The sequence below is a fragment of the Pongo abelii genome, chromosome 10 (genome assembly GCF_028885655.2).
Source record: "Pongo abelii isolate AG06213 chromosome 10, NHGRI_mPonAbe1-v2.0_pri, whole genome shotgun sequence".
Lineage (NCBI taxonomy): Eukaryota > Metazoa > Chordata > Mammalia > Primates > Hominidae > Pongo > Pongo abelii.
In genome coordinates, this window is record NC_071995.2 from 114392072 (window position 1) to 114536250 (window position 144179).

The following is a 144179-nucleotide window of genomic DNA, read 5'->3' on the forward strand; positions in this document are numbered from 1 at the left end:
GAGAACAGAAATGAAAGTGAGACCGAGAGAAATAGAACTCTCACTCTACTCACCATCTGAAAATAATCAACTATCATATAATTCAGAAAACAAAGCATCATAGCAAACTCTAAAGAGAAGACAATGCCCAAGAGCCATAGAGTTTAATCTTCCTCTTCCAGTAGGTGTCATGACAGCAGATCTACACTGGATCTTGGCACCTTTCCCACATGTTTCTGTTCAAGGGCCCTGCGTCTACTCTGGGCAATTTGGGCCTGTCCTCTTTGAGGCAAACCAGCTTTCTCTGGGGAAACCTCATTAAGTCCCATTGCTGCAATTAGGTGGCAGATGCTGGTGACTCTCAAATCTCCCTGCTGTTCTGAAAACTAAGGAGCCAGCTGCCCACTGGCCATCTCCACTTGGAGGTGCCACACAGGCCCTTCAAATGTAACATGTCCCAAACCAACCCCATCATCTTCTTTCCCAGACTCACCTTTCTCTATTGGTCCCCACCTCAAGGAATATCCATCATGTATCCAACCACCAAGTCTGAATTGTAGGAATCATTCTTGACCTCTTCTCCTCCCTAACTTAACTTTCTCACATCTATCTAGTAAGTCCTGCTTATCTGACTTTCTGAATATCCCTGAAACTCTTCCACTTCTTTTTGTCCTCTTCACCACTTTCCCACTTGAGGCCACCATCTTGGTTGCTTGGATGACAGCAGTAGTCTTCTAGCAACAACCATTGCCTCTCTTCAATCCATTTCACAAGCTGCAATCAGAGTGACCATTCTGAAGTGAAAAATCTGATTATAGCTCAGCTTTTCTTAACTGTCTTCAAAGTTTCTCTATTATTCTTGGATCAAATCCTAAAGTTTCTCTATTATTCTTGGATCAAATCCTAAATCCCTAAAATGGTTTATTTGCCTGCACAGTCTGGTGCCCAGTCACCTCTCCAGTCTTCTCCCATACTACCCTTCCTTTCACACGGTGTACTCCATGTAGACTAAACTCTCAATCATTGCACATGCCTCTGGTAGGCAGCCCCAAAAATAGTACCAATGCTCCTTCCTCCTGAATTCACACTTGTGACTGTGGACTCAATTCCCCTTGAGTGTGGACTGGACTCAGTGACTCACTTCTTTTTCATTCTTTAATTTTTAACAAGCATAATTTCAACATTTATTTTACATTCAATGGATACATGTGTAGGTTTGTTACATGGGTATATTGTGTGATGCTGAGGTTTGAGTAATGGCTGATCCCATTATCCAGGTACTGAACATAGTACTCAATAGTTAGTTTTTCAACGCCTTCCCTCTCTCCCACTTCTAGTAGTCCCCATTGTCTATTGTTGCCATCTTTATGTCCGTGAGTACCAGTGTTTAGCTACCACTTATAAGTAGTGACTGACTTCTAATGAACAGAATATGGCAAAAGTGATGGGATGTCATCCCAAGATGAGGTTACAGAAAGACTCTGAAATGTATTATACACTCGTATTCTTGCTCTCTGTCTCCTGCAATGAAAGCAAGCTGCCATGATGCTAGTAGTTCTTATGAAGATGCCCAAGTAGCAAGAAATTGATACCTCCAGCCAACAGTCAGTGAAGGCCTTATGCAAAGATACGTCAGATGCAAAGATACATCAGATTCCAAACCCATATGTTATTTTGCTCTATTACATTTTGAAGTGTGGCATTTTTACGCAGCTTTGTGTGACTAATACAACTCCATAGATTCTCTTGTTTCTGAGCTACTGCCCATGCTCTGCCCACCTCCTAGATTGCTCTTCCCACTCCTCCAATTCCAGCCCATTTCCCCTAACTCCAATTAATTCTCAGATCTCAGGTTAGATGACACCTTGTCCAGGAAGCCTTCCCTGACTTTCCTCATCATAGTGTGCCAGTAAGCTCTATAAGGGCAGGAACCACGGCTGTCATGATTCACCTTGGATCCCCTGTATTCACAAAAACACACAGATGTGTGATGAATACTTCCCAAATGAATGAAGGCTATAGAAAGGCTTTTCCTCTCCATGCTGAGCTGAATTTTTTCCTTGTGGCAAGCAAATGACTCAATAACATGTGGACACCAACTGTGTCCTGAGCTTCTAGAAGTCGTGTTTTTAATGTATGCAGTTGTAATACTGACCTCAAATCTAATATTTATACTGACTTTAAACAGCTCCTCTTCTCCTTCATCCTCTTTTTCACTTTCACAACAACCATGGGAGGCACGATCATCCTCATTTTAGGCATAGGAAAAGTTAAAAAAGGACTTCAGTAAGTTTCATTGACAACCAACTGCAAACCCCAGGTCTCAGAACTGGTCTCCAAATTCAGCATAGAACTGCCCTCAGGAGAAGGATACCAGATGAACATACACCCTAATTACCAAATAATTTTTTCTAAAAATAAATGCAGATTGCCTCCACATATATGACTAATGGCCATACTTCATCACCCAGGCATGTTGGTAAGCAAATAAACTATAATATGAAATTTCTAATCTCTAAGGGGGTCAGACAGCAGAATCAAGGAAATAAAGTAAAACATAATTAAATCAGATCCGGAAAAAGGGAAGTTATGAAAAAAAATCAGTAAAAAGTAAAGCATTTGAAAAGAAATTAATTTTGATGTTTTCAGATACATAGTGGTAAGCTTATAAATTGTTAGGAAAAAAACTACAGTTTAATAAGCAAAATAGATTTTTTTTTTCTTTTGAGACAGGGTTTCACTCCTGTCATCCAGGCTGGAATACAGTGGAGTGATCTCAACTCACTGCAACCTCCACCTCCCAAGGCCCAAGCGATTCTCCTGCCTCAGCCTCCCAAGTAGCTGGGATGACAGGCATGTGCCACCATGCCCAGCTAATTTTTGTATTTTTAGTAGAGATGGGGTTTCACCATGTAAGATTAATTTTTTTTTTTTTTTAAAAAAAAGACCATTCACACTAGGCTGCTTTGCAGACCAATGTATTAAGGATGACATTCCAAGCTGGACTTTAGGTCTCTGAGTAGTTTGCAAGACACTTGGTTAGATTTATTTATTTTTTATTTTTTTATTTTTTTGAGACGGAGTCTCGCTCTGTCGCCCAGGCTGGAGTGCAGTGGCACGATCTCGTCTCACTGCAAGCTCCGCCTCCTGGGTTCACACCATTCTCCTGCCTCAGCCTCCCGAGTAGCTGGGACTACAGGCGCCCGCCACCATGCCCGGCTAATTTTTTGTATTTTTAGTAGAGACGGGGTTTCACCATGTTAGCCAGGATGGTCTTGATCTCCTGACCTCATGATCCACCTGCCTTGGCCTCCCAAAGTGCTGGGATTACAGGCGTGAGCCACTGTGCCCAGCCTGATTTTTTTTATTCTATAGAAACTCTACTCACTTCCTACCAGTAACATTTTTAAATCATGGTTTTGAATTAAGTACAATTCAATTGAAAAATCACAATAACACCAGTTTCAGAGTCTGTACGGTGGGGAAAATACTTTGTAAACAATGACTGTTGCTTCTTAAACGCCTGTGAGTAGCTCAGATACATTTGTCTTATGCTGAATGCCACTCAGTTGTTAAAAAGTTCCAGAATCTATGCCAAAAACTGGAAAAGCCAAAGGGTGCAGCAGACATGCAAGTGAGCTTGTGTGGCCCTCATCATATTTTTAAAATTAGTTATCAGTACTTATTTAGTTTTTTTTATTATTATTATTATTTTAAACAGTTTTACTCTGTCACCCAGGCTCGAGTGCAGTGGTGCAATAGGCTCACTGCAACCTCTGCCTCCCAGGTTTAAGCAATTCTCCTGCCTCAGCCTTCCAAGTATCTTGGATTACAGATGCCCACCACCACGCCCAGCTAATTTTTGTATTTTTCGTAGAGACGAGGTTTTGCCATGTTAGTCAGGCTGGTCTCGAACCCCTGACCTCCAGTGATCCATCCGCTTTGGCCTCCCAAAATGCTGGGATTACAAGCGTGAGACACTCCGTCTGGTCAGTTATCTATATTTACATATTAGAAGAGGTTCATTAAAATCCAGCTTTATAGCATCTAAACCCACATCCTCTTATGGCAAATGCTGGCCAGAGCTCAGTAAGGACTTCCCCTCCTTCCAGGGCATGTGGCCTCTGTTTCTCCAGGATTCATTGCTCCCTGTTTCTTCTGTGCCCAGCCTGTACCAGGCATTTACAGTACTTGCCTGGCTCCTACGGGCATGGGGTTGAGATTCCTACACTGAAAACGATGACCACCAATTTCTTAAAATCCTATTGGTTGAAACAGAGATTTATTTACTCAAGTGACCTATAGGAAAAGTGAGTTTTTCTGTTTTTGTTTTTGTTTTTAATACAAAATGGAACATGAGTTGGCCAGGTGCGGTGGTTCATGCCTGTAATCCCAGCACTTTGGGAGGCCAAGGCAGGTGGATCACTTGAGGTCATGAGTTCAAGACCCACCTGGCCAACATGGTGAAACCCCATCTCTACTAAAAATACAAAAATTAGATGGGTGCAGTGGCAGGTGCCTGTAATCCCAGCTACTTGGAGGCTGAGACAGGAGAATCGCTTGAACCCAGGAGGTAGAGGCTGCAGTGAGCGGAGACTATGCCTCTGTGCTCCAGCCTGGGCAACAAGAGTAAGACTCCATCTCAAAAAACAAAAGTGGTACCTGGAACCCATCAGTTGCCTTTTCTTTTGCTCTCTCCCCTCTCCCCAGGCCCCCAACCTCTCCATCATGCATCTCCACTTCCCTCTGTGTCTCTTGGCTATTTTTCCTCCTCTTATGAGGTCAATTTCTCCACAACATCAGTTGTCAGTGGCCCAAAATGGCCACTTTGATCTGGCATCTATTTCCTGGTCTTTCAAGTTACCTTTCACAGCTCCCCTGGCACAGTGTCTCATTGTCCCAAATCCGATTTGATGAAACAGGAAATGGATTGGCATCGTCATCTATTCAACTCAGGCCAGTCAATTTCTGGTCACAGTTGCTGGTCACTCAATGAATCAAGGTGTCTGGGGCCCTGCCCTAATAACAAGAGAATATCTTATGGCACAAAATATGGCCGCTCAGGGCACCAGGGATTCTAGGCAAGACACACTTCCCTCAAGGGTAGGCAGGACTTGACCACCTCCCAAAGCCCTCACCCCTGCACCAATACAGCCACCAGCTTCCAAAACAAGGTCCCCAATCTTAAGTGATTTGTCTCTCTGCTCCCACAAGGTGTGGCCTGACCAGGACCTGGCTTCCAGAGAGCAGAGTTATGGACAAAGGAGTCATACACTTTATTTGGCCACCGAGTCCTCTGCCACATGCACAAATGGAAGCAGTTAGTTTCTGTAATGAATTTATAACGCTCCTTTGCTTGTTTCCTCTCAGTGCCTGATGGCCTTTCAAAACAGTGTGAATCCACTGAGAACCATAACTGTGCTGCTAGTTGGCCAATCTAGGGGTTCATGCCCACTGCATCCCCTGACACAGACAAGCCGCTGTGCCTCCTCTGAAGTGGCCATAATAAATTTGCTTTATTGGCCTGAATTTGGGAACTCATGTTATTTGCCTTTGGGATAGAACAAAGAGACTCTCTATTTTCTCTGGCTCCTCCCACCTTTGAGATGGCCAAAAGCAGAGCATGTTTTCCGGGTTTCAGTTCACCCTGCAGAAACAAGGAGATTCTAGCAGTGTGAGAGGTAGACAGGTCTAATGGTTAAGTACACAGGACCCGCCTCATATCCCAGCTCTGTCACATTCACACTGTGTGGCTTTGGGCAAGTTGTTTCACCTCTCTGAACTCCACTTTCTCCATTGGTTCAATAGGGAGAATAATACCTCCTTGGTTTCTTGAAAGGATGAAGTGAGAAATGTAAGCAGCCCACATGGCATGAGTTGATGTACAAATATTATGTATCTTTCTCTCCTCCTCTCAAGTATTTATGGACCACTTAGAATGTTCAAGAGCTGGGTGCCATATGAAAAAAAGTTGAAGCAGCTTAGCATTCGTGTTGGGCCCCATGGCTCTGCCAACTTCTGACTGTGTGTCTGGGCCAAGTGACTTCACCTCTCTGCACCTCAACTTTGATGGATGATGGCAATGAAACCCACTTGCTAGGATGGTCATGACCATGTCTGCTATTTGCACCATCACGTTTCCCATCTCTGGCCAGAGCTAGGAATGTATCAGTTGACTCAATCTGAGTGAGGGCCTCAAAGGGTGAATGAAAATTTTCTAGGACAGAGAAAAGAGGATAGGTAGAGAGGATAGGATGAGAAAAATCACAGAGGCAAATGTACCTGGTATCATAAAGAAATGCTGATGGGTCTGGCATCTTTAAGGCTGCAATTTGTTATCCTTTTTGGGGGAAGCTTAGAGATGGACTTTTGCAAAGTCAGGTAAAGCTGTCAGGACCTTCCCAGAGGTAGACACACAAGGTTTAGGTGTAGACTTTTAAGAAAAGTTGTCAAAGAAAAAATACAAGTGATCCAAACACCTACATGTTCAGGGGCAGGGGAGACAATGAAAAAACATAGTGTTTCGGAGAACCTATATATAATGTTTCTTCCGAAAATGTAATAATTTGGGGAATTCTTTAAATTTTTTCCTCTAAATTCTTTAAATTTTACTAGGTGCAATGAAATGCAACCATGGGTGAGATTTTTCAGAAGAAAAACATACCATTGGTTCAAGTAGATAAGGAAAGCCATTTGGGCTGGCCTACCCTTGTTGAAATATAGGACTCACAGTGGCCTGGTCATGCTGCCTCTTTGTCGTGTTTGTCCCCTCTCATTTCCTTTGCAGAATTCATAGCTGTCCTTAGGTACTCTGCCTGGATAGGAAAAAAGATCACCGTCTACTATAGATTTCAGTACAAACCTGCAGCCTTTGTTGTGATGACCAAGTAAGGACCACCAATCCTACTGACCACTTCCATGCTTCTCTGAGTTGAACAGAATACATTCGACCAATAAGGCTAGTTAAGAGTTCCACAATGAATGGTTGAAACTGGAAGCAACATTAAGCTGGAAAGTGAGAAGGTAGTTCATGTGCTAATGACAATTAATTTATGTATATATTTGTACTAATAATGTCAAATTAGACTGTGGTGGGCTAGCATGGAGTCACAACTGGCATTCAAATTGGTTACATCCATGTGAACTGATTGTATTTCAAGATTCGAACAATGATCAGCAAATAAACTTTTTCTACAATTTCTTGTATGCAAGCAGGACGGTTTTTACTTTATTAAAAAAAAAAAAAAAAAAAAAGATTTTTTTCCCCCCCAAGGGCTTTGCCTTCCCCAGGAGTGTCCCAGGTTGAGGTTTTGAAGCCAAAGACTATAACATGAGGCAGGAAGGATGGGCTGTTTGCTGAAGACTTAGGCTTCATGGTGAAGGTGCAAGACCATGGGAGGTTTATATGGGGACAGGAGCCAGTAGTTGGGCTAGAATCTCTCTCCCTCTCTCTCTCAGTCTCTCTCTCTCTTTTTCTCAACCCACTTCTGTGGGCCTGAATGAAACCCAGAGTCCCTGATTGAACTTTATGGCTGACTATTTAAAAATACAATTTTACGGTCTTAAAATATCCCAACAACTAGGAACACTAAAACCTGGAAACCTACAAGCATCATAGCCACACGCTCTTGTAGCGAGTGTTCATTATTTCAGTACGTGTTATTAATTTCCTGTGGCTGCCATAACAAAGTACAACCTGGGTGGCTTAAAACAACAGATATTTATTCTCTCACAGTTTTGGTGACCAGAAGTCCAAAATCAAGGTAATGGCAGGAACAGTTCCTTCCAGAGGCTTGGAGGAAGAATCTGTTCCATGCCTCTCTCCCAGTTTCTGTGGCTCCCAGCAATCCTTGACGTTCTTGGACTTGTAGATGCATCACTCCAAGTTCTGCCTGTGTCTTTACATTACCTTATTTTCTTTCTTAGTTCATTCTTTCCTTCTTTCTTTTTCTTTTTTGAGACAGAGTCTCACTCTGTCACCCAGGCTGGAGTACAGTGGCACAATCACAGCTCATTGCAACCTCCACCTCCTGGGTTCAAGCAATTCTCCTGCCTCCGCCTCCGGAGTAGCTAGGATTACAGGCCTGCACCACCATGCTCAGCTAATTTTTGTATTTTTAGTAGACAGGGGGTTTAACCATGTTGGCCAGGCTGGTCTTGAATTCCTGACCTCAGGTGATCCACCCACCTTGGCCTTCTAAAGTGCTGGGATTACAGGCGTGAGCCACCATGCCTGTCACTTTATTTTGTATGTATCTTACTGTGTCCAAATCTCCCTCCTCTTTCTCTTATAAAAACACTAGTCAATGGATTTAGGGCCTACTCTAAATGGATGATTTCATCTCAAGATCCATTTGAAAAATCTCATTCCCAAATAAGGTCACATGCTGAGGTTCTAGGTGAATGTGAATTTTGGCTGGTGGGAGGACACAATTTAACCCACTATGGATGTATCCTTTCAGAAATTACATTACAAAGACCTGCCTTTGTAGAGTAGATTTAAAAAAACAAAGAAATTACATTATAGACAGAACTTAATATTTCTCATATTTAGTTCTTTACAAAAAAAGATCATATTACACATCATGTCAAAATCACACAGCTAGGAAGTGATAGAATCCAGACTCAAACTCGTGCTTAGGGACCTGCATTCTCAGCGGCTGTGCTCCCCTGTCATTGTGTTCCAATGAGAGGTTCTCTTACTCCCTTTTTGCTGGCCTCTTAGGTTGTGTCCAGTTTGGGCTCTAACATACAATGCTTTATGAATATCCCATACATATAACTTTGTCCCGGTGTGTATTTTTGTTACAGAAATTCCTAATGGTGCAATTGCTGGGTCAAAGGGTTTCACTCCTTAATGCCAGGTTCTGCAGGGCTAATTAAAACCCTACTGGTTGATCGGGGGGCCTCGCCCCAGCCCCATCAGTCACCCAATCCTCAGCCTCCTTTTCCACAGAAGGAGGCAAAGGGAACTAATTTCCCACTTCCTGCAGCTGACAGAAGGAAGTCAGTATTTATGCCACAGACTGGGCTCAGGCAGAGCTGTTGTTTCCAGGAGAGAACAGGCTTCAGATTTGGACAATCTCAACTCAAATCTTCGCTATGCCTCTCACTAGCTGTGTGACCCTGGGTGAGTCACTCAACACCTCTGAGCTTTTATATCATTATATATGGCTGGGCACGTTGGCTCACACCTGTAATCCCATAATCCCAGAATTTTCGGGGCTGAAGTGGGCAGATTACTTGAGGTCGGGAGTTCGAGACCAGCCTGGCCAACATGGTGAAACCCCAGCTTTACTAAAAATACAAAAATTAGCCAGGTGTAGCAGCGCACACCTGTAATCCCAGCTACTCAGGAGGCTGAGGCCCGAGAATCACTTGAACCTGGGAGGTGGAGGTTGTAGTGAGCCGAGATCTGCACTCTAGCCTGAGTGACAGAGTAAAACTCAATCAAAAAACAAAACAAAACAAAAAAAAACAAAAAACAAAACAAAAAACAGAAAAAAAAAGAAAGAAAGGAGGTCAGATTGTGTACCTACAGAATTGTTGGGACACTTGGAAAGAATGGATATAAAGTCCACAATGCAGTGCCTAACACTCAGGCTATTGTTTTTTCTCTGCTCTTATATTTACTTGAGGGTAATACATTTTTTCCCCAGGCCTCCCCACCCCTTCTTCTAACATTTGATGGAGAATGCTGAACCAGGAGCATGGGAGGAGACACGCCAGGCTCTAGAACTGCCTTCCATGTGAATGCCTTTGGGTCCATTCAAACCCTTTCAAACTGAGGCTCTCCACTTGAGATTCAACAGCTGAGGACGTCAACTCACTGACAATGAAGGGCAAAGAGGACATTTATCTGGCTTAGCCTCAGCATAGCTGTCAGGAAGCTAAACGGTTCTCTCTCTCCCAGAGCTAGACTATTATGTTATCATTATCATTATCATGATAATTTTGACAGTGGTGATGGCGTCAGGGAGCCATTCTCACACTCACACAGATAAAGGCATCACGGACCCAGTCTTGTAACTCTAGAGGAGCACTGTCCCCTCTGAGATTCCACTATTGGACTGGAGCCTGCAGTAGAAACATGTCTAATATTTACTTCATACCATAGAGGCTTCTTATTAAGCATCTGCTATGTGCTGGGCTTCATGCAAGATGCTAGACACTCAGCAAGCAAGACAGACAAAGATCCTTCCCTGGCACAGCTTAGAGACGGCCAGGAGAGACAGACACGAGATAAGGGTTTGGTTTGGTTTTTCAGCACATGAAGACAAAATGTGATTTCTGCTATAAAGAGAACAGTGTGTTGTGTTTGAGAAAAACAAGGGAAGGAGAATAGAAAAGGATAAGATTTGGGGATGCCCAGTGGATTGAAGGAGGCCTTAGAAAGCTGTGTGACATTGGGCTAAGTCCTTACATCTCTTAGTCTGTTCCCTGCTATTTATTTACTTATTTATTATAGAGACCAGATCACCCTCTGTCATCAAGCTGGAGTGCAGTGCAGTGGCATGATCACAGCTCATTGCAGCCTCAGACTCAAGCGATCTTTCCACCTTCGCCTCCTAAGTAACTGAGATTACAGGGTGTCTTTACAAAAAACTTAAAAAATTAGCCACCACATCTGGCTAATTTTTTAAGTTTTTTGTAAAGACAGGGTCTCCCTTTGTGGCCCAAACTTGTCTCAAACTTCTGGCTTCGAGTGATTCTCCTACCTTGGGCCTCCCAAAGTACTGGAATTACTGGTGTGAGCCACTGCTCCCAGCACCCCGCAGTTTAAACAAGAGGATACATTAGTAGTATCCTGAGTTGCTGGGGTGGGAAATGACATCTCTTAGGCAATGGTACCAGCACAGAGCCTGCTCTATGGTTGCCTTTAAGTGAGACTAATTCCACTACATTGTCTGATCCTGGATTTAGGCTTCCAAACCCCTAAGCCCTTGGAACATTACAGTCTGTGCTGAACGCTTGGGCAAAACAAAAAGAACCCCAATTTCCTATAACCTCAGGTAAGTGTTTTGGAGTTTAGAAAGTTCCCAAGTTGGCTTTCCAGAGCAAACCTTAACTTTGGGAAGAGATTCTACCTGACTTTTCTTTTTTTCCTTAAATATTATATCCCAGCAACATGAGTGAAACAGTCCTTATTGCTTTTGCATTGTTGAATTTACTGTTGCTATGGCGACTGCTAATGATAACGATGATGGTAATGATGATATTGAAGCCTGTCTGCCCAACCAATCTATTAAGCCTTACCATATAGCATTTGTTACTATCATCTGCATGCTGCAGGCCTTAAAAAGGTTTTCATACTGCATATAGCATATGTAGAGGGTAATGCACTCCCAATTCCTTATTCTGTACAACATGTCAGTCTGAAATGACCTAAGTCAATGCTATTTGTAGAAACTTGTAAGTCACTTGATGGAATCACTTAAAAAGAGAGAGGGAGGCAAAAATATTAACATAGATTTAGTAGATAATCATAAGAATATGATCTACCAAGGGAAAGTGTTAGAAATTGTTGCTAATAAGCCTTTGTAGAAGAGACAGAATAAACATAAATCTACAGGACAAATAAAACAAATCTATCATAATGTGTAGCGAATACATGAGTGGGTTCTTGTGGGCTAGAATAACATCTCTCATGATGGTGTCATGCTGAGATGAGAAAAAGGGCTGTGTCACCAACAACATAGATAGATGTGAAGGTGATCCATCGGGGCTACTAAGTGAGGCCTGAAAAAGCATCCTCAGTGATGAAAAAGACACCAGTGTGAAGATGCATGGGAAGAGTTCAAAGGAACAGTTTTTTGAAACGTGATGGGGGTGGGGGATGGCGAGGAAGTGATATTTGTAAATTAATATATTATGTTACATAGTAAGAAATCTATTTATTTATTTATTTTTATTTTTATTTTTATTTTTTTGAAACTGAGTCTCACTCTGTTACCCAGGCTGGAGTGCAGTGGCATAATCTCGGCTCACTGCAACATTTGCCTTCCAGGTTCAAGCGATTCTCATGCCTCAGCCTCCTGAGTAGCTGGGATTACAGGCGTGTGCCACCACGCCTGGCTAATTTTTGTGTTTTTAGTAGAGATGGGGTTTCAGCATGTTGGCCAGGCTGGTCTTGAACTCCTGGGCTCAAGCAATCCACCCTCTTCAGCCTTCCAAAATGCTAGGATTACAGGTGTCAGCCACTGTGCCCGGCCACATAGTAAGAAATTTAAAATATAGTTTCTATAACTAATTAATAGATTAAATATTGCAAGTCATTTGATTATTTCATCTTCTCATCCTTATAAACTGGGACATTTAAGTTGTTTAAAAAATTGTAATTTCTTTAGGAAAACAGGTTGGGGCCTAATTGGCATCATCTGCTTCATTTGTAAAGTCTAAGCAGCAGGTAATCGTGAAGAGAATGACTGAATGAATGAGAGAATGAATGGAAAATTTGACCGCTCCCTGTAAGACACATCACCTCAAAGAGACTCAACTCCTAGCCATAGAGGAGATTCACTTTCATTTGGAATTAACTTAATCTTTGCATGTAGGTCTTGCCTTTCCCAGAATTTAGCACCCTAAATAGTCAAGAGGAAGCCAACTGGTCCCTCAGCCACAAGGCACTTGAACCTCAATTCCTCCAGAGCAGAGTAATCCAACCTAGACGAACTCTGCCTCCATCAAAGGAGCTTGGGGTTGCGCACAGAAAAGGGTTTGGGGTGGGATTCTTGAAATCCTTTCTTTTTGGGAGAAACAAGTGCAACTCAAGACTGGGACTTTCGTTTCAGATTCCCTTGATGACTTAGCATTAAGGCCTCAAAGGATGATGGAGCAAAGCAAGAGGTAGAAGGGGAGGGAGAAGGTGAAAGCTTTCACAGGAAGGCAACTGGTAATAATCCAAGCTACCACTATGCACAGAGGCCTCACCTGTGCCAGGCACTGTGCCCAAAGCTTTACCTGCACCATCTGGCCAAGACCATTAGCCTCATCCAATGGCAGAGCCAAGCTGTTGGGCGACACAGATCAAGGCCACACAGTCAGCCCAGTGAGGAGCAGGGGGTGCACCAGATCTACCTGTTTGCAAAGTCTGAGCTTTTAACAACAGTATTCAAACTGCTTCTAAAATTTTGAACTGGCAACTGCAACAGCAATAACCAAATCAGTGGAACTAGCTAACCCATAGACTTACTATAAGTCAGGTACTGTTCTAAAATGCTTTACACGCACTGGAAACACTATCATTATCCTCACTGTACAGACCAGGAAACTGAGGCACAAAGAGTTTAGGTTGCCCAATTCAGCCAGGAGCTAGGAACTTTCTCAGGACTGTCCCACTTTTAGTACTGAAAGCTAAGACCCTTTAGTCTCATGCTAACTAGGACAGTTGGTCGCCCAAGCCAGGAATAGGTCCCAGTCAGTGTGGCACCAAAGGACATGCTCTTAACCAGCTCCTGACCCTGCTCCAGGAAGTGGCTTGGTGTAACAGTGATGTGCATGAGGTTTGAAGTCAGGACAAGTGCCAGGCTAGAGTCCAGACTTTGCTTTGTATTACTTAGAGAGCCTCTAAAGCATAGTTTTCCTTATCTGTAAAAATGGGAATAGTAGAATCTGTTTCATTGTGTTATTTGAAAGGCTCCCAGCAAGGTCATCCCTGCTGGGCCCAGGGCTAGACACAGGGTGGATGCCCAGCAATGATAAGATTGCATGGTCACCCCCATCATGGTAAGAAAGATAATCACATGTTACTCTGGATGAAACAATGTCAGCACAGGCAGGCAGGTGTGTTGAGAAAGGATTAATCTAAGCAGCTGCTGAGGCAAAGGGAAGGGGAGCCAGTGTGACCCTTATGTCATACCAGATGCTGCCATCTCCCGTTCCAGATGCCAGATATCCTGGCGGGGTAGCAGCTGCCTTGGAAAGGAGGCATCTGTGTTTCCCACTCGATCCTGTCTCCCAGGCTTCAGCATCAGCCTTAACCTCCAGAGCCCAAGGAAAGCTCCCCTGGCTTCCTCCCTCTTCCCTCTGCTATTTGTGGTCCTTGTGGTGTTCTAGAGACCAGTGATACTGTTCTTATCCATCACATATTCTCTTCCCAAACAATGGGAATAGGATGTTCGGCCCATCAAACCCCTGATTGTCTCACTCTCTCCCGGAATTGTAGGATGGAGAACCCTGCCCAGCCTCAACATTCCATTGCTAACTCAACCAGCACCTACAACAAATTCTGCATTTCTTCACCTCTCATGCTATTCTGATTCCAGCTCTGTTGAAAGCCATCACTCAGTCATTCAACAAACGCTTAGGGAGGCACAATGAGTAAGTGTGTGCTCCCAAGCCAGGCTGCTCAAGGTCATAATGGCAGCTTCACTACTTACCAGCTGCCAGATCTGGGAGTCAAATTCATTAGCCTCTGTGTACCTCAGTGGCCACATCTGAAAATGGGCTCAAAAATAATACTCACCAGATCATGTTGTATAAATCCTTGGAACAATGCCAGGTGAATAGTAAGTGCTTAATAAATGACACTAATCATGATTAGTTGTATTATAAATATTAACGTTAATATGTCTTGCACTTTCTAGAAGCAACCCTTTTATTATATCCTTGTTTCTGGGCCATGACGAACGTAAACACCCCCTAGGGAAAAAATATTACAAGGAGATGAGTATTAAGATTGAGAATCCAGAGGTGGTGTAAACACAACTTCCTCTTGCTGTCACTGTCCACCCTGCCCAGGACTAGCTACAAGAACATGGGACCAGTGCTTTGGCACAGGGCTCTGCACTAGGAATGCCCCATGCTTGAGGCTCATATCTTACGGTTCATGCTGAATTTAGTAGTCTGTGTAAATCAAGTCCAATGGACAAGGGAGCACACATGGTGCTTTGGATCCTGGGCTCATGAACTATCCCACCTCCTGCCACCTCATCCTTTTCCTGGGGTGGCTCCTTGGCCATCCTCTCTTCTGATTTCACCTCCACCTTCTCCTCCTTGCCCTGCCCAGCAGTCGCTTTACCTTCCACTCACAGTGGGGCCTGAGTATGGAGAAAGTCAGGGTAGCAGCATGCACCTTGCTGCATGTCCACCTGGATCGTGGTGACTGCCATCTCACTCTGGGCTGGCGGTACCACCCTCTGCCCAGCTGGAGACTGGCCAGAGGCTGCAATTCAATAGGGACAAGCTCTCATTTATGCTGATTCAGGTATCTAGCGCATCCTGGTGCAGAAGTTGCAGTACCCTTGAGGGTTCCCCATCCATCATGAGTTGGGGCTAATGGAAAGCAAGGATGGCAGGAGGGAAGAGAGGATGGCAGGAGGACCTAGCAGCCATCAGACCTGAATGAGCTTGTGCACACCCTGCATGGCAGGGTAGGATTCCTGGGTGCCTGTGAGAGCATGTACCGACCTAAGAATACCGTGCCTAAGAAGCATGCCCTTGAACTGGCTCTGTCCCTAGTGTGACCCTCTGTTCCTCCTCCCAACCTTCCCAAGTCTGGCTTATGTTGATCTCTTCTGGCCAGCTTCAGGCACCCTCCTGGAAGAAGCCACAGTGCACAAATTGGGCAATTTTTGTGATTCTGCATCAGAGTGAAATGCCAGGTGCTCTGGTATCTGCATTTAAAACTGGCTTTGCAGAATCAAAATATGAATTGTAAAAAACCTTATTCTAATGATGTAACTTTTTTTTCTTTAGATAGAATGCATTTTCCTAGAATACCATGATGAGTCAAGAGAAAGACCACAGAAGAAAGGAAGCGGCTTTATATTTTTGTAACTTCAATGGCCCTTTTCCCTGCTTTTTTGAGCAGGGACTCTGCATTTTCATTTTGCACTGAGTACCACAAATTATGTAGCCAGTCCTGCATCCACTGTACTGAGGAATTTTGAGGTGCAATTTTGCTAGCAGAATTTATACCTCCTCTCAATGTTAACAAATATTCCCTTTCACGTAGAAGCACAATCAGGAAAGAAAATGAAAAATGAGAGAAAGCAATGAGAAAGGAAGAAAACCTCTTCCTGCCACCATCATCCCGCTGCATCCAGGGCTGGGAAACAGACTGTAACACTTGGACAAGTCAATTTACCTCTTGGAGGCTCAGTTTCCTCATGTGTAAAGTGGGCACAAGTATACAGTCTTTCTCATAGACTCTTCAAAGGATTTAGTGTGATAGTGCTGAACTGGATGCTGTGCTTGGTATAAGTGCTAAATAAGTGGTATTTCTAGCCTTTACACTATAATGGTAATAACAGCAACAAGAAGAAGCAAATCTAGCTTCAGTAACGGTATAAACAGGTGCTAGGAGCCAATGAAAATTATTTTCTCTCCAGGCTCAACTTGTGAACAGATTCTTTTGCTTGTGAGGGATACGGGACCTTCCCTTATCTTTCTCTCATACCTTTTCTGTTGCTATTTCTTTTCTAGGTCACTTTCTTTCCTGTGCAGCATTTGTCGCCCCACAGATTCCTGGCCCCAGCTAGTCTGGGCCACTTCTGTCTCAGGCTGTACCACTCAAATCCTGGCTTATAACTACAGCAACATTCACCAAGCCCACATTTCATCACATACCCTGGAGAGGCCAATGGCTGTGTTTTATGTCATTTCTGTATGATTATTACAACCACAAAGAAAGACACCATGAGAATACACCTGAATTTATGAACTAAGGCAAGGGATATTCACCAGGGTCAGGCACTGAGCTCTTGTTTATGCAAGACATTAACTCAGCAAATCCTTTTTACGGCTTCAGTAAAGAGCAAAACTGCAGTTCAGCTTTCAAGACTGCAAACTCTCAACTAGGAATGAATTTTCATCCTCCCTTCACATTTGTCCAGTCAGAAGACCAGGGTACTTAAGGCTCCCTCCTCCAATTCCCCTTCTTCCCTCGACAACTCAGGACTAGCCACACTCACGTAACTAAAAATACATATGTCAAAGTGCCCAAAGGGGTGGACTCTCATTCACTGCTGGTTAGAGTATAAATTGATTCAACTTTTAGGGAGAGTAATTATCATAAATAGATTTGTTCAATTTCTGAGAGAGCGATTTGCCAGAATAGTTATCATAAGCCCCAACAATATCCAGACTCCTATAGATCCAACAATTTTGTAGCTAAGAAAATAATCTGAAAGAGAGGCAAAGGTGAATACACAACAATATTCATTGTAATATTACGCTTGAGAGTTAAGAAGTAGAAACAACTGAATTGCTGATATCATGGACGTGCTAAGTCCATGTTCTGGTTATCTCTTGCTATACTAAAAAAAATCCTCAAACTTATTGACTTACAGTAAAAATTACATATATTTTAAAATGAATCTTCCATGTGTGCAGGGTTGTATGGGAATGCCTCCTTCTGGTTCTCAATAACTTGGTCCTCAGATGGGTTGACCCGCAAAACTAAGGGCTGGAACCGCCTGAAGCCCTGGTCTCTTGACATAGTATTTCCGGTACGGTGGTCTTAGGGGAGTCTGACTTCTTCAGTGTGGCTCAGGACTTCAAAATGAATTGTTTTAGAAAAAATGAATTGTTTTATTTTCTTCTTCATATTTTCTGAGTTGTCTAAGATTTTCAGAGGCCATATTGGGCTGCGTTTGTCTCCCATGTGACTTTAACAACGTTCATGTTCAAATCATCACTTCCAGCTTCTCTGAAGAGTTCTGGCCACCCACAGAGGAGGAGGTTGGTGCAGTACTGATGAATCGACCCCTGTAGAGGAGTATAGACTCCCCAGTTTGTCTTGCCTCAGCTGGCTTGCCTTCCTGCATTTACAATCCCTGTCTGCCCTCTGGGGGCATTGGAGCTTGCAAGCCCCTAGTCCATATTTAGAACTGAAAAGCAAGAATGACAGCATCATGGGACAAATCTAGGGGAAAGCACATTGAGACAATTTGTTTGTGGAGAGAAAAATGGTGTCTTGGAAAAAAGGGAACAATAGACACTGGGGCTACTTGAGAGTGGAGAGGAGGAGGAAGGTGATGATTAAAAAACTACCTACCAGGTACTGTGCTTATTACACGAGTGACAAAATAATCTGTACACCCACCCACCCCCAACACACAATTTATGTGTAGAGCAAACCTACACATCTTCCCCTGAAACTAAAATAAAAGTTAAAAAAAAAATTAGCAATATTATCCTCTGAATTACTTCTGCCAGAAGCCCAAAAATCCACAAATAGGATTTTTTACATACGGAAAATCTACTACCTACTCTTAATAGTCCCCAATTTTAGCTTGTAATAAGACCAGTATTTTGCTGAATCTTTACTCTCTTTCTTAGTCAAAGCCAATTTATTCAGAGGCTTTCAGAAAACAAGATTTCAAAATAATTCTAAAAGCCTACATGATATTATAGAAGTGTATGACATTTCATGGGCCCTGATACTTGAAATTGATAAATGTTTTTATTCATTTTTGAATGAAAACTATGGATTGTATTAATACATCTTGAAAATACATGCTGTGTTCTAGAACCATTGTATAAAATACAATCTATTGGGAATATAAATATTTTCATAAATTCTATTATGAATGTAGTTTTTTTTTTCCTAATGGTGGCTCATGCCTGTAATCCCAGCACTTTGACAGGCCAAGGTGGGAGGGTCACTTGAGGCTAGGAGTTTGAGACCAGCGTGGACAACATAGTGAGACCTCGGTCTCTACAAAGAAAATGTAAAAAATTAGCCGAGTGCAGCGGTGCATGCCTGTGGTCCCAGCTGCTTTGGAGGCTGAGACGGGAGTATAGCTTGAGCACAGGAGGTCGAGGCTGCAGTGAGCCATGATCTCACCACTGTGCTCCAACCTGGGTGACAGAGCAAGACCGTGCTTCAAAAAAAGAAAAAGGAAAAGAAAATCATAAGGAAGAGACAATACATTTAGAGCACTGTACTGTATTTATCATTACCATAAGTTTATGCCATCTGTTTGTAAGATGAATTGTCTGTCTGAAATGGCGGGCAATTGCAGCTGCAGACCGCAATCTAAGATACATAACAAGCAATTCAGCTTTTTCTTGTAATGTCATGACCTTCCTCTGCTTCTTATGAGCACTTCCAGCATCACTAGTGGCACTTCATATGGGTCCCACGGTGTTTTTCAAGGTTTATGGTATTGCACTAAACATAAGGAAAAATACGTGAGAACCGGGAGAGAACACTTTCTATTGCAATCTGCAATTTACTGGAGAGAGGCACTGCTCACTTGGAGATGATGATTAGTGTTGCATAGCATTTTAGGTGGATACTTACAACACTTGAGCTCATTGCAATAGCAACAGGGGTGGCTACAAAATTATCCCAGTAGCAAAGTATGGGCTACAGTTAATTTTATGCAGTTATGACTTAATACTGTATCTTTATCTTTGTTTATATTTCTCTTGACTATGAATGGCACCTTGTATGTTCCTTTTGTTTGCATAAGTTTTGATAAATTTTAACGTCTTGTAATAAACATTTATATTTTATGGTAGTAAATGATAAAATAGACTAGTATCTACATATATTTTATGTATTGTTAACATATCTAACTTTTTCTTAATTTCTTTTATACTTAGGCAATTTTGCTGTGAGTTTTTTCAAGTTGCAACAAGTCTCCAAAATGTTTTTCAATATACTTATTGAAAATAATCAGTGTATAAGTGGACCCATGATGTTCAAATCCATGCTTTTCAAAGGTCAACTATCTAGTCTTTTGAGTAACAACTTCATGATATTTACTATATGTACAAATCACCTAGGCCATTTTCTATTCAATATTCATCTTTGTATTGATTTTAAGTTGAATTCTTTTTAAACTGAATTTTGTTCTATGCACTCCCTCTGAGAAATCATGGCATTCATGGGTAGTGTGCTACACACATACACACATACACACACACACACACACACACAATGAGGTGCTGGGTCTGGCCTGTACAGGCACAGGAAAGCCACTGTTAAGTTTTCAGAACTTTTGGTAGCTGTTTATTAACAGTAGCCATCATGAAAAATTTAATTATATGAACTTAGAATTAAGTTATTCCAAAGAAAAAATGATAAATACTTCAAACTCATTGCTTCCTGATTATTTTATATTATTCTATTATCACTACACTTGAGGTTATTTTCATCTATTGTGTTTGTATGGTGGAAATACTATATAATAATTTGCTAATCCACATTTCTTCCAAACTCTGCCTTTTGTGACATCACAGTGGCAGCCTGATATCTACTATGGTGGCAATATTTATACCATGGAAATTAGCAATTTCTGTAGTTCACGCTGTTTTCCCCTGGAGAGCTAATTGTTAAGCATTTACCAGCACACCACACCTTTGTGTCATTATTAAAAATATAGTATGTGTTAGGATAATATAGTAATATACATATATTTCAAAGTAAGCAGAACAAGATTAGCTGCAGACCAAGCCTGGCTGCAAATTTAAATATATGCATACGTTTGAATATATGCATATATTTAAACATAGCAATATATTTAAGTATATATTCAAATATATGTGCATATTTCTCCAGTCTCTAAGAAGATCTTAGGTGCCACAGTCGGAGGAGATGCAGTATTTTAACACTCAGTAGCCCAACGGTCACTTGCTAGGGAAACTGAGACCCAGAAGAGATAGGTGAGTTTCTTGAGACCACGTGATGAGTTCAAGGCTATGCCCAGCTTCCCTGCATTTCCCTCTGCTCAATGCTGCCTCCCTCTGTGGCTGATGTCAGGTCTCATCACTGAAGCACAGTGTTCAGAAACAAGTAGAACAAGAGGGAGCAGCTCGAATGGAGGAGGCGGGGGTTGGGGGCTTGGGAGAGGAGCTAGGGGGCTAAAAGAGTAGGTCATTAGAAATTCACACAATTAATTAGACAATGCTGGGGACACAGCCGTCTGGATAACCCATTGATAAGGATGGCAGGGGGCCTATTCCCCAGGCCCCTTGCGGGTTACCGCAAGCAAAGCTCCATGATCCACCTCCCCCTCAATATCCACCCCAAACCCGCTTAAATACTTGATGCAAAATTAAAGCCTGTTCCAACTTTTATGAACACTGTATCAGTGTCTGCTGGTGCTGGGCACCCACCACCCCCACCATTTCCCAAGGAGCCCCCGCCTCTGTCCTGCGCAGCGTCGTCCTCCATCAAGCAGAGTGCATTAGGACAATTAGCACCAGCCCACTGGCGCCAATTAGCAACCAATAGTGTCTATATTATGGAGAGGGGGCAGCAGGGGCGCCTGTGTCTCCAGCCGGCCTTCACACTCAATTACATTAAGTGGAGGCTCGGAGCTGCGGTCGGTGGGCAGTTGCTGGAGTAATTGTGTCTTCTCAGTTGCTGCAGGCGATCTTCTCCGGGCTCCCTGATCCCCGGACTGACTCCTCTCCTTGTCCGCTTCCATCAGTATACACTCTTTCAAAAGGGAAGGGTGGGGGAGGGACGGAGGGGGAGAGGCGGCTACAGCGCCCAGAGAGGCAGGAAGAAAGTCATGGAGCTAAATCATGATATGAATCATTCATTCAGTCAACAAATACTCATGGAGTGTCTACTGTGTGCCTGATATGTTTCTATAGTCAGGACCGGCTTCGTCATTGGCAGGGCTCAATGCAAAATGAAACCGTGAGACTCACTGCTCAAAACTTATTTAGTAGTTCAAAATGGTGGCAACAGAGCACTGAGCCAAGTACAGGGTCCTTCTGGGCAGGCGTCCTTCTTAGCACAGGGGCCCTGTGCGACCACACAGGTCATGCATTTGGAAGCTGGATCTATCTGGGGCTTTGGGGTACAGAAATGAACAAATCTGAACAAAAACATCTGCCAGTGAGGACTTCCCACCTTAACGGAAGGAGACAGTCAGTAAGTGATCAACAGAATAGATTAGGAGATTAGCTAGGTCTTTAAAAGGTGATGGATGCAATAGGATAATGAAAAAAGTAGAACAGAGTAAGAGGGGTCAGGAGGTCCAAAGGGAGTGGGACAAGGTACAGGATTAAGCTGGGTAATTGGAATAGGTCTCATTGAGATTGGAGTAGAGGTTTGAAGGAGGTGAGAGAATGTGCCCTCTTCTTCCGGGAAAAGAGCCTTGTCAGTCAGGAAACAGCCAGTGCAAAGGCCCTGTGGCAGAGATCTATTTGCCATATTTAAAGAGTGGCAAAGAGGCCAGTGTGTCTGGAGCAATGTAAGCAAGGGGGAGACCAGAAGGTAAACGAGATCCCAAGAAATAAGAGAACTGGGGAGTGGATTGTGAAGGGCCTCGATGACCATTGTGAAGATGTTGGCCTTTATTCTGAGTCACTCAGGAGCCACTGGAGAGCTATGAGCAGAGGAATGAATGATCAGTTATTTTTATTTTTATTTATTTTTAGAGACAGGGTCTCACTGTGGTGCCCAGGTTAGAGTGCAATATAGCACGATCATGGCTCACTGCAATGTCGACCTCCCAGGCTCAAGCAGTCCTCCTGCTTCAGTCTTCTAAATAGCTGGAACTACAGGTGTGCTCCACCTTGCCTGGCTAATTTTTGAAATTTTTGTAGAGATGGGGTCTTGCTACATTGCCCAGGCTTGTCTCAAATTTCTGGGCTCAAGCAATCTTCCCACCTCATCCTCCCAAAGTGCTTGGATTACAGGTGCAAGCCACTACGCCTGGCCTCACACTTCCTTATTTAAATGATGACTCTGAAAGCTATGTAGGGACCAGATGGTGGGGCAATAAACATAGACACAGGGAGGCCTACGAAGCATCTAAAACAGGGTTGGCAAACATTTTCTGGAAAGGGCCACATAGTAAATGTTTTAGGCTTTGTGAACGATATGATCTCTGTCACAAATGCCCTGTACTGTTACTATAACATGAAATCAGCCATATTCAGTGTGTGAATGAATGGGCAGGGCTGCATCCCAATGAAACTTTATGGATGCTGAAATTGGGGTTTCATATAATTGTTCTGTGTCATGAAATATCATTTTTCTTTTGCTTTTTTCCCAACCACTGAAAAATGTAAAAGCCATTCTTAATTCATGGTTGTGCAATAAAAGGGCAGCAAGCTAGATTATTCCCAGGGGCTATAGGTTACTGATCCCTGCTCTATGAAGTAACCCAGGGGAGAACAGAGTGGAAACAGGGAACAACATTCAAGTGGGGAGAGGGTAGATTCTGGATCTATTTTAAGAGAGATGCCAAAGATGACTCCCAAGGTTTGGGGTCTGAGCAACCAGAAAGATAGATTCAACATCCATCCAACTGGAGAAGGCAGCAGGAGGTACCAATATGGGGGAGGTGTGGGAGAGGATGATAATAGCCATAATAGCTATTGATTGCTTATGTAATTGGGCATTTAAGATGTTCTCAGCTCTTTATGAACACTGTTTCATTTAATCCTTACATAAACATATTTTGTAAGTTTGACTCCATTGACATCTCAGCCCATTTCACAGATATGGACACTGAGTCTTATAAGAGCAAAGTATTTCTCTAAGAGCTTTAGCTGGTAAGTTGCAGAAACAGGGGTTTCCCACTCAGGAGCCTGGGCTCTGCCATATTATACAGTCTGCACTGCTTTGGACATCTTCCTTGAAGCAAGAAACTTTCAAACAGAAAGCAGAAGCCTTCCCAGGCCCAAGTTTTGGTTTTGGCTTTAACTTCAGTATTGGTTCAGGAGTGTATGTTTCAACAAGCCCCTCCTCTTCCCTGTGCCACAGTCTCCCTTGTCTTTTCAATGCGGCTCTGGGGCCAGGACCTTCTCCAGGTTATTCCCTCATCTAACACATGCTGACGTCATGATTACTCAGTTCCAAGCCAGGCAACCTGGGCAGGGAAGGTCTAACGGCCTTAGGAAAGAGTTAATTCTCTGTGAAATTACTGGGGATTATTTACATCTTTACATGGTGTTTTATATCTTTAAGTGCTTTCTGATTGCTTAGAAGCTAATCCCAGGTGGAGGCCAGAGGCCTAGGAGAAAGCCCTTGTCAAGTTGAAGCTGGAATCTGGAGGAGCTGAAGGAGCTGGCAGGCCTGACGCAGGCATCTGCTAGAAACGCAGTCTTCCCCACCCACCTCCCACAGGCTCCCTCTCCCAAACCCCCAAAAACTGTTACCCAGTTACCTTACCACTGCCCTCCAGCCTCAGTAGCAACTAGGCGGGTGCCACATACCCTGTGTGTACCTGACCACATAAGGAGACAAGTGAACAGCAGCAAAATACCTCTTGCCCTTGGGAAGCATGCACTCTGGCTAGGGAATATGGGACTAACATATCCTACAATCAGTTTCCAGGAGCTGCTATTGGTGGGCTAATGTAAAAAGTGGCCACGGAGCCATTCAGCATGTCATTCTTACTCTGGAGATACCCAGTGGTGGACGGCCACGTTTCTGCCAGCATGGGACTTTCTGCTAGTCTGTGCAATGGGTGGGCAAAAGACTCCAACCACATCTTTCTGGAAAGAGGACTTAAGCTCGGTTTTGAAGGGATTCCTTCATGGGCCAGCTCTTTCACTGAGCTCCTTTGCTGAGCCAGCCAGGGTGCCCAGGTCTCTGCTCTGCTGGAGAGTTGGAGGTCAACAGGAGTGTGCCTGTCCTTAGGAAGGATAGCAGGAAATACATTTATTAAGTGCAAAAGTAATTCCAGTTTTTACCATTACTTTTTAAGGTCAAAATTGCAATTACTTTGCACCAGCCCAATAATTCATGGCCCTCCCCAAGAGAAACTATAAAAGAAAACTGAAAATTGACTCAGCTAGAATTTGTAGATAGAACCTCAGCAACATTGGAGTATCTTTTGTGGGTCGAGGGGAGTGTAGCATGTAGGAAATGATAGGGAGGTTGAAAGGTCTTCAAGAATGGGATGTCCAGTCTCGTATATCTCCACACCTAGATATTATTATATTCTCTCCTGATGCCTGTGGGCATGTCTTTAATGCTCCAGACCCTCAGTCTCTCATCTGTAAAATGGAGATGAAAATCTCTCCTCCAAGTGGGCCATTTGGATGAGAGAATAAAATAACAAAAGTGAGTAATAGTAGTCATTGCACCAATAAGAAGAGCTAACATTTATTGAGCACCTAGTACATGCCAGGAACCCTGCAATACTTCCCATGAGCTGTGTCATCAACTCTTCTCAGCCACCTTTTGAAGCAAGATTTTGTACCAGCCCTGTTTTGCAGATGAAGAAACTGAGACGTAGCATGGTAAATGATTTGCCAAAGTTACTTGCCCAGCTAGTAAGGGCCACAGCCAGTTATACGAACCCAAGCCTGACGTAAGAATACTGCAAAAAAAGCACCTGAGTTTTTAAAAATCTATTTCGGATAAACTCCTCATGATCTGTATTGACAGCCATCATCCTGACAAATGTCACCTTTATCATCTGCTTTTGCTGCAGGAGTAAGTGTAGCCTTTTGGGGAAATCAAAGCTTCTTTTTGCTTCTCAGTGAATTTGGGGCAGACAGAAAACAATCTCCATCCAGCACATTGTGGATATTTGTCAGCTGTGTTAGCTTTGGTCCTCCAAGATGTAGTTGCCAAAAAGATGTGAAACTTACAAGGACATTTTTAGTGGAAAGATACGTGAGGGAAAACTGGGGGTGGGGGAGCTGGAAAGGTTGGGAGAGCTGTCAGGCTACAAATAAGTCCGTTCTTGAGTGAAAGGGAAAGAGAAGGGAAGCTGAATAGCAGAGTGCTAGGCTCCCATGTCATCTAAGGAAGTTTCCTCAAGATTGTCACGGAGTTCTCCAGCCCGAGTCGGCCATCAGAGTAGTCCCAGGTCTCCCACAAATGCACCTGTCTAAGACTTCCTGCAGCTGGGAGCCATAGTGAGAAGCATGGTCTCCCTATGAGTGCGGCCTTGGATTTCAGAGCAGCTGCCTGGCTCTCCCATGGTACGGGATCTACAAAATGCATTACCCTGACCACAGCACCTGTCACTCCTTGCAGATGCCACATGTTCGAACACTCACAAGGAAACACAGAGAGCCAGAAGACAGTGAAAGGAACAGCCTGTCATGTCCCCCAGCTACCACGGATTGGCTCAGCGAAGAGAGGCTGTGGTCACCTCTGCATGGTTTCCTGGTACAAACACAAATTTCCTTTCCTCTGGCTGCATTCCTAAAATTAATTAAATCTTGGCTCAAGAAGGCTTCTTCATGCCAGCAAGGTAGGCACCCAAGTAGGCCATGATTGGTCCCTTCTGACCATTTATCGAAGGGCAGCCTTCCAAAACTCAAGGCCAGATAAGTGATGCAGCAAGTGAGCCACACCCAACAACGTACCACCAGACCTCAATTTTCCCACATGAGAAATGGAATTTTGCAACCAAAAGCACACAGGAATTCGTGTCTAACAGAAAGCATTCAGTCCTAGCATCCCTGCCTACCCCTGTTCCCAACCTCAAAGACTGGATTGCTGTGTGCATTTCTTTTCTTTTTTTTTTTTTTTTTCTCTTTGTGATGGAGTCTCGCTCTGTCACCAAAGTTGGAGTGCAATGGCGCAATCTCGGCTCACTGCAACCTCCGCCTCCCGGGTTCAAGTGATTCTCCTGCCTCAGCCTCCTGAGTAGCTGGGATTACAGGTGCCCACCACCATGCTTGCCATGCACATTTCTTTTGTAGGATATATAGCCACTGCTGAAAGGCAGTTTGCGCAATTATTTGTTAGGATCAAGTGGTGAAGATTTAGGCCTCTAGTGTGCTCCTGCCTGAGTTGGTATCCCAGCTGTGTCACTTAATCAGTCTGTGCCTCAGTGTCCTCTCCTGCCAAATGAGCGTAATAGTAGCATCAGCCTCCTAGGGCTGTTGTGAAGATTAAGTGGATTCACATAGATGAAGCCCAGGGATCTGATGGATACTTTGTAAGATACATTAGAAGGAAACAGTAGCTGTTAGCTTTTTAAAATGGTTACTGTCTCCCATTTGGAGATGGGGCTATTGAAAGTGAAGGAGACTGAATAAATAGACAGAAGTCAAATAGGCAGCCCGTGATGAAATCTGGATAGGAATTCAGGTCTCTGTGGCTGGCATTTGACCTTCTCAAATTCTGGGTGGATCTTGGAGGTGTGCATGTTCCTGTGTTCATTTCTCACTGTACTCTTTTATGCTCAGGGCCTCTCCATTTTCAAACTATAGGATCTGATCTCAGGGCTCTGGATTACCCAGGCTGGATGGGCACCTCCTTCTCCGTGGGAAGAAGCCATGGATGCCTCATCCTCTGGCCCAGCCTAGCCTGGGAACCCTCCAGACCTGCCCCATTTAGAGCCCCTAGGGGCCCTGGGCTCCTCCCTGCTCACATCTTCCTGCTAAGTCTTGGTCAAACTTATCTCCTCTGCCCTGTATTTTAATTTTTCAGAGTCCAGGCTTTTTCTCTGTCTTTCTCTTATTCTTTAAGGCTTGGTCTGACCTTTCCCCCTCCACTGTCTTCCTTTCACTCAGCTTCCTATCCAAATACAAGCTTTCCACGCACCCACAGACTCTGTGTTCTCAAGTCTGGACTCCCACACTTGTTCAGCTCATAACCAGCACGAGTACACATCCCATATATATATATCTACTCTGTACCAGTAGGCATATTGCATGCACTGGGTGCACATCTCCATGATCACCCATGCTGGCAATGTGTGCTAAACCTGTGCATGCCTGCTGAGCACACTCACAGAGTGAACACACATGGGCACACACATGCACATACATAAGAATGCCACTATAGTAGCTAACATTAATTGAATGTTTACTACATGCTAGGGACTTTTCTATGAAATACCTTCTCTAGTCCTCACCACAACTCATGAAAAAGGTAGGATAATCATCTCCATTTTACACATGAAGAAACTGAGGCTCAGAAAGGTTAAATAACTTGCCCAAGCTCACACAGCTAGAAAGTGACAGAGGTGAGATATGAGCTCAGACTCTCTAACACAGAGACAGCAGATTATGGCCCAGGGTCCAAATATGACCAATCACCTGTTTTTGTAAATAAAACTTTATTAGAAAACAGTCCAGGTCTATTCATGTATATATTGTCTACCTCTGCTTGTGCTACAAGGGCAGGGTTGAAGAATAGTGAAAGAGACCAGATGGTTCACAAAGCCAAAAGTATTTGCTATCTTTCACTTAGTAGAAAAAGTCTGCTGAAGCACACCAACATGGCGCATGTATACATATGTAACAAACCTGCATGTTGTACACATGTGCCCTAGAACTTAAAGTATAATTAAAAAAAAAAAAAAAGAAAAAGAAAAAAGTCTGCTGAACCCTGGTCTCATCCCAGAGTCTTCCTCTTATCCGCTGTACCTGATAGTAGTTTTCCTGGTAGAATACTGATACACAGTTTCCATTTGAACTAAACTTGCAGGTAAAAAGAGGCATGGGGAGAGTTGTTCTAGCCCAGCTCTCTTTTGCTTTATAGATGAGAAGACTGAATGCAGAGAAGCTCAAGGTCAAAACAAGGTCAGCCTGTACTGAGTATAAGCACACACACATCCCATGTTCTATTTCTTGTGCTCAGTCTGCAAAGGTAGAACATGTTCCTAATTCCCACCCACTGTGGCTGAGTGCTCACATGTAATGCATGTGTGCACACAAGCTCACGTTCACATCTGAGTGTAGGTGCCCTGGCACATACCACCCCCCCCACACACACAGTGGGCTCTGTAACATGCCCACACACTCAGCTTGACAAGAGACACCCTATCACGCTGCTCTGCACTGTGAAAAGCTACCCTGTCCACGGGCAACCGCAGTAACGTACAGACAAGATGCCTCTTTCCTGTTCACTCAACAAGCACACACAATCGATGGGATAGAATGCTGGCATGTGTCCTCCCCCAGCAAAGCTTACGGTGGTGCAAAGAGGCAGGGGCTGGTGATCAGGGCATCCGATTGGTAGCCCCACTTCTGCCTCGGGTTTCTCAGGGCCCCCAGTCTTCCCATGTGTAAAATAAAAGGGGTCAGCCACCGCTTCACATTTTTTAGGTAAATTCATTTAAAGGTGAAATTCACAACATAGTTCTTACTGGAAAACCAATATCACTTGTCAAAAAAGTAACTACATAAAAAGCAGCAAGTCAAAAAAGTGACAAGACAATGCACAGAATGGGAGAAATTATTTGCAAATCATGTATCTGATGAGGGAATTGTATCAGAAGATATAGAGAACTCCTACAACTAACTCAATAATACAAAGGACAAAGACCCCAATTTAAAAAATGGGCAGGCTGGGCGCGGTGGCTCAAGCCTGTAATCCCAGCACTTTGGGAGGCCGAGGTGGGCGGATCATGAGGTCAGGAGATCGAGACCAAGCTGGCTAACACGGTGAAAACCCGTCTCTACTAAAAATACAAAAAAAATTAGCCGGGCGTGGTGGTGGGCACCTGTAGTCCCAGCTACTCGGGAAGCTGAGGCAGGAGAATGGCATGAACCTGGGAGGTGGAGGTTGCAGTGAGCCAAGATTGCACCACTGCACTCCAGCCTGGGCAACAGAGCGAGACTCTGTCTCAAAAAAAGAAAAAAAAAAAAAAAAAGGGCAAAGGACCTGAATAGATATCTTTCTGAAGAGATTATGCAAATGGCCAATAATCACATGAAAAGATGCTCAGCATCACTAGTCATTAGGAAAATGCAAACCAAAACCACAATGGAAGAACATTTCATACCCATTAAGAGGGCTGTAATCAAAAAGACAAATAAAAAGTTTAGGGAGAATGTGGAAAAGTTGGAGACCTCCTATACCACTGGTGAGAATGGAAAATGGTACAGCCACTATGGAAAACTGTCAGTTTCTCAAATGGTGATGACCCGGCAATTCCCCTCCTAGCATATACCCCAAGATAAATAAAAACATACATTCACACACACAAATTAATTGTACACAAATGGTCATAGCAGCATTATTCATAATAGCAAAAAAAAGTAGAAAGCCAAGTCATTAGCTGAATAAACAGAATGTGGTTTGTTCATGCAATGGGATATGATTTCACCATAAAATAGACTGAGGCATGGACACATGCCCCAACATGGATTAACCTTGAAAAAATGACGCTAAGTGAAAGAAGCTTTGTATTATTCCATTCATATGAAATGTCCAGAATGGGAAAGCTACAGACATAGAAGGAAAGTAGACAGTAGATTAGTGCTTGCCCAGGGTTGGAGGAGATGGGAGCGGTGGGGGTGATGGCAGAGAGGCATGAGATTTCTTGTAAGGATGGTGAAAATATTCTAAAATCGATTGTGGTGACAAATGTACAGCTCTGTGAATATACTAAAAACCACCAGATTATACACCTTATGCGGGTGAGTTGTATGCTATGTGAATTTCAATAAAGCTGTTAAAAAATAAATGTAAGAAAAGCAAGTGCATTATTAAATTCTAGTTGGATACAGTTGCCCACCTAAGGTGTTTCACCTGTGACTGTTCTCATTTTATTAAAGAGAGAGATTAGCAACAGTGGGGAAAATGTTAAAGACATACTCCAAGATGGGGAAACTTTCTTTTTAGTCCAACCAGATAGATTGAAGGAAAGTTGAAAAGAGGATAATCTCTATGTGATATAGAGTATTTAATTCTGGTCCTCAGCTCATCAAATCCTATCTCAGGTAACCCGGTAGTACCTGCCCAATCTTTAGAATCATTGAAGATAGCTGTAGCCTCTTACCTTGGCTTTTCACTCCTGCCCTTGTCCCCTTTCAGCCTGTTATTAGCAAGGCTGGCAGGGTGATCGTGTTAAATATTAAGAAGCAATAGTTAGATCACACCCCTTCTTTGCTCAAAACCCTCCCGTGGCTCCCATGGCTCTCATCTCACTCAGAGTAAAAGCCAAATTCTTACAATGGCCACAGGGCCCCATGTGCTCTGGTCACCATGTCTCCCTAACTCCCTGAGCTATGCTCACCTTCTGTTCATCCTTCTGAGCCCATGGGCTTCCTCACTGCTCCTTAAACACACTCTCTACCTGACCACTCTGGGGCTTTGCAATGCCATTCCCTCTGCTCAGATGCTCTTCCCCCAGGCAAAGTGCATGGCTCACTTTCTCACTTCCTTTGACTCTCTGTTCCAATGTCAACTTAGCAGGGAGGCCATCTCTGACCACCCTATTCTCTACTCCATCTCCAGCCTCACACAGTTTTACCCCTTCCCTGCTTTACTTTTCTGCCTAGTCCATATCACGAGCATATTATTTATGCATCTCTTGATGACTTCTTTCCACCAGGATGTCAGCTCCATGAGGTCGGGGACCTTGCCTGTTGTATTCACTTCTATCTCCTAGAACAGCGGCTGGCACAGAGTATGTGTTTTAAACATACACATTCGATGAATGAGTGAAAGGCTGAGTGATTGGAAAATCGTAGACTAGGTGACACTTCAGTATCTCTCTAATCCTAATGGTCTATAATTTAATTCTTGGTGATGGAATGTGATTCAACAATTAGAGCTAGGAGCCTGCGTACCCATCCTTTAGGGTCCTGTGATTTTTTTTCCAAATCGCTCATATGGTCCTCCCTATGAAGACCATAGTCCCTTCAATTCCCCAATAGGGGTGAACCCTTCCTGCCCAGACCTGCAGAAGATTGCTTAGATGACAGTACATATGTTTTATTGAGCTCTCTGGGTGTCACATCCTCTGCATGCATCTCTCAAAGAAGACTAACAATATTAATAATAAAAAGCAACAGTAATACACCGTGATTAAGCACTGACCACATGCCAGGTTCCATTGTAAGCACGTGGCATAATTTATTTAATTCACACAACACCAAAGAATAGGTAGTAGTATTCTCCCCACTTCATGGATGAGGAGACTGAGGCACAGAGAGGGGGAAAGTAGCGCCCAAAGACACACAGTTGGTAGGAGGAGGAACTAGGATTTGAACTCTGGTTATCTGATTCCAGCGATCACATGTCTAACTTCTCATAACACTGGAAGGTGCTATTATTGCCCTATGAGAAAATAGTAGCTAAAAAATTAATAACTGATCGGATATTTAAAGCCAGGTCTTTCCAACTCAAATGGTTGTAAGGAGGAGAAAGAGGAGGTGGAGAAGAGGAACACTGTTCCTAGTGCTTAATGTGTCCCAGACCCTATTGTAGAGGCTTCAGGTGCATTGTTTTGTTTGAATTTCAGAGCAAGTCAATGCAGAGGAGAACACTGAGGCTCAGAGAAGTTCAGTAACTTGGCCAAGGTCACACTTCCCTATTTCCACTTTTGGACTAGTAGTCAAGCACTTATCCCCCAGAGCCTCCAAGAAAAGGCTGTTGGACCAAGGTGCCCCAGTTGGACAAGGTCTTGGCCAAACATCCATCTCCAAAGGCCCGGGAGAAGAAGCTGGTGGGCAAAGCTGCCCCAATTCAATCCAGTTGAACTTCCATCTGCCTTTGCAAGGACTCAGGGCTCAAGGGCAAAACACTGGTAAGCTCCTGAAGCTGGGGCAAGGACAAAAGAGAGCTAATTAAGACTGAAAGCAAGACAAGGACCCCAAGCACTGCCTCCTTTTACTTTAGAGAGACCAGATAGTCTTACATTTCACTCATTTATTTGCAGACATCTATAATGGCATCTTCAGGAGACCTGTGCGCACCCTGTCTGAGTTGAAGTACACACCCTGAAGAGGAGCCAGTTATGAAGGACCAAATGCACATATTAAAATTAAACATCACATGATTCTCAAAGTATTGGTTATTAATGCCCAGTGGTCTTACTTGCGCTGGGATCCACATTATTTCTGTGCACATTTGGAAGACACATTATCATGGCAAACTGCCAGGCTGAGATGAACTGTGGGTTCATCCAGTCACCAAATGGTTCATTCGTTTATCCCTGAGACAATTTCCTCAGAGATGAAAAGGCACTTGCCTAAGATCACACTGCTGGTAAGTGGCAAAGCTGAGGTGTAAACTCAGGCAACCTGTCTCTAAGCACCTCACATAGGCGGTGCTTCAGTCTGTTTGTGTGCACTCAGACACTTTCAATGAAATTTTGGCATGAAAAGCTACAGCAATCGCGAGGTGAGCTAAAGGCGGTTATTTTCCCTCTGCTGAAACACGAAGATTCATCGCTGATTCTATGAGTTGGTCTTTGCTGCTGTTGGTAAGAATGACCTCTCAACCTGTGTAGGGAAGGTGGGCATCACTGAGTCACTGAGATGCTGGAAGATTCACTTTTTTAAGAGCATGAATGAAAGGCAGTTATTCAGATGATCAAAAATCCTTCACAAAAGGATTCTGTGCAGGTGTCTCTCAATAGCAAACTTCCTTCCTCTTGTCTTAGAAATTCATTCACTCATTCATTTAGCAAATGTTTATCAAGCCTCTAATGCATGTCTGGAACTCTTATAGGCACTTGTTCATAACTGTGAACATAAAATCCCTGCCCCCAAGGGGCTTATATCCTAATGAGGAAGAAGGATAACATGGTAGGCTGAGAACTAGTGCCCCGAAAGATATCCACTTTTGAATTCCTGGAACTTGTGAATGTTAAATATTTTTTTACCATGTTTTACCCCACATGGTAAAATAGAAATAAAAATAAAAACATCTTTGCAAATGGGATGAAGTTATGGGTCTTGAAATAGGAATGATCCTAAACACATTAATTATAAGAGGGAGGCTGCCCAAGTGCTGTGGCTCATGCCTGTAATCCCAGTACTTTAGGAGGCCGAGGGGGGTGGATCACTTAAGCCTGGGAGTTCGAGGCCAGCCTGGGCAACATGGTGAAACTCTGTCTCTATAGAAAATACAAAAATTAGCCAGGTGTGGTGGTACATACCTATAGTCCCAGCTACTTGGGAGGCTGTGGCAGGAGGATTACTTGAGACCAGGAGGTTGAGGCTGCACAGTGAGCCATGATCATGCTGCTACACTCCAGCTTGGGAGACAGAGCAAGACCCTGTCTCAAAAAAAAAAAAAAAAAAGGGAAAGAAAAAAATAGAGAGGCAGAGGGAGATTTTGACACACATAGAGGAGGAAGTGCTGTGAAGATGGAGCAGAGAGAGATTACAAGCCATCACTGCTAAGATTGGAGTGATGCTAACACAAGCTGAGGATACCAGGTATGATTATCAATCCCATTTTACCGATGAAGAAACTGAGTCTCAGAGAGGAAAAGGAACTTGCCTAAGGTCACACTTTTGGCAAGTGGCAAAGCTGAGATATAAACCCAAGCAGCCTGTCTCTAAGCACCACACACAGGTAGTATCTCAGTCTGTTTGTCCCTCACCAATTAGAGCCCTCCTCCAGGAGTTGAAAGAGAGACGGAACTAATTCTCCCCTGGAGCCTCCTGAGGGAGTGTGGCCCTGCCAACACCTTGACTTCAGCCCAGTGCTACCGATTTCAAACTTCCTATGCCCTTAGCTAGGAGAGAATACATTCCTGTTGTTTTAAGCCACCAAGTTTTTGGTAATTTGTTGCAGCAGCCATAAGTGAACAAACAGATCATTTAAAAAATCCAATGCATAACCAGTACCGTGCCAGGTGCTGTGCAAATGGGCACATTGCATTTGCTCAAGGGGACTTTTCAGAGGCATCCCCTGCATCCAGTGGGATGCCTCCCATAATGGAAAGTCCAATGACCAGGAAAGGCTTCACTTCCTGGCTCCACTTTCCTTCTGCTGAAACACAAAGATTCATCGCTGATTCTATGAGTTGGCCTTTGCTGCTCTTGGTGTGCTCCCTGTAAGCACAATCCCAAGGCCCGATGGAGTCTTCTCCCTGCATCCTGTTTAAGCCCAGTGACTTCCCTCGCCAATTAGAGGCTTCCCCTTCAGCCGGTCCAGCTTTCCCCACACCTGCCAAGGGAAGCACGTGTCGGCCATTAGCCTCTCTTCGTGCCACGGCTTCGTGTCACTTCATTGTTCCCCAGTTGGCAACAGCTCTGCAGAAGTGACCCCATTTGGAAATGTTTGTGGGAGTCTGAGCAAAAGATCTACACAGCCCTCTTCTGGGGAAACACAAGGGTTATCAGAACCACCTTTTCTCAAGCACCCATTTCATGCCAGAGCTCCATCTCCTTGCTGCTCAAGATGTGGCCTGTGCACCCCCACATCAGCATCCGCTGGGGGCTGAGGACCACACCTCTCATTCCCTGCCCAGACCTGCCAATTCTGAAGCTGCATTTTTAGTGTCTTTTGTTTGTTTGGTTTGAGACAGGGTCTCACTGTCACTCAGGCTGGAGTGCAGTGGTGCAATCATGGCTCACTGCAGCTTTGACCTCCCAGGCCCAAGCAATCTTCCCATGTCAGCCTCCTATGTAGCTAGGACCACAGGCATGTGCCAACATGCCAGGCTATTTGAAGATGTATTTTAATAAGATTTCTGGGTGACTCATGTGCTAGTAAGAGTAGGAGCTTTCCCAAACTACCACTAGAGATAAGGCCAGAGACTGGGAGTCCTGGTTTCCATTATCAAACTGACTGATAGTCCTGATTTGCCTGGCTGTACGGAGCTCAAAGCAATATTCCTAAGGCCCAGGATATCTCAATTTTGCTCGTTTTCAGTGTCCTGGGTCACTGGGAGTCTTTGCTGTCCCCAGGATCCACTTCCCAATTTTCCAGTAACTTTCCTCATTTAGGGATCAAGTCAGGTCCACCCCTAATATGTGAGGTCTCAAGGTGTAGAGGCGATAAGTGTGCACCTTGCAGACCCGTAACTACAGGAGGTGAAGTTGACTGAGGACCCCAGCACTGAACTATGACATTCGTCACTGTTTTGCTCAGAAGGGGCTGCATTTCCCACGGCTGCCCCCAGCCAGTGACTGACAACAGCAGGGACACTAAGGCAGGTTTGTTCCTGATGCACATGGGACTTTATGGATGGTGGACTTTGGCTTGAGGATCGCCTTCCTCCCCCGCATGGTTTTGCTGAACCTCCTTAGGCTGTACCATGGTCTAGAACACTTCCACCCTGCCTTCCTTCCTTCTCTTCTTTACTCTGGGTCAGACCTGCATGTCTCACCCAGCCTTCCCCAGCTGGGTCCCACTTTATTTCCTCCCATAGGTATTTCTCTTAATAAAATGCTTGCACATTTAATCCTACCTTGGTATGGGATTCTTGGAGGATCCAATTACATGCAGGGCAGGAGGACAAACTAAGTCCCACAAGGTCCCAAGGTTTCTCCCCACCTCTACAAGCCCAAGGTGGGCAAGCTCTGTTCATAAGATGCCCCTAGCATGCATCTCACTAGACCTAGCCTTTATGTTCCTTAAAGGAAGCTGACACCAGGGGAACAGCTTTGAATTTAGATTTCTCAGGCTTCCAGAGTTTCCCGTGGGAAAATGAAGTGTCAGGAAAGCAGCCCAGCCCAGTTTTCCATACCCCCAGGACTCAAGTGCACCACCCCCTTAAAAACTGTCCCTCGGGTCAAGGACCAGAAGCATCAGAATGTGCTGTGAGGACAGATGCAGGGAGGTCTATGCAGAGCCTGGAATAAGGCCTGGAAATATAAAAGTATGGAATTCAGGGATTCCACATACCCAGAGCAAAATCTTCCCTTAGGCCCCATGGACTTCCCAACCTGTGGGAAGGGACATAGCCCGAAGAGGCCAGAGTGGAGTCCCCCAAGGCTAGGTCTAACAATTCATTGTATTCAACTGTCCCCCACCCTTAGTCCCTGAAGCCAGCATGGACCCCACCCCAGCTCCCAGGGCAGACATCACCTAGATATTAGCCACAGTGATTCGTTCTTGGATGGCCAGCTGACCTAATGAGCCTCACAAAACCTTTCAGTGAGAAAGCTAGGAGAGAAGCATGTGTTCCATGTGCTGACCTTGGGTTTGGGGAGATAGAGATTCCCAGAGCACTGCTGCCATCTTTCCCCCTTAGAAGATGGCCTGTAGCTCCCAGAGGCAGCTGTAGGGAGTCCAGGAATGAAGCCAATACAGCAGAAAGCAGAGCCAAGGGAGGGAAAAAAAACAGAAACAATTGCAGCCAGTACCAATCTGAACCCTCAGGTTCCTTCAGTTACACAGGTTCATCCACCACTCAAAACAGAATAAACCCAAAGACATATATATGGCCTCTACCTTGAACTCCAGTCTTATTAAGAACAAGAGTTAAGTGGCTTCATGCAAACTCTGTTCTCACTCTTAAAAAAGCCAAAAGCTCACCAAAGAAGAGATATATTTGCCAACTAAGCCCATGAAAAGATGCTCACCATTATTAATCATCAGGGAATTCGAATTAAAACCATAATGAAATAGCACTACTTATCCACCAGAAAGGATAACATTTTAAACCAGAAAAAGAAAATGACAGAAACTGGCAATGATGTGAAACAACTAGAACTTTCACACACTGAAAGTAAGAATGCAAAATGGTACAGCCTTTGAAAACACAGTTTGGCAGTTTCTTTTGTCGCAAACATACTCGTACTATGTTACCCAGTAATGCTATTCCAAGGTATTAACCCAAAAGAAATGAAGCATACATCTACAAGAAAACTTGCATGTGAATGTTCACAACAGCATCCTTCATAATCACCAAAAACCGAAAATAGCCCAAATGTCTCTCAATAGGTGAATAAATAGACCAAATATGGAACAACCATACTGACATGGTTTGGATCCATGTCCCCACACAAATCTCATGTTCAAATGTAATCCCCAGTGTTGGTGGTGGAGCCTGATGGGAGATGATTGGATTGTGGGGGTGGATTTCCTCCTTGGTACTGTCATCAAGATAGTGAGTAAGTTCTTGAGAGATCTGGTTGTTTAAAGGCATACAGCACCTCCCCCCTTGCTCTCTTCCTCCTGTTCCAGCCATGTAAAGTGCTGGCTTCCTCTTTGCCTTCTGCCATGATTGTAAGTTTCCTGAGGCCTCCCCAGAAGCCAAGCAGATACCACCATGCTTCCTGTACAGCCTGTGGAACTGTGAACCAATTAAACTTCTTTTCTTTATAAATTGTCCAGTCACAAGTATTTCTTTATAGCAATGCAAGAACTGACTACCACAGTGAAATATTACTTGGCAATCAAAAGGAGCAAACTACTGTATACACAACAACATGGGTGAATCTCAAAAGCACTATGCACAGTGAAAAAGGTCAGACACAGGAAGCTACACATGGAATGAATCCCTTAAATGACATTCTGGACAAGTAAAAACTATAGGGACAGAAATCAGATCAGTGGCTGGCAGGGGATGGGGTGAGGGAAGAAGAAAGAAGAAACCTTTCAGGGTGACTGAGGGGTTCTATAGCTTGGTTGTGGTGGTGGTTACATGCCCATAAATATTCGTGAGGAATCATTGAACTGTACATTGAAAAAGGGCATATTGTATTTCACTGAATGTAAATTATATGTCAACAAACCTGACTTCATATATATACTGATATGTTTGGATATTTGTCCCCTCCAAATCTCATGTTGAAATATAATCCCCAACGCTGGAAGTGGGGCCTGATGGGAGGTGTTTGGATCATGGGGGCAGATCTTCCACGAATGGCTTAATGACATCTCTTTGGTGATGAGTGAGTTCACGCAAGATCTGGTTGTTTAAAAGCATATGCACCTCCCTCTCTTTCTTGCTTCCATGCTCAGTGTGTGACATGCTGGCTTCCTGTCACCTTCTACCATGACTGCAAGCTTCCTGAGGCCTTCACCAGAAGCTGAGCAGATGTTGCCGTCATGCTTCTCATTCAGCCTACAGAACCGTGAGCCAATTAAACCTCCTCTCCTTGTAAATTACCCAGCCTCAGGTATTTCTTTATAGAAACGGAAGAACAGTCTAACACATACACCAAGTGAATACCAATGCTTATCATGTGTTCCAAATCCTTTACCTGAATTAGCTCTTCTAACCCTCCTAACAACCCTACAAGGTGTGAGCTATTATTATTACCATTTTACTGATGAGAAAACAAACATAGAGAGAAGGAGTTACCTGCCAAACATCACCCAGCTAGCAAGTGGTGGGCTTGGGACTCAAACCCAAAAAGTGTGATGCAGAGTCCATGCCCATCCCCACTGTACTACAGTTTGCAAATGGGGGCACGGAGGCCAAATCATTTGCTACATTCACCAGCGAGGTCAGAGAATGGAGAATGGGAGCAAATAGGGTTTAGAAAAAGAAAAAACTTGTTCCAGCCCCAAACATGCTGTTTTCCCACAGTTGCTGCTCCAATTCTTCTGGCTAATTCTTCAATGCCAGCCAACTCCCTCTGGGCCCCTAACTTGAAAGCCCAGCAAGATTCTGCGAGAGAAAATGACTGCTTCCTAAAAGCACCCAGTGGACTTCCCTGACACATCTTGTCAGCACTCAGAATGCCCATGACAGCTTCTCCTGAAATATTTTCCAGGTGAGCTCTCTGACTGCCCCAGACTCTCAGACTTGCCTCTGATTACTCCTGTTCCCTCATGGCTGGAATCGCCTGTTGACAAGACCTCTCACTCCTTCCAAGCCCAGATCCGACCTTCCCCAATTTCTTAGATCAAATGCAGAAGCAGATGCTTAAGGAGGGTCACTGGATGGTGTTAAAAGCTGATTTCTCCTCCTCTTAACATGCGAGTTGGAAGGTGGTGACCAGAGGGGAAACATTTAGAGGCAATGTTCCTCCAGGTGCCATTGCCACACAGTGGGCCTAGAGCAAAGGCTGCTCCAACAGCAGGAAAAAAACCCACTGGGGCTGCCCGCTGGGGCTCTGGGCCTGACACAGGGGCACATTGGATAGATATTGCCAGGTCTGGAACTTTGTAAGGGGTTGCAAACATCTGTGCTGCAATGTTCTTCCCAGCTCAACTGGAAAGATGTACCAGACTTCACACAAAGGCTCCCCCAGGAAGTAGTTGAAATGCAGTTTCCACAGACCCTTAAAAGTGGCAGAGTAAGAACATCTGCCAAAACAGGAAAAATGTTTAACAACTTGACAAGGAATTTTTAAAAATCTGCCCCACGGTTTATCTACTGTAAATCTGTTAAAGCAGGGTTTTAGCCCAGGGATAGGAAGGAGTTGGGAATCTTGGTTCTAATTCCATTTTGAACTTGTCTATTCTCAAATCTCTTTGTCATTCCTCTGTTCTACTTTCTTCTGACTATCAGAGCAAACTGGTTGCCTGTTGAGGGCGGCCTGTGACTGATTGGTTGTGACTGTTGTATGTTAAGAGGGATTCTGAGTCATGTATGGACTCAGGGAGAAAGAGTGTTGTGATTGATTAGTGATGTCTGCCAGGACTGAGGCAATAGGGAATGATAACGGGCAAGCCACCTACTTCCCATCTCTATTATACACAAAAAGGAAATGGTAAAAGGAGGAAGACATCAGAAAAAAAGTATCAAAGATAAATGCAATTTAGTTTACTAAAAACCACCAGATACCTTTTAGAACCTGTTTCTGACAAGCATAGCCCCAGCTACTGACTCCAGTGCCACCCCAGAGAGTCCACTAAACACTCAACACCTGCAAAGCATAAAGCATGTGGTCTTCTTCTGAGAAGAACACAGTTCCTTCTGCGTTATGATGTCATTATTGTACTCTGTGATCCCACTACCCTGGCCACAGTAGACTGGTTAAAACAGTTGGAAACTTTAGACCATAGGCACCTGTTTGGGTAAATAAAGTTTTATTGGAACACAGCAACACTCATTGGTTTGCGTATTATCTGTGGTTACTTTTGTGCTACAACAATGGAACTGAGTCACTGTGACAGAGACTGCATGGCCTGCAAAGCTGAAAATTTTTATTCTCTGGCCCTTTTCATTAAAGTTTGCTGACCCTTGGATTAAAGAGTTGCCATTCAATGTAAATGTAATTGAAACGAGGGGTTCATAATAAAAGCCAGCCATCTATAAGTTATCTTGAGGATAGTCACTGTCATGCCATATTGGCTGATGACAAATTATTTCAGTCATCAGATTCTCTCTCTTTCCCTCTCTCTCTGAGGGAGATACAGGGTGAATCGAGGTTACTAGAACTGCTGCTGGATCCTGAATGGAAGTGAAACACTGGTGTTGTTTTCCATGAGGCTTGCTCTATAGCCTAGTCTTGGAAACACTGTGTTATTCCCTATGCTTTCATACTTCCCTGCATTTTTATAAAATAAACTCTTATGACCTAAGGGTAGGAGAGTTAGGGGATTTCACTTCTCATGCCACCTCTGGTAGTGCCTGTCTAGTACAGTGTCTGCAAACATGAAGCCTGGACAGGAAAGAGTACCATGATGGATTAGTGATGTCTGCCATGGGTCATGGCAGGAGAGGAGAGAGAGTAATGTGTGATGTGTATTTAACAGCTAGGGCTTAAGTTAATCTTTGGTGCCTTCTCTTCGCAACCTAAGAGTCTATCTTCTATGTCCACCTTATTACCACCTTCTCTCATCTTCCTTGGAAGTTAGATTTAAAATATATCATTCTGTTTGTGAATATGCACCCTCATGCCATTTTCTCCAGAGAATTTCATATATAATCTTTATTTCCTCAGTCAAAAACAAACATCTCCTCAAACATGCTTAATTTCTCTTATTTTAAAAGACTCCTGGCCAGGCATGGTGGCACACACCCGTAATCCCAGCACTTTGGGTGGCCAAAGCGGGCAGATCACCTAAGATCAGGAGTTTGAGGCCAGCCTGGCCAACATGGCAAAAACCTGTCACTACTAATAATACAAAAAATTAGCTGGGCCTGTGGCACATGCCTGTATTCCCAGCTACCTGGGAGGCTGAGGGAGGAGAAACACTTGAGCCCTGGAGGCAGAGGTTGCAGTGAGCTGAGATTGCGCCACTGCACTCCAGCCTCGGCAACCGAGCAAGATTCCATCTGGAAAAAAAAAAAAAGACTCCAGCAGCAGGTGCCAACCTGGGCACATAATACTCATTTAATGAATCCATGAAGCTTCTATTTTGGGAATTGAAGGTGCCGGCTTTCCTCTTAGAGCTCTGATTCTCCATTTATTCACATCAACTTTGAGGAAGACATTCCCTCTAGTTCATCTAAAAGTTTCCCTTAACAACTCAATCCCCTTTATTCTTGTGCAGTGCCATGGATATCCTATGCCCCACAAGCCCAGCTGGCTTGGCTGGGAGCCACCTGGCTGCAGAGTCACTGTGTGTCCGGGTGCAGTGAGTATCCACGAGAAGTTGGACTTGCCCTTTGTTTCCAAGTTCTAATCCTGACCCCTGCCTGCTTCCTTCTTGGCTTCTCTCCACCTCTAAGCTTACCTCACTCTCCAAGGCCTCATCCCACCCACTCTGTGACCTTTCTGTCTAAAATATGGCCTACAGAGTCTCTATATAACAAAGGCTCATTTGGCTGGTGACAATCATTCCAAGCCTTCCCAGGACTTTCCAGCCTCCAGATCCAAAGAAGGTTATGTTAACTTAAACACCCACAGGTCTCCAACTCATGTCCCCTACCTGTGGAATTGCAGAATCATTTCCTACTCACCTGCCCTTACCTTCCCTACTTACTGCTTAGATTGGCCAGGGGTAGCCCTCATTTAGTAAGTTTATTCATGATCTTCTTGGTGCATGCTTTGTTTTTGTTGTTGTTGTTGTTTTGTTTGTTTGTTTTCTGAGTCAGAGTCTTGCTCTGTCACCCAGGCTGGAGTGCAGGGCCACGATCTCAGCTCATTGCAACCTCCACCTCCCGGGTTCGAGCGATTCTTGTACCTCAGCCCTGCAAGTAGCTGACACTACAGGCAACTGCCATCACACCTGGCTAATTTTTGTATTTTTAGTAGAGATGGGGTTTCACCATGTTGGCCATGCTGGTCTCAAACTCCTGACCTCAAGTGATTTGCCCACCTCAGCCTCCCAAAGTGCTGGGATTACAGGTGTGAGCCACTGCACCCAGCCATGGTGCATGCCTTTTGTCACCCAGGGCCCTAAAACAGAACTACCTGGACCCTAGTCTTACACAAATCTCCATGACAAAAACTGCTTCTCATTTCCCCTCAACTCTCCTTCTACACAGAAGAAATGCAGTCAGCTCTCAGGAAGGTAGTCTAGAGCATGGTTAAGAGGACGACGTTGCACTAGACAGGTAGATTTAAATTCAGATTTCCACTCTTTCCTGGCCAATCAGATGTTAACTAAACTCCCTATGCCTCAGTTTCCACATGTGTAAAGTGGAATATTAATACGGTAATCATTAACTTATAGAATTGTGTAGGTGTATTCATTTTCTAGGGTTATTGCAAGAAATGACCACACACTGGATAGCTTAAAATAATCGAAATCCATTCTCTCATTGTTCTGGAGGCCAGAAGTGGGAAACTGAAGTGTCCACAGGGCTGGTTTCTTCTGAAGGCTGGGAGGGAGGATCTGTTCCCTACTCCTCTCTTACTTTCTGGTGGTTGACAGTAGTGACAGTAGTCCTTGGAACTCCTCGGTTTATAGACACATTACCCCAAACTCTGCCTCCATTTTCTTTTTTTTTTTTTTTTTGTCTAATCCAGTCAATGAAAGGGACACTTTATTGATCCTCAGGGCCATGAGGCCCTTCGGGGAAGGAAGAGCCTTATTTGACCTTCTTCTTGGGGCACAGGTTGTCGGCGTGGCCACACTTCTTGTGGCAGTTGACAGCATGGGGGTGAGCACAGCACTGGCACAGATCATTTTGTCGCAGTTGTATTTCTGGGCAAGCCAGTGGAGGGAAGGCTTAATAATGTCACCTCACAGGCACAGCACCAGGTGCAGGGTGGACTCTTTCTGGATGTTCTAGTCTGAGAGACTGTGGCCATCCTCCAGCTGTTTGCCCACAAATATCAGACACTGCTGGTCAGGCAGGATGCCCTCCTTGTCTTGGATTTTGGCTTTGACATTCTCAAAATCAAAGTATGGATAGCATACTGTCTATTTGAGTCTGAGCTTGCAGGAACCTCTGCCCAGCAGCTGCAGCTGCATTCAGAGGTGAGCAGGTATGATAAGGAACACCTTAAATCTCCTTAACTCCTCACTAGAAGCCAATGCATAGATATCTTCCATGATAGGCTTTTTTTCATGTTGTCACAGGTTGAATTGTGTCCCCTAAAAAGATACATTGAAGTCTTAACTCCCATACCAGTGCATGTGATTGTATTTGGAAATAGGGTCTTTGCAGATGGAGTCAAGTTAAGATGAGGTCCTTAGGGTGGCCCCTGCTCCAATATGATGGGGGTGCCTTAATAATAAGAAGAGAAATGGCAGAGGCTGCCATGCACAGGGGAAAAATGTGAAGACACACAGGACAAGGTCCACGTGATGATGGAGGCAGAGATTGGACTGACACATCTACAAGCTAAGGAATGCCAAAGATTGCCAGCAACCAGGAGATGCTAAGAGAAAGACATGCAGCACATTCTCTCCTAGAGCCTTCAGAGAGAACACAGCCCTGCTAACACCTTGATTTGTAACTTCTAGCTTTCAGAACTGCAAGAGTATCCATTTTTCTTGTTTTAAGTCACCCAGTCTGTGGTGCTTGGCTATGGTAGTCGTAGGAAATGAACAAACATCTCATTAATTCATTCTAGCAATGCCTGGGTGTGTTTTATGGGATAGAAAGGGCTCACAAGTTCATTACTTAAACCAATCTTTGAGCCTCATTTTGGCTCAAATAGAACCCCACTGACCATGGGAGTGTTCAGGGGGGATCTGGGTTGGAAACATGTGTCCTCTTCCAAATTGCTATGCAGCTCACCCACACCATCTGCCAGCATTCTTCACCCCCTCCCCTACTGCAGACCTGTTCCCAAGACAGCTCTGCTCCCAACATCCCTGAGAGCAATATCTTGACCAACTCAGGGACCACCTTATAAAAGACTCAAGACTTCACTTGCCAGGTACAAGCGCATCCATTTGCACTTCTTTAAACTGCATGCTATTCAGCTTCCCTTCCATCATCACAGTGGACTCCACTTTGAATCCTCCCAGGCTAGAATTGTAGAGTGCATGGGCCCTTGGGATTATCAACGCTCATCCTTCCCACTTTACTCTTGGAGAAATATTATAACTTTACCACCTATCACCCTAGGCCTGAGTCCTGCTCCAGGGTGGAATAGGAGTTCTGGCTTTCTCCTCCCAATCCATCTGTTCATTCTGACCTTGGTCACATTCTTTTTTTTGCGGGGGAGTGGTGCTGGGAGCATAGGGTCTTCATGCCATCTCTTCTGCTTGTGCCTGGATTGTAGCCTTAAAGATTTTAGCCAGAATGTAATGTAGGCAGGAAATTCCCACCAATACCAAGGGGCTAATGACAGCCATTGTGTTTCCTTATGAAAAGCAGGGGTCAGCCCCTTTAGTTGGGGAATAAATTACAAATTTGTCTTCAGTGTGTTTCTCACAGTTTCTCCTACTGTGCTGGGTGTACTAAAGACAGATGACACCCTAACCCAAAGTCAGTGTAGAAATGCAGAGAAGCTTGAGAACATGAAATAGGAGATAAGAACAGAGAGAACGGGGGAGCAGAGGGAAGAAGAAGAGAAAAGAAATCTTCAAGAACACATAGAAAACTATCTGCTGGTTGAATTCCAGGCTTTGAAATGCAAAGAATGGCATGTTCCAGTAGTTTTTTATAGACCCATGCTCTACAATATTAGAAACAAGCACAGCGGACACATAATTTCATGGTTACATCCCGATTTGGTTATTTTTGCCAATGCAGCTAAGGGATACCCTGATCAATAAAATCCAGATAATTTCCAAAGCTGTTGCATCAAATCCTTTGGCTTAGTCCTTCCTGCAAAACACAGGATCACTCCCTGACATTGCCAGAAAACTGTTACTGCAGACTGGCATTTCACCTTCTTTAAATGATTCTGACCACTTTCCCCAAATACAGAGGTGTTTCCAAAGTAGGAAGAACAGATAAATGTGCCAGGCACAGCATGCCTGTAGTCCCAGCTACTCAAGAGGCTGAGGCAGGAGGATTGCTTGAGATCAGGAGTTTGAGACTAGCCTGAGCAACATAGCAAGACCTCATCTCAAAAAAAAGTTATAAAAAATTATAAAACAATAGACTACACTCCATCTTCACCCACCTCCAAAACACACAAAGTAATTCTTGTTTTCATGGTGCATGCCTGGGTCATTTCTGCAGGTGATTCACTAAAACACCTGGTTTGGAGTCATAAATTTTACACCCGTAAGTATATGTATGTTAGTTACTGCTGTGTAACAAACTAAGCCAGAACTTGGTGGCTCAAAGCAACAACCATCTTACTTGAGTCTAGTTGTCTAGTTGTCTAGAGACAAGTTGTCTAGTTCTACTGATGTGTGCTAGGTACAGTTGTCTTACTCATGCATCTGTGGTCAGTGGGTAGGTTGGCTGGGGGCTGGCTGATTTAGGATGTCCTCAGCTGGGATGACTCATGCCTTTCCAGCAGGGGGTTGTCATGGTGGTGACTAGCAGAAAAAAAAAAAAAAAAAAATCACTGTTTCCAGTGTCTGAAGTGAGTTTGTTACCACCCCATTGTCCAAAACAGGTCATGTGCTCAAGCCACAAACTGTGTAGGAGGGCACTACCAAAGGTTATAGGCACAGGGAGACATGAAAATGAGATCCATGTATCCAATCAATTTACTAGAGGGTAGAAACTGCACAGGTAGCTATTCAAAAATAGTATGCTAGCTACATACAGAAAACAAAATGAAAAGTTTGGAAAATTATCTGATCATCCCCTTGATCAGTCATCAGACAACATTTTAGTAAAGAGCTAGGTAGTAAAATTGTAGGCTTGCAGAACGTGCAGTCTCTGTCACAGCTACTCAGGTCTGCCACTGTAGCATGAAAGCAGCCATGGAGGATACATAAATGAATGGGTGTGGCTGTGTTCCAATAAAACTTTATTTGCAAAAACAGGAGGCTGGCCTATGATCTTGGTCATCATTCATGAAACTGACATTTGCTGGGGCCAGACTATGGGCCAGGCACTGTGGATGTGAAGATAAATAAGACATGTCCCAATGAGCTTTCAGCCTAATATGGAGACTGGCATACTGTAAGAGCTCAACAAATACACACTGAGTTAACATTAATGGGAAGATAGGTAATAAAGAAACACAGTGGAAAGAAATGTTGCTGGGGCCATGGAAGTCTGGACAGGGTGCAAGGGATAGGAAGAAAGAGGCTTCCAGGAAGAGGTTATGTTTGAAGACTGTCTAGGCATTCTCACAAGCATATTTAGGGTAGAGTTTGGAATTCCAGGCTGAGGGAACAGAGAGATTAGAGACCAGGTGATGAAAAAGAACTTGGCGAATATTTAAGCGGGGCTGGACCAAAGGGTGTTTCATTTAGCTTTCAATTTTTTTTGGCTGAGTCTAGATTCTTTTAAGCCTAAATTATTCAAAGGTTCAAATTTCCGCAATCCTTGGGGAATACCCAGTACCTGAGGTATTATGACAGCATGTCTTTTCGCCCTACCAAATTTAAAGAAGCGATATGGCGTATACAGAATGAACCAGATTAGGAATCAGAACTGGGCTCTAATTTCCCTCACTCCTCTCATTGCTCCCTGGATAACCTTGACCATTTCACATGCCTCTTTATGCCTCAATTCCCCTAACTACAAAACGGGGGAAATAACGTCTCATAAGATCGCTGTAAGAATTCCAAGAAATATCTACGATGTGCTTAAACACACTGCCTGGTTGGGGATAAACACTCAGAAATACTAGCTAGCTATCCTCATCTTCATTGTTATCATTGTTGATCATCATCTGCCATCTTCATTAACTCTTCTCTCTACCCAATCCGTCCCTGAAACTCCCTGCCCCAAACACTGAAGCCTCCAGAGATGAACCCAGAACTGGCTCCAGAAACAAGTCCCCCACCCCCTGCTGTTTGTTGGGTGGGGTGAGTTGGGGGACGCTGTCTGAGTCTCTGTTGTGTGCACAGCCAGCGAGGATGCCTGGAGCAGGGCTGGAGACAGGCAGTGGCAGAGGCTGCGAGCTGCTCGCCGACAAACAAAAGTTGCCTTTCATCTGATCCAGTGCTCCCGAAGAGGAATCACTTCCTCCTGCCTAGGCGTTTATGAAAGCCGACAGCAGAGGCGAGAAAACAGCCAGCTCTTTCTGCGCGTGATAAAACCATTACAATCAATTTAGGCAGCTCGCAGGCGCGCAGACAGACTCTGTGTCGACTGGATTCTGTTACCCGGAGTGGGGTGGGGGGAGCCGGGGCGGGGTGGGGGGCGCGAGGGGGGCCTTCTGGGAGACTGGAGCATTCGGCCTTCCGCGGATGGGCCCCATTACGGCTGCAGGCTGGCGCCACTGCTGCGGGGGCTCGCTACCCAATGAAAGTGTCATCCAACTGGAAGATGGGGGGGCTACCAGTGTTAGCTTAACTCCTGCGGTCTCGCAGACTAATTGCTCACGGTGGAAACACGCCTCAAAGTGCTTTGGCCTCGTCAATAATAGGGTATCAGATGCTTTCCATTCCGCAGCGCATTGATCTGTTTCCTCCCCAAGCCTCCTCCTGGCTCCGCTCCCTGGCGTCCCCCCACCGGTTCTGCCCTGGCTTCTACCTCTGATGACTCTTCTTCCTTTTTTTTTTTTTTTTTTTTTTTAAGTGTTTTCTAAGCGTGTGTTTAGCATGAGTGGTGCCTAAGTGCTAATTGTTATACCACAGATTGATTGGCGACGAGATGGCTTGCCAAGTTCCTCCAGTCTCCTGGGGGGAGGAGGGCGGGGAGGAGGGCGGGGCGGAGGGAGGAAGGGTGGGGAGGGCTTAGGGTGGGGGTGGCAGCGGTTGTCGGAGGGAGGAGGAGAGGGGAATCCTTGATACTTCTGAGTTCCCTCTGAATCTATGTCTTTCTGGGTTGGAAACTCGTGCCTGCTGTTGGGGAGATTCAGTGAGGGGGCAACCTCTACCGATACTTTGTTATTTGAGAAAATGGCATTGCTTTCTTGGCCAGTGCTGAATAAACCCTGGAACAGGCTGCAGCTGATGGAATCGAGCAGGGAGGATAAGTAGTGGGGTCAAACGTCCTTGCTGTCCCAGGCAGGGAGCACATTGTTTTATCCATGACACCCCCTCAACAACCCCCAGACCAGGTCTAGGTTAGGTCCCTGCCAAATGCCCTGAGAACTAGAAGTCTGTACTTAGCCCATCATCCCTTTTTGGAGTTACTTATTATCTGGTGCTCTCCACTGACCTGTTTTCCACAATGGTGGGAACCTTACGCGGAGCTTGTCAGGTTCATGTTGCACCCAAAACATTTATTCTCATTCATCCAGACCACTGGGTTTTGAGGTCTTTGGAAAATGGGGTTAGCTGAGCCTGTCAAGATTCCCGCAGGTGGGACTCCTTTGACACCTAAAATCCTTCCAAAGGCAATGCTGGATGCTTCCTTATAAGGCATAGAAACTCTGTCTTGGCAATGAATACACTGAAACACTTGCACCTGACAGGTGAACCTAAAATTTTTGGGTGTGTGCCTACTTAACATGAGACAGCACGGAGTCTATTAATCCAGTTGTGAAATCCAACCAGTTTTGGAGAGCAGCTTCTGACCCACTTGGAAACTCGATCCTCCAGGTGGAAAGTAGGGGGCCTAAGAGACATAGGCGGTGAGGTGCACTTGGAAGGCAGACAGTCTGAGCTCCACCTCTCATCCATCTGGTGACACTGGACAAGGCACTTAACTTCTTAGTGCCTCAGGTGGCTCACTTGTAAAGCAGAGATAATGGCAATGCCCAACCCATATCAGGAGGGCAAAATGAAAGGCCATCTGTTGATTAATAAATATTCCATCAGCAGTGGCTGGTACAATCACTGCTTTGTAATCTTTCTTCTTTGTTCTGAAATACTCAGCACTGTATAGTCTTGCTGCTCAAAGTATGCTCTGTGAGCAGTGACTTCAGCTCATCTGGAAACTTTTTAGAAGTGCAGAATCTCAGATACTGCCCCAGACCTACTGAATGGGAATCTGCATTTTCACAAGATTCCCCAGGAGATTTGGGAGCACACTGAAGTTTGGGAAGTACCAACTTATACACACTAGAACCCCTTCTTCCCCAACCCAGAGCATAGTAAATGCACAGCTTATATTTGGACTTCTTGGGGAGGACAAGCATGACATTTAACAGCTACCCCAGGATGAGACAACTTCACTTGCTTTACAGTGGGCATGACCATGAGCTCTCATTGGAGTTTTACCCTTTGGCCAACCAAGAGCTACAGGTATCTAAGGCTTGGTTTTCAACTTTCTCTTGGGACAAGCATCCTTGGCATTTTCCTAAGAGATTGGCTGGCTTCCTGGGAAATGACAGCTCTGGACAATTCTTCCCTGAAAATACTCAGCAGAGTCATAGTTTACCTGCAGTCTTCCCCAGTTGATTGAGTATCCAGGCAGGCAGTAGAATAGGATGGTTCAGAATATTGGTTATGGGAACAGCCCTGAGTTCAAGTGCAGAGAACAGCTTGTGGGACATAAACCCATTAATCCACCTCTATCTGTTCTGTGCCTGCCCTGGGACCTCTGCATGTGTAGCATTTGCTGGTCTCTGCCTCTTTCTTGTTATTCAAATTTGAACTAAATGTTACCTCCACGGAGACACCTCCCTTTCTGACCTCCTAAAGCAATCATCCTCTATGTAATGACCCTATTTCTTCTTCTAAAGCACTTACCAGTGACAGAAGTTACCTCATTTGTTTCTGTGTTCCTAATCTGTGTCCTCCCATCCACCAATTATAACATAACTCCTTGGGGACAGTAGTTCTGTCCTTGTTACCAGTGAACCCACAGTGCCTAGAACAGCAGATAGTACAAAGTAGATGCTCCAGAAATTATTGTGGACTGACTCCTTCAAGTTTCTCATCTGTAAAATGGAGATAAAAGAGTGACTTACTTGCTTAGAATGGAAGTGAGGTGACCATGTAAAGCTCATAGATCAAGAACATATACCAGGCCAGTGCTCAGTATATAGAAGTGGTTATTTATAGCAGCAATAGTGGTATAATTTGCTTACCTCTCTCTTTGACATAAATACTATCACTATTTCTACCACCACAACCAGTAATAATAATCTAACAAGACAATCACAAAGTGAAAGCCAAGCCCACTCTTATCTCAAACTGGTATTTTGGTTTCTGCATACATTTGTTTGGGGACAGAAGTTAAAATACACAGAGAAGTGAATTCCGCAGTACCAAATAAATAGTTGGTGAATTAACAAATGAATTGTACTTTCTAACTACCTGCCCTTGGGCAGGCTACTGCACCTGTGCAAGCCTCAGCTTCCTCATCATGTCATTTGGGGTAATAATAGCTATTTCGTGGAGTTGTGGTTGTAGTGAGGATAGAGAAAGATAATGTGTTTGAAAGCAGTGGTTGGATATATAGAACTCCTTCAGCAAATATTGTCTTTTCTAATTTTATTCTCTCTCCAGCGCCTGTGGTGGAACCATACTTGGAAGTATTTGCCTCATTTTATAGACAAGGGAATGATATTCAGAGAGGCTTGAAAGCTTTTCCAAGTTTCTCTCCCTCTTTCTCCCCCTCTTCCTCCCTCCCTCCCCTCCTTCCCTCATACCCCCTCTCTTTCATACACACACTCTTCTTAATTAGGGAAATAATGAAAACTCAAAATTTTGTTTTAATCCCAGATCATTCCCAACAAGAAAAGGCAACAAGACTCCAACCCAGTTCCAGCCATTAGCTTTGAAATTTTCTAAGCCTATAGCAATGATATTGGTTAACACCAGAGGGTTTTTTGTTTTGTTTTTTTGAGACAGAGTTTCTCTCTTGTTGCCCAGGCTGGAGTGCAGTGGCGAAATCCCGGCTCACTGCAGCCTCCGCTTCACAGTTTCAAGTGATTCTCCTCCCTCAGCCTCCGAGTAGCTGGGATTACAGGTGCCCACCACCATGACCGGCTAATTTTTTCTATTTTTAGTAGAGACGGGGTTTCGCCATATTGGTCAGGTTGGTCTCAAGCTCCTGACCTCAGGTGATCTGCCCACCTCAGCCTCCCAAAGTGCTGGAGTTACAGGCGTGAGCCTCTGTGCCAGGCCTGAAAGTCACTTTAAGACCTATAAACAAATCCTAGAAAAATAATTATTATCTGGGAAGGACTGCTGATCATGTTCTCTTAGGTCACTGGTTCTCAGACCATTTCTTTAGCTTTAGTGCCATTAGGTCATGCAGGTTCTTACTCATATGGAGCCACAAATGATGATAATTATGACGACAATGATGAAGACGATAGCTAAAATTCTGAGCAGTCACTATATGCCAGGAACTCTATGTAACATTCTAGATGCATTTTCTCATTTAACTCTCAGAGTAACCCTATAACATAAGTATTATTTCTGTCTCCCTTTTACCAGTGAGGAAGCTGAGTCTTCAAGAAAGAAAGTCGCTTCTACAAGGTCACAGAATTACTAACTGGCCAGCCCTAGACCTGAAGCCAGGTCTGTTTAACACCCATCATGACACAGTGACCTCTGATCATGTCCAGTAGAAACCTCTGAAGAATCTTGGGGAACAGATTTGGTCTCTGGTGAACCCAGTTTAAAAAGCACTAACCTCAGTCCTTTCTAAATCCAAGAATCTATAATGTTAGTTTGTTGGGTATTTGAGTCTCATCATCCCCTCTGGTGTTCATTGTAAAAGCTGAAAGAGGAAATGAAGAACTAACCAAGAAAGACATAAGAACACAAGCCCTATTGCTATTTCTTCTCCAGTGCCCCTTTGGCCACAACTTAGAGGGTAATTAGCCTCCCATTGCAGGCAGGCTGCATTTTGGAGAAAATTCCTAGGTTCAAATCCTAACTCCACTGTTCTAATTGCTGTGTGACTTTGGGCAAGTACTTTGATGTCTATCAGCCTCAGTTTCCTCATCTGAAAAATGGAGATAATGATACCAACCCCACTGAGTCATTATTGGATTAAATGAGATGGTCCATTTAGTTGTTAGCCCACTACCTGGCTTATGGTAAGCACGCCAAAAAAAAAAAAAAAACTACATGAGTGAGAGAATACCTCTTTATTCTATGGTTGGCAAGGTAAAACACAGATTTTTCTGAACTTTTCTTTAGTATCTAAAATGTGTGACTATATTTGTGCTTTAAAAATTTTCCATAACAGCTGAGTAACTTTTTTTTCAAATTAAATCTTAAACAGAGACCATATAAAAGGAAGACAGGGTGGAGAGCCATTCTATTTGAAGTAGCAGCCCTTCTGTCAACAACCCCTTTAACACAACCACAGAAGCCTTGGATTCTTGTGACCCAGTTTAAAAACCACTAAGCTACCCAACTGCATGTTTCCTGTGCTCAAGAGCAAAGCCCCTTTCCTCCTCCCCACCTGCTCCATGAGGAGACTGAATAGAAGGAGCTATGGCTCCAAAATCATGTTGCTGTTGTGGTTATTGTTATTTCTTTCTTCCGTTTCTAGAAATTTCTAGTAGAATTTTATGATAAGGTATAATTTAGGCCAATCTTACTTATTATGCAACCAGTCTGAATAAATGAATGGATGCATAGGTAAATAAGTGACAAATTAATGAGTAAATGGAAGTATGAATGAATGGATAGATGGGTAGGTGGGTGGGTGGATGGATAGATGGGAAGGTGGTGGGTGGATGGATGGATGGGTAGGTGGTGGGTGGATGGATGAATGATGGATAGATGGGTAGGTGGTGGATGGATGGATAGGTGGATGGATGGATGGATGAATAGATGGAATGGGTAGATAAATGTGAGGTTGAATACAATGGGGAAGTATGGGATGAATGGATGGATGCATGGGATGACAAACATGGATGGGCTGGGATGGGATAGGATGGGTGGTAGCCAGGTGGAGTAATGAATGAATAAGTGCAAAATTGAGATAGAGGTATAAGTGGGTGGGTGACTGTGATGATGGGCAAATGGATGGACAGGTGGGTGATTGAGAAGGTAAATGGATGAGTGTATGGATAGATGGATGTATGGATGAAGGATAGATGGATGGACAATGGATAAATGGACAGATAGATGATGGATGGATGGACAATGCATAGATGGATGGGTGTACAGATGGATGAACAAATGGCTCAGCAGAGGGATGAGTACTAACAGTTTAACCTGTCCACGTGAGCACTGATAGTGAACTCTGTTACAGTAGAAATAAAGTCTGACTGAGAGGGAGTGAGTGACAGGAGAGAGACTAAGTAGTGGCCACGGGGCTCAGTGATAGGTGCCACCTCACATGATGTCATTTAATCCTTACCACTGCACCAGAGGGAAAGAAATCCTATTCTGTTTTGCAGAAAAGGAGAGTGGGGTTTAGAGAATTTCAATAAACTTGCCCAAGGCTGTGCAGCGATTAAGTGGCAAACTCAGGTCCCTGTTACAACACCATCATACTTTCTGCATAGAGGTTCTCCACCTGTAGATAATTTTCCAGAAATGTAAAAGAAAGTTGTTAAAAGCAACATAGCTAAAGGAAAAAAAAGGAACAGCAGAGAGGAAAGGGAAAAGGCTTAAGGGTATGAAAAGACTAACATTTATTGGGCACCCATGTATACCAGACTCTGTGCTTTACATATGCTTTCTGGCTAACTTTGACAGTCAGCCCATTAGGTTGAGATTCTTAACTTCATTTTGTAATCAGTAAATTGAGGCTCAGTGTGGTAGAGTCCCATTCTAGTTTGTCAGGTGCAAAGCTGGGATTTGAAACCTCATCAGGTTGGGATTGGAACCTTGAAGCTGCCTTGAAGATCCGTCCTTTTGCTATCAATTTCACGAGATGGAATTTCTAAAAATAAAGGAAGAAGAGGAGAAGAAAGAGAGAGGAAAGGAAAGAATATATACAAATATCCAAATACGGAAGATAAGGAAAAGAAACGTGACCAAAAGGAGGAAAAGAGAAGAAACCAATTTTATACAAAGAGAAATAAAGGGAAGATGAAGAAGAAAAGGCAAAAGACGACAAAGGACCCTTGTCTTGATCCGCTCTTGTCCAGAGAAACCGCAGCACAAATTGCAGTGGACGGTTCCCCCTCTCGCAAAGTGCCTTTTAGCTTGGGCGCCTGCCTCTGAGGGCCGGGGCGAGGGAGACGGCTGGCGTCGGCTGCAACGAGTCTGAAGGCGCTGGCAAGAAAATCCCAAGGAAAGCTCAGTGTCTGGGGTCATCCGATTAAAGGAGGCAGTGAGGCTGCAAATGGAGGAGACAGGGGGAAGGGGAGAGAGGAGGGGGATGGCGAGGGGGACCGCCGACCCCCATGACCTTCTGCCTGCGCTAACCTGATATAACAAATAGTCCTGGAAAACAAAATAGTATTAACCCTTGGAGCCAGGTCAACCCCTTCTGCATTTGCCTGGGCCTGTTGGACTCTGCTTCCTAGAAGGTTTAACTCTTTCGTGGTGTCCTTTCATCGCCACTTTATTGCCCCACTCTCAAATTCATCCAGATTCACCTGATTAGATGCCCATGGGAGGTGCGGTGGTCTTGGTGTAGTCAATGCAGGCACAGAGAAAGTGTCTCCCGCTCATCAAAAACTGGGCAAGAGCTTCTGGAGAGAAAAATGATCTCTAAATTTTTCATCAAGTCTGAGATTGTATATTGACTCAATTCTATTAAAACAGCCATCTTTCTTCCTATTCTCCCTCTCTAGTCTGAAAGTTAGATTAATATAAAGCCTTGCTAAGTGTGGTTCATGGACAGGCAGTATCAGCGTTACCTGGGAGCTTGCCAGAAATGTAGGATCTCAGGACCCCACCCCAGACCCGCTGAACCAGAATCTATATTTTAATAACACCCCTAGATAAATGGTATGCAAATTTCAGTTTCAGAAGCACCCATAAACCCATTATCCAGCTTAAGAAATAGCTTTCCTTGGCTGGGTGCCGTGGCTCACGCCTACAAGCGTGTATTACATACAACACTTTGGGAGGCCAAGGCGGGCAGATCACTTGAGGTCAGGAGTTCAAGATCAACCTGGGCTACGTGGAGAAACCCTGTCTCCACTAAAAATACAAAAATTAGCCAGGTGTGGTGGCACACGCTTGTAATCCCAGCTACTCAGGAGGCTAAGGCAGGAGAATCATTTGAACCTGGGAGACAGAGGCTGCAGTGAGCCGAGATCGTACCACTGCACTCCAGCCTGGGTGACAGAGTGAATGAGACTCTGTCTCAAAAAAAGAAAAGATTAAGAATAGAAGAATAGCTAGAAATAGGTTTCCTCTTTAAAACATCTGCCTGAATCAGAAATTGAACACACACACACACCTCAAACACAACAATGGCAGTCTTTTTGTTGTTTGTTTTTTAAAATGGAGTCTTGTTCAGTCACCCAGGCTGGAGTGCAGTAGTGCAGTCTCAGCTCACTGCAATCTCTGCCTCCCAGGTTCAAGCGATTCTCCTGCCTCAGCCTCCCAAGTAGCTAGGACTATAGGCATGTGCCACCATACCTGGCTAATTTTTGTATTTTTAGTAGAGACAAGTTTTCACAATATTGGCTTGGCTGGTCTCGAACTCCTGACCTCAGGTGATCCACCAGCCTTGGCCTCCCAAAGTGCTGGGATTACAGACGTGAGCCACTGCACTTGGCCAATGGCATTCTAACTTGACCAAATTATCAAGAGTTTTGATGTTCAGGAGAGGGTCAAAGAAGTAATCATGTTAATTGATGAAGTACTATAACTAGAGTGAATATTAAACTTGGTTTCTGTAGACAGAGGTTGTTTTTGTCATTCCAGCCTCACTTTCCCTGTTATTCTGGTAAAAGTGCCCCCCTTCTTTGAGGCTACTCCTGCTCACTCACTCCAAGTGGTTCTGATGGGACCATCACCCTGACCTCTGATTGGATGACTCAAGCCAGACAATTGGAATCCTTCCCTAGGATTTTGTATGCTGTGTGGCCAGTAGGCTGGAATATGTGGAGCCTGGGATTCCTGTAGCCAGTCACTTCTCCTCCTGGCTGAATGGTCCACAAATGGATAGAAGGCCCATCTTCTGGTAGAGAGAAAAGGAAAAACACAGAAGAAAGCCAAACCCAGGAATAAGGAGATAGGGGGAATATGGGCCACCCTTTGGGTCCCTACAGCTTCTGAGGTAAGCCCCACTCTGGACTCCTGAATATGTGTGTTCAATAAATCCCCTTTAGGGCCCAGGGTAACCTGAGGAGGCTTTTGTTTTTTGCATCTGAAATAGTCCAGACTCTGAGCCATCAGCTTACTCTGTGACCTTGAATTTCTTGGACTCAGCCACCTCATTCAAGCTGCTTGCAGCCCTGCCGTGATTTTCTGTTCTTCTGAACTATTAACCACTATGGTGAAGCTGCCTTGGCACAGAGACCATCCTCCAAATTCCAGGGCCTTGGAGGTCTCAGCTGCAACACCTCCTTCCTGGGGAGATTCTCCCTGACTCCCAACTTCCAGATTGCCTGACAGTCACTCCCATAACACTGCCATTTGCAATACTTATGATGATGAAAACCTCTTCCTGCAAAACTACAAGCTGCCTTGAAGATCCGTCCTTTGGCTATCAATTTCACGAGATGGAATTTCTAAAAATAAAGGAAGAAGAGGAGAAGAAAGAGAGAGGAAAGGAAAGAATATATACAAATATCCAAATACGGAAGATAAGGAAAAGAATCAGAAATTGAACACACACGCACCTCAAACACAACAATGGCACTGGTTGTGTCTATCTTGGTTGCCATTAAATGCCCAGGGTCCTGCCCAGAGGAGGCACTTCATAACTCCTTCTTGAGCCAATAAATTCTAAATATGTAGAGTTGTCTACATTAGCAATGGATGGATAAGCCAGAGAGAAGTGGGTGAGGGGAGAGAATATGTCTCCTTAACTTTCACTTCTGGGCAGTGCATGATAAGCAAAATCTTTAACAACCAGTATGGCATGAGAACCAATGAACTGAAATGGAATCTAGCCATATACAACCCACATGAACAAAATGTTTCTGGAGATTATGTCCCTCTGTCTGGATTCCAACATAAAGGGCTCAGAGTACTAGGAGTGAATTCAGATCCTGAGGGGTACTCAGACTATGGGTTGAATCCCCCTTCAGCCAATATCCACTCTATTTTCCCTCTCCAAGCAAAACCTTCACTTCAGCACCTTATGTGCAGAAATGCCATGTGCAAAAATCAGTCTGCTATTGGATTCCAGAGCTGGAAAGATTCCTTGTTGAGTCCAAACCCTTTATTTCACAATATGCTTAATAGGTTCAGAAGATGATATAACTTGCCAAAGCCAAGTAATAGCAAAATCAGAACCAGAACCCACCCCTTCCCATTTTTTCTATTATACTACCCTAGGAGGATGGACAAAGGATGTTAACTTCATTTGAAATGAGTCCAGAGAGCCAACAGGGCTTGCTTGATGACTCGCAGTGGTTAGGGCAGAGTGAGAGCAGGGATCCAGGTTTCCTGACTCCACAAGCCATACGTAAGCACTTCTCTTATACTTTCTTCTCTTCTTTATCAGTCTTTGTCTTTTTCTTTTTCCCTCAATCTGCTCTCCCTGATCATTTCCTGCTTCTCTCTTTTTCTTCTTCAGACGCTGCTTAAACCCTCTGAGAGTCAAATACCAGAGACTCTGCTGCCTCTGGCAACATGGACAACTAATACTGGTAATGATGAAGATAACAATGATGCCAGGGGTGGTTATTTACTGAGCTCTTGCTCAGCACCAGGCACTATGCTGAGGGCCTCCATAGATTATCTCATTTAACCTACAAAGCAACCTTATGGAATAATATTATGTGCTCATGCACAAACAGCTATTTATTAGATGTCCACCATGCCAAACATTGGGCTAGGAGCCGATAACAGGTTAGTGAGTTAGTTCTCTATTGTTGCATAACAGATATTCCCAAGACTTAGTGGCTTAAAATAACAATAGCCATTTATTTTCTCACATTATCTCTGTGGACTAGGAACTCAGGAGTCGCTTAGCTGAGCAATTCTGGCTCAGGATCTTTCATGATGTGGCAGTCAAAATATCAGCCAGGGTTGCGGTCCTCTGAAGGTTGGAGCTGGGGGATTTGCTTCCACCATGGGACACTCTCATGGTGGACAAGGTGATGCTAGCTGATGGCAGGAGGCCTCATTTCCTCATAAGTGGACTTCTCACTAAGGTTGCTTGAGTGTCCTCAAAATATGGCATCCGGCTTACCTCAGAGAAAATCTCTTAGTCCATTTTGTGTTGCTATAAAGGAATAACTGAGGCTGGGTAATTTATAAACAAAAGATGATTATTTGGCACACAGCTCTGAAGGCTGCACAAGAAGCATGGTGCAGTATCCACTCAGCTGCTGGTGAGGGTTTTGATGTTGTATCAAAACATGGCAGAGAAGGTCAAAGGGAAAGTGGGAACATGCAAAGAGAACCCAAACCCAAGGGGCCTCCTGGCTTTAAAAATACCCACTGTCTTATAAATGAATCCATTCCCAAGAGAACTAATCCAGTCTCACCAGAGCATGAACCCACTCACCACTGCAAGAACAGTATCAAGCCATTCACGAGGAATCCCTCCTCGTGATCCAAATATCTCCCCCAAGCCCCACCTCCAACACTGCCACACTGGGGATCAAATTTCAACATGAGATGTGGTAGGGATGAACTAGATCCAAACAATAGTAGCATGTGACCCAAGAGAGGGCAGGTTGAAGCCACAGTGTCTTTTGTGACTCAGGATCAGCAGGTACCAAGATAATTTCCACAATATCCTATTGGTGACCCAGATCAGCCCTACTCTGTATGGGAAGGGACTTCATGAGGACATGGATATCAGAAGATGGTATTATTGAGGGACATCTTTGAGGGTGGCCACCAGAGTCAGTGAATGGCCAGGTGCAGTGTCTGAAACCTATAATCCCAGTACTTTGGGAGGCTGAGGCAGGAGGATTGCTTGAGGCTAAGAGTTTGAAATGAGCCTGGGCAACAGAGTGAGACCTGATATCTACAAAAAAAATACAAAAACTAGCAGGGCATGGTGGCTTGCACCTGTAGTCTCAGCTACTCCAGGAGGCTGAGGTGGGAAGATTGCTTAAGCTTGGCAGTTCAAGACCTGTCTGGGTAACATAGTGAGACCCTGTCTACAAAGCATAAAAATAAAAAAAGACACACAAATGATGTTCATGGTGCTATCTATTGGACCATCGTGACATTTTAACATTAAGGAAATGAAAGGCCACAGATAATGAACAATTGACAATTGATTCAAGGTCCATATTTAAGAGTGTAAGAGTGGAGAAGTAAAGCTGCCCCCACCTGGTACCCTAACAAGCATTCCCTATCTTCCCCACCACTGGGCAGCCAGGCTTCTGGAGTGAAGAGAGCCACTGCGATTGCAGCTTGGCAGGATCCAGCACCCAAGGCTTGGCCAACCTCCAGCAAGCTCACCCCTCCTGCCCTCTCCTTGGATCATTTATTCCAGGAGCCCTGCTATAAATATCCACTTAGTGAAATGCCTTGCTCCTCGGGCACCCTCTTCCCTGCTCCCCGGCCACCTGCACCCTGCTCAAGCAATGCCAACTTGCAATCAGTCTGCAATCTGAGTCTGCTTTGCACACCCCGCACCAACTGGCTGCCCAGGCTAGTCTGCGGGAGCATGCTGGCATGCCCCCAAGGTTGCTATTGTAAGTTAATGGCACAGCAATTGGTTGTTAAAAACACTAATTGACATTAAATAGGTGATGTTATCCGATAACTTACAGGCTGCTCCAATTCTATATTTTCTTCTTTTCTTTCTCCATTCCTTCTAGTGCCTTGCAGTACCCACAGAGGTCAGGAGTCACCTGGACATAGGCAAGAGCTTAGGGCCAGAGGACAAGTACACTCCAATTGTCACTGCCTCTCATCCACAGCACAGATAAGCCCAAGACTGATGGCCTGGCAAGAAAAGCAGGGCTGGGGCTGGACTCAGCTTTCTCCTTCTGGGCTTCCTTAAGTGTCTCTAACCTGAGGATCCAGGAGGTTCTGGGAGAGTCAAAGATGGAAAGGTTGGGAGTTCTGTCTTCTATGTGCAAGTTAGGATTCAAGCTGTGTTTGCTCTTTCTCTGCAATGCATCACTGAAAAGAAACCATTGTATGTCTTTAACACTGGGTGCTACCTAAAGTCATTTTTTACTTTTCATGCTTTCTCTGCTTGATGGGTAATAATAAGTAATTGCCTATAATTATTGAATATAATTGATGGAAGTCAGATACTGAGCTAAGCCCTTGTATTCATTATTTATCCAGGGGATCTTTCCACCTGTTGCAACCAGGAACCTCAGGCTCAGAGAGGAGATGTTACTTGCCCAAGGATACACAGCCAGGAAGCCCGGAGCAGAGGTTTGCATGCAGGCAGCCAGCTTCCCAGTCCAAGACCTTCTCCCCTGAACCACACTGAGAGGTGGGGGCAACCCAAGGACATCCCTGTGGTGGGAATGGTGGAAGACCACCGTGTTCATTTTCATTCGTGTCCTTCTTCCAGGACTGAGTGAAGGAAAACCTCATACCCTCTTACTATGGAACTCAAGTCTTGCTCCTCAAGGAAGACAAGTACTTTTCTCTCCAGATCCATCTTTTTCTTTGCTCCAGGTTCATGGACTTGGAGGTTTGGCATTCACTGCACCACAATGCAAAGCCAGGGTGGCTTCTGGAGAAGTCAGATGTTAAGGGACTTTAAGACAAGCCCCAATGGAGTTTGAGAAGAAAGACCCAAATGTGTAGTTTTCTTGGTTCAGTCTGCAGCTTCCACAAACCATCTGCTGGTTCCAGGTTTGACAAAAACTCTCAAGAGTCAGAGTTAGGGTTAGCATCAAGGGAAAAAGACCTTGTAAAGATACCAACAGCACCTTGTCCCAGACATTATGCACTTACTCTATGCATAATGTCAGGAACTCTACATGGTTTACTTCTGGCTCTCTCAGCAACCCTGCAAAGGAGGCCGTATCATACCTATTTTATACATGAGAAAGCTGAGCCTCAGAAACGACTAGTTCCATGGCTCCGTGATGGGTACCAGCAAGGGTTTGGTGAGGGAATTGGGGAATGGGGGCAGTGCCAGGCCAACAGGTCCCCCATCCACTCTTCAGTCTAAGCAGTGCCCATAAACTCAACTGACCTTTTTGGACAAAAGCTTGCATGGTAAAAATTTAAAGATTAGAAAGCTCACTCTGATTAAAACCATAAGTCTGTAACTCCATCCCAGGGCAGGGAATGGCTACCTTGTTCGGGTTAGATTAGCAATGCCCACCAAATAACAAATACTCATTGAACATTAAGTCACCTAGAAATGCCAGATCTTTCATTTATATTATTTCATCTGCCAGTGACCTAAGAAGCCATCTCTTACAGCCCCCAGTTTGCAGAGGCTGAACCTCAGAGAGATGAAGTTCTTACTAAAGGTCATAGAGTTATTAGCAAGTAACAGAGTCAGAGAAAGTCTGTTCAAGGCCATGAGTGATAGGCCAAATCATGACCCTCCAAAAATGTCTGCATCCTCATCCAGGCAACATGTGCATACACTGGGTCATATGGCGAAAGAGATTTTGCAGATGTGATTAAGTTAAGGATCTTAAAATGGGGCGATTACCCTGGATTATCCCCATGAAATTGCAAGGGTCCATCAAAAAGTCAGAGAAGGAGGTGTGACCATAAAACCAGAGAGAGAGGTGAGGATGCTACGCTGCTGGCCTTGAAGGTGGAGGAAGGGGCCACAAGCAGAGGCATGCAGGCTGCCTCTAGAAACTGGAAAAAGCAAGGAATGGATTCTCCTCTAGAGCTTCCAGAAGGAAAGTAGCCCTGCTGACACCTTGGTTTTAACCCAGTGACACCCATTTTAGACTTCTGTCCTCTAGAACCACAAGATAATGACTGCATGTTGCTTTGAGCCACTAAATTTGTAGTAAATTGTTATTAATAACAGCAGCCATAGGAAATTAATGTACCAGGTCACACTCTTAACAGCCTGAAGTGCAATGCCCCTGCTTGCATTTTATTGTCACTGAGTCATTTAAAACCCTAGAGCACCAAACAATTTCTTTTTTCCCTGCTAGAGCAAAATACTAGAAGGCATTCTCAATATCTATCACCTCCATTGACAGGTGGGGTTAAGTGGCATCAGTAGCTTTGGATGTAGGAACAGCTGGGGTAAGAAGAGTAATAATCCACATTTCAGCCTTGTCAGCAGGACCGCCTCTATCCCCAGTCTCAGTGTCCAAGGAGTAGATGGAAGGGAGGATTCCACGTTGTCACAGTTGCCTCCATGGGATTACTCCAAGGCTACCTGGGGTCTTTGCCCACCTCCTCAGAGTCCCCAGACGGAGAGGCGCCTTGCCACCCTGTCATCTGGGTCCCCTGGTGAAAGGAGCCTGGCGTCAGGCCTTAATGGGGTAATGAGTTGGAGGCGTCGGAAACAATGAGTTCAGCTTGTTAAAAGGACTGGGCTGGCACCATGAGGACAGAGGGACCACAGCTGGAGACAGAGAAATGGGTCTTTGGGGGCCTGGTGGTGCCTCTGTGGGCCCCAAGGGGGCTGGGTGGCTGGGCTACCACTGGCCCTGTGCCTCTTAAAACCCATTACTTGCTGCCTTTGGCTTGGGAGCTGGAAGCTGAGCGTTTCATCAGTGCAGATTGGACCCAGCGGATCAATGGCTCAGTCTATGGGCTTTTCCTCCCCCTCCCCTCTGCCTGTCCCCCTTCCTTAACTAGATGTGGGCGCCAGACCCACAACAGGTCCTCAGCAGTTGTCAGTCAAGGGCTATGAAATATTCATCTTGTTTAATCTTCTTCAGGGACCTGCCCAGAGCCCTGATGGGGGCAGAGTAGTCTTGATAAACTTGTAAAGACCGGAGAGAGGGGAGGAGAGAGAGGGAAGGGAAAAAGAGGGGAGGGAGCTGAGGGCAGAGACACAGCAGAAGTCCACTGAAAAGCAGCTAGGGCCCCTCTTTCTGATGCTTTCTCCAAAGACATGCATTCAACCAGCATTTCTGGAGCACCCACTGAGTACCCAAAGTTGCTGAACGCATTTGCATCCATGATCTCGGTGCTCCCAAACCTTGGCTGGCGAGGCATCTACCTTTCCATTTTCACAATATTCATGTATCACCTGAAATATCAGTATTTTTTTCTTTAGCCTCACATTAAGTAATAACATCAGTGAAATCACAGTGCTGGTTATATATTTTTGAAAAAATACATTTATATATTGTAAATAATATACAAATATGACAAACCTAGAAATGTATGTATAAAATGCATTTGGTTTTTAAAAATTGCCTAGATACAGGTTCCGTCCTGGAGCACATATCTTAATTACTCTTCATAACATCTCCAAGAAGAAGGCATTATTGCTTCCAATTACAGAGAGGAAACTGTGGCTCAGAGAGTTGCAGTGACTTGCCTAAGGTCACACAGCAAGTAAGGTACCCATCCTGAGTTCAAACCCAGGTATTTAAACTATAAGCACAAAAATAGCTTTTTTAAAAAGAATTCACTAGTTTTCAGGACATTTAGGTAAAACTTATTAACTAGAACTTCTACCTTCTGCTTTACACTTTTTAGTAAATTGTGACCCTTTGTTTTGATGTGAAATTATACAACTTTTTAAAATGTGTGTGTGTGTGTGTGTGTGTGAAACAGGGTCTGTCACCAGGCTGGAATGCAATAGCTCACTACAACCTCAACCTCCTAGGTTCAAGGGGTCCTCCCATCTCAGCTCCTGAGTAGCTAAGACTCCAGGTGATGCCCCCACTCCCAGCTAATTTTTAATGTATTTTTCATAGAGACAGGTTCTCGCCACATTACCCAGGCTAGTCTCGAACTCCCGGGCTCAAGCGATCCTCCTGCCTCGGCCTCCCAACCTGCTGGGATTACAGGTATGAGCCACCACACTTGGCCTCATGCAGGTTTTGATTGGAGAAGCCCTTTCTATGTCAATATCCCGCAGAGTTTCCGGAAGTGAAAAGTCTCAATGACTGTTTCTTGGTGAGTACACAAGCAGCCAAGAAACCTGGGACACTCAAATTCTTTGTTCCCCCCCACCACATCCCATCATTGGCTCGATCATCCAGTTCTGCACAGTGTAATCCCCCTAGCTTTCCCTCTGCAGTTTGACCATTGCAACTCACTCTCCATGGTCTAAGCCAAAGCTGTCTCTCTCACCTGGGAACCTGCAGCAGCCTCTTGACCCTGAACCAGCTTCCTTATCTAGACGTGAGCAGCAGGCCCATCACAGGTGCAGCATTCTCTCTGTGCATTCTCCCCATGATGGCCAGAGTGACTTCTAAATGTAAGCTGAGTCACAGCACCCTTCAACTTAAAGCATTCAACTAGGGCCCCATCCCATTCAGAATGAAATCCGAACTCCTGCCTGGGTCTAGGGCAGCAGCCCTGTCCTCCCCACTGACATCACCTCTTGACTCCCGGCACCCTATCCCTCATTGACCTTGCGGGAGACCCACTCTACTTCCATCAAACACTGCAGGCCCACTCCTGCTCTGGGACCCTGCACTAACCCTTCCCTCTGTCTGGAAGGCATTTCCCCAAGACTGTCCCACCAACAGCTCCATAGTTTTCCCTCTGAATACCCTAATCCCGAAACTCCTCCCCAACCTGGTGTCAGATAATGTACCACACCAGGCTTTATCTGAGAGTCAGGAGAGGAAATTCCAATGATTGTTTCTTCCACTGACCTTGGGCACTTTTTTTTTTTTTTTTTTTTTTTTTTTTTTGAGACAGAGTCTTGCTCTGTCCTCCAGGCTGGAGTGCAGTGGCATGATCTTGGCTCACTGCAACCTCCGCCTCCCGGGTTCCTGCGATTCTCCCGCCTCAGCCTCCAGAGTAGCTGGAATTACAGACGCGTGCCACCACACCTGGCTAATTTTTGTATTTTTAGTAGAGACGGGGTTTCACCATATTGGCCAGGCTGGTCTCAAACTCCTGACCTCCTGATCCACCCGCCTGGGCCTCCCAAAGTTCTGGGATTACAGGTGTGAGCCACCGCACCAGGCCTGACCTTGGGCATTCTTTTTGTCCTTGGTTCTCAAGACAAAGGACAAAGGACACCTCCCCTTTAAAAAGAGGTGATTGAGCCTCCATAAGCTCAGTGAATTAGTCCGAATTCTCCAGGAAGCAGACTAAGACAGGATTAAACATTCAGGGGTTTTATTAGAGGAAGCGCCAATGAGAAGGAAAATAAAGACGAAGCCTGACCAGGCTGGAAGTTATCAGACCTTGAGTGAAGGGGAGAGGGGAACAGAAGGTCTGGGGGGAGAATCTTAACACAAGGACAATGATGATGGGGCATCCTCACACCCAGGTCAGCCATGCAGGGAGGCCTGGGTCTCCTAAGAATCGGCAGGCCCGCCTTAGAGCCCCTATACGTACACTCATTGGCTGGGAGTTTCCCTGGAGGCGTGGCCTTGGCTCAGCCCTGTAGCTGGGGCTAAGGTAGGTGCATTACTTATGGTCTCCAGAAGGGGGTCCACAAGGTGTGTACTGGTGGCCTCCACTGTCCCAGATGGTCCCATGGAAACAGTAACCTTAAGGCATACTACAAATCATTGCTCTGCGTCACCTTTTTCCTTTGCAAAACAAGGATAACAATGCTAAATGGCCTGCCTCCCACACCCGTGAGGCTTGAACCCAAGTACTGCATTATAAAGACAAGGTGTTACGCTTGCCAGGACGTGAGCCCCCTTGGTGCAGGGATAGTGTTTTAGTCTTTGCCTCTCCACAAAAGCAGGACAAATTGCAGGCTATGGAGAGATAGGACAGCACGGTGCCCTCCATAGCGGGACAAATGCAGGCTACTCAGAGAGGAAGGACAGCATGGTGGTTAAGAATCCAACCTGCCGTGTGCATTGCTGCTGGGAATGTAAAAAGGTGCAGCCGCTGAGGAAACCAGTGTGGAGGTTCCTCAACAACTTAAACATGGAATTATCACTTGACCCAATAATTACTTTTAGCTAAACACCCCAAAGAAGAGAATGTAGGGATTCGAACAGATACTTGTACAGAAATGTTTGTGGCGTCATGATTCACAATAGCCAAAAGGTGGAAACAGCCCAAATGTTCATCAACCGATGCATGGATGAACAAAATGTGGTCTATACACACAATGGAATACTATGCAGCCTTGAAAAGGAAGGAAATTCTGATATATGTTACAACACAGATAAACCTTGAGGATGTAATGCTAAGTGAAATAAGCCAGGCACACAATGATGAAGACTGTATGATTCCACTTATAAGAGGTCCCTTATAAATTCATAGAGACAGAAAGTAGAATGGTCGTTACCAGGGAATAGGGGCGAGGGGAATGGGAAGTGCATGTTTAATGGATACAGAGTTTCAATTTGGGGTGATGAAAAAGTTCTGGAGATGGATAGCGGCCCCTGGGGTGCACAGCAATGTGAACGCACTTAATGTCACTGAATTGTACGCTTCAGATATTTAAAATAGCAAATCTTATGTCAGTTTTACCACAGTTTAAAAAAATTACAGAATGAGGCCCTCAGAGTCAGCCCACCTAACTCAAATCTCAACCTTACCATTTCACCCAGGAGTCAACCAAGGCAGGTGGCTGCTCCTCACCGTGCCTCCATTTCCCCATCTGTGAAAGGCGGGGAGTGATATCCTGGGTCGTAAATGAGATGATGTCCATGGAATGCTTAGCGCCATTCCAGGTGTCAGTGTGCAATCAATAAATGCGTTCCATGATGCTAATCAGGACTGGGGAGGACCACATGGATGGTCCCAGGTGTTCAGGTGGCCTTGGGCATTGTAGTGGACTGCAAATGCTCTCTAATCCTTCCAACCATAGTGATTGACATTCTTCCACACAACTACACAGACAGCTCCTGGTAAGTGGAAATTTTCCAACTGTTGGAGCAGTCCCTTCCCCAGAACTCCAAGAAAATAAGGTCTGGCCTGGCCACACGTGACATGTCTGCCCCCCGGGGCTGGGCTGAGAGGTCAGCCTGACCTCATGTGATTGCTCCCTGATACTTCCTCCCCGCCTGCCAGCCCCCCACCCACTAACCCTTTACAGATCTCTGGAATAAGCGAGGCTCTGTTAGCCCGAGACCTTCAGGTGCCGCCACCCCAACTGCTGAGTCAGCCAGGCCTCCAGGCAGGTGGGCCTGACTGCTGGTAAGCGCCAGCACTTCCTCCAGCCTTGATGGGGTCAGGGATGGCAGCTAATCGGAGGATGCTGAGCTGATGCCTGTCTCCGGCTTCCTGCCACCTTGCCTGGGGAGGTCATTCACTGTGGGCAATATCCCTCCACCACCTACCCCCAGCAGCTGCAATGCAGACAGGAGTTTATTACTGAATGCATGTGCTGCAAGTGCTCCCCCAGCACATGGCATCCTGTCCCATCCTTGCCATTGCACTCTAGCTCCTTGATGCTCTCCAAAACTCTCATGCTAAACCTGTAATAATAGACTCCAACTTTTCAGTACCTAGTCTGTGCCAATTACTTTAAATACTAGCTGCTATAACAAGCAATCCCCCAACTCAGTAGCTTATCTATGGGGCAGCAAGGATGTGCTCTACTTCCTCAGGGACCCAGGCTCCTTCTCACTCGAGTCTTTGCCATCCTCCAGGGCAGCAGTTCTCAAACTTGGGCATGCATCGAAAACCCCCGGAGGGCTTTTTAAAACACAGGTTGCAGGGCCTCACTCACCCCCAGAGTTTCTGATTCAGTAGTTCTTGGGTTGGAACATAGAATTTGCATTTCTGACATGTACCTGGGAGATGCTGCTGATCCAGGGGGCCACATTTTGAGAATCAGGGCTCTAGGGCATTATATCCCAGGATATTTGCATCTAGCTGATAGGGGAGGGAAGAAAGGGCATGGAGAATTATGTAGGAGTTTGTTAAGAGGCAGGCCCACCTTCCATTGGCCAGAACTCCATCACACGACCCTCACTTAACTGCAAGGGAGGCTGGGAAATGTAGTCTATATGTGTACCTGGGAAAAGAGGAGAACCAAGGCTACTGTGAGCCCTACAGCACCCACTGCCACAAACACTCTCAAATAATCCTCGTGACACCTAATAAGAGAAGCAGCATTTTTACCCACACTTGACATAAGGGAAAACAAGGTCAGAGAGATTATGTTGCCTGCCCAAGACCACAGGACTAGTGGAAGGCAGAGCTGGAGTTCGAACCCAGGTCTACCTGATTCTAAGACTTAAACAGAAAGCACACAAGTCTGGGCACAAGTCTTTACTATGTGCCATGATGATGCTTGGTCCACACTTTTGCATCTCTTTTCAGTGCTCACATAAACCCCATGAGCTCAGCAGTGTGTCCACACTTTACAGATGTGCAAACCGAGACTCCAAGAGAGGAAATGTGTGCGTGTGGTCACAAAGCTGGCCGGTATGAGGCAGAGCCAGATCACACCGTTATGCAGCACGGCAGGCAGCAGGTAGGGCCTGCTGCAGGGTGAGTGGGCTGCCAGGATGAAAGATTTGAGAGGCTCCAGGACTTGACATCCAGGAGGTGGCAGATGTTGGAGGAACTAACCCCAGGGAATACGGAAAGTCACTCCCGGTCTGGGCGTGTTAGCTGGAGGGAGAGGGGCCTTAAGTAGGAACCAGAGTGAGGGTGTCTATGATCTCAAGGGGGTCAGGCTGGGGCTCATGGGGAAGCAGAAAAGGAAGTCTGGAGAGAAGACGAGTCCTGACCGTGGTTATGAGGAATGTGGCTGGTTTTAGCAGATTTAGTAAAAGCAGAAATTTGCAAAGTATGTGTGATGATTGCCATGATGCAGATGGGGAAACCAAGGCTTAGCAAAGCAAGTTTTTGGCCAAGGTTGCACAATCGTGAGCTGCAGCGTCTGCCTGCAGCCCCAGCTCTCAGTTCAGTGCAGCCAGCAGCTTCATCCCTGCTGACTGGGCAACTGTTTCCCACCATTCCTTCACAGCAGGCTTGCCAAGTTGGCACCTGACAGTCAACAGCAGCATTCAGCCAGTCAGACAGAGAGACAGGCCTGAGTTCACATCTGGCTCTGCTACCTCCTCGCCCTGCAGATATTGACACGTGACTTAAATCTGAGTCTCGGTTGCCTCATCTGTAAAATGGGGTTTAATACTAGTGCGCACTTCAGAAGAAAAATAAAATGAGTAACTTAATGAGCTCATGCCTTCAGCAATTCTTTCAACTGTCATTTGTTGAGTCCCTACTATGCCCCAGCATTATTCTAGGTTTGGAACTAAGCTAAGTCCCTGCCCTCTTGGAGCTTACAGAAACAGACATCAAACAAAATAAGTAAGTCAATATCCAGGATGTTCATTGAGGCATGGTGGGGCGCCAAAACAAAATAGGTTTAAGGGGGTCCTGACTTTGATGGAGTTTGGGTGTTTCTTTGTTACAGGTGGTCAGGGCAGGATGAGGAAGGGATACAGGGGCTGAAGACAGACAAGAGACAGTGAGAAAGCAATGGCATTTCTGAGTGGCACCAACAGCTCTCTAGAGGGGATTGGGCAGGAATTCAAAGTAAGAGCATCAGCACAGTAGAGGGCTGTGGTGTCACTCAGGGTTCTCCAGAGAAACAGAATCAAGAGGAGATTTATTTTAAGGATTTGATTCACCAATTGTGGTGGCTGGCAAAGTCCAAAGTCCATAAGGGCAGGCTGGAACTCAGGCAGGAGCTGATGCCCCGGTCTTGAAGCAGAACTTCTTCTTCTTCTCCAGAAACCTGTTTTCACTATTACAGTCTTCAACTGATTGGATGAGGTCCACCCGGATTATTGCGGAGTCTCCTTTACTTCAAGTCAGCTGATTATCAATGCTCACCACATATCATAGCAACAACTACATATGTGTGCTGTTGAATATCTGGGTGCTATTGCCTAGCAAGTCGGTGCAGCAAACTCGCCATCATGGTGGTCCCCCAGCAATTTGCAGCCCCAGAAAAGGACAAAGGAGTGAGGAAGCCAAGATGGGTTAGGTTTTCTCCAGGCACTCTAAGGGAGGAAGGGAGGGCAAGTACAGCAAAAGTATAAGCAAGGCGACTCCGACTTCTGGGTCTTAGAAATGGTGGGTTGAGGTGGAAAGTGAAGAAGTGAAGGATAGGAAGAAACCAAGACACTAGAATCCCCTGTGAGGTGAGGAATTGTGGGAGGTGGCATTTCAGAGAGGGTGTGCTGGAAAGATGGTGGTTATCAGACATCAGGATTAACAGGGTTGCAGTTTTGGTAGAAACAGGATTCGGGCATAAGTGTGGTAGAGAGAGGTAGAGACCCTGGCCTCTGAGAAATCACAGTAAGCACTTTGTGCAGCTCACATTGCTGTGTGACCTCAGACAAGCTGCTTTTCCTCTCTGGGCCTCAGTTTCTTCATTCTGTGAATGAGAGGATGGCCAAGCCACTGCACAGTCTGGCATGACATCAGACAAAAAACACGTCATCTAGAGCTGTGTTATCCACCAGTGGAATCACCAGCTTAGGTGGCTATAGAGTGCTTGAAATGAGTTGGACTGAACTGAGATACCCTGTAAGTGTAAAACATACCAGCTTTCAAAGACTTGGTACACACACACACAGAGAGAGAGAGAGAGAGAGAGAGAGAGAGAATGTAGAATAACCCATTAATACTTTTATATTGATTACATGATAGTCTGGGTGCACATATGATAATAAGTGGCCTGTAATCTCAGCACTTTGGGAGGCTAAGGCAGGAGGATTGCTTGAGCCCAGGAGTATGAGACCAACTAGGGCAACATAGTAAGATCTCATCTCTACAAAAAATAAAAAATTAGCCAGGCATAGTGGCAGGTGCCTGTAGTCTCAGCTACTTGGGAGGCTGAGGCAAGAGGATTGCTTGAGCCCGGGAGGTTGAGACTGCAGTGAGCTGGAATCACACCACTGCACTCCAGCCTGGGCAACAGAGTGAGACCCTGTCTCAAAAAATAAAAATAAGTAAAAAATTAATACTTCGTATATACTGGGTTAAATTGATTATATTATTAAAGTACATTTCATTTAGTTTTTTTTAAACTTTGCTTTAAAATATGGCTACTAGAAAATTAAAAATTATGCAGGAGGTTCACATTATATTTCTAAGCAACAGCACTGTTCTAGAACAGCGGTTTGCAAACTGCAGCCCTTGGGCCAAATTTGACACACTGCCTATTTTTATATAACCTATGAGCTACAAATAGTTTGGATATTTTAAAGGCTTGAGAAACAAATCAAAAAAGAAAACTATTTTATGGCATGTGAAAATGATATGAAATTTAAAATTCAGTGTCCACAAATAAAGCTTTATTGGAACACAGCCTGGCCCATTCAATGCACGTTGTCTGTGGCTGCTTTCATATTGTATCAGCAGAGTTGAGAAGTTGGGACAGTGTGGCCAGCAAAGCTGAAAATATTGACTCTCTAGACCTTTAGAGGAAAATGTTTGCTGACTTCTGTTCAAAGCATTATTTATCCACCTATACTGTGCTTCTGGCCCTGGTGTAGAATCTACACAAAGCAGATTCCTTAGCTCCAGCCCCCAGGTGTGGGGTTGGTTCAATGAATCTGCATTTTGTTAAGTAGCTGAGAGCATTGTTCAGATCCCTACACTGCCCCAAGCCAGGTGCTAAGCCTTTATGAGCATCACTTCATGTAATCCTGGTGAGTCAGACACTGGAAAATCCCCATTGTACAGAGGAGGAAACTGAGGCTCAAAGAGGTGAGAAGCTTGACCTCACACCCAACGCAGGAGGTGCGTGGTGATCCCCTCTGCTGTTGTCCAGAGGAATGTGCCCACCCATCTCCTCTGACGCCTGGGCCTTTGTGCTGGGCCGGAATGTCTTCCTGCCTTTCTCTAGTTGTGTTTTCCCCGGATCCTGTGGGCTGAGCTTTATCCCAGGGGGCTGCCTCCAGAAGGGCTGTGTGTGGCGTCCCGGTGAGGAGGAGAGGGGCAGAGCCACGGGCTCCAGGCCAAGCTGTGATTTAATAAGCAGACACTTAGGGCCCTGATGCTGGGCCCAGCCCGTTTGGGACAGCCCTCTCCGCTAATTGTCCATTGGCTGCCGCCGTCCTGCCGGCGTCTCCGGGCTCATTAGGAAAGGGAAGGGGGATAATCTGGGAAGAGCCTCCTTGAGCTCCAACGGCTGCAGAGATTTTTATCACACTAGACAGCACAGTTGCGTTCACTCCTCCCAAGGAAGATCAAAACAAGGCTGTTCCAGTCCTGGGAGTCACACTCCAGCTATGGCTTAGAAAGGACACAGGATTTGAGTTCAAATCCCACCCCTGTCACTGTTGAGCTGTGTGATTTGAGCAATTGACCAAACTTCTCTGTGTCTCAGTTTCCTCATCTCTAAAATGCAAATAATAATATGCAAATAAAAACCTCATCTCTAAAATGCAAATAATATAAAAGGCAAATAGCCCTAAGAGAGTTGCTGTAGGGGTTAAGTTACTACAGTCAGTGCCATATGCATTTGCTTCTCCTATTGCTTCAAAGTGTCATCAGACTGAAAAAAAAGGCAGAACATGGAAAAGGGTTTGACCTGTGTGAAGGAGCTCAATAAAGGGGGTTGAGTTATTGCCATTTCTTTGGGGGTTGTTAGAAGATGTAGGAGAGCCTAGCTGGCTGCTCCCCAAAAACCCACTTAGCTTCCTTCCCCTTGGCACCCAACAAGATCACATTTCCCAGCCTCCTTTGAAGTTAGGGGAGACCATGAGTGTGAATTCTGGGCAATGAACTTGGGCAGCCTTGAGGTGTGCCACTTCCAAGCCCAGCTGCCCTAACAAAAGTGTCTTTCTCAGGAGCTCCACGCTGTTTTCACAATCCCCATTTGCCATCTGGATTGAGAAGATGGTAAAGAATAAAAGGAAGCAGAGCCCAGTATGGAAGGCACCTGGGACCCTGAATGACTGCATGGAGCAGGGTCTTCCCCACCCCTGCTCTGCCACCAAGCGAGAAACAAACTTGTTTTGAGTTAAACCATGGACATTTTGAAGATTTTTGTTGTGGTGGTGGTTTTAGCAACTAGTCTATCCTGAGTAATAGAGAGGACAAAATTGTCCCAGACTGAAAAGAAGAACAAATTGTTAGTTTCTGTAGACAGCCATTGTCATATTCTAGGAAACCAGAAACCATGTCAGAAGACGCTCAAACAGCTCTATGGAAAGGCCCATGTAGTGAGCAACTGAGGTCCCCTGCCAACAGCCATGGGAGTAAGCTTGGAAACAGATGCTTCAGCCTCAGTCAAGCCATCAGATGAGATCACAGCCCTGGCCAACATCTTGACTGCAACTTCATGAGAGAACCTGCCAGATCCACCCAACTAATCCTTATCTGAAACCCTACCCCACTGTAAAATAGTAGGTATTTGTTGCTTTAAGTCACTAAGTTTTGGGATAACATGTTATGCAGAAGTAGATAACTGATACACTGCATTGTGGAGCAGGTTCCCACAGTGGCCAACTGGAAACTGAATCCTATGGAGAACTCTGAAAGACTGCATAGAACATGCTTTAAAGGTATGTTCCCCAAGTGGGGAAGAAGACAAGTATTTATTCTCTAACACCCGTCCACTGTTGATAAAGGTCTGCCCCTGGGGTGTTGACTCCCCAGCATTTCTACCCTGCCCTTCACTGAGTCCAAGACAAAGCCCTCAGGTGGAGAGTCTCAGGTGCTTGCATTGGCACCATAGGCATGTACTTGACAAGTGCAAAGAGAATATTGGTGAGGCATAGCAAGATCTGATACAGTATCATGTGTCCCAGATTTTCCAGATGTAATCAAATTCCCAAATTTCTTCTTTTTCCATAAAGGTGAGGCACTAAAAGGTGTATAAGTAAAGAGGCTTCTTTTATGTACCTTTTAAAGATGTTTCATAAAAATAAACCAGCAAATCAGAAGAATCCAGGGCTGGGAAGAGTGGAAGGTTTTTTGTTTGCTAATTCTCTTAATAAACTTACTAATTAGTGCCATAAAAGCAGAATACAAAATAGCACCTTATACTGACATTGAATGTGCCACAGTACAATTAAGCAATGGGGCCTTGCAAAATGGCATTTTTATATTGCCTCATAAAATATCTAATATCGAACTTTGTAAATTACATCAATGCCTTTGAACAAACATTGAGTTCTTTTTAATAAATAAAATGTTCAAAATTATTTCCTGGAAGCGCATTTTAGACATTAATAACTGGCTTCAAATGAAATTCTGTTTCATAGCGATAAGCAAATGTAATTGCTGCAAACTAAAACAGTCTGTAAGGCTTACCTGCTCCAGAAAGGAAACAAAATATTGAGCTAATGTAACCATCAAGATATATAACCTGCTACTCTTTGAATAAACCAAATTCCATCCCTACACACAGACAGCTCAGAAATTCAGACCCAAGGACATAAATATCAGGTATTTCCTGGAATTAGTTTCATATGTTTTATATATTGCAGTTATCAATTGATCTGACACAATATCTGAGCCAGTTTAAAAATTACATATTGTGCATCAGAAAAATATGCATTTTCATGACATCTGGTACCCTGTGTTATAAAAGTGTATACTCATTTATTTTAACTAAAAAAAGCACTCTTTCCACATCATTAAAAATAATAGTAATTTCAGTAGTATAAATCTCCATTCCATTCCTTACACCAGAGGTCAGTAAACTCCAGCCTGAGAGGCCAAGTCCAGTCCACCACTTACTTTCATATGCCCACAATCTAAGATTGGTTTTACATTTTTAAATGGTGGGAGGAGTTCAAAAGAAGAAGAGTATTTTGTGATATGTAAAAATTATAGGAAATTCAAGTTTGGGTGTCCATAGATAAAATTTGATTGGCACTCAGCCATGACCATTTACTTACATATCATCTATGGCGGCCTTCACACCACAGTCACAAAGCTGAGTAGTTGTGACAAAGATCTTATGACCTGCAAAGCTTGAAATATTTGCTATCTGATCCTTCACAGAAAAAGTTTGTTGACCTTTACTCCACACCACCCCTATCTCCTCTCTAAGGAGTTAAAAAAGGAAGCTGTTAGGAACTCAAAATACTTAAAAGGGTAAACAGCAGTATTGGTTTTAGCCACCATTTACTACCTCAGGGTCTCCTTGAAGCCTGCAGTGGCCTAAGGAAGAAGATAGGAATGGCCATGGGATAAACTATATCCATGGAAACCCCCAACCTGAGTTATTTACAATCAGACAAGCATAATGTGTCTTTTCTTTCTCCCCAGAGTTGATGTGTCTGACTGAGCAAACTACATAAATTACTTTGACTATCAACTTCATTTAAGCCTCTGCAGATACAGATATCAACAAGCAGGAAGAATAAACATGGCATTAATAGGTAGGGTGGGAAGCTTGTACAATGCAAATCCTTTGGCCTTCACTGTTTATTACAATCAGCTTTCTAAGCTTGATAGAGCTAGTTTGGTCCTAATTCACCTGAGATCACTTTTTGAAATGATGCTATTCAACTTTCTTTCAAAAATCTTTATTTTTTAAGTTACAAAACCTATTAGAGTTTATTACTGAAAATGTACAAGACAGCTGGGCATGGTGGCTCCCGCCTGTAATCCCAGCACTTTGGGAGGCCGAGGCAGGCACATCACAAGGTCAGGAGATCGAGACCATCCTGGCTAACACAGTGAAACCCCATCTCTACTAAAAAAAAAAAAATACAAAAAATTAGCCGGGCATGGTGGTGGGCACCTGTAGTCCCAACTACTTGGGAGTCTGAGACAGAAGAATGGCATGAACCCCGGAGGTGGAGCTTGCAGTGAGCCGAGATCATGCCACCGCACTCCAGCCTGGGTGACAGAGCGAGACTCCGTCTCAAAAAAAAAAAAAAAAAGAAAAAAAGAAAACATACAAGACAACAAAGATAGATAAAAATTACACTTGTTCCCCAAGATAGAGTACTGCTAATATTTTGTTGTCTTGTCTTCTAGGTACCCGAGATTGGGTAACTTATAAACAAGAAATGTTTATTTGAGTCAAAGTTCTGGAGGCTGGAAAATCCCAAATCAAGGGGCACATCCAGTGGGGACTTCTTGCTGCATCATAACATGGTGGAGGACATCACATGGCAAGGGATTGTGTGCTTGACAGAGAGAGAGCAAATGGAGACCAGATTATTATTTTACCAGGAGCCCACTCACTTGATAACTAATGCACTCCAGTGATAACAGTATTAACTCATTCACAGGGGTGGAGTCCTTATGACCTAATCATCTCTTAAAGTCCCTACCTCCCAAACCATTACCTTGGCAATTACACTTCAGCATGAGTTTTGGAGAAGACATTCAAACCATAGCAGTATCTTTTCATGCATTCATGAGCTTTCTAACCTGACATGGACACTCTGTGTCGATTAGCACTACAGCATTTCACAAATGCCTGCATATAGAACACTTTAATTTATTTAATTATTCCCCTATTCAGACATTTTAGTTGTTTTCATTTTTTAATCATAAATAATGCATGAATGAACATCTTTAGAGCTAAATTGGCTCTTAGACACATCCATGAAGATTTTCTTAGAAAACATTTGGGAAACTAATATTCCTGTCTCTAAGTGGACACATACTGTAAAGACTTTTCATATATATTATAAAACTTCTTTTGGGTAAGGTTCTTTCTTCCAATATTACATGATGGTGGGTGTGTCTCACACACACACACACTTATTCAACACATTTTCTGAGGACCTACTTTATGCCAAGCATTTTCTAGGTAATAGGAATGTAAGTAAAGGAATGTAGCAAAGAACCAGACAAATGTCTCTGCCATCACAAAGTTTATATGATGGTGGAAGAGAGAGACGATAAATACAGTATATAGTATGTTAAATGGTAATAAATGCTAAAGAGAAAATACAGAGGAAAAAGAAGAGGCTTATGAGTTGTGGGGGTAGAAAAGGGGTGGGAATATTAAATCGGACCATCAGAGAAGATCTCACTGAGAAGAGGATATTTGTGCAAAGCCCTGAGGGAGTAAGGACTCTACAAGAATATCTGATGAAAGAGCATTCCAGACAGAAAGAACAGCAGGTGCAAAGTCCCCAAGGCAGGACCATGCCTGGAGGATTCAAGGGGCAACAAGGGTGCCCATGTGGCTGGAACAGAGAGAGAGAGACGTATGAGATGGGGTCAGAGGTGATGGCAGGCCATAATAAAAACTAGGCTTTTACAGTGAGTGAGATGGGAATCATTAGGGGGTTTGGAGCAAAAAGTGACACAATTTTATATTTTAACAAAATAAATCTGGCCTCTGTGTTGAAAATAGAACTTTAGGGCTACACAGGTGAGAGCAGAAAGGCTAGTTAGGAGGCTGCTGGAATAATCCAGGGGGAAAATGGCGTGAGTTTCCCAGGTGACAGCAGTAGAAGAAGTCAGTGGTATATGCTGAAGACACATCACCTATAGTTGCATAGATATGGATGGATGGATGGATGGATGGATGGATGGACAGACGGATGGATAAAGGATGGATGGATGATGGATGATGGATGAATGGGTGCTGGATGGAGAATGGATGTATAGGATAGGATAGCATATTGTAACGTATAACACATAAGTGAACATATCAAAATTTGAGGGAGGGCCAATGAGATTCTGCAGTTAGCCTAGAAAAGGTAGAAATAGCACATTCCTTTCCTCAGGAAATTTACCATTCTAGAGTGACTCCCCCAACAATCCTGGAGGTAGATATTATCATGCCCAATTTATAGAGGAGGAAACTGAGATTCCGAGAAGTTGCCACCCCCGCAATGTCAAACAGCTAGTAAGTGGCAACACCAATATTCCAAAATTCTATCTCATTCCAAATCTTCGGGGCAAATACTGTAACCTGAGAATTGTGAAACATGTCCCTTCACCCCAAAGAAACATACAGGGCAAAAGAAAGAAACATTTACAGAGGAGAAGAACTAAAAAAGAATCAAAAGTAGGCAGTTTGTTTATAAGTACAGGAGATGGAAGTGGGGGCAAGCAGTTCATAAAAAGAGTCAGCTGAGAGAGACGAATAAAGATCTTTCCGTCTAAGATGACCTGATATGAGTAGTGACTGCATCCGTAGGCGTCATGCTCTTTCGCCAAGGCTGCAGTTATTTATCTGCTTGAGCTCTTGTTTTTTCCCTTGCTTTAAAGTGAAATGCGCAAACACTCCCACTTCAAAGGGAAAAATCCTCATAAATGTCATTTTACTGCCGGCCTAGAAGAATAGCATCAACAGATCCTGAAAGCAGGGTGGGTGCAGGGACCCCAGGCATGTCTGTGACTAAGAAGGAAAATGGTCACTGGTTGCTGCGATAGCAGAGAAGACAGCCTTGAATGAACTCAGCTGAGTACATGCCTATTGCAGCTAAGATCATGGCTAAGACCATGACACTGCCTTAGTTCAAATCCAAAATATGTCTCTTTTTAGTCAGACAAGTCCCTCAACAACTCTGGGCCTTGGTTTCTTCATGTGTAAAATGGAGTGATTTCAAAGTTATTTTTAGGGTTTTAAAAAGTTCAGTGTGATATACCTAGCACAGTGCCTGGCAAGTAAGTCTTTAGCAGATGTTAGCTGTCGTCTTTGGGTATCTCTCGCATGGACAGATCTGGGTCTGATTGTTATGGTGCTTCTTGTGGCAGAAAGGGAATGGTGTCTTCTCATATATGTGGGCATTCCAGATGTGAATTATCAGGTAAGATGCAGGTCCCCAGGTAAGAAATAGGAACTTGGAAAGCAGGCTGTAGAAACTGGGCCGACACTACTGACTAGAGACCCAAGAGTTATTCCTCTTCCCTTCTCCCTGGCTACCATCTGCTGTAGAGGCTAGAAAGCTGAACATGGTCAGCCTCCCTTGCAGCTATGGGACTAGTCCTGTTCAGGAAACAGAAATGAAAGCCCACAAGGGAGAATTTTGGGAACATTATAATTTGGTAAAAAGAGACAGCCTTAACCTGGACCTTCCCATTTTCTCTTTTCTTCTTTCCCCTCTGGCAATGCAGGAAGTAACCATCTTGTGGCCATGAGGGAGAGCCCAAGAGAATCCCAGGAGTTCTCAAAAGAATGCTATTGGCTTACTGAGCCAATGCCAACAATCTACTGCGTACTCATAAGGACTTCTGATATGTGGGTGGTTTAAGCCTCTGTCATTAGGTTTTCCATGATTTGCAGTCATTTGCATTTTTAGCTAACACAAACACAAGAGGGAAAAGTCCTTCCTTTCCTTAGGCCCAGTTCTTCCGTATCTCAACTTCAAGCAGCCTAGATGTCATCAGGAATACCTCCAGCTTGTTGGAAAATGTTGGCTTCTGCTTCATCAATAGCCAGGAAATAGGCAGAAAGACACCCTAAAGACGCTTCAAGCCAAAGAGGAATGTAACTTAGCTAGTGGGACAAATCATCTATTTCTTCTCAATGTCCTCTCAGTTTATTTCCCTTGTGCCATCCCAGAGCTTTTAGGGAGATGCTATTTGACATCCTGTCCTGGTCTCAGATTTGCTACAGGGAATTAGAAGGAGGGCTGCGAGTCTGCCTGGGTTAGATCATTGAATGGAGAATGAGGACTGGCCAAGGGAAATTGGTATCTTGGGGGAAAGAAAATCAGAGCTTCAAGATTTCCTCCCTTCTTTCACACCGTGGAGTCAAGACTGGTTTTCTTCAGGGCCCAGGAAGTTCCTAACAGCTACAGCAGAGTTTTCCAAACAATTTCCTTCCTCAAGGTCTCAGCTTAAAAAGGAAGTTCACAGATAATTGACACCTCAACCCTATTTACATTGCTTGTTCAATCTAGTTCATTTTCCCCAAAAACTAAAGCACATGCCTATATCAGATGAGTTTCTCAATGCTTATCCTACAGATAAAATACATTCTGCCATTACAGTCCTTAATCATTTATTCATGCATGTGTGGGCCGATTGATTGATGAACTGATTGATTCTATTAACATTTGTTGAGCACCTACTGTAGGCCAAATTCTGCATGGAATGGAATTTTAAGTATGACAAGTGGCACATGCCGGCCTTTGTATGGAAACAACATCCTGGGTTTCATCCACTTCCTGTGATAAACCTTCTTCAAAACTCATCTAGGGAAACTTCCTCCCAATCTATACATTCCATAATTTATCACCTGGTTGATATTTTTATTGGTTTTGCTCCAAGAGAGTCTGGTTGCAGTTGTTCAAACAGTTTTACTTAGTCAGCCTGCAAATGAATTTTTAAAAATACCTTGGCAAGTGTACAACTTGCATTGGAGAATTCTGCATGACTTTATTGTGCTTTTACAGAGAGTAGGAGTACATAGAATGGAATATATCACAAAACCTTTGTAGTAGTTTTGGAAGATGAGGGACAAATTGCTTTGCTTAGGACATATAACCACACTACCACCTGGTGGTAATGTTGTACCTGAAACCCTTGAATAAAGGTGGCCCTGAGCCTAAATTTTTGGTGAAATTTATGAATTGGAGAGAGATTTTTCATGTATGAAATTAAAAGGGCCAAGCATCCATGTAAAACCGTATCTCAGAAATCTGATGAAAATCCAGATCAATACTTCCCAATTATCATCTTTAACTGTCATATTTATGGTGAATCATAACTGTTCTCAGAAGCAAAGTGCTTTTCATGTGCCTGACTTGAGATAGCATTACTATTGCTTCCATTTCACAGCTGAGAAAACTGAGGCTCAAAGAGGCCATGGAACTGCCCAGGGTGTATAGTTAGCAAAATAGGGAAGCCAGGACTCAAACCCACATTTTCTGATGCTGAAACACACACTATGCATTTAGGAAGGGTATCATTATACTTCTGGGTGCTGTTTAAATTGAAAATCAATGCATGAATCAATGACATAACAGAGCACATTGGCATCAAGGCAAGTAAATAAAGAAAACAATAGGTAGTGTGTCTATGTCTGTGTTGACTGATTATACATAGGACAAATGGCCTTGTCTTAGGTTAGGCCAGATGCCCTAGAAGCAGAGCCTGGGACAAGGATTAGGTGCCAGTGATTTATTGAGTGCCCTTAAGAGAAACGTATATTGGTATGGAAGAAACAAGATAGAAAAGTGGAAGAAGTCAGGCAATGATGTGGTTTCAGGTGAAGTCTAGCCTCATCCTGATCTGACCGGGAGCCCTGGGGTGTTAATGGCACTGCACACCTTGAGATGAGGAGACTTGACTTTTGTACCCCAGCATAAGCCAGTCACTGACTATGGGCTGCCATGGAAGGGAATGTAAAACTCTCAGTTTCCTGCAGGCAAAGTGGCTCCAGTTGCTCCAAAGCAATTCTCTGAAGAAGGGTTGGAGGTATGAGCAGTTAGCAGCACCCTACACAACAGCTGGGAGATGCAAAGACTTGTTGCCAAAGAGGATCCCAGGGGATCAGGTAAGGCACCAACAGCATCCCTACAGATCCCCAAATCTGCAAAAGGGATTCACAATGAGATGACTGTCAGTGTAGCCTAATTTATCCAGGAAAGAGCCTATCCACACCACCAGGAAGAAAGGCCTCTGCCCTGTTTCTAAGCACTGTTCAATTCACACAGTCTTTCCTAATAGGGTCAAAGAGAATATGATATTTCAGTTGGGAATGGAACTGAAGAAAATTATTCAGGTGGGTTCATAAGTAAGGGTGGGACAGGAATACAAATTGGAAATAATCACATGTCCAATTCAGAAAAATGACTAGGTAAATTATAACACAGCCACATGGCAGAATATCATGCCTTCATTAACAACGAAGGTCATACTAAGAACTGGTGATTGTCAACTCTCATCTGGCTTGTTTCCATCTGAACTCCTGGCTTCTATCTATGTCTCCTACAGCCTATGTATTAGTCAGGGTTCTCCAGAAGGACATAACTAATAGGATCTATGTATATATAAGACAGAGTTTATTAGGGAGAATTAACCCACACCATCACAAGGCAAAGTCCCATGATAGACTCTCTGTAAACTGGGGAAGAAATAAGCCAGTAGTAGCTCAGTCTGAGTCCAAAAGCCTCAAAAATAGAAAAGCCAACAGTGCAGACTTCAGTCTATGGCCAAAGGCCCAAGAGCACCCTGGCAAATCACTGATATAAATCCAAGAGTCCAAAGGCTGAAGAACCTGGAGTCTGATGTCCAAGGGCAGGAAGAGCGGAAGGAAGCATCCAGCTTGGGAGAAAGATGAAAGCCAGAACACTTAGCAAGCAAGGTCATCCCACCTTCTTTTGCCTGCTTTGTTCCAGCTGCACTCACAGCCGATTGGATGGTGCTCACCCACGCTGAGGATGGGTCTTCCTCGCCAACTCCACTGACTCAAATGTCAATTTCCTCTGGCAGCACCCTTACAGACACACCCAGAAACAATACTTTTACCAGCTATCTAGGCATCCTTCAATCCAATCAAGTTGACACCTAATATTAATCATCACAGCCTGTAATAAACACAACAGCTAGAGATCGGTTTTAAAATCACAGATCAATTCACATGATGCTTATGCTTTCAAAACTTTCTGACAGCTTCTCATCGTACTCTTAATGAAAGTCACAGTCCTCACCCTAGCTCACAGGGTCTCACAAGCCCTCAAAAATCTGCTCCCTGCTATCTTTCTGACACCAACTCCTACCACTCTCCCCAACCCCAGCCACTCTCTTCTAGCCGCTGTGGCCTCCATGAGGTGCCTCAAATGCACCCGCACACACTCACCCCGGGGCATTTGCACGGTGGTTCCCTCTGCCTGGATGTTCTTTTTGCTGACTCCCTCACCTCCTTCAGTTCTAGGCCCAGGTGCCATTTTCTCATTAAGGCCTTCTCCAACTACCCTGTTTAAAATTTGAACACATACACATACACACACACACACACACACACACACACAGAGGCACTCTTTCCTCCTTTATTTTTCTTCATCACATCTAGTATTACCATCTCACACCTATATATTTTATGCATTTGTTTTGTGTACTATTTCTCTGAACTAGAAAGTAAGATCTGAAAGGGCAGGTATTTGGGTTCATACCACTCACTTCTGTGTCCCCAGCATCTAGGAAAATTACACAGTAGGTGCTCCAAAAGTATATGCTGATTGAGTGAATGAAGAAATAAATGACTAATGGAGACACTGCACTTGCTTAATGGAAAAATACACTTGTTATGAAAGCAGAATGCACAAATATATACACTCAGAAGGAGTTTACTTACACAAAATAAATATACGTCTTGCAGAAGAAAGAGACTGGAAGGAAATTCAGCATCATGTGGACAGTGGTTAAATTTAGTGGCAGTAGTATTAATTATTATATTCTTCTCAGTACTTTTCTGCAGGGACCAATTTTCTACTGTGGTCACATGTAAAATATTTTAGCTGAGGGGAAATGCTTGGTTTGGTCTTGTTTTTAAAAAAATTAAAGTTGAAACATGAAAGAGTTTTGATGGATTAATCAGTTTAATGATCATTTCCACAGCACAAAAGACAGGCAACATATTAAATGCCTGCTGCGTTTGTCATCCTGTGGTGAGACATGAAGGAAGATACAGTCTTACATTATCCTGTGTTTAGGCCCAATGCCTGGCTTGTCCCACATGCTCATTAAGAGTTTAAGAATGGAAAGAAGAGTGGAAAGGAAAGAGAAAGGAAGAGATGGAGGAAGAAGGAAAGGAAGGAGAAAGGAGGAGAAAGGGAAGAAGTGAGAAAGGGAGGCGAGAAAGGGGAGGGGAAGGAAGGGAAGGGAAGGGAAGGGAAGGGAAGGAGAGGGGAGGGGGGTAGGGAAGGGGGAGGGGAGGGGGAAGGAGAGGGGAGGGGGGTAGGGAAGGGGGAGGGGAGGGGGAAGGGGAGGGGAAGGGGAGGGGAAGGGGAGCGGGGAGGGAAGGAAAGAATCTGAGAGAGGGAGAGAGGAGGGAGGAAACCTATATACATCAAAATCTCATCCTCTATCATGATGGAGTCTGAAGGCTTCTCCCCCAGTTCCTGGCTGGGGTGGGGCCACCTAGAGAGGCCAGTTCTTAGGCTGAGGCAATCATCTGTTGGGCAAACACTATATGTCAGACCCCAGATAACTTGGGGTCCAACCATGCACAAGTGCCTTCAATTCCCTGAGGCTTTGAGCTCCACTGCATAATGGGATGTTCACATCAGCACCCCTTTTAATGTCTCTTAGTCCACATAATGAACTGATGAGATAGGCATTATTCACCCCAATTTAAACATGCAACACTGAGGTGACAAGAGAGGATACAGCCCCTGTCCAAAGTCATACACACAACTATTAAATAGCAGAAACAGATTTGACCCTATTCTCCAAAGCCTTTTATTTTCCCTAACTATGCATGCTTCCTTGGAAAGGGCATTTGAGTGTGAAAGCAGATCTTGGAAAGAGGGGAGTCTCTAAGGCTAAGAAACAAGCGTGCTGGACCTTGGGCCATTTAGGCGCTGGTTCTCTGTGCTCTGATGGTGAGCAGACATCTTTGCATCTCCACACCCCCCGGGAGTGAAATCTTCTGTGTTCAAGAGACTGTAGTTCACCCAAGGTCAGGGTAATTGTGCATGATTAATGGTTGTCTCTTCGTGAAAGACCCACACAAAAGCTCCAAACCAACTTAGTCGTAATTTCATACTTCTCCCAGTCCATTTAGAAGAACGGGGTTTTATTTCCTGTGTGCACAGCCACGAAATCAGAATCTTCAGCTCAGGAAAAGAGCTTTTAAACCTCTGATTCACAGACCGTGTTTTGCCAAGGCCAGGGCCAGACAGCAAGGAATGTGTCTGGCCCCTTTACGTAAGAAGGAAAAGAGAGGTTATAATAGAAAGAGGGGGGAATTGTCAATTGCTCACCGTGCACCAAGCATCATCCTATGTTTGTTAGATGAGTTAACTCCCTCAATCCTCAAATCCAATCTGTGATTATCTCCATTTTACAGATAAGGAAACTGAGGCACAGAGAGGATAAGTAGTTTAGGTCACACGGCTACAGTTTAGGGAGCCAGGATTTGAACCTTGATCACCCGGCTCCAGAACCAGGTGTTAAGGAAGGCCTGTCCAGCTTCATGGTTTAGATAGACTCCAAATCTTCACTGTAGTCATAAGTCAAATCAACTTGATTGACAACTGAGTGTAAAGTGGTTTCTTTACAAGCAACGACCCTATGCCCATCAAAACTAGAGTTGTCACCCTTCCGATGGCTCGTGTCATATCGCCCACCTGTCCCCACCCCAAGATCCATCCAAACTGCCCCTTTGGTGTCAGCCATGCCCAGTGACCTTCTATTTCCCCATGGGCGTGGTGCTTTTGCATCCCTCCACACCTTTGCACCTGCTGTGCCCCCTGCCTGGAATGCCGGTCTTGTCCAGCCTTTGCCTACTTGGCCAAATCCGGCTCACCTTTCGTGACTCAGGTTGAGCATCTCCCCCAACAAACAGTGACTGACGAGTGGATGAAGCAAAACATTAAATCCAAGTTCACTAAGTGGCATCCCATGGTCCCGATGTGTCCTTCAACAGAATGTGGTTTGGCCACATGGTGCTTTTAGCAATTTGAATTCATTGCTGTAATTTTTAAAGTAGGAGATATCAACTTAAAAAAATTTGGAGTTCTGGAGGTTCTTGAAAAGCCAGACGATCTGGTGACTGGACCTAAAACCTTGTATAGCCACAACTGGCTGGAGCTGGGCAATGGCTGTCCCCTTTGGTGGATGGGACATGGGCTCTCCAGACCACCAGAGCCCCCTCCACCCCCATCGCTGCCCACCTTATTCATGTACCACCCTGTGTTATGGTTCTCTAGAGGGACAGAACTAATAGGACAGATGTGTATATAAAGAGGAGTTTATTAAGGAGTATTAACTCACACGATCACAAGGTGAAGTCCCACAATAGGCCATCTGCAAGCTGAGGATCAAGGAAGCCAGTCCGAGTCCCAAAGCTAAAGAACTCGGAGTCTGATGTTCGAGGGCAGGAAGCATCCAGCATGGGAGAAAGATGCAGGCCAGAAGACTAAACCAGTCTAGTCTTTCCACATTCTTCTGCCTGCTTTTTATTCCGGCCGCGCTGGCAGCTGATTAGATTGTGCCCACCCAGATTGAGGGTGGGTCTGCCTTTCCCAGTCCACTAATTCAAATGTTAATCTCCTTTGGCAACACCCTCACAGACACACCCAGGAAAAATACTTTGCATCCTTCAGTCCAATCAAGTTGACACTCAATATTAACCATCACACACCCCCATCTTGCCTGTGTAGGTCTTGGAGTTTTTAAGACTTGCTCTATAGGACAGTCTGCAAAATAGAAGTTTGGAAGCACAGAAAGGGAGTCTCTGCTCCGAATTGCCCCTTTCCATTGTGGTGCCTGCCTGGCCTTGCCCTCTGCAGCACATATTATATAACAAATCAGGCCACTGGCTCCAGAAATGTGTGATAGGAAAAACCATATCCCATTCATTAATTTATTTCACAAATATTTTTTGAAGGACTCACGACGTGCAAGGAATTCTGTCTAATTGGCATGCATTTCAGGGAAGCGGCCAGAAGAGAGTCACCTCTAACCCTCTAACTTTTTATCTTTTCTCCTGAAACCTTTAAAATGCAACTTCACCATGCTGTATCCAAGTTCCTAAGGCTTAGAAATTTCATCTCTTGCAAATGGACCATTAAAGACCCCCTCCCTGCCTCCTCTTGGCAACTCCTTTAGTGGTTGATTTGGCTCTTTGAGTGTCTTTCAGATGCTCTGGGTCTCAGCTAATCTACAGCTTGCTTTCATGTGTGCTTAGTTACAGACAATGAGGGGAAGCAGCCCAGGACTGTGCCTCCTAGTCAGGCTCATTACAGCGTCCTCGGCCTATGTAGAAGATGCGGATACCTTGCCCCAAACCCAGCCTGGCAATTTTTATTGGAACTTAGGCTTTAACTGGGGATTTTAAAGAGCTGGAGGCTTTATGGGAGACAGCTGGAATGCCAATCCATATAGGTAGCTGCAGCCAGAGCCTCCAAAAAGGAAACAGTGGGTTTCCAGGCAGACCAGTTCAGCCTCCTCATGCCCAGGGGAGGAAGGAAGGAGGTGACTGCCAGCTGCCCTCTGATCTTTGAACCTGGGCCTGTCAGCTTCACAAGGGAGCAGTAGAGAATTCAGTCAACCCAAGGATCCCTGTTCTCTCCACCTGGGATACCTCACCCAGCCCCGACCTCCACTGTCCTGAGTGCAATAGCCCCACACCCTTGCCTATCTGTTCTCACCGATGGGTAAGGCTGTTCGTGAACAAGGACACCGCACAGCAGGAATGTGGCGGGTCTTCCAGTAGAATCATACTGTATTTTCCTGATTCTTCTCTGGCTAGTGATTCCAGAAATCCAGACCACAGGTGGTTGCCATGGCAACTGGGCTCAGTTTTTGTTTTTTTTTTTTAACTGTGTTCTATATCCAAGAGAAGGAGGGCACATTTGGGGAAGGGGTGGGGCTGGTGGAGGAAGCTCCATCAGATTTACCTTCCTGCTTCTGGCCTTTTATCTCAGGCTGAGACCACAGCCACTGTGAGAGGACCAGGGAGTAATTCCTCGAGGGTTTCGGCAGGGCGCAATCAGAGGGCCTTTGGGGGGTTTCCGAGGCCTCCCCTCTCCATTTCCTTCCTAATTGTGACATCATGAACGCCCTAACAAGTTAGGCATGCGGAAGGCTCCAAGTCCTGCCTGCCCTCTCCCTTCCCCCACCGCCTCTCCCAGCTACAGATACTGACCCAGACCTGCAGAAAGACAGAAGGACATCCAGTCTGGAGACCTAGGCTGTGTGACCCTAGGAAATACAATTTGCTTCTCTGGGCCTCAGTTTTCCCATCTGTAAAGTGGAGTAGGTGGACCAGAAAAAAAAAAAAAAGACAATTAGGTTTTCTCTCAGCTGCCATTTCTCAACTATTGGTAGAGGCTGTCTGAAGCACTCTGTCGAGAAGTCAGTTAGCAAATATCCGGGTTCTACTTTGCCATTTTTATAAAACACATCCACAGCTTCACCTGCAGGCTGCAGTTTTGGCTTTTTTGAGGTAGGAAACAAAAGTTGCTGCAAAGCAGTCTAAAGGAAGAATCCTTCCAAATTATCAAGATTATTTTCCTCCTAATCTCTTAAGTTTTCTCATCCACACCTAATTCAACTGCAAGTGTTTTTAGCAATTCAAATCCAATGGGGTGTTCTGAAGCATGCAGTTTCATTTTTATGAATGCAATTCTTCTTTTACACAGTCATTTTTATTGACTGATATGCAATTTTATTAAATTGCATAATTACAATAACAAGAAGCGGTAGATTCAGCTTGTGTGGGATCTGAAGCTTATACAATTTGGAAGCTCTTTCAGAGGAAAAGAAAAGAAAATTATAAACATAAAATTACCTACAAAACATAGATGCTTATTTAGAATGAGAAAACGTCACAATATGAATCACAAATTTCTGCTTTTTTAAAAATGAAAATACTACAAATATCACAAAATCCAGAGAAGATGATCATAATATTTGTATTAATTAACTACCTCTCATATCACTAAAATATTTTTTATCCTACAACTTCTGGCTACAAACTCTTAATCATTTCTTCTTTACACAATAATTTGGGAATAATACGTTCTAGAGGAAGAGTAGAATAATTCAGTATTTTCTTAAGCATAGTTGATTACATTGTTTTTATATTTGAAATACATACAATATACAAGTTCATGTACAGAAATAATCACCATTGGTATACTGCTTCAGGGTGTACCCAGGACCCACAGAAATGGATAAATTCTATTTTACATGATTCCCATTCAATAAAAAAAGGAATATGGGGTATGTACACCTGGTAAAGCTGTACTTACAAGCAAATTTCTGCTAGAAAGGAACTTCTATTTTGACAAGTTGTCATTCTAATGGAATCCTCTTACAGCTTTGTGGGTTTGATGACTGAGCATTCTGACTCTCTACAGTTCAGAGTTTCTCTTCCACAACACACATACCTCTGGTGCCAGGCAACACGGAACATATTCATATTGTGACATGTTCTCTGACTCTGCACCTGAATATCACAACATCAGTAAGCAGGCATAGTAAGAGGAGGAACAGTTCTAGAACCCATTCCTACATTGGGATGGCTAGAAACAACTGAACATAGAAATGACCTTAACTCACACAAATATATCTCACTAAAGCCAGTCTAAATATATTCCTAAATCAGCTTTATTTTAACAGTCATTCTAGTGGCCCCTGACATTTGGGAGGAGTGAAAAGAGACTTGTTTTAACCAATACAATTTAAATATTTTATTTTGAAAAATGTTGAAAAATATCATGAGATATATCCGATAATGGACTTTATCCAAAATATATGAAGAACTCTTAAAACTCAACCACAAGGAAATGAACAACCTGATTAAAAAAAATGGGGAAAAGACCTGAAGAGACACCTTGCCAAAGAAGATACACAGATGCCAAGTAAGCAAGTGAAAAGATGTTTCACATCCTAGGTCGTTAGGGAACTGCAAATAAAACAACAGTGGCATACCACTAAACACCTATTAGAATGGTCAAAATCCAAAACGCTGACAACACCAAATGCTGACGAGGATGTGGAGCAATAAGAACTCACATTCATTGCTGGTGAGAATGCAAAATGGTGCAGCCACTTTGGAAGACAGTTTGGCAATTTCTTAAAAAAGCTAAACGTACTCTTACAATAAAATCCAGAAATCATACTCCTTGATGTTTACCCAAATGTATTGACAACTTATATCCACACAAAAGCCTGGACATGGATGTGTAGGCAGCTTTATTCATAACTGCCCAGACTTGGAAGTAACCACTTACCTTCAGGAGGTAAGTGGATAATCTATAGTATATCCAGACAGTGGAATATGATTCAGCCCTAAAAGAAATGAGTTATCTAGCCATGAAAAGACATGGTGGAAACTTAAATGCATATTGCTATATGAAAGAAGCCAATCTGCAAAGGCTATGTACTGCATGAATCCAGCTATATGACACTCTGGACAAAGCAAAACTATGGAAACAGTAAAAGATCGGTTGTTTCCAGGGATTAAGAGGGAGAGAGGAATGAACAGGCAGAGCACAGGAAATGTTTTTAGAGTAGGGAAACTATTGTGTATGATACTACAATGGTGGATACATGTCATCATACATCTGTGCAAACCTATAGGATGACAACATCAAGAGTGACACCCTAATGTAAACTATGGACTCAGGTGATGTGTCCATGTATGTCCCTCAATTGTAACACGTGTGGGGAGCACGTTGATGATAAGGAAGGCTGTGCAAGTGTGGGGACAGGGTTGTGGGATATCTGTATCTTCCTATCAACATTTTTGGGAATGTAAAACTACTCTACAAATAAAGTTTATTAATTAAAAGAAAATTTTTTAACATAACATGACCTCCTGAGCACATTGCTAGAGCTCCTCCCAGGGCCCTGGGAGGGGTCAGTGCACGTGAGGTCCTGGAGCTTAAATGTCATTAGGTTATTTTTTTAGAACAAGTATAATTGAGTCAAAGAGGTCTGGGAACCAAGAAGGTTGACATTTGGTAAATACGCACCTCAAGATGAAGGAGAACCTGCACATTTCTCTTTCATCTTGAGGTGCATATTTACCAAAGCGTGCAACAAGCTTTGCACAGCAGTTAGTCTACTTGCAGAGGGGATAGAGAGGGCCAACTCTTCATTGAGCAGAGGATGGTAAAGAGAGGTTCTACTGTAATTACCAATATTTGTTGAGTTTCTACTACATATCAGACAGTGTGCTAAGTGTCTTATAGAACATCATGATACCTGTATTCTTATTACCAATTTAGAGATTTAAAAAGCTGAAAAATGAAATGAGTTACTAGAGGCCTTACAGATACAATGAAGCTGGGATCCAAAGGTGTGCCTGGCTCCATGGAGTCATGCTGCCTTAATCCAGGGCTTCAGGCAATATGTTTAACCATTTATCTTTTTTATATCATGGTGTAATGGTGTAATAGCACCAGCCTTGATGTCCTTCCTGAGGTCGTGCATGTCAAAATTGAAATGAGATCATGGAAAAACAACAGCACCTTTTAACTGTGAGATGCTGCATGTAATTTTCAGGATCCAGGGAGAATAGAGAAATCACTAAAGGTCTTTTGAACAGAAGGAGTTTAATACAGGGAGTTGACTACCTAGATCATGGAAGGGCTGATAAGCCAAGAGGAAAGCCTGAAGCAAACCAAAGGATGGAGAATATGGATTCCCCTTTGGCTGGAGGGACAACAAGAGAAGGTGATTTTGCCAGAGCCAGGAGCTGGGGTATCCAGTAGGTGCTACAGCCCTGGAAGGGGCTGCCCACACAGTTGAGATAATGGAAGAAAGGGCTATCTGAAAGGAGATAAACACAGGGAGAAAAGACAGCAGCTGCTGATAATGCCCCCAGAAACAGAGAGAAGGGTAGAAATGACCTGATTTCTCCGCTTCCCCCACCCTCCAGCACTTCTCCCATTGGCCAACCCTTTACAGGAGCCTGGGAAACATAGCTCCCTGTGATAAAGAACAGCACAGCATGGAAAGTACAGGAAGTGGATTGAAAGCAAACTTGCTATTAACCACACCACACATACACAAGATACTATTATTATCAGAGAGAGCTACAGGTTCCTGATTGACAGAGGAGGGACGCTAGACATGGGTTTCTAAAATAACAGTCCATTTCTCTTCTCCCCCAGGCCTAGAACAAATAGGTTAAAACAAAGTGAAAAAACTCAACCAGAGGTTTCTACATTTCTGAATAAAATCTTGACTGTATAAAACAGTTGGGGTGGAGGAGTTGCTAAGGAAAAGGGGGATGGGCAGATTCTACATTTTATTCTGCCTGCAAGCTGCAAAAAGATAGCAATATAAGGGCAGGGTTTATTTCCATCATCAAAATAGAGGGAGGCCTCAGGACTGATGGAAGTGACCTGCCCCCTCATCAGGGGCCTCTGGTGAGGAGGCGCATAGGAGCTCAACCCCAGAGACCAAGAATGACAGCATCCCTCCGGCACCCTTGATCCATCAGAAACTGACAGCCCTACTGTCCAGCAGTGAGCTGGCCAGCAGCTGCTGTGGCTGCATCCTGCTGGAGGGTGTTGATGAGAGGGAGAAAACAGCCCCAGCCAAAAGCCACCCATCCCACTTCTCTCTTCATTGATGCCCTCCCCTGGATTCTGTCTTGAGAGGCAAACGCAGTTCCAGAGAAGCACTCTTGGCCTCAAGACTTCTGAACATCATTTCTCCATCAGGCCTGGTATTTGCAAATGGCTCCTAAGTCCAGGGCTATCTGTCCCCATTTGCTGTTGGAGCCCCCAGCACCTTACAGTTCAAGGCACAGGCCACGTCCAGCTCCTCTGGGGTATGTGTTCTCACTCCCGTAGGACTGGAACACTCCTACAACTCCTTTTTGTCAAGGTAGCACTGGCTCACCTCCCAGATCTCAGTAAATATCACTCCCTCAGGTGACTCCTGTCTGACCATCCTCCTAACAAAAATGATCTATGCTTCATAGCACTCTTTACTTGCCTTATTTATTACACTCTATTGTTACTACTCATGTAATTACTTAGACCAGGGGTTGGCAAACTACAACCAGCAGGCCAATCCGATCCAGTGCCAGTCTGTGCAAATAAAGTTTTACTGGAACACAAGCATGTTCATTCATTTACATAGACTATGACTGCTTCCATACTACAATGATGGAGTTAAGTAGTTGCAACAAAGACCTCATGGCTGACAGAGCCTAAAGTATTTACTATCCAGCCTTTTAAGAAAACCTTTGCTGACCCCCAACCGCAGTTATAAAAAGTTTCTTGATCATTCATCCCTGTGAGCAAAATATTTTTGCTTACTCTACCTCCTAAAACAGTATGTGGATATATATTTTAATTATATTTTTAAATTGTATATATTTTAAGTGTATGTTTAAATTATATACATGCACTACTTAGTAATACTCCTCACACAGTATGAAACATACTCAATAGTAGAAATTTTTAAAGATTGAATTAAATATATACATAGAAGCTCTAATATTTTCTCCCTATGCTCAAGCATCATTGGTCCAAGATGGTGCCTAAAGCATAGGGGAGGGTCTTAAAAATGTTTATTAGCTGAATAAAAGCCCTCTCTGAGGGTGCAGATCTTCCCAAACTGAATGAGCAACCCTCTTGTGCCTTTGCAAGCCCTATAGATTAAATTAGAGCCATCAAGCATAGCAATCCTCTCAAGACTGAGATGTCTCATTCGGTTTTCCCACAGTGTCCATTGCCCTGTGAGCTCCATGAAGGCAGGGATTTTTTGTCTCTTGTGTTCATTGTCATGTGCTCAACGCATAGTGCCTAGAACATAGTGAGAATGTAATAAATACGTGTTGTCAGAATGAATGAATGAAAAAGCGTACCTCCCACACCAAGAAAATAACTGACATTTTCTTCCATTTCTATCTTCTTCCTGAAAGACTCTCAGGTCAATAGGTACTTTGTTTTTGCATTGTGGAATTTTTTTTTTTTTTTTAATTAAAGGGTAGGCCTGGGCACAGTGGTGCATGCCTGCAATCCTAGCCCTTTGGGAGGCCGAGGCTTGAGGTCAGGAGTTTGAGACAATCCTGGCCTGGCCAACATGGTGAAACCCCATCTCTACTAAGAATACAAAAATTAGCTGGGCATGGTGGCGCACACCTGTTGTTCTAGCTACTCAGGAGGCTGAGGCAGGGGAATCACTTGAACCCAGGAGGCGAAGGTTGCACTGAACTGAGATCGAGCCACTGCACTCCAGCCTGGGCAACAGAGTGAGACTCTGTCTCAAAAAAAAAAAAAAAAAGAATTAATTAAAGACTGTATATATCCACACCCCCTCCCCACGTTTCTTTTTGTTTTTAATAATTTTAACTTTTATTTTAGATTCAGTGGGTACATGTGCAGGTTTGTTACCTGGGTATACTGCATGATGCTGAGGTTTAGGATACAAATGATCCCATCACCCAAATAGCAAAGCATAGTACTCAACAGTTGGTTTTTCGACCCTTGCCTCCTCCCTCCCTCCCACCTCTAGTAGTGCCCAGTGTCTACTGTTACCATCTTTAAGTCCATGAGTACTCAGTGTTTAGGTCCCATTTATAAGTGAGAACATGCTATTTTTGATTTTCTGTTCCTATGTTAATTCACTTAGGATAATGGCCTCCAGCTGTATCCACGTTGCTGCAAAGAACATGATTTCATTCTTTTTCATGGCTGCATAGTATTCCATGATGTATACATACCACATTTTCTTTATCCAGTCCACTGTTGATGGGCACCTTGGTTGATTCTGGTTTTGTTATTGTGAATAGTGCTGCAATGAACATATGAGTGCAGGTCTTTTTGGTAGAATGATTTATTTTCTTTTGTATATATACCCAGTAATGAGATTGCTGGGTCAAAACTATCAACAGAAAAAACAGACAACCTACAGAATGGGAAAAAATATTCACGAACTATGCATCCAAAAAAACTCTAATATCAAGAATATATAAGAAACTTAAATAATTTAACAAGCAAAAACCAAATAACCCCATTAAAATGTGGGCACAAAACATGCACAGACACTTCTCACAATAACACATATAAATGGCCAACAAACATGAAAAAGTGCTCAATATCACTCATCATCAGAGAAATACAAATCAAAACCACAATGAAATACCATCTCACACCCATCAGAATGGCCAGTATTCAAAAGTCAAAGAACAGATGTTGGCCAGGCTGCAGAGAAAAGGGAATGCTTATGCACCATTGGTGGGAATGCAAATTAGCTCAGCCACTGTGGAAAGCAGTTTGGAGATTTCCTTCATAACTGTTATGTCAGCCTCGCTTTCTGATCTATCCTACAAGCTGGGTGCAGGCCTCTCTTAAGGCTCTCACCCATAGAGCCAACTGTCTACTGTGCTTCTTTGCTTTGGATGTTTCACAAGGCACATCAGACTCAAAGAGTCTGACACACAGCTTTGTCTCACCCAAATACTTCTCACTCAAATACTTCTCTCCCACCCTGTCACAGAGAACATGCCACCAACTGATCCAGCTCAAGTTGAAAACCTGGGGACTCACCATGATTTCCTCTCCCACTTGACTGCTCCAGCGCCCTTCTAGGTCAACCTCCAAATAATCAGCATCTCGATGCTGTGGACTCCACCTCTATGTCCCTCTCATCCAAATTCTCCTCTGCCTCCCCACATCCACTGCCCAAGTCCAAGGCCCTATCCTCTTCCTCCTAGATCCCTGCAACAGCTGCATCACTAGTTTCCTGGCCTCTTGCCTCCTACTCACTAGCAAATCTTTTTCCCCACAGAGAAAATCCAGGGGATTCTTCTAATAGGCACATCTGAAATGAAATGTTAACTCCCTCTCTACTGGCTTCAGTATAGCATCCAAACTCCTTAGAGTTATGGGATAAGCCCTGCTGGCCCTGGTTTCTGCTCACTCTGCAAAGCTACAGATGCTGAAGATGCAAGAGACTGGAATACGGAAAACTGACATTTGCCACGTGACTGCATCGCACTGAGCACTGTGCTGGGTGCTTCATGCTTATTCTCATCCTGACATGTCCCCTATAAATTGATCTACAAGTTTATCTATCAGTTCTAGGTTGGTCTCAGGCTTATAGAATTTTTTTTATTCTTTAATATGTTTATTTCAGAAAATAGAATGTCAACCATGTCTGTTCCATTGAAGGTCCAAACTAATTTCTTTGAAATCAATCACAATTTTTGTTTCTTAATCAGCAGAGTGTGGGCCATTTGTTCTATGGCCACTACCTTCTGGGTGTTTTATCTCTAAGGTGTTTTAACCTGTATCAGCTGCTAGTACCCATAAGCAAAACTCCAGGTCTTTAAAAACCATACTGAATTCCTTAGAATTAGGTCTGGTTTCATGTGATGAAACACCCAAAATATTAGTTTAAGAAAACTAGAAGTTCATGTCTGTCTCTCCTGAAATAAGTCCAGAGACAAGCAATCCAGTATGATATGGTGGTTTAATAATCAGAGGAGGCCCAAGCTGCTTTTTTTCTTGTTGTGCTACCTTTCTTAACTTCCTGCCTCATAGTCTAAAATAGCTGTTGGGCTCTAGCCCTCATGTCTGCATTCCAACCCTATGGAGGAGTGAGAGAAGCAACAAGGGGTTTGTTCCAGCTGTCTTTTTAAGGACATTAACCATACAACACCACCACTTAAATTTCAATGGGCAGAACATGGCCACACTTTGCTGGAAGGAAGTCTGGGAAATGTCTTCATTCCAGCTATCCATTGTCCAGCTAAAGATGGAGGTTCTGTTACTAAGAAAGACAGAGAAAACAGGCACGGCCACATTAACGCCCATCTACCACAGGTGTTCAGCTATTCCATGTTGCCCCAAGCCAGGATATCTCTATCACCATTACACAAAAACAAACAGAGACCAAATTTAAGTTAAAGATTGCACAATGCACAATCAGGCAACTCTGTTTATTCACCATCCATTTGTTCACTCATTCAACAGATATTTATGTAGCATCTGTTTTAAGCTGGGCACAGGGCAATATACAAGATACAGGAACTGAAAAAGAATATGAAGCGAGAAATGAGTTGTCCTGCTTGATCCACACAGATGTAATGAGAATCCAGTGATAATGGGGTTGGTGTATAAACTGTTAATGGATGACGTTATTGGAGCCTGAATGTTGGTCCTCTAGAGCAAATGCCTTTGCTTAACCATGCAGGTCTTTACTACTTTGTTTCTTATATAAATAAACCCTCAAAGGACAAAACAGAGTTTCTAATCTCAAGAAAACATGTGTATGTGTACTTTAGAAGTAAAAAATTTAAAAAGAGTTTCTAATCTCAAGAAAATGTGTGTATGTATGCTTTAGAAGTAAAAAAAAAAAGAAGGCAATTTCAGTGAAAGAAAAACGAATATGAAGTTTGAATTATTCACAAGCTTACTCCTGAGGTTATTTTAAATGAAACAATGTATCACTTAATGAATAAGTTTCATTACATGTACCATCATGTATCACAAGAAAGCACCAAGAATCCAAGAATAGAACAATATAGACCAGCAGTTCCAGTAAAGCCTGCTTGAGTCACAGATGTGAGGTTGCAGAACTCTTCCCGGGTCTTCAGACTGGGCCACCTAGAGCTCATCTTGCCAAGTAAACTTCAGAGTGTGGCCTGCTCTGCCCCCTCCCCCAGTCATGTCCAAGGTCAGAATCCAGCCAGGGGCCTCAAACAGGCAGAAATATTTATGCCAACTCCAGAATACCAAACCTAAGAGACAGAGCTGATGCCACTTGAAAGGAATCAGGGCGGAATCTCCGGAGATTAAGAAAATGACAGTGACCAAGTTGCAAAGGGGAAGGGGGTGAGAACAAGTGGAGATTAAAGCAGCCGGGCCATTTGTTATTTTAATTTATGCTTTTTTTTTTTCATTTTAAAGGGAATTAAAGAAGATGAATTAAGACTTCGTTAGATCCCGACAACTTCAGGAAGATTAATCCATCTTCCATTTGCATGAAGACTCACAATCTCTCCAATCTCTCCAGGGCTAGGGTGAAGGAAAGGGAAAGCTATGGATACGTTTCTGTCTTCCCCACCCTGCACCCCCTACCTCTCCCCTCTGGCCACTTTCCCTTTCATGTCTTTGTTTGACATATAGGAAAGAATCATGAGGTGTTGAGTATCATTAACTTCCAAACACCTATGAAATCAGTAGGGAAGTGCAAACATTGTGGACCCCGACCGTCTCTGCAAATGATCTATCCTAAAGTCCTCCCCTTTGGAGATGAAAAGAAATAGTTTGGCAGACTGACAGTCTCGGGGAGAGAGGCCTGAATGAACAGGCAGGGGACACGCAGAATAAATGAAAATATGATTGACTTCTTACCTCATTCCGGCTCACACATGGTTCTGAGCATTTAATAAACAGGTTGACACTCCGAGTTCCCCTCATTAGGTGAACGTGGAGACCCGGACTGTTATAAATCAGAAGGGCAGGTTATCAAAGCTTGTGATCTTTAACTGTGTCAGGGCGCCCTCCTGTCTGCTGAAATGGAGGCAGCAACCTGCAAGCTGCAAAGAATTAGCCACTATACCACGATTTAATACACATGCATCCAGGAGGAGGCGGGAGGCTGGCGCTACAGGCAGTTTTTCCAGGTACCCAGCACATGTGGCTGGCCCTCGGGCACAGTTTACCTGGGGCTACATGGTACCTGGGGATAAAGGTGAGGGATGACCCTGTGATGGATCAAGAAATAGACCTGTGTTTAGTTAGACTAGGATCAATGGAGGAAAAATCACTATGGAATGTTAGAATTTCCAAGCCAGAGTGGGCTTTAGGAAAACCCTCTCATCTGGTGATTTCCCAGCCTACCTTCACATCAAAATCTAATGGGGCTGGGCGCCATGGTGGCTCATGCCTATAATCCCAGCACTTTGGGAGGCCTAGGTGGGCGGATCACCTGAGGTTAGGAGTTCGAGACCAGCCTGGCCAACATGGTGAAACCGTGTCTCTACAAAAGGTACAAAAATTAGTCGGGCATGGTGACAGGTGCCTGTAATCCCAGCTGCTCAGGAGGCTGAGGCAAGAGAACCACTTGAACCCAGGAGGCACAGGCTGCAGTGAGCCCAGATAACACCACTGCACTCCAGCCTAGGTGACAGAGTAAGACTCTGTCTCAAAAAAAAAAAAAATATATATATATATATATATGTATTTTATATATATGTATTATATATGTGTGTATATATGTATATATATGTATATATGTATGTGTATATATATGTGTGTGTGTATATATATAGATATATATAATGAAAAACTGATAATTTCTAATAAGGTTAAAAAGACTTCTACCCTGTGACCCTGAAATTACATCTCATGAGAAATGAATGCATATGCCCACAAAAATACTTGTATACAAATGCTCACAGTGACTTTGTTCATAAGAGCTCAAAACTGGAAACAGACCAAATATCCCCCCACAGGAGAATGGATACAAACACACAGTGGCACATCCATGCAATGGAATACTATTCAGCAATAAAAAGAAGCAGGCACTGCTGATATGTGTAACAACATGAATGAATCCCGTGGACCTGATGTTGAATGAAATAATCTAGGCTCAGGAAAGTACATGCTGTGTGATTCCATTTCTATGAAATTCAAAGACAGACAAAGCTGATCTTGCCTGGTAATAAAAGTCAGGACAATAGCAGGCCAGAGGGGCAGGATTTGGGGCACAAGGAAACTTTCTGGGGAGGTGGGAATGACCTATATCTGAATCTGGATGATAGTTACACGAGTAAATACATTTGCAAAAATTCAACAACTGGTACATTTGATATTTGCATATCTTACTATATATATAAATCATACCCCAGTAAAGTAACACAAATCAATGAAACAAGTAAAAACTAATAAATAAATAAATGCAGAGTCTAGAGCCTTTGCACATGCTGTTCCCTTGGCTTGGAATATCGTGCCCCCTCACCCACCCCTAATATTTAAGAGGCTAGGCCCATCCTGTCATTCAGGTCTTAGCTTAACTCTCACCTCTGCAGAGAGCTCTGCCATTCATTGCTACATCATTTGGGTTTTCAGCTTGTTTTTATACTCCTAATCATGCTCAGAAATTTTCTTGTGTGTATTCTCTGCCTCTCCATCCACCCCTGTCACCAATAGACTGTGAGTGCCTAAGCACAGGGGTCTTATTCATTGTGTTCACTGCCTGTGCTGTGTCTCCATTCACCCCACTGCACATGTTGTTCACCACTCTCCTCCTGCTCTCAGCCTCAGAGCTGCCTTGTTAGAGTGCAGCAGTGCACTCCCTGGACTTCTGATTTCTGGGTGAGTCTTGGCCAATGGGAAATCTCAGCAGGAAATTGAAAGGAAAGAGGAGTGGGAGAATGGGGTGACACATCCTTCTCTGTGGCATCCCCACAAGCTGACTGCATCTCTAGGTCAGTGGTTCTCAATCAAGTGTAATGTTGCCCTGCAAGGGACATTTGGCAATGTCTGGATAAATATTTGGTTGCCACAACTAGGGGTGATGGTGCTGCTGGTATCTGGCGGTTAGAGGACAGGGACTACAATGTACAGGACAGCCCCCACAACAAAGAATTACCCAAGCCCAAATGTCAACAGTGCCAAGGTTAAGAAACTGCTCTCGGTGAAGGTCATGTCTCTTCTAAGGAGGCATCTCCATAACTCTGTCCTTCCAGGGTCAGGTGAACACTCCCCCCCGACTCCGTCAGGTCCAGAGATTATAAAAGCCCCACTGTTGCTATCCCTGCTGCTTCCTCTATATCCTGCCCACACCTTCATATTAGTCCCTCTGTGAAAACTCCTCAAATTACCTTAATTGGAGTGCACTATTCTATTTACTGATGGAATGCTCACAAGCAGGCCATTTCATCTCCAGCATCTACATGCTTAGAAAATATAAATAAACATTTGTTTAAGTAATTAATGGATAAGAGTCTCCTAGAAGATCAGGATTTAAAAGTCAAAGATAAATCTTAGAACTTATATATTTGTACAGCTTTATTGAAGTATAATTGATACAGAAAAAAATGCACATACTTAATGTATACAATTTGATGGGTTTGGACAAGTGTATACAGTCATGATGTCATCACCGCAATCAAGGTAATAAGTATATTTATCACCTCCAATGGTGTCCTTGTATCCCTTTGCAGTATGTGTTTGTGCATGTGTGTGTGTGTTAAGAACACTTAACATGAAATTCATCCTCTTAAAACAAATTTTTAAGTGCACACCATATCATTAACTGTACATTAACTATTGTACAGCATATCCCTAGAACTTATTCATCTTGTGTAACTGCAACTTTATACTCACTGAACAAACTCTCCATTTCCCCCTCCTACCATCCTGTGCCAACCATCCTTCTATTTCTGCTTCTGTAAGTCGGACTATTTTAAATACCTCTTGTAAATGGAATCATGCCATATTTGTCCTTCTGTGACCAGAACTTAATATTTTTTAAAAGATTCTTCAGGTGATTCTAGAACAAGTCCCACATGTGTGCAGGGGGAAACTGAGGCCCAGAAAGGGGAAAGTACTTTTTCAGGATCACACCATTGTGAGAAGCAGCCTGGGTCCAGAAAGCACCCATTCTTGACATTGATCATTAATTCCATTACCTTTTGCTGCTTTCCCTCAAATTATTTTCCCCATAACATCACTGATGCCTTTAGACATAATGCATATTCCAAAGTTCACACCTCCTGCATTTTAAAGGACATTCAATCTGTGCGATTCTAATCCATCCACTCACACACAGCTCTGAATATCCAGGGCTGGAGGGGCAGCCCCACAGAGGGGTCAAGGGCCTGAGGACAACAGATATTTCTGATTCAGTCTGAGGTTCTGCCACATCCAAGCTCCCAAGCTCCATGACCTACTAAGACTCAGCTCCCTTGTCTGGAAATTGAAGATGATAGTGCTTACCTCTTAGATTTGTTCAAAGGCCTCCATGAGATGATGGCTATAAAGCATGTGCCACAGAGCTGGGCATGTCGTGAGGTCGCAGAGAGTGGTGGTTATGGCTAAGATGCCCTTCAAGTCCAATTTTCTCTGATGTTGTCTGCCAGAATCCTCAAAATGTCCAATGTGACTGAGCCAAGACATCTTGAATCCCCAAAAATAAGAGATTCTGCTTGCATTTCTTTCTATATTCTTGGCTAAATTATGGACCAGATAGAAGCCAGTTCCAAGCCACTAAGATCCAGACTGCAGATTTAAATTGCTGACAATAGGTTTAGACTTGCCAATGAAAAAATCCACATTCTCGTGTAAGCTTAAGAGAACAAAGCTTCTTCTAGGTTTTTTTTAAAAGAGCGGAATTAGGATCTCATGTCTTTGTCTTTTCTCTTTACCCCCAGATTAAAGTCTTTAATACTTAGGGAACTTTCTGATTTTCCACGTAGAAAGAACGAATTCTGTAAGTCGGAATATTTTAAATACCTCTTATAAGTAGAATCATGCCAATTTGTCCTTCTGTCACCAGAACTTACATTTTTAAAAATATTCCCCAGGTGATCTTTTAAAAGATTCCCCAGGTGGGCCAGGCATGGTGGCTTGCACCTGTAATCCCAACACTTTGGGAGGCCAAGGTGAGTGAATCACTTGAGCCCAGGAGTTGAGACCAGCCTGGGCAACAGGGTGAGACCTCATCTCTACAAAAAATAAAAAAATTAGCCAGGCATGGTAGCACACACCTGTGGTCCCAACTACTCACTTGGGAGGCTGACGTGAGGTCACTTAAGCCTGGGAGGCCAAGGCTGCAGTGAGCTATGATTGTGCCACTGCACTCCAGCCTTGATGACACAGTGAGACCCTGTCTCCAAAAATAAAAATTAAAAATAGAATAAATTGGTTGAGAATGGAAGAGGTAAGAAGATTCATGCCTCTCTTCCTCCGTAACTTGCAGACCTGAATACTGATTAGTCTGAGAGAGAACAAAAATGTTTGCTTCTAGCAATATGGCTTATAAGTCAGACTCAAGAAAGGTCTAAAGAGATGGAGAGAATAAGGGCATTTTCTCTTTAATAGAGACTTTAAATGCAATGGCTCCAATATGTCCTCAGTATATTCTGAGACGCGGGCTCTTCACCTGTAAAATGGGGCCATATCAATACCTACCTCATGATGTTTCTGTAAAAACTGACTGCAACCAACAGTGTAAAAGTGTTCCTATTTCTCCACATCCTCTCCAGCACCTGTTGTTTCCTGACTTTTTAATGATCACCATTCTAACTGACGTGAGATGGTATCTCATCGTGGCTTTGATTTGTATTTCTCTAATGACCAGTGATGATGAGCTTTTTTTCATGTTTGTTGGCCACATAAATGTCTTCTTTTGAGAAGTGTCTGTTCATATCCTTCACCCACTTTTTGATGGGGTGGTTTGTTTTTTTCTTGTAAATTTGTTGAAGTTCCTTGTAGATTTTAGATATTACCACCATGGCACATGTGTACCTATGTAACAAACCTGCACGTTCTGCACATGTATCCCAGAACATAAAGTATAATTTAAAAAATTAGAAAGAAAAATAAATGGACTGCTATACACAATTGTAGTATTACTTACTCTCTACAGGTTTGTGTGCTGCCTTTTTCAGTTAACACTTTCATTGTGGCTGTCCCTCAGAAAAAATGATTTAATTTTTTTCTTCAAATTACATAGTCAATATTACTTTAGAAAATGTGAGCAGTATTTCTAAGAATACTGAAGAAAGTAAGTTACCCGAAACCTCCGCATCCTAAGATACTTACCATTAGCATTTGGAGAATGCTTTTTCATGCATCTCTTTATGCGTTTTATGCTGCTTTTAAAAATCCAACCTCATGTTTGGATCAGCCATAAATTGGTGGAATTTGATCCCAGCTATGGCACTTGGATACGTTGTTTAACCCTTCTGGGCCTTGGTACCTTCATCTATAAAATAGTACATTCACTTTCTGGGGCTGCTGTAAGAAATTGCCACAAACTGGGTGGCTTAAAACATAGAAATCTATTCTCTTTCAGTCCTGGAAGCCAAAAAAGTCCTAAATCAAGGTGAAAGTAGGGGCTCTTCCAGAGGAGGTGGCTCCAGAGGCTCTGAAGGAGGATCTGTTTTGCACCTCTCTCTTAGCTTCTGGTGACCGCTGGAAACCCCTAGAACTCCTCAGCTTCTAGACACGTCACTCCAATCTCTGCCTCTGTCTTTGCATGGCCTTCACCTCCATGTCTGTGTCTTCTCTTCTTATAAAGACACTCATCATTGGATTTAGGGCTCATTCAGATGATCCAGAATGATCTCATCTCAAGATCTCTAATTTAATTACATCTGCAAAGACTCTTTTAAAATAAGCAAACATTCACAGGTTCCGGGTGGATATATCTTTTTTGCAGGGGGTTGGGGGCACCATTTGACCTCCTACAAATGGAGATAAGAATAGTTGCCTCCAACAGTTACTTTGATAAACAAGTTGGATGGGATAATGCATATGAAATTCCTGGCATATGATTAATGATCAATGAATGTTGTGTATTAATAATCTTATCTGAAGGAGGACATTGCTCCTTCAGCTCCTTTCCGGAGGAATAAAGTAAGATATAAATAAACAAACACAAATGAATAATTCTGAAGTTCAGATGGGTGCCAAAAATGTAATTTTCTTGGTTCTCTGTGAGCTTTCTCTAGTGTTTTAACGTAGAGCGTTTTCATATATGTAGGCTCTAATTTTTTTCTATAAATTTCCTTTAGTTTTTCTCTTCATTCTGGCTTTTCTTCCTTCTATCACAGCTCAGTGGGTTGGCCATTTTACCCAGAAAAAAAACAAAGCTTCAGAAGGTATAATAGATTCAATCAAATCAGTTAGATGAATTACATTTTACTTAGAATGAAAAACCTACCATTCATTTCAACATGTAGCTTTTCATGCTTTCATGACATTGAGGTTAAATAGAAATTCTTTACAGTTTCGTTATTTCAAAGCATAGGGTTGTTCTGATTTTTTTAAACCTGATAAATGAAAATCAAGACTTATGAAAGAGCAGAGAAAAAGAAAGCAACTGTTCACAAAAAGATTTGTCCTTGACCAAAAGATGCTCCTAGTGCATTTTTGATGACTTGGCCTACAAGAAGTGAGTAACAATAGAGTGAGAAAAGTAATTGAGAGTCCAGAGAAGTGAGTTTTATGCTGGGATATATTGCTCTCTACCAGTGTAGCATGTTGGTAAAGTGACCTCTCTGTCCCTTTGTTTCCCTCTTATAGAATAAGGGAGGGTTGGAAGGGGTTACCACTGAGGTCTCTTTCACCTCTGACCTTCTAGAGCTCATAAGTCAAATGTTAACATTGCTCAAATCAAAAAGTTAACTTGAATCCCTTCATCAGTGGCTAAGGGAGCATTAGAATTGAGTTCAGTAAGTTTTCTGCACTCAAAATACATAATGGCATTTGTTGACTTGGAAACTTCCAGGTCTTTTGATCTAAGAACAGGGTGTTCTGGAGTGAATGAGCAAGACAGGAAATCAACCACCTCACACATGAAGCTGAATAACAGTCTTGAGACAACATATTCAGACTTGTCCCAAGGCTGTGTGTCCACTTGTCCAGTGGCAGAACCCGAGGTGAAAGTCCAAGAGGAAAATAGGGAGAAGGACATTCGTGGATAGAAGATTTGGCTTTCCACATGAAGGAGGAATAGCTCAGGCAAGGACTGGATTTTATAATTCCTGGTCCCTCCCACCAAGTCTTATAACAGAATGGTGTTTGGTGAGCACTCAGCTGACTCACTGACTGCCAGTTGTTCAGGAGGAGTAAGGGAGCACAGGGGAGGGTATCTCCTGGAGAGCACTGGCCACCAAAGGAAGCTCCATGAACTCAGGGGTCAGGAGAAAATGTGGACAGGAGATGGTTCCATTGTGGATCTGCCTGCCTGGCCCCCACAACCTGTTACCCCACCATCAGACACCGACTTCATTCATTCTGGGCCTTTGTTTCATCACAGTCATCATCTTCATCACCCTCTTCCTCCTCTTCTCCTCCTCTCCCCCTCTTCCCCTCCTCTCCTCCTCTTCCCCTCCTCCTCGTCCTCCTTCTTCTTCCTCCTCCCCTCCTCCTCCTTCTTCCTCATCCTTCTCCTTCTTCTTCCTCCTCCTCTTCCTTTTCTCCTCCTCCTCTTCCTCCTCCTCCTCCTCTTCTTCTCCTTCTTCTTCCTCCTCTTCTTCTTCTTCCTCCTCCATCTTCCCCCCTCCTCCTCATTACTATCATCATCATCACCATTTCTTCTAGTGTTTATTCTATATATGTTTCTGCCAATATGCTAAGTACTTAACAACTCTACATGTACTTTCTCTTAACCATCACAGCAATTTAAGGAGGTGATCACTACTCACTACTTGTCCTGGTCTGGTTTCCTCCCCCAAAACAGGTCTTGAGATGAGGATTTCTCTGTAAGTGGTTTATTTGGGGATAACCCCAGGAAGTCTTGGAGGGAATAAAAGGCAGGAGCGCAGATATAAAGGGTGTCTTGCTGAGCAGTTACCGTGGTGGGTAACTGGGGCCCGGTCTTGCCATGGGCCCCTTACGGGCTGTGAGAACACACCTCAGAGTTGGCCCAGGGAGGAAATGGGGTGGATAAATAAGGGGTATTTATTTACCACACCCCATTCCTCATTGGTTGACGTTGCTTCAGGGAGCATCAACTCTCTGATACTTCTGACCATCCTGGGCTGAGCACGTATCTGCAGTCAGACAGCCCTTGGGCAGAGGACTAAATGTCAGCATTTTGGGAACTGTCAATCTAAGCTGTAGTTGGCTTGAGAGGTGAGAGGGGGCACAGAGTTATGGGCGGGGCACCAAACAGCATCTATATGATTATTATTCCAATCTTAGAGGAGAAGAAATAAAAGCTTAGAGAGGTGAAGTAACTGATTTAGATCACAGAGCCCGTAATGGTGGAGCTGGGATTTGAACCTGGGTCTATGGATTCAAGAACCTGAGCTATTAATTCCAATGCTCCCCAGCCCCATCCATTAAAGGTGGGAATTAGTTCTAAACTGCCTTCCACCTACAGCTCACCATCTCTGGTTCCAGCTAACAAGGTTTAAGAGTTGAGGGAGAGGAGTTTTTACATTCATGTCTGTCACCCCTCTCTGCTGTCTCTATGACAAGTTCAGGAGAGAGGTGGGAGGGGGTTCAAACATGAGGCTGGTGTCCCTGGCAATCATGAAACTTCCACCTTCCACATCAGCTGGCTGTTCATCCCTCTCCCACACCAATCAATGAGGCTTGAGGCTCTGAATGTTTGGAGAAATCATTTGAACATTCTGACCCTCAGTTTCCTCATCTAGACTGTAGAAGAAATGATGAGTACCCACTTCATAAGGTTATTGACAGAATTAAATGAGATAATGAATAATAAGAGCTTAGCATAACATCTGGCATATAATAAGTGCTTGTTAGTTTATTATTTCTATCATGCATTATTAATTATTATAATTACCTGGGAATCTGATCTTCCACCTACAAATACTTTGTTTCTAAAATGAAAATCAGGACATTACCTATGACAGAGTCTAACAACAAAAGGCAATAAGGAAAATAAGACAAATTCACACTTAATTTCCCTTGATGGTCTACCATACCAGGGCAGCTACAAGCTGACCTGTATATGTGTCTTTATGGAAGGGGAGAAGGATGTGTGTGGAAGCCTACAGCCATCCGGCCAGGCCCCTCTGTTGCCTGACATCAACGTTTGACTTGTTATGGCCCTGTGATGGCCCTGCTTTTCTCCTTGCCCCCATAAAGTCTGTTCTCAAGGCAGCAGCCACCAGAGTAGTCCTGTTAAAACATTAAGGTAGATCCTATCACGCTTCTGTTCAAAATAAAACAATGGTTTCCTTTCCTCCCAGACAACAGCAAAGCCTTGACGATGGCCACAAAAGCCTCCATGCTGCAGAGTCTGAACACTTCCTTTATCTCCCGCCTCCCCTCTGGGCCCTATCTCCAGCTCCCCCAACTCCATACTGATTCCCTTGGTGATTCTGACAGCCCAGTGCATACCCAGGGTATTTCTCCTTCTGGGATCTTCCTCCTCCATAACCAAATGGCTTACTTCCTTGCCTCCTTCAAGTCTTTGTCAGATGTCACCTTCTCAATAAAGACTTCCCCAACCACACCATTTAAATTACAACAATCTCCCATCCCCATCGCACCAGTGAGACTCAACTCCCCTTCACCTACTCTATATATGTATTGACCATCAACAAACTATCATTTACCTATTTAGTATTAAATAGTTCACAGTTTACGGTCTGTCACTGTCTCTATAGAACTGTTCTCCCTTTAGAACAGTTATTCTTGCTCCCTATAGAATGGCATCTGCAGACATATCTTGGAGGCAAAAAGAGTAATTTTTTGCTCTACTGGCATCTAGTAGCTCTGCCAGTGACACTGCTAAACATCCCACAATGCACAGGACAGCCCCCACGACAAAAAATTCTCCAGCCTAAAATGTCAGTAGTGCCGAGGTTAAGGAATTGTGCTATAGAATGAAACTTTGCAAGGACAGGGCTTTTTGGTTGATTTTCTACGTTTAGCTATATTTCAGCATCTAGAACAGGACCTGGCACATAGCAATCACTCAATAAATATTTGGGGGATGAATCATCCTTACAAACGGTCCCCAGAGGGAAGACTTTCAGAGTCTGGAGATCTCAAAAACACGCAAAATTCCTTTTAAAATCAGCAGCAGAACAAATACACAGACACGGGTTGGACAGTGGGAAAGATCCAGTTCCTTGTTTGTAAAGGAATCGTTTCCACCGGAAAGAAAGAAAGATGTCCTCCAACGGCCCCACCCGGAACTCGCACATTGTGTTCTAAGTTTAACACATCTTGTGCTCTCTCTGCTGAAACCCTTGGCTCCAACCCATAATATCTCTGAATCCAGGAAACCATTATGACTGGTCAGGGTCAAAGGTTGCTCCTATTGTAACCCACTTCCTCCATCAGAGTTTTAAATTTGGAAAACGTTCTTATTGCTATTGTATGGAATGTCAGCTCTCAGATAACCTCAGAATTATTTTTATTTGTCTACCATGACCACCCCACCACACACCAAAAAAAAAAAAAAAAAAAAAAAGGTTTAAAAAAACCCCACAGAGTGGGAGGGGGGCTTTCCTCAACATACTGTTAACAGAGAAAGAATCAGATAAGAGCCAGCTGATATTTTCAGCCTTTAACTGAATAAAGGGAAGGAGAAGTAGTTAAATTCCCAAAGGGCCCCCAAAATTAAATTCCAATATAGTTTTTAAGATGGCTAGGATAGGAAAATGATCAGAACCCTAAGAGTGTAGCAATTTTAGATATTAGCAAGCACTTAAAACTTTAAGGAGGTTGTTCTAATAGTCTAGGACATTTCCGGAACTTATTGCCCACTTTTTATTTTTACATGAGGAAGAATTATAGTACCTATAAATATGCCCTGGAATTGTAATGAGGACAGCAGAGATATCTCTATATTTGACCAGGAAAAGAAGAAGATCCAAAGGGAATTCGGGTGATGAGGAATGCCAGATCTTGGAACTACATACAGTAATTAAATGGCAAGAGGAAGACTGTCTTGGCCAACAGTCTGGAAAGATTGGGCACCTTGCCATTTTTAAGGAGAAGGCATGTTAGAGGAAAGAGTAGCTGGAAGGTCTTTGAGGCACTTACAAAGTCAGAAAAAAAAGTTATTTCAGTCAGTTCTGCAAATATTCAGAGCCCTTCCTCTGTTTAAGGCTCAATGCTAAGTGCTGGCAGTAGAGAAAGGAGACGCTAGAGTGTGATGCCAGATGCATGGGCTTTGGGTTTTGATGGCTGCTGTACCACTTACTTGCTGTGAGCCTGAGAAGCATACTTAACCTCACTAAGACTTGGTTTCCCCAACTGAAGAATAGGATGGAAAATACTTATTACCTCATGGGGTTGTTGTGAGGATGCTGTTTGACAGGGTCTCCAGCATGTTGAAAGCATTGAGTGGTAAATATTAGCATTATTAGAAGAGAAGGTTTTTCTTAAAATGTTCAGATTATAATGGGGCAAACAATCATCATAATTAAGAGAGCAGCTATCATTTATTGTGCATCTGCTATATGCCAGGTTCTGTACTATCTCATTGAATCCCTGCAATGCTATCTCATTGAATCCCTGAAACAATCTTTGATAGACATAAGCACTGCACAACCATACGTCTGGTTCTCCTTCAGCCCTTAGGGCAGCTGCACAATCCAATACTCTTTGCATTTGGGTTGAGCCATGTGATTAATTCTGGCCAATATAGTGCGGGTTAAAATTATGCCTGTGACTGCCTTGCTGGAACATTTAATTGCCCATGTATGACCCTGATGCTCATAATCTTCTCCTTGCCACCATGGCAAGTGCCATGCCAGTTAGTGGGGCCTTGGTCACCATTGAGCCCTTGCTGCCTAGAAAGTCATATTTGCCCACTAACATACCCTGTACTGGCACCTTTCCCTTCTTTTCTCATTTTCTCACTTCTCTATCAGTACTTCCTGGTGGAATCACTTCCCCCAAAGCTTCTTGTACTCAAATTCCAGTTGCTTGTCCCTAAGGTAGTCATCTTCACCACTGAATACAGACCTTGAAAATCCCATCTGGAATTATCTAGAGATGAACTAAACTCTCCATCAGGTTAAAAAAAAAAAAAAAAAAAAAAAAAAAAAAAAAAAAAAGTGGGTGTTGCTCCAACTCCTTAATCTAATTTATTTTGAACCATCTTTTGTCTATGTGAATATTGCTCTTAGTCCTACAGTGAGAATAACAGAGAAGAGGCCCCTGCTAATGTGCAAAGAACATGTAGCATGAGGAAGAAATAACCCTGTATTTCTCTAAGCCATTGAGATTTAGGGATAGGTCATTACTATAGCATGACTTAGCTTCTCCAGGCTCTCATACAACCCTATACAATAAGCACCATACTCATCACCACTCCACAGGCAAGGGACATAAGCTCAGAAAGGTTAAATGATCTGCCCACTTTCTAAATCTGACACCTAGCAAGCCCTGGGGGCAGAATTCACACCCATTTCTGTCTGAGTTCAAAGTTCATGCCCAAAACTGCTATACCATACAGATAAAAGGATCATTCATTTGCACTTAAATAAAGATTTGTAAATTATAAAACATTAAATAACATGAAGAATTTGTTGCCAGTATAGAATGTTGGAAGACTACCCAAGAAAAACCATGCCTTCTCCTGAGAATTGAAAACAGGGCTTTAAAAACACTTTGTTGCCTAAAATAGGCTGACACCTCTGATATAGATAAAATGACCAAGTATAGCATCCAGAACTGAAACGACACTCATTATACATTACTATGTGGACAACAGGATGGGAGAGAGGGAGGAAGCAGGGAGAAACTGTTTTCTGTTGCCATGTTCCACATTGTCATTAGACAAGGGCAGATGAAGAGAATCTCTGGTTACTGGGGTTGGGCAAGCCTTTATTCTTCATCTCCTTCATCTGTTCAGAATGATTTCATGAGCTAATTAGCCCAAGGGTAGCCCTCAACCAATGATGAATATAAGGTAGATGATAAATGCTCAGGTCTCCTGCCTCTCAACTCAGAGATGAGACAACACTGAAGAACGTTCTATACCATATCCCAGAAGTCCCTAGCGTAGGATTACCAGATTAAGCAAATAAAAATACAGTAAGCCAGTTAAAATTAAATTTCAGATAAACAATGATCAAGTTTTAGGATAGGTATGCCCTATGCAATATGTGGGACACACACAAAAAAATTACTTGTTTAGGCAGGGTGCAGTGGTTCACACCTGTAATCCCAGCACTTTGGGAGACAGAGGCGGGCGGGTCACAAGGTCAGGAGTTCAAGACCAGCCTAGCCAACATGGTGAAATCCCATCTTTACTAAAAATACAAAAATTAGCCAGGCATGGTGGTGGGTGCCTGTAATTCCAGCTACCTGGGAGGCTGAGGCAGGAGAATCGCTTGAACCCAGAAGGCGGAGGTGGCAGTGGGCTGAGATCGTGCCACTGTACTCCAGCCTAGGCGAAAGAGTGAAACTCCATCTCAAAAAAAAAAAAAAAAAATTGCTTGTTTATGTACATTTAAATTTAACTGGAGCTTTGTGTTTTATCTGCCAACCCAGAATCAGTGGGATAGAGCCCCAGTTGCTCCGGGTTGTAACTTGCTTGTTAATACATTATTTTCACTTCCTTACTGCCCTACCAGTGATTCCTAGAATCAATTCCCAACTAAACTATTGGTCCTCAAATTCTAGATGCTTCTAGAAAAACTCAACTTGAGACAGAGACCTTAAGCCACTAATGGTAGAGGTACGGAAGTTTCCCTATCAAAGACTCTGGAATGTATCCAGTCAAGAGCTAAGTTAACTGGCAATGATTTCTTAATTATGGCATCAAAAGCACAGGCAACAAATCCAAAAACAGACGAGGGGGACTACATCAAACTAAAACTTCTGTACAGCAAAGGAGACAATCAACAGAGTGAAAAGTTAACCTACGGAATGGGAGAAAATATTTGCAAGCCATATAACTGATAAGGGGTTAATATTCAAAATATATAAAGGAACTCCTACAACTTGACAGCAAAGAAACAAGCATTGAATAACCCAATTTAAAAAATGAGCAAGGAACCAGGTGCGGTGGCTCATGCCTGTAATCCCAGCATTTTGGGAGGCTGAGGTGGGTGGATAGCTTGAGGCCAAGAGTTTGAGACCAGCCTGGGCAACATGGTGAAATCCTGTCTCTACTAAAATTACAAAAATTAGCCAAGTGTAGTGTTACGTGCCTGTAATCCCAGCTACTGGGGAAGCTAAGGCAGAAGAATCGCTTGAACCCAGTAAGTGGAGGCTGCATTGAACTGAGATCACACCACTGCACTCCAGCCTGAGTGACAGAGAGAGATTCTGCCTCAAAAAAAAAAAAAAAAAAAATGGCAAGGGACCTGAATACAAATTTTGCCAAAGACAAAGAAGAGACATAAACGACCAACAGGTATATGTAAATATGTTCAGCATCTCTAATCATCTAAGAAGTGCAAATTAAAACCACAATGTGACATCACTTCATACCTGTTAAGATGGTCATTATCAAAAATAATAATTTTAAAAACAAAAATGTGGAGAAATTGGAACACTTGTGCACTGTTGGTGGGAATGTAAAATGGTATAGTCATTATGGAAAATAATATCAAGTTTCCTCAAAAAATTAAAAATGGAACTACCATACAACCCAGCAATCCCTCTTCTAAATATTTATCCAAAAGGATTGAAAACAGGATCTCAAAGAAATATTTTCACACCCATGTTCACTGCATTATTACTCACAGTAGCACAGAGGTGGAAACACTATATTTTGATATAGTGTGGTATATACATACAATGAAATGTCATTCAACCTTTAAAAATAAAGAAATCCTGCCATATGCTACAACATGGATGAAGCTTGAGGACATTATGCTAAGTGAAATAAGCCAGGCACAGCAGGACAAATGTTTCATTATTTCACTTATATGCAGTATATAAAATAGTCCAACTCATAGAAGCAGAAAGTCAAATGGTGGATGCTAGGGGCTGAGATAAGGGGGAAATGAGGAGTTATTGTTCAAAAGGTATAGAGTTCTGGTTATGCAAAATGAAAAAGTTCTAGAGATCTGCTTCACAACAATGTACTTCCTTTAACCATACTATACTGTACACTTCAAAATTTGTTAAGAGTGTAGATAATGTAGGGTTTTTTTAAACCACAATTTAAAAAGGAAAAAAAAATTGCTAAGCCCATTACCAGGTCACCAAACTGAGTATTGTTCAATCTCATAATTTCAACCCATGTTGAAATTTTTCTGTTCCTTGAGAACACCCATGTTGGTCTCATCACTGGGTATCAGGATGTTGAAAATGCTGTTAAGATTCACTGGGCTCCCTCTTCATCAAGGGTGCACAAACTCATCTTTCAGGGAATAATTCATTCCACAGGAGGGGACACCAATGGGTAGAAGCTTATGTGAAAGTATGAAAATTGACTCCCAGCTTCCGCTCTAAGTTGGAACCAAGCTGCATAATAAAAGGAAGCGCTAGACTTTCACCTCAGCCTTTTCATATGTTTCATGTTGGCCAGGAACACAGGCTCTGGGCTGTGGAATCGGGGGCGAGGCATGGCTTGCTGCTTCCAAACTATGTGACCTGAGCAAGTGACTTCACCTTGCTAAACCTCAGTTTCCTCATCTGTCAAACAATGACAATAATAACTACCATACAGGACAGTTGGGGACATTTAGTGACATGATGTAAACAAGGCACTTAACGCATCTGGTAGGCAATCACTAATCACTAATCAGGCTGCTAATCATTGTTGGCTGCAACTATTGTGATTATCATGCTATCCTGTGGTTGAATATGTTTTACACAACTCTAGGCTGTCATAGCTTATGCATTCTGTGTCCAAGGCAGACACTGGAAGTGATGCCCATAATGTGTCAAAGGGTTTAAACTGGCTTCTGCTAGTATGAGTCTGTGGCTCTGAGCAATTTGCATAGCGTTGTCCTTCAGGAACAAGTTCCAGAGCCAGGAGTAGAGGTGACCACTTTTTAATAGTTCATCCAACAATATTTACTGAGCCTGTGGTGCAGCAGTGAGTGCCTCTTGAGATGGAACATGACTTCTTCACTTTAGTACAGTCCCCAACCCAGCCCAGCATACTTATTCTCCACTTGCCTGTCTACTATAAGCATTTTGAGTGACTTCTGACCTAATACTGTTGTATTTTCTTCAATGTTTTTAAAGAGGTATGCTTTTCCCCAAATCCTTGAATAATACACATAAATGATGCTTCATGGTTTTATGTATTCCTGGTATTCTGTATACACCCACTTTGGAGTTCATGTATCTCAGTTTGAAGGCACAGCTAAAGGCAATTTTCTGTCTGCACAATTGACTCTGATAAGAGATACATGGTACTCTTCCTTCTAGGGAATACAAAGGAATCCCAATTTTCAACAACAGAAAAGAATTCAAGGGACTGTCTTTTCCCAGGTCACTGTAAGAAACAGTTTTAAAACTATAAAGCTAATCCTCACCCCCAAAAAAATCTCAAATCACGTGATTTTTAAAATTTAAAATCCATCCTAAACATGTGTCAACGCTTTACTATCAGTCCACTCCTAAATGATGACAAAGTAAAGCTTTCAACTTTTAATGGCTTTTTGTTTTTGATATTCTTTTTTTTTTCCTTAACCCAAATCACATCTTGCTTGGCAAAGACTTTTTATTATTTTTTATTTTCTTGATTCATAGGTCCTTAATGAAAGCAAAATTCAACCTTACATTGGTCTTGTATGAATTAGGGACCATGTAAACAGTACTTAACAGTTCTAATTGAAGGTCAGTAAATCCCCAAGAGATTAAATGAATCCTGCAGGGAGCCGTGTAAATCTCCCTCTCTTTTATGGCAGAACAGCCAAGCCCCCAGACTGCCTTGTGCAAGGCTTAATAAACATGGTATGCATCTAATCAAAACCATTTTGCACCCAAAGAGGTTAGGGGTGTAAATCACAATTACTCTTGGCACTAAACCCTTGGCCCAGCGAGGCCCAAGGTTGCCAAATACCATCAGGAGCTGACTTCTAGGACTTAGCTAGCTGTCTGGCATGGGTTTCCTGAGTGTCCAGCCTGCTTCTCAGCGGGGGAATCCAGATGGGAGTATAAAACCTGAAAAGGATAGTAATTTCAAATGACCCTCTTGCTCTCTCTGGTTTCTTTACCCTTTGCCAGCTCTGGCTTGATCAAAAAGAAATTATAAATTCATAGATGTCAATGCCTAGATCTGCCCTTGAAGTGCCATGAATTCATTCATCGTGTCCAGACATACACCATTTTAAAAGAAAATGGTGTAAAGTCCAAAGTACTTAGCTGTAAAAATCCCAAGTGAAGAGCACAGTTAAACTCATGAATGTCAAGAAGGGGACCTGAGCCTTTGTACTTGCATCTGAATATCCAAATGAGGATGATGTTAGTCTCCAGCACAGCTGGAAATTACAGTTATCCATGAATAAGAGGACATAATGAAGGAAATTGTAAGAACAAAACGTGTTCTATGACCTTGGGAACTGGAGGAACCAGAGCCAGAGCAACTGTTCAAGATGTTTTCATAAATTCAGAGTCAGCACCATCCTAGATCTGTTACATCCATTAAATCTGATCCTTGGATCATCCCTTTCAGTAGACATTCTTCTCTTCTTTTCACACATAGATAAACTGAGGCTCAGAGAAGAGAAATCACATCTTCAATTCACTCAACTGGTTCAAAGCCTGGGGTTCAAAGCCAGGTTGGTCCACTCCAACTCCAGAGACTCTTCCCTGTCCTTCTGACATGCTGGCTTCTTATAAGAACAGGACAGGAAACATACTCAGACCATCTCCAGAAAGGCTCATGCGAAAGGGAAGCGATATCCAACTTCTAAGGAATAGCTCTTCAAAGGCAGAGGACAAAGCCAAGAAAGCAAGCTTTAGAATAAGACCAAGTAGCTCAGCAATGTCCACTAGTCAGGACTCTAAGTCCTTCTCAAGATGTGCTTCAAGGGCTACTACCAATCAGGGTGGCCCTTGGAGTAATGCCTATTTACCATCCCAGATGCAGCCACCAAATGGAGATCAGCAGGATGTTGATTTCCATTTTGGCAAGTTGTTGCCCTGGCCATGAGCCCCCTGGCCATGCTGAATAGGAGCTCTCTACTCCCCTTCTTGATGTCTAACCTGAAAGTTGCTTAACGTGTTCCTGGATGACCCTGGATTTCCTCTGAAGTGGCCTCCCATGACTTGGAGCTGTATCTTCTCTCCTTCACATAAATTGTCCCTAACGACCTTGGAGCTCACTGGCAATGGCTTCTTCCTTCAGTACCTTGGAACTCACTCACATGTATGGCCACCTCTTTCATTTTATACTCTTTTCCCTTCCTCCTTCAGTACTTTTGGAGTAGCTAGCCTTTGAGTGCTTTATTGGTACATGAATGCGTCACTCTGGTTCACCAGGGTGAAGAACTGTCAGGCTGCCATAGAGAAAAGAGGGTTTATTTTAAGGTGAATGGAAACTTTAGGTTTACCAATAGAAACCTAACAAAGCCCTGGTTTTATCCAGGTATCCACTCCATCCTCATCTCCAAAGGTGGAAGCGGCTTGGTCTAAATCAGTAAGCATCTTCTATTAGTTCAGGGGTAGCACATTATCTAAGCTGAATCAATCTAACTGGTGTGAAGAACTTTTTTTGCATGTGAGTATAGAACAGTTACTTCTCTCTCAACCTCTACTACCAGGTGTGACCAAGGAAACCCATTGTGCTGTGGCTGTTGGTTGTCATGTTGTGACCATGTGGAGAACCAGCCAGCCTGAGGATGAAGCCAAAGACGAAGATGATGGAGTAAATATATCACTGAATCAACAGACATCATTGAGTTGCTCACCAATCCATGCCTGGAGTCCCCTCTACCTCTGGACTCCTATGACATGACTATACAACTTTAGTTATTGCCTGAGTTTGAATGGGAGTTCTTTGTTACTCCCAGCCAAAAGCATCCTAACTGATATTTAAGCATCCTTATGGTCAGAAGTGAGAACTGAAAGAGACTTCACGGCTCAAGAACTGGCCACTCCCTCTGCCTCTTCCTCCCTCAGAACCTACCTACTCCATTCTCCTCTCTTCCCCATCCTTTTTGACTCCCCCAACAGGCCATTTTTGCTGCAGGTCACTCCATCAGCCCTCAGCCAGCCTATGTTTAGATCACCATTGATCAGAGACTGCAAGCTACCTCTCAGAAACCATCCCTCCCTCTTCCTTTAGTAATAGAACCCATACATTTTAGCTGGGCACATGGCCACCTACAAAAAAAATAAAAATAAACATAAAAAAATTTTTAAAAATCTTCATTTTTTCACCATTCTTTCCTGTGAATCTAAGTCATGGCCATTGTAACTAGGTTCTGACCAATGGGAAGTTAAGTGATTGGTCATACCCTGAAGGGAAGAACCTGCCTTCTACACCTCCTTTCTCCCATTCCATTGCATAGAATGCAGAATCAATGGCTGGAACTAGAGGAGCCATCTTAGATCACAAGTGGATGCCAAGTGCTAATATAGACAAATGAGACAGAAGGAGCTTGGGACTGGAACCTGTCACTGTGTGACAGACATGCCAAATGGACTGCTTATGCTTGATCTGTTACAAAAAATAGAAATCAACTTCTCAGTTTCCTTAGGTCACTATTATTTTGCCCTTTGTTGTACTTGCCAGGCCTTATCCTAATTAATATTCCACCTTTAATCAATTAGTGCCAACCCCTGTGCAAGGATCAGCCTGTGTCTGCTTACCTCACAGGGAGCTAAAGGCAGGGTAGTTTTACTGATAGAAGGGTATTGAGTGTGTCAGAAATTTGTCCAACGTGTATAACACTGTGAGGAATAGCCTTTTCTCACTCTAATTTCATTATCTTTCTCTTTGCTTCTATATGACCCTTCTCCAACCATAGGGGTGTTATCCATCTCTCTCTCTCTCTTTTATTCTTTCTGCTAATTTGTGTTTATCCTTTCTTCTTTCACTGTCATCACCCTTTTCACTCAGCCATATTTGTAACCCAAATAAACCCAAAATCCCATGTGGCCCAGTTTCTAAAGTCAGAAAACAAAGTAAAACTATCCAAATCTCTACTTGCTCTCTCAAGAAAACCTCAAGCAAGGAGGAGATGGTATGTTGAGAATGTACAACAAGCATCTTTAGAATTCTGTCCCCATTTTTTCCCTCTCTCAATACCCGCCATTCAGATGTCAACCTCACCCAGGGAAACCTTCTCTCTCCCCTTTTTAAATATCAATCTCTGAAACTCTGCCTTCACAGACTTTCTGTTGTTTTGCCTCTTACCTAATCATGGGGATTTCTGTTATGTAGATTAAAAATCCTTTATGACTTCTTTGTTGCTTCATTTCACCCATTATCCAGATTCTCCACAGCACTGGAGAGTCCAGGGTTTAATTTAGCAATTGATTTGGAAAGGGAAAAGTGAACATTATTACTAGTCATATACTAATACTTTTGTTCATGTAAGGTGTTTGCCTTAGGTCTGGTTGTCTTGGAGAGAGATTTGCATACAGGGGCTTCATTGGGAAGCGTTCATAGGAGTCACACAAGGAAGTCAGTGAGGGAAACATGATTGGGCACAGGGAGAACTTGGGCTGTGATGCAATTGTACCAAAGGTCTCAGTCAATCCTATATGGAGCTTAAGAGTTGGGATGGCCCATCAGAGCTGCTTTGAATAGTCACTGCATGTAGATTTCCCCCAGAGACTGAGCAAGCCACTTCCTTCACTCAAGGGCAGTGCCTGCAGAGGGACTCAGCTGTGAGCCATGAACATTGAATACTCTCTGGAGTTGAGGGAATGAGTCCTGTGGTTCTGAAGGTGGGTTGGGGTGGGGGGGCGGCATTGGGTGGCACACTACAGCATCCACCGCAATCTTCACTTATTCATTCAACAAATACTTACTGTGCACCTACTCTGTGGTAGAAGATGTACACCTTTCTCTAACTTGCCCTGCTTTCAACCCTTTCCCTGCTGCCATCCCTTCCTTGTTCCTTCCTCCTCCATCTCCCTCTCCACCCCCTACAGTTTGCCTCCATCTCCCTCTCCACCCCCTACAGTTTGCCTGGAGCTAGAGCTTCAAGAATGGGCTGGCGCCTTAATTGCTTCTCTCTCCTCTGTGACATCAATTGGAGGTGACATTTCCCGGGCATGGAGCTGCATCCCTGTGGCTGCATATTCCCCCTGTCACAGGAGATCACCGAAGCTGTCACAAGTGGAAAGCTAGAAGCCATCAGAGGAGCAGGGAGGCACAGAGATCCTGGGCAGCATTCAAAGGGTTGGTGAGACACACTTCCCCGAGCGGGTTCCAGAGGCACTTTCTGCCCCGCTAATCTCTGCCTGGGGAGAGTCGATGGGATCTGACATTTCAGGGGTTACCCGACTGAGCTACGCCAGCCAGGTCTCTCACCCAAAGCAAGGGGAAAAGGGCTGGATCCTGGGTGGCAAGCCAGTCCCCAAGGAAAGAATGGAGTGATGCAAATGAGAAGAAGGAACTCAAGCAGAAAGGCTCTTTTGTGGCTTCTAGTGGCAGGCCAACCTGCATTTGCTTGTTCTGTCCTTTAGAGATGCCTCAGTTTCCTCAGCCATAAAATGGGCAGTTGTGAGGATTAAATATGAAGTATGAAAGTCTGTTGGATCAAGTAAGCCAAAAACTTAGGGGCATTTTTAAAATTTCCATCTTTTGATTCCTCCAGTTTCCCTGGTTACCTGTAGCCAGTCCATCAGCAAACTGTGTCAGCTTCATCTCCAAAATATGTCCCAAAAATGACCACCTGCCCCACCTTCACTGCTTCCAAGCCACTGTCGTCCACTGCCGGGACAATTTCACTCAGCGCCTACATGGTCTTTCTGCTTCCATTCTCGCCTTTCCACAGTCTATTCTCCACACAGCAGTCAGGACTAGCTTTGCAAAACAGAAATCAGGTCACATCATTCCCCTGTTTAACATCCTTCAGGAGGCTTTCTCTGTGCTTGAAACAAAAAGGCCCTTCATTTTCTGGCCCTGACCCCTCTCCAACTTCTTTTCCAACCTAACTTCTTTCCTTTGTTCACTAAGCTTCAACCCCCATTCCCAACCCCACTGCCTTTGTCGAACATGCCAAGTTTGTTCACATGTCAGAGCCTCTGTATGTGCTGTTCCCTGTGCCTGGACTGCTCTTCCCCTGAGCTCACTGGATTGAATGCTTTGGCAACTTCAGATATCTGCTCAGATATCAACTCTTCAAGGAGGTCATCCATGAGTGCACAACAGTGCCATCCTTTTCTTTTTTGATTTTTTTTTTTTTTTTTTTTTTTTTTGGCAGAGTCTTCCTTTGCTCTGTCAGGCAGGCTATAGTGCTGTGGTGCAATCACAGCTCACTGCAGCCTCAACCCCCTGGGCTCAAACAATCCTCCCACCTCAGCCTCCCAAGTAGCTGGAACTACAGGCACACACAACCGTGCCCTGCTAATTATTTTATGTTTTGTAGAGATGGGATCGCACTATGTTACCCAAGCTGGTCTTGAACTCCTGGGCTCAAGGGATCCTCCTGCCTTGGTTTCCCAAAGTGCTGAGATTACAAGCATGAGCCACCACACCTGGCCTCCAGTACCTTCCTTGATTGAGTTCTCCTCCTCTCTCCTCCCCCTCCTCTGCCTCTTCTCTTCTTCCTCTTTTCTCCTCTCCTCTCTTCTCTCTTTTGTCTCTCCTCTCCTCTCTTCTCTTTTCTTCTCTCTTCTTTCTCTCTCCTTTCTTCTCTCCTCTCATCTCCTTTCTTCTTTCTCTCTTTTGTCTCTCCTCTCCTCTCTTTTCTTGTCCTCTCTTCTTTCTCTCTCCTTTCTCCTCTCCTGTCTTCTTCTCTTTTCTTCTCTCTTCTGCCTTACCCCACAGCTACTATTTAGTTTTGGCATCTCATCCCTGCCAATATTTTCTGGCCCACGGTCACTGCTCTGAGCTCTGACCACCTGCAATCTGCATGTCTCATGCCCTGCTGTATTCCTCAAACCTAACACTGTGCTTGGGACTGAGTAGATGCTTGAAAAATATTTGTTGGGCACGTGAAGAATGCATGTGGCTGGCACATGGTAAATAGACTATAACCATCTCACAATTGTCACTACTAGAAAGAGGAAGTCTTCCAGTCTGGTGCCAAATCTTAAGGCATCTATAGGTGTGCCTGTGTCACTGCCACCCTTAATGGAGATGAAACTGGCAGTTGGAAATGTCTTGTTCCACCCTCAACAGCTTCACAGAGCTGCTTTTAAAATTATTATTCAGACTGACAAAGGCCAAACAGGTGCTGGGAATATCCCAATCCATCTCAATTTCAGTTTGTCACCCAAGATTCATGAGCTCGCAGAGCTCGAAGTGCCCCAGAGACTGTCCAGTCCAGGCCTCTCATTTTTCAGATGGGAATATTGACACTCAGAGAAGTTAATCACATCACCGATTCTTTAATACAGGAGCCCCTATTCTGGACCTGTTACCCTCAGCTGGGCTCTGGCTCTTGCTCTCCTGTTCTTTGCTTGGCTATCTGCATGACTGGCTTTTCATACATCCTTCTTGCGAGAGCTTAAATGTCAGCCCCATCGGGAATGACGTTTTGCCCCCTCCCATGGATTTCTCATAAACTCCATTCTATGAGTGTTTTTTTCATGTTTGAGGAATTGCTTACCTAATTATCTACCCTCCCTTCCCAATAGATTCAACTCCATGATAACAAGAAGACATCTGCCTTAGGCACCATTGTATTCTCAGCACCCACACATAGTAGGTGTTCCACAAACACATGCTGGGTGAAAACAAGCGTAAGCCTGCATTGCAATGGGAAAATTTCTAAATTCTCAAATCATTTGTTCATGGGTGCAAGATAAGTCTACTTTCAAGCCTTGCTTCTCCCACGCTGCATTTCCTTAGCTCTCCTGGCATCAGCTGGATTTTATTATTAATAATAAAAACAGCCTATGATTTATGAGGCACCATGGAGCCCAGGCTGACTAGTGAGCTTACACTTTGCACATAAAAATCAAGCCTGCTACCTGAATTCCAGTGGCTCACAAGAAGGGAAAAATGAACTAAATTCGGCATTTGTGGACCAAGCTGCTTTGGTTTCCTTCTGCCAGCAGGACCCGCTCAGCTTCAGTGGGTGAGCAAGTTCCTCCTGCCATGCCCCTGCTCTCCTCTCCAGGCTACCATCCCAGGTTTGCCAAGGACAAGGCTCTGGAACCTGTGGGTATTCCCATAAGCCAGAAAATCACAGCACTGGGAGCTAGAGAGAGACCTCAAAGATGAACTAGATTAGAGGTCACTTTTGGCCTGCAAGATTGCTTTGCTTGGCCCATGTCATGCTCTAATAAATTTGAATCCATGGCGGATATTCAAAAATTTGATTTTACATAAAAATCTCAATTCCTCTCTTCTCTTGAAAATTAAACTCTGGCAACATTGCGCTGGAATTCCTGTCTGGCAATAATTTTCAGGAGCTGAGTGATGGCTGTGTGCTTTAGGGGGACCAGGGCCCCCCATTTTCCCCAGGTACCATTTCTCCTTGGTATGCTACCACCCTAGGCTCACTTCACTCATTTGCATGAATTGCCTGGCTTGGAAGAGCTTACCACCCATGAAGAGCCAGTTTTTCATCTCATAGATAGGGACACTAAGGTTTTCAGGGGAATATTGAGTTATCTGAGATCACCCACAAGTTAATGACAGAGCCAGGCTGAGAACCCAGGTCTCCTGGCCTTTAATCTAGGACTCTTGACCCCAGATTGCACTTGCAATGATGCCCCTGGTCAGGCCACTCTATTAATTTCCTAGGGCTAATGTAATGTTACCATGAACTAGGTGGCTTATGACAACAGAAACTTATTCTCTCAGTTCTGGAGGCAAGAAGTCCAAAATCAAGGTTTCAGCAGGGTCACACCCCCTCTGAAAGCTATAGGGGAGGATCCTTCCTTCCTTGCCTTTTCCGGTTTCCACCTGCCACCTGGTGGCTCCAGGTGTTCCTTGGCTTGTGGCTGCATCACTCCAATCTCTGCTTCCATCTTAATGCCCTTCTCCCTGTTTCTCTGTGTGTTTGTGTGTCTGTCTAATCAACCTCTGCCTCACTCTTCTAAGGGCACTTGTCATTGAACTTAGGGCACAAGGTACTCCAAGATAATATCATCTGAAGATCTTTAATTTATGTCTGCAAAGACACTTTTTCCAAATAAGGTCACATTCACAGGTTCTGGGGGTTAGGATACGGACTATGTTTTTGCAGGCTACTATTCAACCCACTACAGCCACTGAGCCAAAAGAGTTCTGTAAAGGAGCCCCCATGGAAAAGAACTCAGCCTAGAATAAATTTTAATTGGCCAGCAGTTCCAGTGCATGCCATTCTGAGACCCTGGGTTGCATAAGAAGCTGCAGGACAAAACATGGAAGTTCCAAATAACCCTCACAGTGACCTCCCAGAAGGAAAGACATCTGAGAAAGAAGACATAGTAATAATAACTACCATAATTTATATTACAATAATAATCATGATAATAACAGCAACACTAATAATAGATATAGGCATTATTTCATTTAAACTTCTCAAAAACACAATGAGAAAATGAGTATCATTGCCCTTATTACCTGAATGAGGAAACTGGAGGCTCAGAGAGGTTAAAGCACTTGATCAAGGTATCACTGCAAGTCAGTGGTAGAACCAGAATCTAACCCAGGTCATTCTGACTCCAAATAATGCTTTTCATTGGCACCTGACCTAAGCATGGACTTAAGTTGTAGGGAGTAGAGAGGTGTCCAAATGTGCACATACAGACTGAATCCTATCATCCTGGACCTGCCTTTAAAATGTTTTCTATATCAGCCTCCAGTCATTAAAAATCAGTTCCTTCCAAGAAAACAGTATTTTTATGCTGGTGCACTTAACATCCTTTGGGAGGCAAGGTCACTTGGGATGGGAGGCCTTAAACTCCAATGGTGGCAAAGATATCATGCAAAGGTGTATTAGCCCTTCAAGAACCCAGACTGCATGTGTGACATCAAATGAATTTCTCACCTGCCTGGCATCTGCCATTTTCAAGAAAAGGCCAGAGGTCATCCTTGAAGTTGCTGGGAGTCTTTATACCCTGGGCTCTTAACTACTCAAAGTGTTCTGGACTTCCCCCAAAATATCTATGTTCTTCCCAGCTTTTGGTTCTGCGATCCAGTAGCCATGACCTATAAACTCCTCATCCTCTTTAATTATTTAATCAGATCTTTTAAAACATGACAAAAGGATTCCTACCCAAGAAAATGATAAATGAAAGGATGCACATAGCCAAGGGGTTTGAAGATACAGGCAGGGCACATGAGGGCACACCTTCAAATTTAACAAATGAAATTTCAAGAAAGGACAGAGATAATGAAGAAAACAAACTTGTCAAAGAAATCATAAAATATTTAAAGCCTCTCATTCATAAATCTTCAGATTGAAAGGATCTACTAAATGCCCAGTTCACAAATTTAAAAATACCTATTCCTAAATGCATTACTATAAAATTTCAGAACACTAAGCATAAAGAGAATACCCCTAAAGAGATACTAAAAAGGAGAGTGAAGTTACCATAATATAAACTTTTAGTATCTCTTTATCTAAAAACGTAAACTGTGGCATTAATATAAAGAAAATAGACATATCAATAAACAAATTTAAAAGCCAGATGGTTTGATAAAAGTTATTAGGACATTTGATTACTATTAGGTTACACTATTAGGAAAAATTAATAATAGCCTTAACTAAGAAGCTAACACTTGATTAGACTAAGCTTGTGTCAGGCACTAAACTTTATATGACTTAACTTAATAATCTTACTCACTGTATGAAGTAGTAGTATTATTACCAGGTTAGAGATGGGAAACTGAACCATAGAGAGGTTAAGTGGCTTCAGTAAGGTCAGACGGCTAAATTACAGGTGAACTAAACAGTTCATATGAATAATCTAAATATGAACGAATTTCCTAACTATTAATGGGAAAGGTCTTTCCAAGCATAAAGTCAATGGCAAAGACCATAATGCAGAATATTAATGAGTACGACTGTATGAAGAAATCAAAACCCATCCAATCATCAAAAAGCAAAGCCAAGTGGCAACAACAACAACAAAAAACCATCAGTTAAGGGGGAAAAAACTTAGAAAATTGACGGAATATATTTGTAAGTTATGGTAGTGATAAGGTTTGGCTGTGTCCCCACCCAAATCTCAACTTGAATTGTATCTCCCAGAATTCCCAAGTCCCAAGCCTAAGGACTTGGTTCCCTTTGTCCCAGCTGCTCCACTCATGGCTAAAAGGGGCCAATGTAGTGCTTAGGCTGTGGTTTCAGAGGGTGGAAGCCCCAAGACTTGGCGGCTTCAACATGGTGTTGAGCCTGCAGCTGCACAGAAGTCAAGAATTGAGGTTTCAGAACCTCTGCCTAGATTTCAGAAGATGTATGGAAAGGCCTGGATGCCCAGGAAAAAGTTTGCTGCAGGGGCGGGGCCCTCATGGAGAACCTCTGCTAGGTCAGTGCAGAAGGGAAATATGGGGTTGGAGCCCCCACACAGAGTCCCTACTAGGGTACTGCCTAGCAGAGCTATGAGAAGAGGGCCATCATCCTCCAGACCCCAGAATGGTAGCTCCACCAACAGTTTGCACCATGTGCCTGGAAAAGCTGCAGACACTCCTTGCCAGCCCATGAAAACAGCCAGGAGGGAGGCTGTACCCTGCAAAGCCACAGAGGCAAAGCTGCCCAAGACCATGGGAACCCACCTTTTACACCAGTGTAACCTGAATGTGAAACCTGGAGTCAAAGGGACATCATTTTAGAGCTTTAAAATTTGACTGCCCTGCAGGATTTTGGACTTGCATGGACCCAGTAACCCCTTTGTTTTGGCCAGTTTCTCCCATTTGGAATGACTATATTTACCTAATACTTGTACCTCCATTGTATCTAGAAAGTAACTAGCTTGCTTTTGATTTCACAGGCTCATAGGTGGAAGGGACTTGCCTTGTCTCAGATGAGACTTTGGGCTGTGGACTTTTGGCTTAACACTGAAATGAGTTAAGACTTTGGGGTGCTGTTGGGAAGGCATGATTGGTTTTGAAATGTGAGGACATGAGATTTGGAGGAACCAGGGGCAGAATGATTTGATTTGGCTGTGTCCCCACCAAAATCTCAACTTGAATTTTATCTCCCAGAATTCCCAAGTGTTGTGGGAGGGACCCAGGGGGAGGCAATTGAATCACAAGGGCTGGTCTTTCCTGTGCTATTCTCATGATAGTAAATAAGCCTCATGAGATCTGATGGGTTTAGCAGGGGTTTCTGCTGTTGCTTCTTCCTCATTTTTCTCTTGCTGCCTCCATGTAAGAAGTGTCTTTCACCTCCTGCCATGTTTCTGAGGCCTCCCCAGCCATATAGAGCTGTAAGTCCGATTAAACCTCTTTTTGCTCCCAGTTTCAGGTATGTCTTTATCAGCAGCATGAAAATAAACTAATACAGATAGCAAAGGTTTAATTTAAAAGGCCTAAGCTATAATGATCTCTATAAATCAGTAAAAAGGGTAGACACACTAACAAAAGTCAGAAAGTACATCAACCAATCAATTCATGAAAGCAAAACTATAAAAGCTAAAAAGCATATGAAAAAAGTTAAACTGTTGTAAATAAGGAAATGCAACAAAAATATATTTATTTTCTTCTTCTCAAAATTGTCAAAGATTTAGGTCTGATAATGGCTAGCAATAGGGAAGGGCAGAGCATGTGGTCTTCTCCCATACTACTAGTAGGAGTATGAACTAGTATAACAAATATGAATTGGCTAACCTCACAGTGGCAATTTAGCAAATACTTTTACCAATCAAGTCATCAGTTCCTCTCCTAAAACTTTAACCTAAGGAAAGAATCAAAGACACACGGATTTATGTCTAAGATCATCATTGCAGAATTACAGGTAAAATAGAAAGAACTTAAACATCCAACAACAAAGATCCAATTAAATAAAGTTATATGTAATTTTACAATGGAATATTCTTCAACTGTGAATGTCATGTATTTGAAAAATTTGTAAAATATTTCAAGATCAGAGAAGTTAGAAAATAATATGTTGCTAAATGAAAAAAAAACCAATATGGATGGTATTAATTATAATTCCATGTTGGTGTGTATGTATGTGTGCATGTGTGTGTGTAAATGTGTGTGTCCAAAGAAAGAAAAACTAAAATGATATAAAGTCAAACATTACCAATATAACAGTAATTATCTCTAAGAGTTGGGATTAGGTGTTTATTTGTCTTCGTGCTTTTCTACATTTGACAAATTTTCTTCAATGAACATGTAGGTAGTTGTCATTCCTACTGACCATGTATTTTTAGCTCCCCAGCTTCTAGGCACATAGGAAGAGTTCACTTTCTGGCCTCCTTCTGTTTGGGTAAGGCCATGTGACTAGTTTTGGCCAATGAGTTGTGAGTATAAATGACATGTGTCACTTCTGAACTGTAGCATTTAAATGACATGCTATCTTACATGGCAAGCAGAGAACAATTTATTGCCCCAAGGTGGACATATAGTATAAAAGAGAAATAAACATATTTGTCTTTGTTTGCTTTCAAGATTGCTGAGATTTGGGAGTTGTTTGTTATCACAGCACAACCTAGCTTACCCTTACTGAAAAAAAAAAAAAAAGTGTTTTGTTTGTTTTTGTTTCTGTTTTTTTGAGACAAGGTCTTACTCTGTCACCCAGGCTGGAGTGCAGTGGTGCGATCTCACCTCGTTGCAACCTCCGCCTCCAGGGCTCAAGTGATTCTTGTGCCTCAGCCTACTAAGTAGCTGGGATTATAGGCACATGCCACCACGCCTGGCTAATTTTTGTATTTTTAATAAAGACAGGGATTCACCATGTTGGCCAGGCTGATCTCGAACTCCTGACCTCAAGAGATCCACCCACCTTGGCCTCCCAAAGTGCTGGGACTACAGGTATGAGCCACTGTGCCTGGCCATGTGTTGCTTTTACATACAAAAAAAAGGAATATTCCAATAAGAAAAATGTATGCACTGCTGATCTTAAAGACACCTTAGGGGCCAGGTACAGAGGTTCATGCCTGTAATCCTAGCACTTTGGGAGGCCAAGGTGAGCAGATCACTTAAGCTCACGAGTTCCAGAACAGCCTGGGCAACATGGTAAAGCCCTGTCTCTACAAAAAAATTTTAAAAATTAGCTGGGTGTGGTGGCATGCACCTGTAGTCCCAGCTACTCAGGAGGCTGAGGTGGGAGAATCACCTGAGCCCAGGGAGCTGAGGCTGCAGTGCATTCTAGCCTGGGTGATGGAGTGAGACCTTGTCTCAAAAAAAAAAAGAGACACTTTAGGATCTTGAAACATTTAAATGTTTTCACTATAAAAGAAAAATTTTCCTTATCCCAGACCAACTGTTCATAAAGGTTCAGCTGCTTAATATGCCTAGAATTCCTCCACTGAGGCTGGTATGGGTGGCAGTGCAGTACAGGGACAGCAGCCCAAGCTCTAAAGGGAAATGGGACCTGGGTTTGAGACCTTGTTGTGCCATTTACAAGTTGTGCAAACCTGAGCCAACACCTTCATCTCTCTGGGTCTCAGATCTTCACAGGCATATCTGGGGATCTAGTCCTCTCTGTAAGAATTGGTAAGAAGATGGTATGATATGTACAAGGGATAACTACATAATTTATTGTCCAAAGGGTGGCACTTTGAGAAGTGAATGTTTTTACTCTTCTGGGACAATGGATGTACACAGTAAAATGTCTTGGGAAAACCTGGACATAAAGTCATCCTAGATCAGAAGTTCTCTATCTTGGTTGTACAATGGAATCACCCGGATAACTCTGGCTCCCACCCCCAGAGATCCTAATGTAATTGATCTAGGGTATGCCTGGGCATTATGAATTTCAAAACTCTTTGAGCGACTCTGACATTCAGCCATAGTGGAGAACCACCATCCTTAACATACATGAAGCCAAGCACATGGTGAATTCTATCAGTGTTAATTGTCATTACTATTATTATCACATGTTATTATTACTGGAGAGAATGACATGTATAATGCTGAGCCTATTTTAAAGATTTTGTTAGCTATTACTATAATTAACAATCATAATTTTAAAAGAGAACATTCCAGTGGTTGGTATCTTGCCAATTACTATGGGCTTGGCTTAGAATAGTGGGATTTGATTGAGGTGATTTTGCCCCAGGAGATATCTAGCAATGACTGAAGACTTTTTTTTTTAAGAATGAAGGTCTTACTCTGTTGCCCAGGTTGGAGTGAAGTGGCACAATCATGGCTCTCTGCAGCCTCAAATACAGCGGCTCAAGCAATCCTCCTTCCTCAGCCCCCCGAGTAACTGGGACCACAGACACATGCTGCTATACGCAGCTATTTTTTAAATGTATTTATTTATGTATTTTTTATTATGATTAATTTTTTTGCAGAAACAAGATCTTTCTATGCTCCCAGGCTGGTCTCAAACTCCTGGCCTCAAGCAATCCTCCTGCCTTGGCCTCTCCAAGTGCCGAGATTACAGATGTGAGCTACACGCCCAGCTTGGAGACATTTTTTAGTTGTCAAAATTGGCAGGTGTAGGGAGAGTGACACTCCTGGCATCTAGAGAATACAAATCAGTGATGCTGCTAAAAATCCTACAATTCCCAGGGCAGCGCCCCACAACAAAGTATTATAATCTGGCCCAAAATGACAATAGCACCAAGAGAGAACCCTTGCTTTAGAAGTTGGAATAGAGAGAGACTCTTGAACTAAAAATTCATGTCAGAAACTCAGGAACAGCCTTTGTAGTCCTGCCCTTGTGTTACCATTGCCCTTTGCCAGCCCTCAGAGGAGAAACAAGCCCCTGAGGCCTGTCCTGGGTTGCACGGTCAGCACCCCACTTAAAACTCCTCATGGATCCAGATCATCACACACCAGGTATGTACTCAAGATTGCCTTTCAACTTGGAGAAGCTCTTCAAAAGTCTTGGCATCCTCCAGTGCTGGAAGTGTTTATAAGAGACTTCCCTCAGGAAAGAAAGGCCACGCAGGGAAAAACAGAAACAGATTTCATTCTCTGGCTAACTTCCACCAGGCACCTCAAAGAGGTTCACTAGCACCTTAGTCATGGAAAAGGAACATTTGAGAGAAGGGAAGGGGGAAAAGCTGAATTTGTGCCATTGCAAAGAGGCCTGCACTGAGCATCAAGCCAGGCTGTGGTCTGCTGAAAGAGAAGGAAGGGAGGGAGAAAAGCAAGGGAGCAAGGAGAGAGCAAGCAGGGCGAGGGAGGATAGATAGATGAATGAAAAGATAGATGACTGGGAGGGTGGATGGACTAATGTATGAATGGGTCAGTGGGGAGGTAGACAAATAAATGAATGGATGGCTGCAAGGATGGATGGATGGATCGATGGGTGGATGGGTGGATGGGTGGATGGATGGATGGAAAATTGAGTATGAGAAAGGAAGGAAAGATGAATGAATGAACGAATCAATCAATCAATCAATGAATAATATATAGGAGGGTGGATGGATGTGTGGGTAGGTAGTTGATGAGTGGATGAATGGATGGATTCATCTCAATCAAAGCCATTATATCTCCAGGTAAGATTGCAAATTGGTGACTCCTTAGCTGAATATGGCAGCTAGCATGTTTTTTGCCTTTACTGGGCTCAATCAGTACTTTTACACAAGGCTGTTTGTCCTGGCTATACACTAGAATCACCTGGGAAACTTACAAAAATCCTGCTGCTCAGGTGCCATCCCCCATGCCAGTCATATTCACCATCTCCAGGGATGGCACCCTGCATTAGCGTTTTCCAAAAATCCACACTTGATTCACATGGCAGCCAAGCTTGAGAATCAGTTTAAAGTCAAAAGAAAATGATACTAGGTTATTGTGCTTCATCAAAACACCTGTAGCTGCTTAACCCTTGTCTCATGGTCCTTTTCATCCATTGAAGTTACTTGCCTAGCCTTGGTATTTAAATTCGTCTCCACAAACTTTGATGTCAAACTTGGATTGATATCTGCCCCTGTCAAAAGACTATGTGACCTTGGCCAAGTGGTTTAGCTGCCCTATGCCTCAGTTTCTCCACCTACAAAATGGGACCCATGACAGTAAGGGTAAACAGCTTATAGAGTTTCACAAGGAGTAAATAATGTCTTACACTTTGTAAGCACTTGACCAATGAGAACTACTATGACTGCTATTATGAATACAATACCTCTCAATTCATAGATATCATTCCTAATCATAGATAACATATATTGATCTGCCTTTTGTGCAAGGAATTATTTTAACAGATTTATATTTTATATGTATTAACTAATTTAATCCTTGTAAAACCTCAATGAATTAGGTATTGTGATTATTCCCATTTTTCCAGTAAGGACACTGAGGCATAGAGAGGATGAGTCATTGCATATCAGACACCAGCTATGAATGAATAAATGGCTGCAAGGGTTGATGAATGGGTGGATAGATGAATGGATAGGGATGGATGGATAGATGGATGGATGGGTGGATGAGTGGTTGGATGGACGGGTGGATGGTGGGTGGTTAGGTAATAAATTAAGTAAGAGAAAAGAAAGAATGATGAATCAATGAATGAATGAACGAACCAACGAATGATATATGGGAGGGTGGATGGGCATGTGGGTGTCACCAGCTAGTCTTGGTGAAGTGGTGACTGGAGCCCATGTCTGGCTATCATTCCTAACCAAACTATTCTCTCCTCTTCACTTCACCACCTCTGCCTCACCACATAGAACTCATACAGTCCACCCGTCATTGTTCCAATGGGTAAGACAGTCTCACCACTAGATAGCAAAAAGATGGCTATTTGTCCAACTTCAAATCCTGAGATCTCCCCTGCTGTGCTCTGTGTTGGTATCCTTTGAAGTGAACACAGACCCCTTATGTCTTTAAGGATTTCTCTAATTTTCAGAGCTTTCATTAACTTTTAAATGCTTCTAAGAGGTAGTCTCTAGTGAGAAGTCATTCATTCATTCACTCATGCAAGGAACAGTTACAAAGCACACACTCTGTGCTAGATACTGTGCTAGGTTCTGAGGGCACATTGTGAGTGAAAAGGACATATCCCTTCTCTTAGAGGAGGCTGGTGGTCCACCAGGAGTCACTGGAACACATTGCAAGGCTGGGATATGGGCTGTAGGGGAGTGAGTTGTGGAAATCCAAGAGCAGAGAGATAGTCCTCCAAAGCACCAGGCTTCTACTCTTGATCAACCACGCCTACATCACAATTACACCAGTGTTCACCACAACTCTGACACATGGCACCTTCTGCTCCAGGCTGGCAGTCCCTACATAGGCCTCATACCCAATCCACTGCAGAGGGAAAGAAACAGGGGTTCTCTGGCATCTTTATTTTTCCTTTAGGAAATGTATGAAATTTCCTTTACGAAATTGCCAAAACAACATAAAAGAAAAAAAGAAAAGAAAACCACCTTTAGTTGCACTACCAAACATAACTGCATTAGGGCCATTCCCTCCCAACCTTTGTTCACCGTATATTTGGTCTCATGGTGCTGGGGAAAAATCAAATACGCCAGATCTCTTTTGTCTTGAGATGTATCTGTTGTATCGATTTAGCAGTGTTACTTTCCTCTCCAAGCCTCTGGTTTCTCCTTTGCAGAACAGAGCCAATATTCTCTTCCTATCTTGCAAGAGTGTTTCATAGAAAGTTTGAAAGAAAATACGCATTTGTTCAATTTCCAGTGCATAGCAGACATGCTATACGTGCCTTCAGTTATTCCCAATTTTAGAAGTTTAGAGGAAAGCATAGCCAAGCCTGGGTCCATGTCCTAGTTTCTCTACTTACCAGCTGTGGGACTTTGGGTGAAACAACCTCCCTGAGTCCCAAATTCCACATCTGTGTCCTAGGGATGACAGTGCCTATCTCCACATTATTGTGAGAATTAAATGAAATAAGCCTGGTATGCAATGGGCTCTTTAAAACTAGCAGTTGTTATTATGGTTGTTATTATTACTGTTAATATTATTTCATGCAATATTTACATCTCAACATTTAATGCTGGCAAAAGAGCTGTATATCATTCAAATCACCATGAACCGATCCAGGCCCTGGGGTCCTATGGCTCATTCAAGAGGGAGGACCTCTAAGAGAAAGCGTATAAATATATCTCATTTTTGCAAATTTTTTAAGAATAATGACCACAGGAACATTTTGCAAGGCCCCCACTCAGGGCCCAAGAAGAGGCTCTTGCAAATGTGGGGTCCTCAAACTTAAGCTTCATTAGCTTTAAGGGAAGTCTGTTTCTGACCTGAAGTTTTGCTTTTTTTTTGTTTTTGTTTTTGGTGGGGAGCAGAGGGGTGTTGCAGGCTTGAGGAAGAAAAGAGCCCCGACTGTGGGTCTTTTCCTTTACAACTTTGCCAGTCTGTTATTAAACAGCCTATCAAGAGTCCCTCACTCTCACCCCTTAGGTTTTCACTGGTATTGGGCAAGAGGTGCCCACTCTGCCTCCCTCTTTTCCTTCCTCCCCCACCCCAAGCACCCCCCCACACCCCCAGCCCCCCTACCATTCCCTGAGACTTGACTGGCTCCGAAGTTTCCAGACAGAGGAGCTAAACATGTTATCCGACAGACTAGCAAGACACAAAAGGCGGCAGGAATCAAATAAAAGGAAAACGCAGCAGCCACAGGTCAGTCCTGTATAAATATTTATGCTGGAGGAAAAGTTGGTGCCTGAGTAATGACCTTGTGGCTGGTATTAATAGAGATAATGTGTGTCTCTAGAACATGCCGCCAGAAAGAGAAAGAGGGTGGGTGAGGGGGAGGGGGAGGTAGAACCAGAGCAAGAGCTGGGGAGGCTATAAATCTTCATGCCAAGCCCAAGCCCCAGCTGACCTTTATACCTCTCTCCCCCTTTTCCTCCAGTGACATGCTCCCCTCACCCCCTCCCAGTCTGCATCTTCAAATCCATTTTCCCTCCTTGGCCATCATGTCTCCAGGCAGGCGCTTGCTTGCTGGGTATCAGCCATCTGGTGGGGATGAGTGGTGTCGATTTGGGTGGCTTGGTACCATACTGGATACACCCTCGGGTATTTAATAAAGGTTCAGGGCCATGAATTGATTGAGCCATGCATGGAAGGAACCCAGCCTCTGTTGCCTCCAAAACGGCCCGATTTTGTCTTTTAATGGCTTCTTTGTCTTCCTCGCCCTTCTCCAATCCAACCAGACTCACTCTGTTGCAGCTAAGAGGAACTTCCCAAATGCAAATCTGACTCCTGCCAAAATGCCCTCAGTAGCTCCTGTGGTCTTGAGATCAAATCCAAACTCCTTAACACAGCCCGTAAAAGGCTTCGTGGCCTGGGTCCTGCTCACCTTTTCAACTTATTTCTCATGCTCTCTATCCCTTGATGACTGCCCTCCCCAGCAATACTAAATTGATCCCTTTCATATCCAGATCATTGCACAGTTTCTTCCCCATACCATGCCTTCTCTGTGCTTCCTTAATTCTTTGTTTGTTTGTTTTGTTTTTTGAGACAGGATTTCCCTCTGTCACCCAGGCTGCACTGCATCTGTGGGATTATGGCTCCCTGCAGCCTCCACCTCTCAGGCTCAAGAAATCTTCCCACCTCAGCCTCCTGAGTAGCTGGGACTACAGGCATGAGCCACCACACCTGGATAATTTTTAATTTTTTGTAGAGATGAGGTCTCACTGTGTTGCCCAGGCTGACCTCAAACTCCTGGGCTTAAGCAATCCTCCAGCCTCTGACTCCCGAAGTGCTGGGATTATAGGTGTGAGCCACCACACCTGGCCTCTCTATGCTTCTTAATGTGGCTATTTTGTCTGCATCTCATAGGTTTCTCTGGGGTCACACTCCTTCCTCCAGGAAGGCTTCCCTGCATTAGCTGCTCATTTTCTCTGCTCCCATGGCACCCTGTGCCTCTCACCATTACTCCCCTTATCCTGCTGAAGAGGCATTGTCATTTCACTTGCTGCTGCCATTCCTTCAAGACTCTGAGTACCATGAGGGTAACAAGCTGACATCAATTGCTACATTCACACACCCAACACAAAGCCAGGCAGATAGTAGGTGCTCAGGAAATGTTTGTCAAACGAGCCACAGGGACAGGACCATACCCTCTTTCTGCTGGGCTCAGACTTCCCCTTCTTGGACACAAGAAAGCAGAAGCCCTAACATCTGGAAAAAGGCCCCACCTTCATCCAGGACATGGGAACCCAGGATTTCTCTCCTTCCTTCAACTGCTGGGTGGAACTCCCATTCAGAGGCAGGTTTCCCAAGGTTGGGCAGGAGACAGCCCCCTTCTGCACACTAAATAAAGGAAAGAAATGGCAAAGAAGAGAAAAGCCAGCTCTGTTTAAAGGGCTTCGAAGGCATCATTCCAACATGAAGATACCAACATGAGGATCTGGATCTTAAGATGTAAAAGAAGATGGAGTTCAAGCCACAGCTTCTTGGAAGCCGAAGAGGTCTCCCAGGGCAGGGAGCCACAGAGTGAGACTTTCCTGGAGGAAACTTGAGGCCTGGAGCCACTGCACCCTCCGCCCCTTCCTGAAACAAATTCTGATTTCAGATTTTTAGTACTTCTCTTCCCGAAACCATAGTGGAAGAATCTGTCCTTTGAACGCCCTGGTCTCTGCGCTCCAGGGCTGATTAAGGTCTGTACTATGTAAAGCCGGAAGAAGCCGAGCAGCATCGAGCACCCCTGCATGCCTGCCCTGAGCACACGTTGTTTCCTTTCATCTTCAAGATGCCCCCGGAGCATAGGAAACATTGTGCCCATTTTCCATATGAGGCAGCTGAGGCTGGTAAGGATCACAGCCTAAATTCAACCCTGGATGGTGTAACACCAAGTCCAAGCTCTTTCTTCTCAAGCATCCTGCCCTGCCATTTAGAATATGCATGCCCCATTGGACACCACCTCTGACTGTCACCCCACCTCTTTTATTCTATCTCCCCAGTCCCACCCACCCTAAAACCACATACCAAGCTGATGGTCCATACTTGTTGTATCCTTAGACATGGCTGGTCTGACTAGGCCCATTGACTGTGACATGGGATAAAAAACAAAGCTAGAGGCTGCAGGGTGAGACCCTGAAGAAGGACACTTCCCCACTGTGTGACCTTAAATACTTCTCTGAAGAAGGCTGCAAAGGCAAGGAGATGCTTGTATGCCTATGCTCATTACAGCAGGATTCACAATAGCCAAGAGGTGGAAACAGCCCAAATGTCCATCAACTGATGAACAGATAAACAAAATGTGGTCTATCCATACAATGGACTATTATTCAGCCTTGAAAGAAAGGAAAGTCTGCTATATGCAACAACATAGATAAAACTTGAAAGTATTGTGCTAACAGAAAGAAACGGACATTGAAAGGTCAAATCATATGATTCCACTTATATGAGACACCTAGAGTAGTAAAATTCATAGACATAGAAAGTAAAACAGTGGTTGCCAAGGGCTAGAGGGAAGGGAAAAGGGGGAGTTATTATTTAGCAGGTACAAAATTTCAGTTTGGGAAGATGAAAAAGTTCTGGAGATGAATGGTGGTGATTGGTTGCACAACAACATGAACTGAATTGTATGCTTAAAAATAGTTAAAATGGTAGACTTTATAACTGTTACCACAATTTTTTTAAAAAGCAAGGGGAGGAGAGGCAAGAAGTAAATCAGGATAAAAGAAAATGGCCAGGCAGGGTGGCTCATACCTGTAATCCCAGCACTTTGAGAGGCCAAAGTAGCAGGCTAGCTGGAGGCCAGGAGTTCAAGACCAGCCTGGGCAACATAGTGAGACCCCCATCTTTGTGGAAAATTAAAAAAATTAGCCAAGCATGGCAGCACACTCCTGTAGTGCCAGCTACTCTGGAGGCTGAGGTGGGAAGATTGCTTGAGGCCAGGAGTTCAAAGCTGCAGTGAGCCATGATCACACCACTGCACTCCAGCCTGGGTGACGGAGCAAGACCCTGCCTTCAGAAGAAAAAAAAGAATAGAAGAACAAGAAGGCACCTGGAAGGGGAAGTAGGAAGAAGGAAGGCTAGTTGGGGGATTTAGGGAGGCAGGACAACCTCAGGTTATTAAATCTTCCACTGTCATTTGCATGAGACAGGGTGCTTAGCAAATTCCTGCATGAAAACTCTCCTCTAGAAGCATATAGAATATAGGTGATAATTGCCCTTCTCTTGTACACCTGAGTTCAGAATGATTGGCCTCACCACAAGTAGGCCAAGAATATCCACTCAATTACTGCTCCAAATGCCTTCACTAATTTAGGGCTCAAAAAAGGAAAAGATTATAAAAGTAATTTGGCGGTTTCAAATGTATTTTCCCTTTGAAAACAGCCTTAAAAAGAGCAAAACCACAGCAATTTTTTGCAAAATGAAATTTAGCCACTACTTGTTTTTAATATAGATATATTTTCAGTTTTAATAAAACTCAAAGCATCCAGAATGCATTATTAATATGTCATGGCTTCAGCTCCTGGGACAAACTGTTTTCAGCCACTCCAGAGTTTGCAGTGGAAATCTTGAATACCGGCACAATCATCAGGTGTAGAAAGCAAAGTGAAACTGACCCTCCTGATTATAGGTTCACACCAAGTCCACCCAAAAATGGCCTTGTGACACCTGATATTACTCACTTTTCTACCACTCTAATTAATGCTTTACTTCCTCACAATGCTTTCTGGAATCAGGCTTGGGGAGAGTATCTGATCCCAGGGATGCAGTGAGTAACATGAGCAGCAATGGCATTGAGCTCCTATGACTCATCATCTACACAGGTGTAACAGGGAGGGTTTTTTGTAGACTCTCATCTTACAAGGACATCTGACACCATGTGACATGGAGACCTTATGCCCTGGCACCCCTGGAGTGGGGTGGGGAATCCCACATCTGTAAAGTCGGCCACTCACCATGGTGTCAGCCATCCAACTCCCCTGTCATAGTCCCTTCACACTCTGTGACGGTGTTAAAAGGCATGTGTTCATGTTGAATTCCATCAAGACCCAGAATTCTGCCTAAGGCTCCTCTGTCTCCTCCACATAGCCACCGAATAGGCTTGGGAAGACAGGAGGTCAAGAATTATTTTTCAGTGAAGTAGTATGCACGCTCTTTGTCTCCATGTCATGCCAAGAATATACAGATGCAGAGCTCAGGAAGCCCAGAATTTGGGCTTTGATGATCACTGTGTCAAGTCCCCTCCTGCTATCTCAAAGCAAAAAGGTGGTGAGGATATGCAGGGGCTACAAATGGAACAGAATAGATTAGGATACAAAGCAATTTCTCAACTCCTCAGTCTCCTCTCCTATCCCTTCTTCTCTTTTGTCCCTTCTTTCTTTGTCCTTCCTCCTCCCATCCCTCTCCCCTCCACCCCTTTCTCTCCTCCCCTTCTTCTCTCCTCACCCTTCCTCTCCCTGTCTGTGTCTGCTCCTAACCTGCTCCATCACCCTCAACTCTATAACATTCCTGTTCTCAGAATATTGCCCCAACTTGGCTCCTGTCTGCCCCAGGCCCACCTCAACCTCTTGCCCTTCCTCACATTTGGGTCCACTTAGTTTATGTTCCTAAGAGATCATCTGATTGCCCAGTCTCACCCCTACTCGTGGGCAAACCTACTGATTGGCTGCCTTTGATCAGGTGCCCACCTCTCATCCAATAAATTATGGCTAGGGTGAATGAAGGGAGCAGCGTCATGTGATACACAACATGGCTGCCTACATAACAAAAACTCAGGCCAGGAAAGTTTCCTTCAGAAGGCAGTGTGGGCAGAGCAAGCTTGCTCCATACATCCTGCGTTGTACAATTGAGGACCATTTCTCAATAATGGAAGCAACTTGGAGAGAGAGGTTGAATGGCATCATGAAAATAAAACAAGACTTAGAATTAAAGACTAAAGTTCAACTCTTGGCTCTACCCCTTAACAAGTCATATGACCTTTAATTTCGCCATCTGTTAAATGGAGAAAATCAAGCATGCCCTGACTGCCTCTCTGGCATGCTCTGTGAATCAAATTAGCTTATTGATAAGAAAGTGTTCTGTATGCTGTAAAGTACTACATACATAGACACACACACATACACACAAATATATACACACACCCCAACGTATAGCTGTATATACATATATACATCATACATATTATTTATATGTAAAATTATTCGTAATTATATAGACAGTTATTTCCCAAGGCCACCTAGCTACTTATTAGAAGGATGTTATCCAACTTGACTTTGCTAATTTGTGCATCAAACTGCTGCCTATTGGGTACTATGCTCACTACCTGGGTACTATACCCATGTAACAAACCTGCACATGTACCCCCGTATCTAAAATAAAAGTTGATTCTCAAAAAATACTAACTTGATTCTACCTAGAATTAAGCATGGCTTATCTTTACAGGATGGGGAGTGAGGGATGTATAAGACAAATTTTCCAAAAGGAGAGGGAAGAGAATCTGTTTCAGGGCTCTTGTACATGGCGGACCCTTGTCCATGGCAGGCCCTTATGATATGCTATCTCACTTACTCCTCACAGCTCTGTGAGAGCTCTATGTTACCATTCTTTATTTGATGAGATCACACAGCAAATAAGTGAGTACATTCAGATTCAAACCCCAGGCAGGTTGACTCAGTCCCACCAATCGCCCCTCCTGCCAGCAGGCTTGCAAGGAGGTGTCTTCAATGCTTTCCTCTCCTGGTTCATTTTGCTTCTCTCCCTCCATTCTCTCAGCCCTTCCTGGGACCATCAATACTTAATGCTTTATGCTATCACATTTGTAGCTGTGAAGGATCCAATTGTGTGGTTGATCTATAATGTAAGGTTAATGTCTAATTAGCTCGTTTAACATTTCTTTTGTGGATAATTCATGATAGGTCATTAACAAAAGCCAGGGCAAGTTGAGGGGCATGTTCATTGCCATAAATCAGTGGCCTAAAAACATCATAGAAAGAGGAAAATGCATGTATTATTTAGGTCAAACAAAGAGCCAGGTCTGCATATGGCTTCTCAATACTCTTCTGACCCAGAGGTCAAGGGACCAAGTGCAAGGCATGAGAGGTATTTGCTATTAGTAGAAATGGACTGTCCAGGGCCTAATGGGGACACATATCTCCTGGTCAATACAATGGCTACACAACTCATGGTTAAACTTATGATCCCCACATGGAAAAGGCTTCTTCAACCACCAGATAATGCACACCTCCCACACCACTAAGTAGCTACCAGTTATTAAGCACCTACTATGTGTCAAGCTAAAAGCATGTGTCTGGGATGTGTGTGTGTCTGCGTGTGTGTGTGTGTGCATGTGTGTCTTCCATGTATAAGGTAGTTATTGCTGTATGACAAACTGCCCCAAACTCAGTGGCTTTTCTTAAGTCTATGTCTTGGCTGGTTGCTGCTGTTGATCTGGGTTAGTTCATCTGATCTCAGCTGGATTGTCTCATGCATCTGTGTTCAGCTGCTAGGTTGGCTAGGGCCTGCTTGTGTAGTATGGCTTCATTCACATGTCCCACTACTGAATGGTGATAGGGTGACTGGATCACATGTCTCTCATAATGAAGTCAGGTTTCCGTGAGATAGATTAGAAGCATGTAAAACCTCGTGAAGCTGAGGCTTGGAACTGGCATGCTGTCACATTGGCAGCATTTTATGGCCTCTTTTAATGGCCACCATTTTATTGGCTTGTGTAAGTCACAAGCCCAGCTTAGATTCAGCTTAGGCAGAGCAATTGACCCTATCTTTTGATGGAATTAGCTGCAAATTCACTGCAAGTGTGCATAATGGATGAAGAATTGCAGCTTTTTTTTGGCAATTATTCTACCACAATCCATTTATTCCTTATAACAAACCATTTATCCATTCTTCCAATATTTATTGAACACCTACCATGTGCCAAAAGCTGTTCCAGATGCTGAGGAAATAATCAGTAAATAAGAGAAAGTCCCTACTCACACAGAACTTAACATCTAGTGGTGAATAAGAGACAAAGACTGAACAGGTGAATAAACACATATATAAGATACTCTTAAATAATATTAAATGCTATAACGAACATATAACAGAGTGACTGCCTATTAGGTAAGTGGCTAGAGACGATTTTTGATATTGTGGTCAAGGACAGCCTCTCTGGGGAGGGAACATTTGGCCTGAAACCTGAGTGATGAGAAGAAATCAGCCTGCAGAACTGGGAACAGCACATTTTAGCAAAAGAAAGAGCAGGTACAAAGGTCCTGAGACAGGATTGCCTCAAAAAATAGGAAAATGGCCAGTGTGGCTGGAACACAGTAGGTGAGAGGAAGAGGAGCATCAGGTGAAGCCCAGGAGGTATGCAGATCCTTGGAGGGAGGTAGGATTACTTTTAAAGAAAACAAAACTCAGAGGCGAAGTAATTTCCCAAAAGAGGTCATAAAAATAGCTAATGAGTGACAGAACTAGGATTCAAAACTGGGACCCTCTGAATTCCAAGTCCGTGTTCCTTCCACTTTCCCATTCTGCCTCCTGGGATAAACATCAAGTTGGGGCTTTTTCACGTAGGCAAACAAGATCGCAAGCAAGAGAGTCTAACGTCAGAGTCTCTCATGGAATTCAGCGACAGCCAAAGCTGGACACTGAAGCTCAGTCCAAGCTAATCTCGCCTTTGGCTGGTTCTGCCCCATCCTGCTCCTTGGGCAGCCGACAAACCCACACACCACAGGGCCCCAGGACAAGTTGGTCACAGTGGCATCCCAGCTGTCTTCCCAGAGTGTATCCTTTCTCACTGGTTCCATATTTACCAGGAGGCCCTATTCTTCTCCCTATCTTGGGTCTTTCTTGGGGAGGGCATTTTTTTAAAAGCTTGTTAGTTCAGGGGTATAAGTGCAGGTTTGTTACATAGGTAAACTTGTGTCATGGGGATTTGTTGTACAAATTATTTCATCACCCAGGTATTAAGCCTAGTACCCATTAGTTATTTTTCCTGATCCGCTCCCTCCTCCCACTTTCCACCCTCCAATAGGCCCCAGTGTATGTTGTTCCTGGGAAGGACATTTTACCTCCTAACTATCTATATTCCACCAGGAATCTCTAAGACTTTTGTTGTACAATCTCTGCCTGTAGCTGGAAAAGAAAAGCAAGATGGACAGATATCTGCTGATAAATCCCATACAAGATCAGGAAGCCCCAGTTCAAGAATTCAGTTGTCTTACTTGTTGGCTAAACCCATGCAAAGCTTTGCATTGATTAAAATATGACATCTATTTATGCCAAATATTTTAATAAAGCACTTCCTATGTGGCGTCAGGGACTGGTGTAGGCAGTGGGGATACAGCAGGAAAAAAAACTACTAAATATTATGGAGCTTGCATGCTTTGCAAGAGAAGATCAACAATGAGCAGACTAAATGCATGTTGTGTAAAGTGGTCACGAATGCAATGGGTGATAATGAAGCCAGGCAAAGGGAGAGGATTCTTAGGGAGGGGTAAGAGCGATCAGGGAAGGCCTTTTGGATGACATGCTAGTTGTGTAGGAATTGAAAATGAAGGACTGAGCCACACGGCCAGTTACGGCAATAGCAGGAGTGTGCCTGGACTGCTCTGGAGCCCTAGGGAAACCAGGGTGGCTGGAACAGAATGTGCAAGTGAGGAGTGGCCAAAAATGATATTAGGGAGATCACAGGTCAAATCTTATAGAGCTTGGTAAGCCACTGTAAAGAAACTTTCACTCGGAGGAGGGACATGACGTGACTTATATTTTCAAGGTGTCCCTCTGACTGCTATGGTAAGCAGAGGCTGCAGGGGTGGAGGCTGGGGGAAACAGAGATCCATGAGGATCCAGATACAATTGCTCTGCTGAGTGGCAATGGTGGCTCAAATTTGGGGTGTAGCAAATAAGAAGTGAGCAAGACAGGGCCAGGCACGGTGGCTCACGCCTGTAATCCCAGCAATTTGGGAGGCCGAGGCGGGCAGGTCACTTGAGGCCAGGAGTTCAAGACCAGCCTGGTCAACATGGTAAAACCCTGTCTCTACTAAAAATACAAAAATTAGCCAGTCATGGTGGCAGACACCTGTAATCCCAGCTACTTGGGAGACTCACGTATGAGAATTGCATGAGCCTGGAGGGCAGAGGTTGCAGTGAGCTGAGATTGCACCACTGCACTCCAGCATGAGCAACAGGGCAAAAGTGAGCAAGACATGTCATCAACAAATAATTGCACAGTAGATAATTTAATTGGAAATTGTGAACAGAACCA

The 144179-nt window shown here is 43.8% G+C and overlaps 1 long non-coding RNA gene across 6 annotated transcripts; it reads right to left on the reverse strand.

Moving 5' to 3' along the window:
• Nucleotides 1-6653: 6653 nt before the first annotated feature.
• Nucleotides 6654-89749, reverse strand: LOC129049233 (uncharacterized). Of its 6 annotated transcripts, none has more exons than XR_010135832.1 (6): nt 89563-89705; nt 60503-60585; nt 50484-50658; nt 46137-46243; nt 18886-19096; nt 6654-6794 (listed from the first exon to the last, which is right to left on the reverse strand). It is a non-coding gene; the product is annotated as an uncharacterized LOC129049233 (long non-coding RNA). The 6 variants fall into 6 exon arrangements; XR_008512159.2 differs by having other exon boundaries at nt 46062-46243; XR_010135833.1 differs by having other exon boundaries at nt 46062-46243; nt 50468-50658.
• Between the last annotated feature and the right edge of the window lie 54430 nt (nt 89750-144179).